General features: G+C 44.3%; 1 protein-coding gene across 5 annotated transcripts; it reads right to left on the bottom strand.

Moving 5' to 3' along the window:
• Window positions 1-45,732: 45,732 nt before the first annotated feature.
• Window positions 45,733-137,330, bottom strand: HAO2 (hydroxyacid oxidase 2). 5 transcript variants are annotated; one of them, XM_063446023.1, is made up of 8 exons: window positions 137,210-137,329; window positions 110,623-110,775; window positions 89,644-89,795; window positions 69,743-70,026; window positions 64,530-64,748; window positions 63,174-63,332; window positions 47,199-47,268; window positions 45,733-46,482 (listed from the first exon to the last, which is right to left on the bottom strand). In XM_063446023.1, exons 1-8 carry the CDS (start codon window positions 137,215-137,217, stop codon window positions 46,427-46,429), a joined length of 1,101 nt encoding a protein of 366 aa, XP_063302093.1. In that variant the 5' UTR covers window positions 137,218-137,329; the 3' UTR covers window positions 45,733-46,426. The 5 variants fall into 5 exon arrangements, with proteins under 5 accessions (XP_063302093.1, XP_063302108.1, XP_063302101.1 ...); XM_063446038.1 differs by lacking the exon at window positions 137,210-137,329 and adding an exon at window positions 137,062-137,130; XM_063446031.1 differs by lacking the exon at window positions 137,210-137,329 and adding an exon at window positions 116,599-116,774.
• Window positions 137,331-144,179: the final 6,849 nt, after the last annotated feature.

The following is a 144,179-nucleotide window of genomic DNA, read 5'->3' as shown; positions in this document are numbered from 1 at the left end:
AGTGAAAAAAAACAAATTCTTTTAAATCTAAAGCTTAATCTATTGTAAAAACAGATATGAGTGGTGGCACTGACTGTGCAAATGGGCAAGGCATCCAACCTCACACAGAAGCTGGCAGGCAGGCAACTGCTCTTCTATTACAGTGAAAACAAATTATTTCTTTTAAATCTAAAGCTTAACCTATTGTAAAAACAGATATGAGTGGTGGCACTGACTGTGCAAATGGGCAAGGCATCCAACCTGACACAGAAGCTGGCAGGCAGGCAACTGCTCTTCTAGTACAGTGAAAAAAAAATATTTCTTTCAAATCTAAAGCTTAACCTATTGTAAAAACAGATATGAGTGGTGGCACTGACTGTGCAAATGGGCAAGGCATCCAACCTGACACAGAAGCTGGCAGGCAGGCAACTGCTCTTCTATTACAGTGAAATTTTTTTATTTCTTTTAAATCTAAAGCTTAACCTATTGTAAAAACAGATATGAGTGGTGGCACTGACTGTGCAAATGGGCAAGGCATCCAACCTGACACAGAAGCTGGCAGGCAGGCAACTGCTCTTCTATTACAGTGAAAACAAAGTATTTCTTTTAAATCTAAAGCTTAACCTATTGTAAAAACAGAAATGAGTGGTGGCACTGACTGTGCAAATGGGCAAGGCATCCAACCTGACACAGAAGCTGGCAGGCAGGCAACTGCTCTTCTATTACAGTGAAAAAAAAAAATTTCTTTTAAATCTAAAGCTTAACCTATTGTAAAAACAGATATGAGTGGTGGCACTGACTGTGCAAATGGGCAAGGCATCCAACCTCACACAGAAGCTGGCAGGCAGGCAACTGCTCTTCTATTACAGTGAAAACAAATTATTTCTTTTAAATCTAAAGCTTAACCTATTGTGACCCCAGATATGAGTGGTGGCACTGGGCAAGTGGGCACAGTATCCAATATGAACCTCACACAGAAGCTAGCAGGCAGGCACCTGCAACTACATTACACAGAAAAAAAAACAAAAAAAAAACAGCCTGATGTTCTAGCCCTAAAAAGGGCTTTTTGGGGTGCTGTCCTTACAGCAGAGATCAGATGAGTCCTTCAGGATTGTAGTGGACACTGAATACCCTAGCCTAGCTATCAATTTCCCTATCTAATCAGCAGCAGCTAAACTTTCCCTCCTCTCACTAAGCATGCAGCTTCAGAATGAATCGAAAATGGATGCTGGGAGGGAGGTTGGAGGGTGTGGAAGGGAGTGCTGCTGATTGGCAGGAATGTGTCTGCTGACCGAGAGGCACAGGGTCAAAGTTTGCCCAATGATGACAAATAGGGGGCGGATCGAACTGCGCATGTGTCCGCCCGCCGCGGCGAACGCGAACACGCTAAGTTCGCCAGGAACTGTTCGCCGGCGGACAGTTCGGTACATCACTAATAATTAATATCTGGTAATTCTATTAAAGGACACGGAGGCTCATATTCTGTTAGTTCAAAGCTGTGAAACGACCATATCAGAAAAATGAGAAATTGGACGAAAATACAATTCTCTAAACGTTAATTCATGGGACCAATCAGCAGCCCAGAGGAGATCTTCTAATCTGCATCCCCTGGAGAACGCTTAAGATGCAATGGCTCCCCTGACAGTGAGCCCGATACGCTGAAGTGTCGATGCCAGCAGATGCCATAATCCATTCAACCCAACGACACCATGTAACTGCAGAAACTGGATGATGTGGGCGTCTGAGTGCCAAAAACATCTGGATATGTGGGTTCCGAATTGAGGAAGTCCTAGATTTGTATTCTTTGAGACAGGCCACTGGATATAGGTTAACGTTCTGAGGAAAAGACCGATGCAGGACTGAAGTGATCAATGTTTTCGTACGTCTTGAAATATCAAACGAAACACCCTCAGGAGTAAATGAACATGCAGAAAGGTCCAGAGTATGAACAACTGACACCCGTTCAAAGGATATCAGGTAAAACAGCATCACCAGCTTCATTGCGAGTTGTTTGAGTGAGAGGTCTTCATTCCTCTGCCAATTTTCGAAAAGTCAGAGAAAAAAGTACACATCCCATAATGAGTATTTAGGCTGAGGTGGGCATGCAAATCTGATGCTGTGAAGGAGACGACACACCAAGAGATGTTTACCTGCTGAGAAGCTGTCCAATTCATGGTGACCTGCATAAATAGCCGATCGGTATAGATTTATCGTACAATATGCTAAGCCATGGTCAAATAGCCAAGTAAGGAACCTCAAAACATGACTCACAGGTGCATATATGGGATCCACGTGTTGTTCCATGCACCAACTATTCCATGAATTCCAGGCATGAAGGTAGGATTTTCATGTTCCTGGAGCCCAAGCTCCCACCAGGAGGTCAAGAGCTGACCACTGCCTGAACCACTGCCTGTCTCTGAATTGTCTTTCTTTATATTGTGTGTGTTTTCCCAATTTGTTCGTTTATTGTGTCCACTCCCCGTTCCGGAGGTCTTTCACAAAGGGAATTCATTCACCTCCCGAACGGGGACCACCCCGATACCTCATTTAGAATGTTCACACCTCGCTACATAGGTGTCTGTGACGAACCGAACCTCATCATGGGTTCCTGGAGGAGCTTGCTAGCCAGCCTCTTACCCCAGAATTATGGGCCATGCAAAATACACTGTAAAAAAGGCTTGGTTTGTGCAATTTGGCTTATATTGTTCAGGAACCGAACAACTGCACGAACCAGAGACCACCCGCGTGCTTGTTAAGTCCAATTGATACTTTGTAGCAATTTCCACTGCAGTGTTCTAAGTGTTCATCTGGGTGGCCGCATTTCGTATGAACAACGATGAGGTGGCGGCCATCTTATTCCCGCGTACGCAAGCAGCGGTATAAAGTCCCTTCCCGTGCTAGGGTCCCAGGTAGGGGGAGGATCTTGGGATGTGACCTTGTCTGTTGGTGTGGGAAACCCCTTGAATGGGGATATGCATAAAAGCCGTGTGTGGCCAATAAAATGTTGTTGTACCTCCAGGACTGTGTGTCGTCCAGTTACTGTTGGGAAATGGGTCTCTTTGTACTTTAACCCCTTAATGACCAAACTTCTGGAATAAAAGGGAATCATGACGTGTCACACACGTCATGTGTCCTTAAGGGGTTAAATGGTTCCTGACCTGCTGAAGGAAGATAACCCGTTGGGTTACCCGTGGTCCGCTACAGGGATAAAGCAAAGTCCGCAGAGAGGAGCCATACCAGTAACCTTAGGAGCCCCTCGTAATAGAAGGGAGTGTGAGCCGCTGCTGCTTTCCAGCAAGAGGTCTGGTGAGGATTTTGTTCTTGAGGGCCTTGACCTTGGAGGGAGGCAGTAAGAGTGCCCGGCACACTGAATTGATTGGTGAAACTGTGGATTTCCATGGATTGAGAAGGCTCTAGAACTAAATTGTGCCAGTTGATGAGGAAGCCAAGGTAGCAGCGTAAAGTCATTGTTTGTGGACCAATGAGAGGCCTAAGGGAAGGCATTTGAAACACCATATGGTCAGTGGTGTATCCTGGTTTTGTGCTGCCCTATGACGTCATATTCCGGCTCCCAGCCTCATTCTGCGGCGCGCGAGGGAACTGAGCAGATAGCTCAGAGGAAGAGCTCCCTCGCTAGCCGCCCGCCAGCGCCGCCCGCCAGCGCCGCCCGCCAGCGCCGCCCGCCAGCGCTGCCCGCCAGCGCCGCCCAGCAGCCCGCACGCCCAGCCAGCTTGTCAGTTAGCCGCAAGGCTAACAAGGCATTTGCCCTGGGCATTTGGGGGCGGCGTTTTTTGCCGCCACCTGAAAAATGCCGCCCAAGGCAAATGCCTTGTTTGCCTCGCGGCTAAAACGTCCCTGCATATGGTCTCTTCCCATTAGAATTGTAGGAAATGTTGGCAGTCCTCAGGCATTGGAACATTGAGGTATGCGCCTTGTAAATTGAGTTTAACCATTCAATCCTCCAATAGGAGTAGGTCTCGGAGAGAGTGAATACTTCTCATCTTGAAATGGTGGTATGCAACAAATGCTTCTAGTGGGCGTACATTGATTACCAGTCTGACACCCAGTCTGAATTTTCCCGAATTGTAAGAGTCCTCGTCATCGGACTTGATCAGTGCCTCTTCTTGTTCCGACTCAGATTTTGATGATTTCATTATTGCGACAGAGTGTCACTGACGTAGCCACAGTAGCGTCCAGGAGGGAATGAAGCTCTTCCGAGTTCAATTGCTCCTTTGACGCCTCACCCGAACCAGTTTTGTTAGGCGGTCTGAGCCCAACTTGGGGTGAAAGGGGGTGGGGAAGGGGGGAACTGAAAGAGAACCAGGAGAGAGCCAAAGCTTACATTGGAAATTGGAGAGGGAATCCAATACACATGTACACAATATAACAAGCACAAGAAGGAATAAAACGTAAAACCAATTCTCAACAAAACACACCAAAAGAAAGATAAATGTCAGGGAGAAATTGAATTCTACTTAGCTGACGAGGCAGCAGCAAAGAAAGAGGAGTGGTGTAGGGTCACATGGGGGTTTATTGTCAAGGAGCATTATTATGGGATGTTATGTTATGTTGTTAACCTGCTGAGGAATAAAGTAATAGATGAGGCATAATATGAGCCTCCGTGTCCTTTAACAAAATCTGACACCATTCTCCCACTGGAATACTAAACGATAGTAACCTCCTAGGGAGAAAGTGTCAGGTTACTCCCCTGGAAGAGCCTTAATGGCGAAACGCACGGCGGGACTTTCTAAAAAGTATTGTGAGATATGGGACAATAGAAACAAAGATTTTCACTGACAGCTCCAGCCATACTTGAATTAACTTTAATTCTCTTTTATTTTTATGTTTATACACAATTTATTTCCCTCGTTTTCCTTATTCTTTCAGGTTGGTTTACACCATAGCCGTACAGCACAATATGATATCCGTCTTGTTAAACCGCTGTGTGGCGAAACCAACCTCGCCACTGGGCCCTGGAGAAGCCTGTTTGCTAGCCTCCTACCTGCTGACTATGGCCCCTGGGTTATTTGGGGCATATTGTACTTTATATTGCTGCTACTGGCCCTTTTAAAATCATCGATGGACATATTGGGACTTTTTGGGATTGTGGCGAAACCGACCTCGCCACGTGTCCTTGGAGGGGGCTGATTGCCAGCCTCTTGCCTTTGGACTATGGACCAGACTTTGTGGGAATGTGGTGCCCCAGATGGCTATACCATGGAGCCTATTCATATAATGAAAGACTATGGGAAAGACGTTAGCTCCATGGCAATTGTACTGTGTGAGTAGGATCTGCGCGCTATTCGGTGGGTTTGTGCGCGCAGATCCCAGCTGTCTGGGGATAGGTGAAATGTCTGTGTGTTATGTGTAAAGGGTGAGTTTATGTATTTTAAAGTGTTTTACTGTCTTTGTGTCCCCATGTGCTTAATGGAGTCTGTCTCTGTGCTGGGAGATAATTGGATTACTTCTCCAGCACAGAGAAGGCCCTGTAAACCTGGAAAGCTAGGGGTTTTAAAAGATACTAACTTTTGAACCCCTGGTCTGATCCATGCCATTTTTTAATATGTTGTTCCCCTGAATGGATTGATTGTGGATATGTAATTTTGTGTGAATGTGATGTGTGGTTTTGAAGTTATGAATATGGTGTAGAAAGTTATGTTTTGGACTGTATAGTAAGTGGATTGTCTCTCGGGCTAAGGGGAGGGGATGTGTGGGTTGTACCATATCTCGGATTGGTTATTTTATGCCTCCCCCTGGGTGTGGCCTGTATGTGTGGGATGGAAGTGAAGGCCAGGCTGGATGAGCCAGTCCAGAGTTCCTGTTTTACCCTCAAAGTGAAGTGTCGTCTCATTATTGGGGGAAGGATTTATTGCATGCTGTTCCAGTTGACTGCTAGGAGTGTAAGCCTATTCGTATGGTTCCTATTCAATGGTCTACAGCATTCATATGCTTCTCCAGTTTGGTGATCGTGGTGTCTGCCAGAGTGCTTGGAGTCCTCAGGAAACGCTAGGAGCATCCTTTAACGGAGGTGCCCAGTCGGGGTGCCAGGTGATCAGTTACACGCTGTACTTAGAAAACTAGGCAGCCTAACAGAAGGAGGAGGGGGGGATCAGAATTTTTTTAAGGGGTGCCCTCGAAGGCACAGTAGAGTAGGGAAATTAACTACGGTACCTGCAGGGCTTCCCACTCTATTCACCTACTGCAACATTATATCTCTCCACTCCTGGTTCACACGGAACGTTGTAGTAGCAACTTTTTAAAATCCTGTTACACTTTGTTTCACATTGCTACAATATGGTGAGATTACCAAACTACCAAAATCTTTTTTGTCAAACCATTATTTTTTCATTTAGATTACCTACTTTCATTTAAATCCTTTTCCTTTTGATTCTATTGATTTATTATACATATCTTTTCTTCTTTTCCTGATTTAGAGTAATTTGAATATTTTTTAATTTAATCCATGTTTTTGAATTATGACTTTTGTTCCTATTGTAGTAAAGCATTCTCCCTCTGTATTAATCTGTCGTCACTGAGTTATAAATGAGAAGTCCCCCGGAGCACGCCGTGGATGGGGATATCCTTGGGCCAAGCTCACCGACAGCCACAGATGAACAGGTCTGAGGTCAGCAGAGGCTCTGATACAACGATTTTAGATACATAAATGAGAAAAGAAAAGTAAAACAAGGATTAGTTAGATTAAAAACAAAAGAAGGAAGGTATGTAGATGAGGATAAAGGTCTAGCTGACTGCCTCAATGAATATTTTTGTTCGGTATTTACAGATGAAAATGAAGGAAAGGGACCTAAGTTAAGAAAAAGGATAAATTAGTCATTTATTACACGTGAGTTTACAGAGGAAGAGGTTCTATTTCAACTGTCAAAAGTAAAGACAAATAAGTCAATGGGACCTGATGGAATACACCCAAAGCTATTAAAAGAGCTTAGTGGTGTACTAGCAAAGCCATTAACAGATTTATTTAACCAATCATTGATAACAGGAGTAGTCCCAGAAGATTGGAAGTTAGCGAATGTTGTGCCCATTAACAAGAAAGGTAATAGGGAGGAGTCGGGCAACTATAGGCCAGTAAGCCTTACTTCAGTAGTGGGGAAAGTGATGGAAACCATGTTAAAGGATAGGATTGTTGAACATCTAAAAACACATGGATTTCAAGATCAGAGACAACATGGGTTTATTTCAGGGAGATCATGCCAAACTAATCTTATTGATTTTTTTGATTGGGTAACTAAAATTATAGATCAGGGTGGTGCAGTAGACATTGCTTACCTAGATTTCAGTAAGGCTTTTGACACTGTTGCACATAGAAGGCTTATCAATAAACTACAATCTTTGAGTTTGGATTCCAATATTGTTGAATGGGTAAGGCAGTGGCTGAGTGACAGGCAACAGAGGGTTGTAGTCAATGGAGTATATTCAAAGCTTGGGCTTGTCACCAGTGGGGTACCTGAGGGATCTGTACTTGGACCCATTCTCTTTAATATTTTTATTAGGGATATTGCAGAAGGTCTTGATGGTAAGGTGTGTCTTTTTGCGGATGATACCAAGATATGTAACAGGGTTGATGTTCAAGGAGGGATAAGCCAAATGGAAAATGATTTAGGTAAACTAGAAAAATGGTCAGAGTTGTGGCAACTGACATTTAATGTGGATAAGTGCATGACATGCGCACAGTCGTTATTCGGCAGGTGCGCTGTTTACCCCAACCCCCAATAACTTACAGACACCGTATTTCTGTTGGAATATAAAAGTCCACAGCTTTATTTATTATTATAAACAAGGTAACAAATTGGGGTCATTGCCACATAATATAAATTTACTCCCATCCCCCACCGTACATAAATTACCCCCGGCAATGACCCCGACCAATAACAATACATAACATTATAAATAACAAATAACACATAACACATGGCCTACCAAAGAGGCCCCATATCCATAACTTTTTTAACTGTAGGGGTGTACCGAGACCCCCCTACACCACCTGGTTCGGAGCCACCGATGAGCTCGAACCCACAAACCATTTAACACTCCGGTCTAATCCAACCTAACTTTAGCCTAACCACTTGATACTCCTCCTACCTTCCAATTACCCAAGCCCTATCCCGCCGCTGTGACCAAACGGGAACTCCAAACTACAGGGAGGGTGGGAGGGACAATTACCAGGTAAGTGTCAGTTTAGTTAAAATGTCCCTTACTCATAAAATGGCTGCTTAATATACTCCTATCTTCCAACCCCCATTTACAGATAACCACGCCCCTTTAACTGGTTACTCCCCTGCCTACTCCTGGCTCTGTCAAGGCCCACTCCCCTGACTGCGCTGTTCCATGGGCTTCAAGATAATGCATCTTGGACGTAAAAACCCAAGGGCAGAGTACAGAATATTTGATAGAGTCCTAACCTCAACATCTGAGGAAAGGGATTTAGGGGTGATTATTTCTGATGACTTAAAGGTAGGCAGACAATGTAATAGAGCAGCAGGAAATGCTAGCAGAATGCTTGGTTGTATAGGGAGAGGTATTATCAGTAGAAAGAGGGAAGTGCTCATGCCATTGTACAGAACACTGGTGAGACCTCACTTGGAGTACTGTACACAGTACTGGAGACCATATCTTCAGAAGGATATTGATACCTTAGAGAGAGTTCAGAGAAGGGCTACTAAACTGGTTCATGGATTGCAGGATAAAACTTACCAGGAAAGGTTAAAGGATCTTAACATGTATAGCTTGGAGGAAAGACGAGACAGGGGGGATATGATAGAAACATTTAAATACATAAAGGGAAACAACACAGTAAAGGAGGAGACTATATTTAAAAGAAGAAACACTACCACAACAAGAGGACATATTCTTAAATTAGAGGGACAAAGGTTTAAAAATAATACCAAGAAGTATTACTTTACTGAGAGGGTAGTGGATGCATGGAATAGCCTTCCAGCTGAAGTGGTAGAGGTTAACACAGTAAAGGAGTTTAAGCATGCGTGGGATAGGCATAAGGCTATCCTAACTATAAGATAAGGCCAGAGACTAATGAAAGTATTTAGAAAACTGGGCAGACTAGATGGGCCGAATGGTTCTTATCTGCCGTCACATTCTATGTTTCTATGTTTCTATGATTTCCTTGAGATTGAGTGACGTGGAAGGTCTTGCTGTCAGTAGATAAATATTGTTACAGTTAGAGCAGTTTAAAAAAAAAAAAAAAAATCCAAAGTAACTTGCATTGAGGATTGTATTCCATTGTGTTATTTGAGCAAAGCTGCAGGAAAAAGAGAGAAAAATCAGCCCTAAGAAAAATATGAAAACCGTAATTTTCTCTTGCGATTTACCAGACGGCATCCTGGGTTCTCCAGCACAAATTGGATACTTTTCAGTTTACATGAACTAGCAGTAAGTCTCCTGAGAGCTGTTATTGCCGGTCACCGAATTTCCTCTTCTTGGTGCCATGGTACAAAACAATGAAATAAAACATGGCGATTACCTGCTCAGGGAGCGGGGTTTGCTGTAACCCAGAACACTCTTCCTGCAGGCAGGGGAAGCCGGGAGATGGAAACTCTACAAAGGGAGCAGGAAGCGGCCTGTGCTCAGAGTGCACAGCTCTCCTACTACCCCCACCAGGAGCAAGGCAGCTACCTGCAGGCTGGGTCCCCTTCTCCTCCACTCACATCACAGGTGTGGCCTATCCGGAGGTAAGAGGAACTGATTATTTTGTACATGATTGGAAATTGGTGTGGGTTTGTGTGTGTGTCAATAAAGTGTGACTGTCTACAGGACATTTAGGGTCTAGACTCTAGAGACTAGGGACACGTTTACCAGATACCTCCAGTATTTATAGAGAGGTGGAGCCATTTGTATATATCCCTATCACCTATCTCCTTGTGTATATATACCCTTCACTTTATATATTATTTCCTGTGCTAATTTCTCACTATTCCTTTGTGTTTTGATTTTTGCCTCTGGATGATTACACTAGGCTCTGTTGTAGCCAGTGTTATATAGATTTCCATGAGGGCTTATAAACACAAAGGTGGAGATTGCTACTTTTTCTGTTAGTTCTCATATCGTTACATTTGTATTGTGGAGTTAATGTGGCATGCTTAATTACCAATCATTAGCTATTGAGGATTAGGCATGTGCATGGGAAAAATTTTTGTTTTGGTTCGGCATTCCGTAATTCGGGACTTCGGCAATTCGGCACTTCAAAACTTCGGCAACTTTGGAATTTCGGCACTTCGGAACTTCTGCAACTTCGGGACTCCGGAACGTCTCTTGCAGTCGCTTGGTAGATAACTCCCTAATTCCCACGGTATTAGGGAGTTATCTACCAAAAGGCTGAAAGACCTAAATTGGTCTTTCAGCCAAATTTACTAATACTAAGTAAAAATTACTTAGTATTAGTAAATTGTGCCCCTACTCGCTATACCGCCTGTGGCTGCTCACTGTTAAATTTTTTTTTTAAAAATGGGTGTGGGCTTTAAAAATAAAGGGGGGGGGGGGCGATTGGGGGCTTTAAAACTAAAGGGGGGCAATAGCTGAGGTCCCCGCCCTAATTAGTATTTTAGGGCCCCCACCCACCGCTCAGGGGTAGGGGCCAGGGGGAGGACATTAGGTCCCCCCCCAATTAGTATTCAGGGCCCCCACCCACCACTCAGGGGTGGGGGCCAGGGGGGAGGACATTAGGTCCCCCCTAATTAGTATTTAGGGCCCCCACCCACCGCTCAGGGGTGGGGGCCAAGAGGGAGGACATTAGGTCCCCCCTTTACTTTACTCTAGGGCCCCCACCCACCATTCAGGGGTGGGGGCCGGGGGGGGGCAATAGGTCCCCCCTTCAGGTTAGGAGGGGGAGGGGGGGACTTTTTTATTTTTATTTTTTACAGTGAGCAGTTATAGGCTGCTCACTGTTTAATAGACATGCCCCTACTCGCGGTATAGCGAGTAGGGGTATAATTTACTAATACTAAGTAATCTTTACTTAGTATTAGTAAATTTGGCTGAAAGACCAATTCAGGTCTTTCAGCCTTTTAGTAAATAGCTCCCTAATACCGTGGGAATTAGGGAGTTATCTACTTATTCATTCCTGTCATTACACTGACTGGCCAAGTAACTTACATTTTATATGTATATATGCAAATGCTTACAGCTGAATCCTGGCTATGTTTGTATACTTTTTTATTTAAAATTGTATACAGGGTAACATTCTTCTTCTTCCACTGGGTAAGCATATTAGTACTTAGGCAATACTGTGCTTCGGAACTTTGGCAACTTCGGAAATTCGGTAATTTTGGAACTTCGGGACCTCGGTAATTCGGCACTTCGGAAAATCGGCACTTCGGCTATTCGGACATTCGTAAGTACCCGAATGTCCAAATTGCCCGAAATTCGGCCAAATTCATATTTGGCCCGAAACGAATTGCACATGTCTATTGAGCATATCACTTGGTATTTAGACAGCTATTTGAGAATTTAAGGGATTTTTTTCCCCCTAAACTGAATTAAAGCATAGAATATATATGAAGGTGTTACATGATAATAATAATAATAACATGAGACTGACGGTCTAGATACCCTTACCACAGACCTCTGGTAACCCTAGAGAGGTGGATTTAATTGGTTATCTCGATTTGACTAATCTCTCTGTATATACCCTTCTTTTTATATATTTTTTACTGTTTGCTGTGTTCTCACCATTTAGCATCTCTCACTATTCCTTTTATGTTTTAGTTTTTGCTTCTGGAAGATCACACTAGGCTCTGTCGTTACCAGTGCTGTATATACTTCCATGAGGGCTTAAACACATAAAGGGGGAGATTGCTACCTCTCTAGTTCTCGTACTGCCAATCTATACCCGTTTGGAACTAGTGTGGTATGCTTATTATTGACTATCTATTATTGAGCATCTCACTCAGGGCTGTTCCCCCTACTATCAGGCTACAGTGTTTAATTTGTCCTAGTACTTTTTAGAGTTACTAATAAAGTTATTTTGTTGTTTATTATTTTCTCCTTTAGGATCTTAGTGGAGTGGTTTGGAAATGTAACCTTGTGGTCACTTTCTATTCAAGTGACACCTTTGGTTCTCTACTATTTATTGTATTCCCTAGGGTTATCCCTACTTTTCCAGTCTAGGTGACCTTTTTTTGTGGATTAGGTACGGGACGAGGGTGCTACACTAAACCCCTATCCTTGACCGCTCCCCTTCTTTTTTTTTTTTTTTAAATATCAAACCTTACTTTTCTCTGTTGGCTCTAAATGTTGTTCTCTGTAGTGAAAGTTTGGGGAGTCACCCTCTCCAGGACAAACTGGCCAACAGTAGGAAGTAGGTGATGGTGCATGGTGTGGTTGGCTAGAAAAAAAATGCCTAAATTTCTCTAATAGAACCAATCTCTCCCTGGTGCAGAAATATGACTGACACATTCCATATGGTGTCTCACTATTTGTATTATCAGGTATGCTGTTAATGCTCATCCGTACCATAGGAATAAGTAGATACCACTGTGTAGGGGGAAATAAACTAGCAACTTGGTTAATGGTCATTTTACCTCAGCATTTTTCTTTTCCACAACCCTACTTTGGGGGTGGCTGGGTGCACTGATTTCCTAAAGTAACCCAAATGTGATTGCCCAGTTTTGGGTTTCCTTTGCAGTAAATCCAGGACCACCATCCGTGTAAATGGTCCTGGGATTATCAATTGCATACTAAGGAAGTGAGATCTAAAATCATGGTATTAGAGGTTGCACTTTGCACAGGATATAACCAAGTAAACTTGGTGCATGCATCAACACACACAAAAACATATTTATAACCATGAGATGTTGGCAAATGTATATTATAGATGAAAATTTATCCATACTTACCGTAATTTTCCTTTCCTGGTCATAGGCCATGGCAGCACAACAATGGGTTAGCTCCTCCCTATCCCTAATTAGACAGGAACAGAATTAAAATCAGGGGTATAAATACCCCCTCCCACCAATGATCCCTTAGTCTTGTTAACATCAATATCCCAGGGCAGGATCTAAGTGCTGCCATGGCCTATGACCAGGAAAGGAAAATTACGGTAAGTATGGATACATTTTCATCTTTCCTGGCCATATCCATGGCAGCACAACAATGGGTAATACCCAAGCAATAACCAAGGGAGGGAATAAAGAAAAAACACAGACTCAAATTTTTTTTAAATGCTGGTGTATTAGAGATCACACGTGCAATAGAAATCAATCAAGAAGAGTTGACTGCGGATAAGACTGATTTGCCAAAAGAGTCTGATTGGCTGGCTTTAACGTCAATCTGGTAATGCTTTATAAACGTGTTTGGAGAAGACCAAGTGGCTGCTTTGCAAATCAGTTCAGGTGACAAATTAGCTGCTGCTGCCCAAGATGAGGAAAGGGACCTCGTGGAGTGAGCCTTGAGCCCATCAGGAATTTTCATCTTTGAAGCTTGGTAAGCCTGAATGATGGCGGCAACAATCCATCTACTGATGGCCATCTTAGAAGCCTGAAGCCCTCTTCTGGGACTGTTGGGGATGACGAATAGCCTTTGAGAGATCCGCCAGGCTGAAGATCTTTGTAGGTAGACGGACAGACATCGAACAAGATCTAACGGAGAAGGCAGAGGTTCAGCATCCTCAGTAGAAGACTCCGAAAGAAGACCCGGGAGTACTATTTCTTCGTTGATGTGAAAAGCTGACACCACTTTAGGACAAAATTCGGGAACAGTCCGTAAAATAACTCTGTCCTTATGAAAAACTGTAAAGGGCTCTTTAGTTGATAAGGCATGGAGTTCAGACACTCGTCTACCTGAGGCTAAGGCCACCAATAGAACTGTCTTAATGGTGAGTAACTGAGGAGAGATGGATTCAAGAGCCTCAAAAGGAGAAATGCTCAGAGCTTTTAACACCAAGGGAAGATCCCATGGTGTGGCGAAGGGCTTGATAGGAGGCTTGATTTTCAAAACTGATGCCATAAATCTGATCACGTCCGTGTTCAAGGCCCATCTTTGATCCGTAAGGGCCGAAAGAGCTGAAATATGTACCTTCAGGGTATTGTAGCTTAATTGGATTGTAGAAATTCAAGGATCTCCTTGGTGGAGATGAACTGAATATTCCTGTGGTTGGATGCAGCCCAGGAGGAAAAAACGTCCCAGATTCGGTAGTAAGTGGAAGATGTAGAGCGTTTCCTTGCTTGCAGTAGAGTTTCAATGACAGAATGAGAAAATCCCTTGCAGTTCAATCTTTCCCTTTCAATTTCCATGCCATCAGCTTGAGGGAGGCAGGGTCTGGGTGGAGGACAGGACCCTGATGTAGAAGGGAAGGAATATTTGGAAGCTGCCAGGGGTCTGCACTGCAAAGGCTCAACAACAGAGGAAACCATGGCCTGCGAGGCCAAAATGGGGCTATGAGGATGATGGATACCTTCTCCAGCCTCAATCGTCTCAGAAGAGGAAAGATGAGGGGTGTAGGAGGAAATGCGTAACCTAGGTGAAATTTCCAATCGATTGAAAGAGCATCCCTTCCTGATGCTTGGGGATCGATGTTTTTTGAAAAGAAGCGCTTCACCTTCCTGTTCTTGTGTGTTGCCATAAGGTCGACTTGTGGCATGCCCCATACTTGAGAGATGTCTTCGAACACCTTGTTTGACAGACTCCATTCCCCTGGATCTAATTCCAATCTGCTATGGAATTCTGGACTCCCGGAAGATGAATCGCTGATAGGCCCGCTAGATGCTTCTGGGAGAAGGACATTAGAGGCCTCATAATGGACATCATTTTTCGACTCCATGTTCCCCCTTGATGGTTTATGTAGGCAACTACAGTGGAATTGTCTGATTTGATCTTGATCCACTTGAAGCGTATGAGGGGAAGGAGAACTTCTAGAGCTTTTAGAACTGCCAAAAGCTCTAATTGGTTGGAGGGAGTCTCTGTTACTGGAAAGGACCATTTCCCTTGGATAAACTGATCTTGTAGGTGAGCACCCCATCCCCACTGGCTTGCGTCTGTGGTAATAACTGTCCATGTGACGTTCCCCAATGGAAACCCTCGGAACAGGGATTTCTTCTGTAACCACCAAATCAGAGATTGATGGACCTGAGGGGGAATCTTGATAGGCTGAAGTGGATTTCTCGTTCTGAATTGTAGGATGAAATTCTTCTGGAAAATCCTCATCCTCCATTGGGCCCATTTTGTCAGTCCGATGGTGGAGGACATTGTTCCTAACAGGCTCATGCATCTTTCTGCTGAGGTCACATTGGATGCCAACATGTCTTTGACCTTGTTCATCAACTTCGTACCTCTTTCTGGAGACAGTCGCACTGTGCCTGCTAGTGTGTTGAATATGGCCCCCAAATATTTCATCTCCTGAGCCGGCTGTAATTGGCTCTTGTTCTCGTTTATCTTCCAACCATGCTGGCGTAGGAAACGTAGACAAACCTGCCCATGGGTCTGAAGGGTACTTGAGTCTTCTGCCAAGATGAGGATGTCGTCTAAGTAATGGTAAATGGCTATGCCCATTTTCCTGAGCTCCGCAATTAAAACAACCAAGACCTTGGAGAATGTTCTTGGAGCCATGCTGAGACTGAACGGCAGGGCTCGGAATTGAAAATGCCCTTGTTCCACCGCAAACCGAAGGAATTTCTGATGTTCTGGAGCAATGGGGATGTGGAAATAAGCGTCTGCCAAGTCTATAGAAATCATCCATTGGTGTGGAAAACGACCTTTATGATGGATTGAATAGACTCCATCTTGAACTTCCGGATGAGGAGATGCTGATTTAGTCTGCTTAAGTCTAAGATAGGTCTCCAACCACCTGAAGCTTTTCTGGTGAGAAACAGGTGAGAGTAAAACCCTTGACCTTGCTGTTGCTGAGGAACTGGAATGATGACATTTCCTTTCTGGAGTGTCGAGATGAAATCTTTTAAGGCCTGTCTTTTTTTCTGCTTCTCCTGGCCATTTGGTCGTTTGAAAGGAGTAAGCTGGAGGGGGTCTGAAGAATTCTAAACGATATCCTCTTCTTATGATATCCAACACCCATTTGTCTGTGGTGGATAGTTCCCATACGTCTTGGAAGAGTAACAGACGTGCCCCCACACCTATTGACTGGGGGGGGGACCAGTCATAAAGATCTGGGGTTCTTGTGGAAAGAGGCGCCTCTAGATTTACCACCTCTGGTAGATGACTGTCCACCTCTCCAAGGCTGGGATCTTCCATGCTCTCTTCCTGGCTTGTAAGATATGGCATCTCGAAAGGAAAAATAGTCTGGATATCGTTTGGATCGAAAGGAACCTCTGGGTTTACGATCCTGCGGGAGAAAAGCTCTTTTGCCTTCGGCTGCTCTTTTAATACATTCATCCAGGTTTTTCCAAAACATGTCGCCGTGGAAAGGTAAGGCACATAAACTAGATTTAGAAGAGGTATCTGCCATCCAGGACCTTAACCATAAAGCCCTTCTGGCTGAAACGGAGAGGGCCATATTTCTGGCAAAGGCCTTAACCAGATCCACCGAAGCGTCAGAAGTAAAGTCTACTGCAAGCTTTATATCTTTTAGACTGTCCAGAAGACTGGAACTGCTCCTGCCTCTTTGGATGTCTGCTTCTAGATTTTCCATCCAGATCTTTAAAGCTCTGGAAACTGAAGTGAGAGCGACTGCTGGATGGAGGCCTGTGCCAGCAGCCACGTAAGCCTTGGCGAGATTCAGATCCATTTTTCTGTCCATGGGATCTCTAAATGAGCCTGCGTCGTCAACCGGTAGAGTAGTGTGTTTGGCCAGTCTTACTACGGCCGCATCTACCTTAGGAGCCGAATCCCAACAGCTGGAGTCTTTTCTCTCGAATGGATAAAGACGAGCAACTCTGCCTTGAGATGTCAGTTTTCTACGAGTATTAGACCATTCGTCTTGAATCAGCTCCTTGATTGTCTCATGAGCTGGAAATGTGTCTCTCTTTTTCTTCAGATCAGTGAAATATCTACTGGAAGTAGAAGGTTGCTCCGAGGATATTTCCTTGAGACTCAAGGATTTGCGAACTCTGGATATTAAATGATCAACTTGAGCAGGCTCCATGAATTCCGGGGCATAAGATTCTTCTTCTGAAGAGGACAGCCCGTCCCTGTAGGAATCCATGGACTCATCTGAGGATTCCTCCTGAGAAAACCCAAAGGGTTCAGCGAATCTGGGCCTCTTCCCAGCTTATCTGATGCCCTGGTAGACTGCTTCTACTGCTGCCCCTACTCCATCATATCTGGAGTAGGGGCAGCAGTAGAAGCGCCAGCGGCTGTAGACAGGCATTCTGCGCAGAGACGTTTGCCTTCTAGTGGTTTACTGCTGCAGGCTTCGCATCTCTTCTTCATAGGCGACTTGCCTTTGGAAGTTCTGGATGCTTTAATTCCCATAGAGCTGTCATAATAGGGAAATATAATTAAACCAGGCACTCTTTTGTTTGGTATGGATAGAGAGAAAAAATAATGATGGCTTACCTATAACCTTTGGATTGTGACCTTTGTTTATGAACGGATGCCTCAGAGTCTGATGAGAAAGATTTGTCCATCTTCCCTGCTATAACATAGGAAAGAATTGAAATATTTATACCCAAAAAAGTATAAAAATTCAATTTGTGAAAAAGGGGATGTGCCTTTAAGAAATAAAACCATGCCTGAGTACAGAAAACTGAAGGCTTGAAAATAAACGAACAAAACTGGAACAAAAGAGGCTGCAAGAGCTCCCCGGTGTCCAGGCAACCTGAAACAGGTAAAGAAATTCAAATTTGGCGCCTTTTTAAAGGCGGCGAATGACTTCACCGATGACATCACCGCGAACCCGGAAGAACGCCCCGCGTATGCGCGCAATTACTCCGCGCATGCGCAGAAGTCCGCATGACGCACCCCCTGATCCGCGCATGCGCGGAAACGTCTACAGATGCAGCCACCAGTCCGCGCATGCGCGGAAGAAGCCATGATGCGGCCGCCGGACCGCGCATGCGTGGGTACCGGGAATCGCAGGCGCAGAGCACCAAGAGGACGCCGCCAAGATGGAGGAAAGCCGGAAAAAAGCCCGGTACAATTAAAATCTTTAAAGGGAAAGGGGAAAGAGAAAAAAAAAAAATGCAAAATCCATATTTGGAAGGAGACTAAATGGCACATACACAAAGAGGTGGAAGGGGGAAACCTGACAGCCATTAGTAATTTAATACATAAAAATGCATTTAAACTTACTGTGCCTGCCAGGTAGAGGTAAGAAGAATTTTCTGAAGATGAGGTTCTTCTGCCACTTCCTGCTACCGCTTGGTTACTGCAGGGAATGTTCCTTATTGGCAATTTTTCCCTTGCTACCCCTAGGGTCACTGCAAGTGGCTCCCGGTCACTAAAGGAGCATCTGTAGGGGGTTATCCTTTGCGCAGGGCCACGTACTGGAGACTTCCCAAGGAAGAGAGGCTGAAACTCCCTTGAGGCCGAAGGTAAAGACCCTCAGGTAAGCCAAAGAAAAAAAGTAAGTTCACAGTCTATAATGACTGGAGTCCTATAGGGATAGGACAGGAAAAAAAAGACTAAGGGATCATTGGTGGGAGGGGGTATTTATATCCCTGATTTTAATTCTGTTCCTGTCTAATTAGGGATAGGGAGGAGCTAACCCATTGTTGTGCTGCCATGGATATGGCCAGGAAATAGTAATTCAAAAAGTACGTTAGGTATTGAAATTTCAATAAAGTGTACAACAGTAATGTCACGTAGTTACCACGTTGGGCACCAATTGTAACCGCAGCCGGTTCCCCTATTTACCACTATAACGTCTTAAAGCATAGAACTTAGCAGGGCTAACCATACAGATATCTTAGCTATAATATTATATAGTCAGTAAGAGATACTCTATTTAAAATATATAAATAATTGAGAATACAATATAAAATAAGGATTGTCTTGGAAGCAATAAAGTTTTGTCTTTAGTTATTTTCTGAAACAAAAAAATATAAATATAGGCATATAAAATCCATTACAATAACGTATAGCAGAGCTTATAAGATTAAAGTATATTTTTGCAATACATTTAAAATAGAATAACATACCCTCCTGAACATGTCAACCTCTCTGTCATGATAAAATCGAGCAGCGTCTCTGTCTCCAAATCTCTCCTAATATTTAATAAGTACACATATTTATACCTTAGATGCTTTTTCATTTTAGGGTTACCATAGTTCATATATGAAAAAGGAAAACATATTTTTCTTTTATTCATTTTAGGTCCTCCCTTAGCTTGGCAAAGATACAAGGCCATAACTAAAATGTAAGGGTGCACACGTCATGGGAAATTCCCTGACTTGGAGAATTCCACTAACCTAGGACAAGATGGCGTCCTAAAGTTGGAACACCATATTCACTGAATATGGGTAAGAGGTGACTTATTAAAGAAACATTGTATAAAAAACATGTTCCATTTCTAACAACTTGTCAGTTTGCAATATCTCTTATAGACACAGTACACAGTTTAAGAAATACAACATTTCATTCTAAAACTTGTAATTTGCCCATAACATCTGTCTGTCTGTATGTATGTATGTTATCTCTGTATGTCAGTATGTATGTGTACGTATGTCAGTTTGTGGATGTATGTGTGTGTAAGTCAGGATGTATGCAGTGGCGTCTCTAGGATTCCATTTTAGGGGGGGCACACGGTGGGCCAGGGACAAAAGTAGGGGGGCACATTTAACCCCGCCCTCACCACAGTTTGACCCCGCCCCTGCCGCATGTTAAGCCCCGCCCCCGACACAATGTGTTTTTTTGGGTTTTTTTTATAATCCCTGGTAGAGAATTCATTATTTTCCACCAAGGATTATTAAAAAAACAAACAAATTTCCCTTGATACAGTCCATACACATACACATACACACACACACACACACACACACAGACTGCTGAGTCCATACACACACAGACTGCCGAGTCCATACACACACAGACTGCCGAGTCCATACAGACACATAGACTGCTGAGTTCCTACACACACACACACACAGACTGCTGAGTTCATACACACACACACACACACAGACTGCTGAGTTCTTACACACACACACACACACAGACTGCTGAGTTCCTACACACACACATACAGACTGCTGAGTCCATACACACACACATACAGACTGCTGAGTCCATACACACACACTGCTGAGTCCACACACACAGACTGCTGAGTCCACACACACACACACACACTGCTGAGTCCATACACACACACACACACACACACACAGAGAGACTGCCGAGTCCATACAAACACAGACACATGGACTGCTGAGTCCATACATACACAGACTGCTGAGTTCCTACACACACACACATAGACTGCTGAGTCCATACACACACATAGACTGCTGAGTCCATACACACACACAGACTGCTGAGTCCACACACACTGCTGAGTCCATACACACACACACACACACACACACACTGCTAAGTCCATACACACACACACACACAGCTAAGTCCATACACACACACACACACAGCTAAGTCCATACACACACACACACACACACAGAGACTGCTGAGTCCATACAAACACAGACACATGGACTGCTGAGTCCATACACACACACACACACACACACAGACTGCTGAGTCCATACACCCACACACACAGACTGCTGAGTCCACACACACAGACTGCTGAGTCCAAACACACAGACTGCTGAGTCCAAACACACACACACAGACTGGTGAGTACATACATTCACACACACACACACACACACACACACACACACACACACACAGACTGCTGAGTCCATACACACACACACACACACACAGAGACTGCTGAGTCCATACACACACACACACACACACACACAGACTGCTGAGTCCATACACACACACACACAGACTGCTGAGTCCATACACACACACACAGACTGCTGAGTCCATACACACACAGAGACTGCTGAGTCCATACACACACACACACACACACACACAGACAGACTGCTGAGTCCATACACACACAGACTGCTGAGTCCATACACACACAGACAGACTGCTGAGTCCATACACACACACACACACACACACAGACTGCTGAGTTCATACACACACACACACACACACACACAGACTGCTGAGTTCCTACACACACACACAGACTGCTGAGTTCCTACACACACACATACAGACTGCTGAGTCCATACACACACACATACAGACTGCTGAGTCCATACACACACACTGCTGAGTCCACACACACAGACTGCTGAGTCCACACACACACACACACTGCTGAGTCCATACACACACACAGAGAGACTGCCGAGTCCATACAAACACAGACACATGGACTGCTGAGTCCATACATACACAGACTGCTGAGTTCCTACACACACACATACAGACTGCTGAGTCCATACACACACATAGACTGCTGAGTCCATACAGACACACAGACTGCTGAGTCCATACAGACACACAGACTGCTGAGTCCATACACACACACAGACTGCTGAGTCCACACACACAGACTGCTGAGTCCACACACACACACAGACTGCTGAGTCCACACACACTGCTGAGTCCATACACACACACAGACTGCTGAGTCCACACACACAGACTGCTGAGTCCACACACACACACAGACTGCTGAGTCCACACACACTGCTGAGTCCATACACACACACACACACTGCTAAGTCCATACACACACACACACACAGCTAAGTCCACACACACACACACACACACACACACAGACTGCTGAGTCCATACAAACACAGACACATGGACTGCTGAGTCCATACACACACACACAGACTGCTGAGTCCATACACCCACACACAGAGACTGCTGAGTCCAAACACACAGACTGCTGAGTCCAAACACACACACACAGACTGGTGAGTACATACATTCACACACACACACACACACACACACACACAGACTGCTGAGTCCATACACACACACACACACAGACTGCTGAGTCCATACACACACACACACACACACAGACTGCTGAGTCCATACACACACAGAGACTGCTGAGTCCATACACACACACACACACACACACACAGACAGACTGCTGAGTCCATACACACACACACAGACTTCTGAGTCCATACACACACACACAGACTGCTGAGTCCATACACACACAGACAGACTGCTGAGTCCATACACACACACACACACACAGACTGCTGAGTCCATATACAAACAAACACACACACACACAGACTGCTGAGTCCATACACACACACAGACTGCTGAGTCCATACACACACACAGACTGCTGAGTCCATACACACACACAGACTGCTGAGTCCATACACACACACAGACTGCTGAGTCCATACACACACGCACACACACACACAGCCTGCTGAGTCCATACACACATACAGACTGCTGAGTCCATACACACACACACAGACTGCTGAGTCCACACACACACACACAGACTGCTGAGTCCATACACACACACACAGACTGCTGAGTCCACACACACACACACAGACTGCTGAGTCCACACACACACACAGACTGCTGAGTCCATACACACACACAGACTGCTGAGTTCACACACACACACACACACACACACACACACACACACAGACTGCTGAGTCCATACACACAGACTGCTGAGTCCATACACACACACACAGACTGCTGAGTCCATACACCCACACACACACACAGGCAGACACACACACAGACTGCCGAGTCCATACACCCACACACACACACACACACAGGCAGACACACACACAGACTGCTGAGTCCATACACACAGACTGCTGAGTCCAAACTGAGTCCATATACAAACAAACACACACACACACACACAGACTGCTGAGTCCATACACACAGACTGCTGAGTCCATACACACAGACTGCTGAGTCCATACACACAGACTGCTGAGTCCATACACACACACACACACACACACACACAGACTGCTGAGTCAGTACACACACAGACACACACACAGACTTCTGAGTCCATACACACATACAGACTGCTGAGTCCATACACACATACAGACTGCTGAGTCCATACACACACACGCACACACGCAGACTGCTGAGTCCATACACACACACGCACACACGCAGACTGCTGAGTCCATACACACACACAGACTGCTGAGTCCATACACACACACAGACTGCTGAGTCCACACACACACACAGACTGCTGAGTCCATACACACATACAGACGGCTGAGTCCATACACACATACAGACGGCTGAGTCCATACACACACACACACAGACTGCTGAGCCCATACACACACACAGAGACAGACTGTTGAGCCCATACACACACACAGAGACAGACTGCTGAGTCCATAGGGGGGTGAGGCTGAGGGGGGTGAGGCTGAGGGGGGTGAGGCTGAGGGGGGTGAGGAGTGAGGCTGAGGATGGTGAGGGGGTGATGCTGCGGGTGGTTGGGGGGGGGGGGTGATGCTGAGGATGGTGAGGTGGTGATGCTGAGGGTGGTGGGGGTGGTGAGGCTGAGGGTGCTGAGGTTTAGGGTGGTGGGGGGTCCTGAGTAAGAGGGTGGTGGGGGGTGCTGAGGCTTGTGGGGTGGTGAGGCTGAGGGGGTGAGGCTGAGGGTGTTGGGGAGGGTGGTGAGGCTGAGGGTATTGGGGAGGGTGGGGTGGCTGAGGTTATTGGGGAGGGTGGGGAGGCTGAGGGTGGTGGGGAGGGTGGTGAGGCTGAGGGTGGTGGGGAGGGTGGTGAGGCTGAAGTTGGTAGGGAGGCTGAGGGTGGTGGGGAGGGTGGTGAGGCTGGCTGAGGGCGGTAGGGAGGCTGAGTCCATACATACAGACACACAAGCTTCCTCACTAGCAGACAGACACAGACACACAAGCACATTAAGCCTACCTGTCACTGGAGCCTGTTGCTGGGGGTCAGGCAGCCATCTTCCATGTTTTCCACAGCGGGGGCGGGGCTTGTGTGCGGGAGGGGGGCTTCGTTTGGGGGCGGGGCCTGTGCCTGGGAGCCTGTCAGTGCTCCCTCCGCCCCAGACAGCACCTGACCCAGCGCTCCAGCTGCTCTGCCCTGCATTCCCTCAGGCTGTTACACCCCCAGGGAATAGAATGTAAACCCATGGCCAGCAGGTTGCTGGCATTTGGGGGGACACAAGGGGGGGCACAGCATGTGTATTTATGTATGGGCTGTGTGTGTATTGTTGACTGTATGTAATAGGCAGTATATATGGATGGATGGATTTGTCATGAATTCATCTGCACATAAACATGTGATTAATGGCATTTACTGTCCTGACATGAAAAGTTGTGCTGAGCAGCAATCAATCCACAGGAAGGTTTGTGCCATTAATCACAACTGATATATTGAGCACCCAGATCAAAGCTATATGGGGATAGGTTGAATGTTCTGTTCAGTATGATAGGAATGATGTATTTTTGTGTGGTTTTACTGTTGTTGTAAATGGAGATATTTTCTGTATGCTGGAGATATATGACTTACCACACCCAAGCCATGCTTGCAGTTGGTCAAAAAGGGACTTCCAGCTAACTTTTGAACCACTGGACCAATTTGTATGATTTTGACACATGTTTGTATTTGGAGTATGTTGATTCTGAAAATTCTGAATATGCTGATTCATTATGTGAATGTGATGTATACTTTTAAAGTTATGAATATTGTGTAAAAGTGTGTATTTTCCTGCCTGTGATAATTACGTTAGCCCATTGTGTTCAGTAATTATATCACAGGCAGAGGGGAGAATTTTGTGTGTAATTGCTGGAAGTGTCTGAGTGTATTGTACGTATTGATTGGTTGTTCTGTAAAACCCTGTGGGCGGTACTATGTGTGTAAAATGTGCATAAAAGCAGAGTGTTGGATTAAAGCTTTAGTTCTACTTCAACCTCAATTTGGAGTGCCGTCTCTTATTGGGGGAATCTGCTACAAGGGATTGCTATGCTAGTCATACTCCCGTCCTATATCACTACTAAGCTCTTGTAAGAGCTTGTTCCTGTCTTGCTCTCTGAAGGAGTCTACAGTGGTTATGGTGTTGGCTGGAGTGCTTGGAGCCCTCAGGAAGCGCTAGGAGCATCCTTCAACGGAAGTACCCAGTCGGGGTGCCAGGTGATCCGTTACACATACGAATAGGTTTACACTCCTAGCTGTCGAACAGGAAAAGCATACGAATCAATCCCCCCCAAGTACGAGACAAGGCTCTGTATTGAGGGTCAAGCAGAGATCTGTTTAATCTGGGCTACCTGCCTGGTATTTATGCAGGTCTATACCAGGTGGACACTCCCCTAGGGGACCTGGTGGAAGACTGGGACAAAATAGTCAAATGACCAATCACAGACATACACAGTTAAACCATCCCACAGGTACATTATAATCCCTCCTCTCTATCCTGGAGATAATTGGGAAGTAACTCAATTATCTCCGAGGATAGAGGCAAAACTCCATTATACACATGGCAATAAAAGACATAAGAATGCACAATGTTATAACTACTGCATAAAACATATACATTCAACATATCCCCAGATAGCTTGGACCTGAGCGCACATTATTACCGAATGGCGCTCAGATAACATACATACAGTTCAATCTCCATGGAGCCAAAGTCTTTCACATAGTCTTTCGTTATACGAATGAGCTCCATGGGATAGCTATCTGGGGTAGCTCTGTTCGTCTGTTTAATGTCCCGAACGGTCCGGCGTTCGTATGAACAAATGAGATATGAGAAGGGAGGTCGGCGGCTTCAGCGGTGTTCGGGAAGAAAAGTGTCCGTTTTCAGTTCTAGAGTTTTGTAGCTGAATACCGCTGGCCGTTCAGAAGTTTAAAATGGCCGCTGCCACGTGTTTCGGCTATACGAACAATGGCTATACAGCGTTCGCCAATTAAGCTGCAGTTAACTGCAGCTTCTGGGAGGTAAATTGCTGGCACACTCCTTACTCAGGTGGTCCGGTCATTCGTCTGTTTGTTCGGTAAATTCAATTTACCGAACGCCCTGGCAGAAAGGAACGAACAAGCCTTTCTGCATGGAGAAATAAAGGTTTTGACATGGGGCCATAATCCTGGGGCAGCAGGCAGGCAACCAGGCTTCTCCAGAACATAGTGGCGAGGTTGGTTTCACCACAGTGTATATAGATGGATGTATTAGGCAGTGTGTGTATATGGATGGATGTTGTGGCGAAACCAACCTCGCCAGTGGGCCCTGGAGAAGCCTGTTTGCTAGCCTCCTACCTACTGACTATGGCCCCTGGGTTATTTGGGGCATATTGTACTGTATATTGCTGCTACTGGCCCTTTTAACAGCATCTATGGACATATTGGGACTTTTGGGACTACTGTCCCTTTAAGACTGTGCTACATATTCTAGTGTACTGCCTGTAATATTATATGTGTATTTGTGTGTTAAGTTTAACCTGGGATATGTATGCAGCATTCTTCTGATTGTTCGGTAGAATCACTCCATTCATTATATTGAGTGAAACTACCGAACAACCAGACCCCCCAGGACTAAGTGTGCCTCCAATTACAGTTTGCAACAATGTTGCAAACGGGTAATTGGCAATCAGTGTAATGTATTCTTTGTCCTCTGGGTGGCCGCCATTCGGGAAACAAACACGTGGCGGCGGCCATCTTAAACTACCGAACAGCGGTGTTTTGCCGTCGAGTGTCTGGAACTAAAATCGGACACTTGACTAGGCAAACACCGCTGAGACCTCCATACTTCCAGAAATTCGGATAGAAACTACCGAATGACCCGCCGTTCGGTAGAAAGAACCCCACAAACAAGGGAATTCATTCAAACCCTCTCCAGGCTCTATAACACAGGAAATTCGCCTGTTTTCATTCCCTTGTTTGTGACCGACCGCAGGGCCAAAATGCATGGAACTGTTTTCGGATACTTTACCCATGCGGTCGGTCAAATCTTTGGAACCCCATATCTCACGAACCGTTCATCCGAATGACTTGAATTTTGAATATGTTGTCCCTCTGAATAAGGGCTATCCAGCGATGCTGGATTTAAAGGTGTACCCCCTGTTTTTGGGGTACATCCAGAACTTGGCTGGAAAAGTGTACCGGATAATTGGGTTTAATGTTATCTGAGGGGAGGGGATGTGTGGGCTGAACCATGTATGTGATTGGTTATTTTATGCCTCCCCCTGGGTGTGGCCTGTATGTGTATTATTGGAATAAAAGCCAGGCTGGATGAGACAGTCCAGAGTTCCTGTTTTAACCTCAAAGTGAAGTGTCGTCTCATTATTGGGGGAGGATTTATTGTATGCTGTTCCAGTTTGACTGCTAGGGGTACAAGCCTATTCGTATGGTTCCTATTCAATGGTCTACAGCATTCATACGCTTGGGAGAATTTAAAGGTTTCTTGGATTCGGTGATTATGGTGTCTGCCAGAGTGCTTGGAGCCCTCAGGAAGCACTAGGAGCATCCATTAACGGAGGTACCAAGTCGGGGTGCCAGGTGATCCGTTACAGATGTATTAGGCAGTGTGTGTATATGGATGGATGTATCGGGCAGTGTGTGTGTATGGATGGATGTATTAGGCAGTGTGTGTATATGGATGGATGTATTAGGCAGTGTGTGTATATGGATGGATGTATTAGGCAGTGTGTGTATATGGATGGATGTATTGGGCAGTGTGTGTGTATATGGATGGATGTATTAGGCAGTGTGTGTGTATGGATGGATGTATTAGGCAGTGTTTGTATATGGATGGATGTATCGGGCAGTGTGTGTATATGGATGGATGTATTAGGCAGTGTGTGTGTATGGATGGATGTATTAGGCAGTGTGTGTGTATGGATGGATGTATTGGGCAGTGTGTGTGTATGGATGGATGTATTAGGCAGTGTGTGTATATGGATGGATGTATTAGGCAGTGTGTGTATATGGATGGATGTATTGGGCAGTGTGTGTATATGGATGGATGTATTGGGCAGTGTGTGTATATGGATGGATGTATTAGGCAGTGTGTGTATATGGATGGATGTATTAGGCAGTGTGTGTATATGGATGGATGTATTGGGCAGTGTGTGTATATGGATGGATGTATTGGGCAGTGTGTGTATATGGATGGATGTATTAGGCAGTGTGTGTATATGGATGGATGTATTAGGCAGTGTGTGTGTATATGGATGGATGTATTGTGCAGTGTGTGTGTATCGTTGGATGTATTGGGCAGTGTGTGTGTATGGATGGATGTATTGGGCAGTGTGTGTGTATGGATGGATGTATTGGGCAGTGTGTGTGTATATGGATGGATGTATCGGGCAGTGTGTGTATATGGATGGATGTATTGTGCAGTGTGTGTGTATGGATGGATGTATTGGCAGTGTGTGTATATGGATGGATGTATTAGGCAGTGTGTGTATATGGATGGATGTATTGGGCAGTGTGTGTGTATGGATGGATGTATTGGGCAGTGTGTGTGTATATGGATGGATGTATTGGGCAGTGTGTGTGTATGGATGGATGTATTGGGCAGTGTGTGTGTATGGATGGATGTATTGGGCAGTGTGTGTGTATGGATGGATGTATTGGGCAGTGTGTGTGTATGGATGGATGTATTGGGCAGTGTGTGTGTATGGATGGATGTATTAGGCAGTGTGTGTATATGGATGGATGTATTGGGCAGTGTGTGTATATGGATGGATGTATTGGGCAGTGTGTGTGTATGGATGGATGTATTGGGCAGTGTGTGTGTATGGATGGATGTATTGGGCAGTGTGTGTGTATGGATGGATGTATTGGGCAGTGTGTGTGTATGGATGGATGTATTGGCAGTGTGTGTATATGGATGGATGTATTAGGCAGTGTGTGTATATGGATGGATGTATTGGGCAGTGTGTGTATATGGATGGATGTATTGGGCAGTGTGTGTATGGATGGATGTATTGGGCAGTGTGTGTATATGGATGGATGTATTAGGCAGTGTGTGTATATGGATGGATGTATTGGGCAGTGTGTATATGGATGTATGTATTGGGCAGTGTGTGTATATGGATGGATGTATTAGGCAGTGTGTGTATATGGATGGATGTATTGGGCAGTGTGTATATGGATGGATGTATTGGGCAGTGTGTGTGTATGGATGGATGTACTGGGCAGTGTGTGTATATGGTTGGATGTATTGGGCAGTGTGTGTATGGATGGATGTATTGGGCAGTGTGTGTATGGATGGATGTATTGGGCAGTGTGTGTATATGGATGGATGTATTGGGCAGTGTGTGTGTATATGGATGGATGTATTGGGCAGTGTGTGTGTATGGATGGATGTATTGGGCAGTGTGTGTGTATATGGATGGATGTATTGGGCAGTGTGTGTGTATGGATGGATGGATTGGGCAGTGTGTGTGTATGGATGGATGTATTGGGCAGTGTGTGTATATGGATGGATGTATTGGACAGTGTGTGTATATGGATGGATATATTGGGCAGTGTGTGTGTATATGGATGGATGTATTGGGCAGTGTGTGTGTATATGGATGGATGTATTGGGCAGTGTGTGTATATGGATGGATGTATTAGGCAGTGTGTGTATATGGATGGATGTATTGGGCAGTGTGTGTGTATGGATGGATGTATTGGGCAGTGTGTGTGTATATGGATGGATGTATTGGGCAGTGTGTGTGTATGGATGGATGTATTGGGCAGTGTGTGTGTATGGATGGATGTATTGGGCAGTGTGTGTGTATGGATGGATGTATTGGGCAGTGTGTGTGTATGGATGGATGTATTGGGCAGTGTGTGTGTATGGATGGATGTATTAGGCAGTGTGTGTATATGGATGGATGTATTGGGCAGTGTGTGTATATGGATGGATGTATTGGGCAGTGTGTGTGTATGGATGGATGTATTGGGCAGTGTGTGTGTATGGATGGATGTATTGGGCAGTGTGTGTGTATGGATGGATGTATTGGGCAGTGTGTGTGTATGGATGGATGTATTGGCAGTGTGTGTATATGGATGGATGTATTAGGCAGTGTGTGTATATGGATGGATGTATTGGGCAGTGTGTGTATATGGATGGATGTATTGGGCAGTGTGTGTATGGATGGATGTATTGGGCAGTGTGTGTATATGGATGGATGTATTAGGCAGTGTGTGTATATGGATGGATGTATTGGGCAGTGTGTATATGGATGTATGTATTGGGCAGTGTGTGTATATGGATGGATGTATTAGGCAGTGTGTGTATATGGATGGATGTATTGGGCAGTGTGTATATGGATGGATGTATTGGGCAGTGTGTGTGTATGGATGGATGTACTGGGCAGTGTGTGTATATGGTTGGATGTATTGGGCAGTGTGTGTATGGATGGATGTATTGGGCAGTGTGTGTATGGATGGATGTATTGGGCAGTGTGTGTATATGGATGGATGTATTGGGCAGTGTGTGTGTATATGGATGGATGTATTGGGCAGTGTGTGTGTATGGATGGATGTATTGGGCAGTGTGTGTGTATATGGATGGATGTATTGGGCAGTGTGTGTGTATGGATGGATGGATTGGGCAGTGTGTGTGTATGGATGGATGTATTGGGCAGTGTGTGTATATGGATGGATGTATTGGACAGTGTGTGTATATGGATGGATATATTGGGCAGTGTGTGTGTATATGGATGGATGTATTGGGCAGTGTGTGTGTATATGGATGGATGTATTGGGCAGTGTGTGTATATGGATGGATGTATTGGACAGTGTGTGTATATGGATGGATGTATTGGGCAGTGTGTGTATATGGATGGATGTATTGGGCAGTGTGTATATGGATGGATGTATTGGGCAGTGTGTGTATATGGATGGATGTATCGGGCAGTGTGTGTATATGGATGGATGTATTAGGCAGTGTGTGTATATGGATGGATGTATTGGACAGTGTGTGTATATGGATGGATATATTGGGCAGTGTGTGTGTATATGGATGGATGTATCGGGCAGTGTGTGTATATGGATGGATGTATCGGGCAGTGTGTGTATATGGATGGATGTATTGGACAGTGTGTGTATATGGATGGATGTATTGGACAGTGTGTGTATATGGATGGATATATTGGGCAGTGTGTATATGGATGGATGTATTGGGCAGTGTGTGTATATGGATGGATGTATCGGGCAGTGTGTGTATATGGATGGATGTATTAGGCAGTGTGTGTGTATATGGATGGATGTATTGGGCAGTGTGTGTGTATATGGATGGATGTATTGGGCAGTGTGTGTGTATATGGATGGATGTATTGGGCAGTGTGTGTATATGGATGGATGTATTGGACAGTGTGTGTATATGGATGGATGTATTGGGCAGTGTGTGTATATGGATGGATGTATTGGGCAGTGTGTATATGGATGGATGTATTGGGCAGTGTGTGTATATGGATGGATGTATCGGGCAGTGTGTGCATATGGATGGATGTATTAGGCAGTGTGTGTATATGGATGGATGTATTGGGCAGTGTGTGTATATGGATGGATGTATCGGGCAGTGTGTGTATATGGATGGATGTATTGGGCAGTGTGTGTATATGGATGGATGTATTGGGCAGTGTGTGTGTATATGGATGGATGTATCGGGCAGTGTGTGTATATGGATGGATGTATCGGGCAGTGTGTGTATATGGATGGATGTATTGGGCAGTGTGTGTGTATATGGATGGATGTATTGGGCAGTGTGTGTGTATATGGATGGATGTATTGGGCAGTGTGTGTGTATATGGATGGATGTATTGGGCAGTGTGTGTGTATATGGATGGATGTATTAGGCAGTGTGTGTGTATATGGATGGATGTATTGGGCAGTGTGTGTGTATGGATGGATGTATTGGGCAGTCTGTGTATATGGATGGATGTATTGGGCAGTGTGTGTATATGGATGGATGTATCGGGCAGTGTGTGTGTATGGATGGATGTATCGGGCAGTGTGTGTATATGGATGGATGTATCGGGCAGTGTGTGTGTATGGATGGATGTATTGGGCAGTGTGCGTATATGGATGGATGTATTGGGCAGTGTGTGTGTATATGCATGGATGTATTGGGCAGTGTGTGTGTATATGAATGGATGTATTGGGCAGTGTGTGTGTATATGAATGGATGTATTGGGCAGTGTGTGTGTATATGGATGGATGTATTAGGCAGTGTGTGTGTATATGGATGGATGTATTGGGCAGTGTGTGTATATGGATGGATGTATTGGGCAGTGTGTGTATATGGATTAATGTATTGGGCAGTCTGTGTATATGGATGGATGTATCGGGCAGTGTGTGTGTATATGGATGGATGTATTGTGCAGTGTGTGTATATGGATGGATGTATTGGGCAGTGTGTGTGTATGGATGGATGTATTGGGCAGTGTGTGTATATGAATGGATGTTTTGGGCAGTGTGTGTATATGAATGGATGTTTTGGGCAGTGTGTGTATATGGATGGATGTATTGGCAGTGTGTGTATATGGATGGATGTATTGGGCAGTCTGTGTATATGGATGGATGTATCGGGCAGTGTGTGTATATGGATGGATGTATTGGCAGTCTGTGTATATGGATGGATGTATCGGGCAGTGTGTGTATATGGATGGATGTATTGAGCAGTGTGTGTATATGGATGGATGTATCGGGCAGTGTGTGTATATGGATGGATGTATTGGCAGTCTGTGTATATGGATGGATGTATCGGGCAGTGTGTGTATATGGATGGATGTATTGGGCAGTGTGTGTATATGGATGGATGTATCGGGCAGTGTGTGTATATGGATGGATGTATTGGCAGTCTGTGTATAAGGATGGATGTATTGGGCAGTGTGTGTATATGGATGGATGTATTGGGCAGTGTGTGTGTATGGATGAATGTATTGGGCAGTGTGTGTATATGGATGGATGTATTGGGCAGTGTGTGTATATGGATGGATGTATTAGGCAGTGTGTGTGTATGGATGGATGTATTGGGCAGTGTGTGTATATGGATGGATGTATTGGGCAGTGTGTGTATATGGATGGATGTATTGGGCAGTGTGTGTGTATGGATGGATGTATTGGGCAGTGTGTGTGTATGGATGGATGTATTAGGCAGTGTGTGTATATGGATGGATGTATTGGGCAGTGTGTGTATATGGATGGATGTATTGGGCAGTGTGTGTATATGGATGGATGTATTGGGCAGTGTGTGTGTATATGGACGGATGTATTGGGCAGTGTGTGTATATGGATGGATGTATTGGGCAGTGTGTGTGTATATGGATGGATGTATTGGGCAGTGTGTGTATATGGATGGATGTATTGGGCAGTGTGTGTGTATATGGATTAATGTATTGGGCAGTCTGTGTATATGGAGGGATGTATTGGGCAGTGTGTGTATATGGATGGATGTATTGGGCAGTGTGTGTGTATGGATGGATGTATTAGGCAGTGTGTGTATATGGATGGATGTATTGGCAGTGTGTGTATATGGATGGATGTATTGGCCAGTGTGTGTGTATATGGATGGATGTATTAGGCAGTGTGTGTATATGGATGGATGTATTGGGCAGTGTGTGTATATGGATGGATGTATTGGGCAGTGTGTGTGTATGGATGGATGTATTGGGCAGTGTGTATATGGATGGATGTATTGGGCAGTGTGTGTATATGGATGGATGTATTGTGCAGTGTGTGTATATGGATGGATGTATTGTGCAGTGTGTGTATATGGATGGATATATTGTGCAGTGTGGGTATATGGATGGATGTATTGGGCAGTGTGTGTATATGGATGGATGTATTGGGCAGTGTGTGTATATGGATGGATGTATTGGGCAGTGTGTGTATATGGATGGATGTATTGGGCAGTGTGTGTGTATATGGATGGATATATTGTGCAGTGTGGGTATATGGATGGATGTATTGTGCAGTGTGGGTATATGGATGGATGTATTGGGCAGTGTGTGTATATGGATGGATGTATTGGGCAGTGTGTGTATATGGATGGATGTATTGGGCAGTGTGTGTATATGGATGGATGTATTGGGCAGTGTGTGTATATGGATGGATGTATTGGGCAGTGTGTGTGTATATGGATGGATGTATTGGGCAGTGTGTGTGTATGGATGGATGGATTGGGCAGTGTGTGTGTATGGATGGATGTATTGGGCAGTGTGTGTATATGGATGGATGTATTGGACAGTGTGTGTATATGGATGGATATATTGGGCAGTGTGTGTGTATATGGATGGATGTATTGGGCAGTGTGTGTGTATATGGATGGATGTATTGGGCAGTGTGTGTATATGGATGGATGTATTAGGCAGTGTGTGTATATGGATGGATGTATTGGGCAGTGTGTGTGTATGGATGGATGTATTGGGCAGTGTGTGTATATGGATGGATGTATTGGGCAGTGTGTGTGTATGGATGGATGTATTGGGCAGTGTGTGTGTATGGATGGATGTATTGGGCAGTGTGTGTGTATGGATGGATGTATTGGGCAGTGTGTGTGTATGGATGGATGTATTGGGCAGTGTGTGTGTATGGATGGATGTATTAGGCAGTGTGTGTATATGGATGGATGTATTGGGCAGTGTGTGTATATGGATGGATGTATTGGGCAGTGTGTGTGTATGGATGGATGTATTGGGCAGTGTGTGTGTATGGATGGATGTATTGGGCAGTGTGTGTGTATGGATGGATGTATTGGGCAGTGTGTGTGTATGGATGGATGTATTGGCAGTGTGTGTATATGGATGGATGTATTAGGCAGTGTGTGTATATGGATGGATGTATTGGGCAGTGTGTGTATATGGATGGATGTATTGGGCAGTGTGTGTATGGATGGATGTATTGGGCAGTGTGTGTATATGGATGGATGTATTAGGCAGTGTGTGTATATGGATGGATGTATTGGGCAGTGTGTATATGGATGTATGTATTGGGCAGTGTGTGTATATGGATGGATGTATTAGGCAGTGTGTGTATATGGATGGATGTATTGGGCAGTGTGTATATGGATGGATGTATTGGGCAGTGTGTGTGTATGGATGGATGTACTGGGCAGTGTGTGTATATGGTTGGATGTATTGGGCAGTGTGTGTATGGATGGATGTATTGGGCAGTGTGTGTATGGATGGATGTATTGGGCAGTGTGTGTATATGGATGGATGTATTGGGCAGTGTGTGTGTATATGGATGGATGTATTGGGCAGTGTGTGTGTATGGATGGATGTATTGGGCAGTGTGTGTGTATATGGATGGATGTATTGGGCAGTGTGTGTGTATGGATGGATGGATTGGGCAGTGTGTGTGTATGGATGGATGTATTGGGCAGTGTGTGTATATGGATGGATGTATTGGACAGTGTGTGTATATGGATGGATATATTGGGCAGTGTGTGTGTATATGGATGGATGTATTGGGCAGTGTGTGTGTATATGGATGGATGTATTGGGCAGTGTGTGTATATGGATGGATGTATTGGACAGTGTGTGTATATGGATGGATGTATTGGGCAGTGTGTGTATATGGATGGATGTATTGGGCAGTGTGTATATGGATGGATGTATTGGGCAGTGTGTGTATATGGATGGATGTATCGGGCAGTGTGTGTATATGGATGGATGTATTAGGCAGTGTGTGTATATGGATGGATGTATTGGACAGTGTGTGTATATGGATGGATATATTGGGCAGTGTGTGTGTATATGGATGGATGTATCGGGCAGTGTGTGTATATGGATGGATGTATCGGGCAGTGTGTGTATATGGATGGATGTATTGGACAGTGTGTGTATATGGATGGATGTATTGGACAGTGTGTGTATATGGATGGATATATTGGGCAGTGTGTATATGGATGGATGTATTGGGCAGTGTGTGTATATGGATGGATGTATCGGGCAGTGTGTGTATATGGATGGATGTATTAGGCAGTGTGTGTGTATATGGATGGATGTATTGGGCAGTGTGTGTGTATATGGATGGATGTATTGGGCAGTGTGTGTGTATATGGATGGATGTATTGGGCAGTGTGTGTATATGGATGGATGTATTGGACAGTGTGTGTATATGGATGGATGTATTGGGCAGTGTGTGTATATGGATGGATGTATTGGGCAGTGTGTGTATATGGATGGATGTATTGGGCAGTGTGTGTGTATATGGATGGATGTATTGGGCAGTGTGTGTGTATGGATGGATGGATTGGGCAGTGTGTGTGTATGGATGGATGTATTGGGCAGTGTGTGTATATGGATGGATGTATTGGACAGTGTGTGTATATGGATGGATATATTGGGCAGTGTGTGTGTATATGGATGGATGTATTGGGCAGTGTGTGTGTATATGGATGGATGTATTGGGCAGTGTGTGTATATGGATGGATGTATTGGGCAGTGTGTGTGTATATGGATGGATGTATTGGGCAGTGTGTGTGTATGGATGGATGGATTGGGCACAGGGCCGGCGCTACCATAAGGCGGCACAGGCGGCCGCCTTAGGGCGCTCCGGCACAGGGGCGCAAATGTCCGGGTGACTGGAAGGAGAGAAGCACACACAGTGCTCCTCTCCTGCCGGTCACTTCTTGTAGCGTGACCGAGCGGCGGCAGCAGCATCCCCACAGACCAGCCTTCCTTCCTGCATCATGCCACGGACAGTGTGGAGGGGGCGGGGATATGAACACGTCATATCCCTGCTCCCCGCGTAGCCCACAGCGCGGCTGGCTCCTTGCAGGAGCTGGAAATACCGCCCCCTCCGGATCTGCATGGTTGGAGCTGCATGGAAGAGCAGAGAGGAGGGGCTGGGAGAGTAGAGCCAGCCCCTAACTCCCAACTACCTCAGCCAGATCTTCACACTGGATTCCAGGGAAGCCACCCTCCTGCACCCAAAAGGTAGGAAACAGGAGGGTGGCTATAAAAGTATATATGATTAGCATGTGTGTGTGTGTGTATCTGTATGTCTGTCAGTGTGTGACTGTGTGTGTGTGTATCTGTATGTCTGTCAGTGTGTGACTGTGTGTGTGTATCTGTATGTCTGTCAGTGTGTGACTGTGTGTGTGTGTGTTTCTGTATGTCTGTCAGTGTGTGACTGTGTGTGTGTGTGTTTCTGTATGTCTGTCAGTGTGTGACTGTGCGTGTATCTGTATCTGTATGTCTGTCAGTGTGTATGTCTGTCAGTGTGTATGTCTTTATCTGTATGTCTGTCAGTGCATGTGTCTGTATTTTTGTCTGTCACTGTGTGTATCATTATGTGTCTTTGTGTGCATCTGTATGTCTGTCTGTGTGTATGTGTTTGTATCAGTATTTCAGTGTGTATGTCTGTCACTGTGTCTGTGTATGTCAGTGTGTGTGTGTATCTGTATGTTGTCAATCTGTGTATCTGTATATGTACCAGTTTATATATATATATATATATATATATATATGTGTCTGTGTGTGTGTGTGTGTGTGTGTGTGTATGTGTATCACAGTGTTTGTGGCAATGTTTGTGTAAATGTGCATACATCTCAGCAGTAAAACGCCAACACTACATACAAAGACACCCATGCATTCAAACGTCAACACAACACACCCCTACATTCACATAAACATACTCCATACTGTATACAAAAACATGCTTACATTCAAATACATAAACACTGGCCTAAGATGTAAATATGTACTTGTGACTGCATGTGTGACTGCTTGTGTCTTTATGTCTCTCTATGACTGTATGTCTGTGTCTGTATGTCTCTGTATGACTGTGTCTGTATGTCTCTGTATGACAGTCTGTCTGCATTTATATGAGTTTACCTGTAAGTGTAGATTGTTTGACTGTCTGTATGCATGTGTTTGTTTGATTGTGTGTCTGTATATCTTTGTCACTGTGTGCCTAAATAACGGTCTGTATGCCTGTATGATTGTGTGTTTCTATTTTTGTGTCTTTGTGTATATATGTATTTTTGCCCATTTATCTATGTTTGAATGGGAGAAAGACAGAAAGGGGCTGGGGGAAGAAATAGACATAGAATGTGGCTGGTGGGGAAGTAAGAAATAAACAAGAGGGGTTGTAAGAGACACACTAAAGGGGGTGTAAGAAACAAAAGGGCAAGACATTAAAGAGACGGGATATGAAGCACTAAAGAGGGTAAGAAATCTAAAAGGGGGCTACGAGACTCAAAGGTGAAGATGCATTTTTTTGTTGGGGGGGGGGCAGCAAAATGCATCTTCGCCTGTGTAGCCAAAAATCCTTGCACCGGCCCTGATTGGGCAGTGTGTGTGTGTATATGGATGGATGTATTGGGCAGTGTTTGTATATGGATGGATGTATTGGCAGTGTGTGTATATGGATGGATGTATTAGGCAGTGTGTGTGTATATGGATGGATGTATTGGGCAGTGTTTGTATATGGATGGATGTATTGGGCAGTGTGTGTGTATATGGATGGATGTATTAGGCAGTGTGTGTGTATATGGATGGATGTATTGGGCAGTGTTTGTATATGGATGGATGTATTGGGCAGTGTGTGTATATGGATGGATGTATTGGGCAGTGTGTGTATATGGATGGATGTATTGGCAGTGTGTGTGTGTGGATGGATGTATTGGGCAGTGTGTGTATATGGATGGATGTATTGGGCAGTGTGTGTGTATATGGATGGATGTATTGTGCAGTGTGTGTATATGGATGGATATATTGTGCAGTGTGGGTATATGGATGGATGTATTGGGCAGTGTGTATATGGATGGATGTATTGGGCAGTGTGTGTATATGGATGGATGTATTGGGCAGTGTGTGTATATGGATGGATGTATTGGGCAGTGTGTGTATATGGATGGATGTATTGGGCAGTGTGTGTATATGGATGGATATAGTGGATGAGTGTGTTTATATTATGTCCCTTTCTTTCCCTAAAATGTGCTCACCGTATCTCTTTCCTAAAATGCTTTCCAGTGTCTGTTTATTAAATATCTCAGCAGTCAGTCTTTTCTCTAAATTTTCACCGGTGTTTCACCTGTCACTTAAAGGGATACTATAGTGCCAGGAAAACAAAGCTGTGTTACTGGCTCTGCCTCCCCATTCCCATGCCAGTGGGCTCTCATTCACATGCTATGTGAGTGCCGTCCATCATCAGTTACCGGACCAAGAGTCCATTTACATCCAGGAAGCGCATTTAATGGCTGTCCACACCACTGCCACACTCTATCCCGAGGAGCGGATCATTCCTCCCAGGTGCTTAAGTTAGCCCTATTTCTGGTTTTCTTATCTTAGACTATAATAGCCAAACTGAGTAAATAACTGAGTTGGAGAATTCCCGTGACCCCCGCCTAATTTGGTCTATAATGAGAAATCCCCGGAGCAGCTGCTGACAGCTTCCCTGATAATGTAAGGATTGCTCTCCGAGGTCTCAGCCTTGCGCTGGTCTCTATGGATCTCACGTGTAGAAGATTTGCTCCATGTTTTAGTTTATTTAAATTTATCTCACTTTGCATGTTCTACGGCAGTTCCTTTAAAAATGAATAGTAACTTAACATGATGTCAATGTGGAGGGCAGTAGATTAAAGGTTTATTTTTCTTACTGACCCTGCCTGGCCTTGGTGTAATGCTCTGCTGGACGTGCCACCTGTCAGTGCAATATAGCATACAATCTACATGGAAACCCTCGGCGCTGAGCAGAGCATTGTTTGTAATGTCCCTGAGAGCTTGAATTGGCCACCTCCTGTCCTTGAGTGTAGAGATAACGAGACATGGCGTGACGCTGGGAAACTTTCAGATCAAATGAAACACATTCCAGTGGCATGAACAATACAGAGATCAGAGAAACTGTGCTGGAATTACCAACCTGTTACAAACATTATATTACACTGCACAACCCGGATCAGAAATCATGTTCCCTATAAGCATTATATTGTAAGCAGGCTACCACCCACGTTACGTTACAGTTAGTTATACCGAGTGGGTTTATATTATTAAAGGGACACTCCAGGCTCCCACACACGTTAGATGCACTGTGTAGGTTAGGTTACAGTTAGTTATACTGGGTGGGTTTATATTATTAAAGGGACACTCCAGGCTCCCACACACGTTAGATGCACTGTGTAGGTTAGGTTACAGTTTGTTATACTGGGTGGGTTTATATTATTAAAGGGATACTCCAGGCTCCCACACACGTTAGATGCACTGTGTAGGTTAGGTTACAGTTAGTTATACTGGGTGGGTTTATATTATTAAAGGGACACTCCAGGCTCCCACACACGTTAGATGCACTGTGTAGGTTAGGTTACAGTTAGTTATACTGGGTGGGTTTATATTATTAAAGGGACACTCCAGGCTCCCACACACGTTAGATGCACTGTGTAGGTTAGGTTACAGTTTGTTATACTGGGTGGGTTTATATTATTAAAGGGATACTCCAGGCTCCCACACACGTTAGATGCACTGTGTAGGTCAGGTTACAGTTAGTTATACTGGGTGGGTTTATATTATTAAAGGGACACTCCAGGCTCCCACACACGTTAGATGCACTGTGTAGGTTAGGTTACAGTTGGTTATACTGGGTGGGTTTATATTATTAAAGAGACACTCCAGGCTCTCACACACGTTAGATGCACTGTGTAGGTTAGGTTACAGTTAGTTATACTGGGTGGGTTTATATTATTAAAGGGACACTCCAGGCTCCCACACACGTTAGGTGCACTGTGTAGGTTAGGTTACAGTTAGTTATACTGGGTGGGTTTATATTATAAAGGGACACTCCAGGCTCCCACACACGTTAGGTGTACTGTGTAGGTTAGGTTACAGTTAGTTATACCGAGTGGGTTTATATTATTAAAGGGACACTCCAGGCTCCCACATACATTAGATGCAATGTGTAGGTTAGGTTACTGTTAGTTATATTTGGTGGGTTTATATTGTTAAAGGGACACTCCAGGCTCCCACACACGTTAGATGCACTGTGTAGGTTAGGTTACAGTTAGTTATACCAAGTGGGTTTATATTATTAAAGGGACACTCCAGGCTCCCACACACGTTAGGTGCACTGTGTAGGTTAGGTTACAGTTAGTTGTACTGGGTGGGTTTATATTATTAAAGGGACACTCCAGGCTCCCACACACGTTAGATGTACTGTGTAGGTGAGGTTACAGTTAGTCATACTGGGTGGGTTTATATTATTAAAGGGACACTCCAGGCTCCCACACACGTTAGGTGCACTGTGTAGGTTAGGTTACAGTTAGTTATACTGGGTGGGTTTATATTATTAAAGGGACACTCCAGGCTCCCACACACGTTAGATGCACTGTGTAGGTTAGGTTACAGTTACTTATACTGGGTGGGTTTATATTATTAAAGGGACACTCCGGGCTCCCACACGTTAGATGCACTGTGTAGGTTAGGTTACAGTTAGTTATACTGGGTGGGTTTATATTATTAAAGGGACACTCCAGGCTCCCACACACGTTAGATGCTCTGTGTAGGTTAGGTTACAGTTAGTTATACTGGGTGGGTTTATATTATTAAAGGGACACTCCAGGCTCCCACACGTTAGATGCACTGTGTAGGTTAGGTTACAGTTAGTTATACCGAGTGGGTTTATATTATTAAAGGGACACTCCAGGCTCCCACACACGTTAGATGCACTGTGTAGGTTAGGTTACAGTTATACTGGGTGGGTTTATATTATTAAAGGGACACTCCAGGCTCCCACACACGTTAGGTGCACTGTGTAGGTTAGGTTACATTTAGTTATACTGGGTGGGTTTATATTATTAAAGGGACACTCCAGGCTCCCACACACGTTAGGTGCACTGTGTAGGTTAGGTTACAGTTATACTGGGTGGGTTTATATTATTAAAGGGACACTCCAGGCTCCCACACACGTTAGATGCACTGTGTAGGTTAGGTTACAGTTAGTTATACTGGGTGGGTTTATATTGCTAAAGGGACACTCAAGGCACCCACACACGTTAGGTGCACTGTGTAGGTTAGGTTACAGTTAGTAATACTGGGTGGGTTTATATTATTAAAGGGACACTCCAGGCTCCCACACACAATAGATGCACTGTGTAGGTTAGGTTACAGTTAGTTATACTGGGTGGGTTTATATTATTAAAGGGACACTCCAGGCTCCCACACATGTTAGGTGCACTGTGTAGGTTAGGTTACAGTTAGTTATACTGGGTGGGTTTATATTATTAAAGGGACACTCCAGGCTCCCACACAGGTTAGATGCACTGTGTATGTTAGGTTACAGTTAGTTATACTGGGTAGGTTTATATTATTAAAGGGACACTCCAGGCACCCACACACGTTAGGTGCACTGTGTAGGTTAGGTTACAGTTAGTTATACTGGGTGGGTTTATATTATTAAAGGGACACTCCAGGTTCCCATACACGTTAGGTGCACTGTGTAGGTTAGGTTACAGTTAGTTATACTGGGTGGGTTTAAATTATTAAAGGGACACTCCAGGCACCCACACACGTTAGGTGCACTGTGTAGGTTAGGTTACAGTTAGTTATACTGGGTGGGTTTATATTATTAAAGGGACACTCCAGGTTCCCATACACGTTAGGTGCACTGTGTAGGTTAGGTTACAGTTAGTTATACTGGGTGGGTTTAAATTATTAAAGGGACACTCCAGGCACCCACACACGTTAGGTGCACTGTGTAGGTTAGGTTACAGTTAGTTATACTGGGTGGGTTTATATTATTAAAGGGACACTCCAGGCTCCCACACAGGTTAGATGCACTGTGTATGTTAGGTTACAGTTAGTTATACTGGGTAGGTTTATATTATTAAAGGGACACTCCAGGCACCCACACACGTTAGGTACACTGTGTAGGTTAGGTTACAGTTAGTTATACTGGGTGGGTTTATATTATTAAAGGGACACTCCAGGCACCCACACACGTTAGGTGCACTGTGTAGGTTAGGTTACAGTTAGTTATACTGGGTGGGTTTATATTATTAAAGATACACTCCAGGCTCCCACACACATTAGATGCACTGTGTAGGTTAGGTTACAGTTAGTTATACTGAGTGCGTTTATATTATTAAAGGGACACTACAGGCTCCCACACACATTAGATGCACTGTGTAGGTTAGGTTACAGTTAGCTATACCGCGTGGGTTTATATTATTAAAGGGACACTCCAGGCTCCCAAACACGTTAGGTGCACTGTGTAGGTTAGGTTACGGTTATACTGAGTGGGTTTATATTATTAAACCCACACACATTAGATGCACTGTATAGGTTAGGTTACAGTTAGTTATACTGAGTGGGTTTATAATATTAAAGGGACAGTCCAGGCTCCCATACACGTTAGGTGCACTGTGTAAGTTAGGTTACAGTTAGTTATACTGGGTGGGTTTTTATTATTAAAGGGACACTCCAGGCTCCCACACACGTTAGATGCACTGTGTAGGTTAGGTTACAGTAAGTTATACTGGGTGGGTTTATATTATTAAAGGGACACTCCAGGCTCCCACACACATTAGGTGCACTGTGTAGGTTAGGTTACAGTTATACTGGGTGGGATTATATTATTAAAGAGACACTCCAGGCTCCCACACACGTTAGGTGCACTGTGTAGGTTAGGTTACAGTTAGTTATACTGGGTGGGTTTATATTATTAAAGGGACACTCCAGGCTCCCACACACGTTAGATGCACTGTGTAGGTTAGGTTACAGTTAGTTAGTTATACTGGGTGGGTTTATATTATTAAACGGACACTCCAGGCTCCCACACACGTTAGATGCACTGTGTAGGTTAGGATACAGTTAGTTATACTGGGTGGGTTTATATTATTAAAGGGACACTCCAGGCTCCCACACAGGTTAGATGCACTGTGTATGTTAGGTTACAGTTAGTTATACTGGGTAGGTTTATATTATTAAAGGGACACTCCAGGCACCCACACACGTTAGGTACACTGTGTAGGTTAGGTTACAGTTAGTTATACTGGGTGGGTTTATATTATTAAAGGGACACTCCAGGCACCCACACACGTTAGGTGCACTGTGTAGGTTAGGTTACAGTTAGTTATACTGGGTGGGTTTATATTATTAAAGATACACTCCAGGCTCCCACACACATTAGATGCACTGTGTAGGTTAGGTTACAGTTAGTTATACTGAGTGCGTTTATATTATTAAAGGGACACTACAGGCTCCCACACACATTAGATGCACTGTGTAGGTTAGGTTACAGTTAGCTATACCGCGTGGGTTTATATTATTAAAGGGACACTCCAGGCTCCCAAACACGTTAGGTGCACTGTGTAGGTTAGGTTACGGTTATACTGAGTGGGTTTATATTATTAAACCCACACACATTAGATGCACTGTATAGGTTAGGTTACAGTTAGTTATACTGAGTGGGTTTATAATATTAAAGGGACAGTCCAGGCTCCCATACACGTTAGGTGCACTGTGTAAGTTAGGTTACAGTTAGTTATACTGGGTGGGTTTTTATTATTAAAGGGACACTCCAGGCTCCCACACACGTTAGATGCACTGTGTAGGTTAGGTTACAGTTAGTTATACTGGGTGGGTTTATATTATTAAAGGGACACTCCAGGCTCCCACACACATTAGGTGCACTGTGTAGGTTAGGTTACAGTTATACTGGGTGGGATTATATTATTAAAGAGACACTCCAGGCTCCCACACACGTTAGGTGCACTGTGTAGGTTAGGTTACAGTTAGTTATACTGGGTGGGTTTATATTATTAAAGGGACACTCCAGGCTCCCACACACGTTAGATGCACTGTGTAGGTTAGGTTACAGTTAGTTAGTTATACTGGGTGGGTTTATATTATTAAACGGACACTCCAGGCTCCCACACACGTTAGATGCACTGTGTAGGTTAGGATACAGTTAGTTATACTGGGTGGGTTTATATTATTAAACGGACACTCCAGGCTCCCACACACGTTAGGTGCACTGTGTAGGTTAGGTTACAGTTAGTTATACTGGGTGGGTTTATATTATTAAAGGGACACTCCAGGCTCCCACACACGTTAGATGCACTGTGTAGGTTAGGTTACAGTTAGTTAGTTATACTGGGTGGGTTTATATTATTAAACGGACACTCCAGGCTCCCACACACGTTAGATGCACTGTGTAGGTTAGGTTACAGTTATACTGGGTGGGTTTATATTATTAAAGGGAAACTCCAGGCTCCCACACACGTTAGATGCACTGTGTAGGTTAGGTTACATTTAGTTATACCGGGTGGGTTTTTATTATTAAAGGGACACTCCAGGCTCCCACACACGTTAGATGCACTGTGTAGGTTAGGTTACAGTTAGTTATACTGGGTGGGTTTATATTATTTAAGGGACACTCCAGGCTCCCACACATGTTAGATGCACTGTGTAGGTTAGGTTACAGTTAGTTATACTGGGTGGGTTTATATTATTAAAGGGACACTCCAGGCTCCCACACATGTTAGATGCACTGTGTAGGTTAGGATACAGTTACTTATACTGGGTGGGTTTATATTATTAAAGGGACACTCCAGGCTCCCACACACGTTAGATGCACTGTGTAGGTTAGGTTACAGTTAGTTATACTGGGTGGGTTTATATTATTAAAGGGACACTCCAGGCTCCCACACACGTTAGGTGCACTGTGTAGGTTAGGTTACAGTTAGTTATACTGGGTGGGTTTATATTATTAAAGGACTAGTAGTTCTCAGTAGACAGACACTCCTTTATCTTAAGAAGAATTATCAGCAGTATTTATGGATTTCATGCAGTATGTTCATATCTACTCATATCCCACTCATGAAACTTTTGACACATTCAGTAAAGTTTTACTTTTTATTTAATAATTTCGCAGATTTTCAGATGGTTTTGCCTCAGAAACTGTGTAGTAAAGATTTTACAAGTCCCTGTGAGGATCGTAGCGCTGTTTATTGGACGTGTGGTTTTGTGAGGTAATAATGGCGTGAATGATCCCCAAGCGGCCACAATCGCGTGCATTCCATACATGGGGGGTTCATTTATCATACAGTAGATGTGCTGGGAGAAGCAGAAGGGTCCCTTCTTAAAATAAATTCACATTTGCATCACTTAGGAAATAAAATCAAATGATTGATTAATAAACTAGCAATTATTCTCCGTAATTATGAATAAAACAGAATTTATAAAAGCAGGATAAATAATTTCCCATAATCCTTTGCTGGTCACAGGGAAGATCATCTCATGTCCCGCACCGCGTGGGATGTGTGGGCTAGCTGAGAATTGTGGGTAATGCAGTCCCCAGGTTAGCAATCACTGGTCCAGTGTGATAATTAATAAGGCACTCTGTTTATAAACTAAATGATCTCTACGTGTCCGCTGATTATCACAAGACCTAATTCACCATTTGATTGCTTTATTTGCTCTTTTGCCAGCTGAATTAACTGATTTTGTGTTTTTTTTGTGCTTATGGTTTTATCGATTGTTGAAAGGAATTGCTTCATGTCCTCCTGCCTCTCAACACAGCAATCCTAGAAAGTCTACAGCTTGGAAAACTGGACGAGGTTTCGGTTGATTTCAGAGACATTTCGACAGCCTAAAATAAAATAAAATATGTAAATGTGACATTTGGGAAAATGTGACCATTTATGAGATGCAAAAGGAGTACACGCAGTAAAATAAGCCGTGGAGTGAGGAATCCTATAGATATGAACAGGATGCTGTATCTGTGTTTAGAGGAGCGTTTAGTAGATAACAGACAGAATCACAGCCTCCGGTCTCGTCCAATGACCAGCTGAGAATCCAATAGATATGGTCCAGCTCTCCTGAGATGTATCAGCTCCCTGTATTGTGCACAGATTTCAGGGATGATAAAAACACAGAGAAGCTATGGACGGACAGAAGCGTGGTCAGCAGAACCTAGATCAGGTTTTGGAATTTATATCTCTTACTGATTCATGCCTCAAATGTAATTACACAATTACAGGTATCTCCAGTCCATGAGTCTCACAGTGATTGAACCGTCCATGCACAATGTGGGGTGTCCGTACGACCATGAACAGTGGACTGCAAGGGGGCACAGCAAGGGGACTGCAAGGGGGCACAGCTTATATAATGGTTTACCCTCTTACCTGGTCCTGCCAGTGCCGCGTCCCGTTTCTAGGACAGTTTATGAACTGCAGAAGCCGGAGGCCAGTCCCACCACTCCTTAATTTGCTAAGAGTGTCAGCTGACCACCCCCAGCCAATGATTGAGTGTCTGTGCATCGAGATTAGTCCCATTTTTACTAAGGAGAGTGGGGAGGTGTCTTACCTGAGAGCGCCATGGAGAGGCGGAACTCCTCTGTGAGGATCTGCAGAACACCTTTCACCCCCTCTTCTCCCTAAAACAGCCAGGAAAGAAGTGGTTAATACTTTAGGATGGAATGTGGCTATACCTAGATACATTACAGGGGGACTATCACTACACAGGACGTTTAATATTAATTAATTACTATTACTATATTACTATATATTAATTTAATTACAAATATGTGTTTGTGATGATTGAAAAGTTAAATTAAATTTATATTTTCCCATCTTTATCCTCTAACGCTAAGATGGCTAAGCTCCCTCCTTTAACTTGGCAATCAGCATAGAGAGCCACCTCCATCTTAGCTCCCTGTCAGTCATTGTTATAAGCTCGCCCTTTACACCTGGCAGTCAGCATAGAGAGAGCCACCTCCATCTTAGCTCCCTGTCAATCATTGTTATAAGCTCTGCCCTTTACACCTGGCAGTCAGTATAGAGAGAGCCGCCTCCATCTTAGCTCCCTGTCAATCATTGTTATAAGCTCCGCCCTTTACACCTGGCAGTCAGCATAGAGAGAGCCACCTCCATCTTAGCTCCCTGTCAATCATTGTTATAAGCTCCGCCCTTTACACCTGGCAGTCAGTATAGAGAGAGCCGCCTCCATCTTAGCTCCCTGTCACTCATTGTTATAAGCTCCGCCCTTTACACCTGGCAGGCAGTATACAGAGAGCCACCTCCATCTTAGCTCCCTGTCAATCATTGTTATAAGCTCGCCCTTTACACCTGGCAGTCAGTATAGAGAGAGCCACCTCCATCTTAGCTCCCTGTCAGTCATTGTTATAAGCTCCGCCCTTTACACCTGGCAGTCAGTATAGAGAGAGCCACCTCCATCTTAGCTCCTTGTCAATCATTGTTATAAGCTCCGCCCTTTACACCTGGCAGTCAGTATAGAGAGAGCCACCTCCATCTTAGCTCCCTGTCAGTCATTGTTATAAGATCCGCCCTTTACACCAGGCAGTCAGTATAGAGAGAGCCGCCTCCATCTTAGCTCCCTGTCAATCATTGTTATAAGTCCCGCCCTTTACACCTGGCAGTCAGTATAGAGAGAGCCGCCTCCATCTTAGCTCCCTGTCAATCATTGTTATAAGCCCCACCCTTTACACCTGGCAGTCAGTATAAAGAGAGCCACCTCCATCTTAGCTCCCTGTCAATCATTGATATAAGCTCCGCCCTTTACACCTGGCAGTCAGTATAGAGAGAGCCACCTCCATCTTAGCTTCCTGTCAGTCATTGTTATAAGCTCCGCCCTTTACACCTGGCAGTCAGTATAGAGAGAGCCGCCTCCATCTTGGCTCCCTGTCAATCATTGTTATAAGCTCCGCCCTTTACACCTGGCAGTCAGTATAGAGAGAGACACATCCATCTTAGCTCCCTGTCAATCATTGTTATAAGCTCCGCCCTTTACACCTGGCAGTCAGTATAGAGAGAGCCACCTCCATCTTAGCTCCCTGTCAATCATTGTTATAAGCTCCGCCCTTTACACCTGGCAGTCAGTATAAAGAGAGCCACCTCCATCTTAGCTCCCTGTCAATCATTGTTATAAGCTCCGCCCTTTACACCTGGCAGTCAGTATAGAGAGAGCCACCTCCATCTTAGCTCCCTGTCAATCATTGTTATAAGCTCCGCCCTTTACACCTGGCAGTCAGTATAAAGAGAGCCACCTCCATCTTAGCTCCCTGTCAATCATTCTTATAAGCCCCACCCTTTACACCTGGCAGTCAGTATAAAGAGAGCCACCTCCATCTTAGCTCCCTGTCAATCATTGATATAAGCTCCGCCCTTTACACCTGGCAGCCAGTATAGAGAGAGCCACCTCCATCTTAGCTCCCTGTCAATCATTGTTATAAGCTCCGCCCTTTACACCTGTCAGTCAGTATAGAGAGAGCCACCTCCATCTTAGCTCCCTGTCAATCATTGTTATAAGCTCCGCCCTTTACACCTGGCAGTCAGTATAGAGAGAGCCACCTCCATCTTAGCTCCCTGTCAATCATTGTTATAAGCTCCGCCCTTTACACCTGGCAATCAGCATAGAGAGAGCCACCTCCATCTCAGCTCCCTGTCAATCATTGTTATAAGCTCCACCCTTTACACCTGGCAGTCAGTATAGAGAGAGCCACCTCCATCTTATCTCCCTGTCAATCATTGTTATAAGCTCTGCCCTTTACACCTGGCAGTCAGTATAGAGAGAGACATCTCCATCTTAGCTCCCTGTCAATCATTGTTATAAGCTCCGCTCATTACACCTGGCAGTCAGTATAGAGAGAGACACCTCCATCTTAGCTCCCTGTCAATCATTGTTATAAGCTCGCCCTTTACACCTGGCAGTCAGTATAGAGAGAGCCGCCTCCATCTTAGCTCCCTGTCAATCATTGTTATAAGCTCCGCCCTTTACACCTGGCAGTCAGTATAAAGAGAGCCACCTCCTTCTTAGCTCCCTGTCAATCACTGATATAAGCTCCGCCCTTTACACCTGGCAGCCAGTATAGAGAGAGCCACCTCCTTCTTAGCTCCCTGTCAATCATTGTTATAAGCTCCGCCCATTACACCTGGACGTCAGCATAGAGAGAGCAACCTCCATCTTAGCTCCCTGTCAATCATTGTTATAAGCTCCGCCCTTTAAACCTGGTAGTCAGCATAGAGAGCCACCTCCATCTTAGCTCCCTGTCAGTCATTATTATAAGCCCCGCCCCTTAAACCTGGCAGTCAGTATAGAGAGAGCCGCCTCCATCTTAGCTCCCTGTCAATCATTGTTATAAGCCCCACCCTTTACACCTGGCAGTCAGTATAAAGAGAGCCACCTCCATCTTAGCTCCCTGTCAATCATTGATATAAGCTCCGCCCTTTACACCTGGCAGTCAGTATAGAGAGAGCCACCTCCATCTTAGCTCCCTGTCAATCACTGTTATAAGCTCCGCCCATTACACCTGGCAGTCAGTATAGAGAGAGCCACCTCCATCTTAGCTCCCTGTCAATCATTGTTATAAGCTCCGCCCTTTACATCTGGCAGTCAGTATAGAGAGAGACACCTCCATCTTAGCTCCCTGTCAATCATTGTTATAAGCTCCGCCCTTTACACCTGGCAGTCAGTATAGAGAGAGACACATCCATCTTAGCTCCCTGTCAATCATTGTTATAAGCTCCGCCCTTTACACCTGGCAGTCAGTATAGAGAGAGCCACCTCCATCTTAGCTCCCTGTCAATGATTGTTATAAGCTCCGCCCTTTACACCTGGCAGTCAGTATAGAGAGAGCCACCTCCATCTTAGCTCCCTGTCAATCATTGTTATAAGCTCCGCCCTTTACACCTGGCAGTCAGTATACAGAGAGCCACCTCCATCTTAGCTCCCTGTCAATCATTGTTATAAGCCCCACCCTTTACACCTGGCAGTCAGTATAAAGAGAGCCACCTCCATCTTAGCTCCCTGTCAATCATTGATATAAGCTCCGCCCTTTACACCTGGCAGCCAGTATAGAGAGAGCCACCTCCATCTTAGCTCCCTGTCAATCATTGTTATAAGCTCCGCCCTTTACACCAGGCAGTCAGTATAGAGAGAGCCACCTCCATCTTAGCTCCCTGTCAATCATTGTTATAAGCTCCGCCCTTTACACCTGGCAGTCAGTATAGAGAGAGCCACCTCCATCTTAGCTCCCTGTCAATCATTGTTATAAGCTCCGCCCTTTACACCTGGCAGTCAGTATAGAGAGAGCCACCTCCATCTTAGCTCCCTGTCAATCATTGTTATAAGCTCCGCCCTTTACACCTGGCAGTCAGTATAGAGAGAGCCACCTCCATCTTAGCTCCCTGTCAATCATTGTTATAAGCTCTGCCCTTTACACCTGGCAGTCAGTATAGAGAGAGCCACCTCCATCTTAGCTCCCTGTCAATCATTGTTATAAGCTCCACCCTTTACACCTGGCAGTCAGTATAGAGAGAGCCACCTCCATCTTAGCTCCCTGTCAATCATTGTTATAAGCTCTGCCCTTTACACCTGGCAGTCAGTATAGAGAGAGCCACCTCCATCTTAGCTCCCTGTCAATCATTGTTATAAGCTCCGCCCATTACACCTGGACGTCAGCATAGAGAGAGCAACCTCCATCTTAGCTCCCTGTCAATCATTGTTATAAGCTCCGCCCTTTACACCAGGCAGTCAGTATAGAGAGAGCCACCTCCATCTTAGCTCCCTGTCAATCATTGTTATAAGCTCCGCCCTTTACACCTGGCAGTCAGTATAGAGAGAGCCACCTCCATCTTAGCTCCCTGTCAATCATTGTTATAAGCTCCGCCCTTTACACCTGGCAATCAGCATAGAGAGAGCCACCTCCATCTCAGCTCCCTGTCAATCATTGTTATAAGCTCCACCCTTTACACCTGGCAGTCAGTATAGAGAGAGCCACCTCCATCTTAGCTCCCTGTCAATCATTGTTATAAGCTCTGCCCTTTACACCTGGCAGTCAGTATAGAGAGAGCCACCTCCATCTTAGCTCCCTGTCAATCATTGTTATAAGCTCCGCCCATTACACCTGGCAGTCAGTATAGAGAGAGCCACCTCCATCTTAGCTCTCTGTCAATCATTGTTATAAGCTCCGCCCTTTACACCTGGCAGTCAGCATAGAGAGAGCCACCTCCATCTTAGCTCCCTGTCAATCATTGTTATAAGCTCCGCCCTTTACACCTGGCAGTCAGTATAGAGAGAGCCACCTCCATCTTAGCTCCCTGTCAATCATTGTTATAAGCTCTGCCCTTTACACCTGGCAGTCAGTATAGAGAGAGCCACCTCCATCTTAGCTCCCTGTCAATCATTGTTATAAGCTCCGCCCATTACACCTGGACGTCAGCATAGAGAGAGCAACCTCCATCTTAGCTCCCTGTCAATCATTGTTATAAGCTCCGCCCTTTACACCAGGCAGTCAGTATAGAGAGAGCCACCTCCATCTTAGCTCCCTGTCAATCATTGTTATAAGCTCCGCCCTTTACACCTGGCAGTCAGTATAGAGAGAGCCGCCTCCATCTTAGCTCCCTGTCAGTCATTGTTATAAGCTCCTCCCTTTACACCTGGCAGTCAGTATAGAGAGAGCCACCTCCATCTTAGCTCCCTGTCAATCATTGTTATAAGCTCCGCCCTTTACACCTGGCAGTCAGTATAGAGAGAGCCGCCTCCATCTTAGCTCCCTGTCAGTCATTGTTATAAGCTCCTCCCTTTACACCTGGCAGTCAGTATAGAGAGAGCCGCCTCCATCTTAGCTCCCTGTCAATCATTGTTATGAGCTCCGCCCTTTACACCTGGCAGTCAGTATAGAGAGAGCCACCTACATCTTAGCTCCCTGTCAATCATTGTTATAAGCTCCGCCCTTTACACCTGGCAGTCAGTACAGAGAGAGAGCTACCTCCGTCTTAGCTCCCTGTCAATCATTGTTATAAGCTCCTCCCTTTACACCTGGCAGTCAGTATATATAGGGTGAGGTAAAGGCAAAAAATGCCTACAAAATTCAAAATATAAACAAAGAAAAAATTAGACCTATGCTGCAGATACTAAAGTCCCAACAGTGTATATACAACCAAAAAACAAACACGAGTCCTGCACATCCAGTATCGGTGTGCACACCCAGGTACTATCACAATTTATTTGAGGACAAAGTTAATGCAGCAAACGTTTCGAGCAGCAGCCCTTTCTCAATGCTAATGTTCAGGACCCCTGTTCATTTACCAAACCAACCTTTTGTGGTCCCCATGTTCGCACCTTCTAACCACGGAAAAGGGAGATCTATCTTGCCCAGCACTAACTGAAAACAAGTGAGAAACTTTGCTTCACCACTTTGTCCAGGGGTTTGAACCCTGTAATTGTACTACCAAAATAAATTAGTGTGGTGTGAGCACTTTAAAATATAACTTATTGAGTGATGTTAAAATATCCCCAAAAAGGGGGAGTATTGAGCTATAGTCTGTAGATAAATACATAGAAAGAAATCGTGTATAGAGTAGAACAAGGGGCTAAAAAAAATAAATAATACAAAATGATGATAAAAATCTCTCTAAGTAAGCAGGATACAAAAGGAGTTAAAAGTTAATAGCACACATTTAGGCACAGATATTTCCTGGTAGGATAGTGGATAATAAAGTATCAAGTATACCACTTATACCCTGCACAGTTAACTGTTGCAACTGTGTATCACATAGCTCTATACAGAAGTTGATAGTAATGTGTCCAACAAGATTAGCGTATTTGCCTTAAAGTAATAGTAGTATAGGCAGAAATGGTTAAACTTGCATGACGTGCACAGTCGTTATTCGGCATGTGCCATAACCCTTCCCCAACATCTTTTAATAAACACAGACTCCAGTTTTTCTATTGGAAATATATAGTCCACAGCTTTATTAATTATCATAATAACTTTACAAAATGTTAGGGTCATTGCCAAACAATAAAGATATTTGACTCCAATCTCCCTCCGTAAATAAATACTGTGGCAAATTCAGCCACTCAGAAACTGTGAATTGTGATTTAAACGGACTAATGTAATGTTCTTACTATGTTCTGTATTTTACCATGTATGCGGCATTCGTGTGTTTCCCGCACTGTTCGTGAGTTAAGCAAAGTATCGAATGGGAGACCACCCATAGACGGTCGTGTGTCTCCAATTAGGTACTTTGCAACATTGTATCTAAGCTAATTGCGGTTTGTTGTGGGTGCTATTTATGTACCGACCATGAGGCGGCGGCCATCTTTGTTCGCAGAAAGCCAGCGGGGTTTTGTCGTCGAGTGCCTGGAACTAAAATCGGCTACTCAGCAACACAAGCCCCGCTGGACTTCCAAACCATTCAGGAGTTTACCGTTTTAGGTAGTTTTATTCCCTCAACTCAGGCAATCGTTTAAACGAATTGAGCCTGATAAGGGAAACTGAACGGCGTTCGCTTAATTGTGCTGGGATCTGGGCGCAAGTTCACTTAATTGTGCGTCCAGGTTCCAGCTATGTAATAAAGGGTTAAAAAGCTGAATATCAGGAAAATTATGTGAGTTATGGATTTTAATATAAAAAACTGTATTCCTCTGTACCAAGGGATACTCCCATTAGCAATGCATGCTGGGATAAGAATCTCCTTGGTACAGCAATGTATGCTGGGTAAAAGATGTGTAAAACCCAATCCCCCATGTAGTCCCTGTGACAAAATGCCTTTTGTCCCTGGATGGTTAGGGGACAAGCGGCCCTTTTTCCATGACTGTTGGAGGAGCCTGAGTGCCACCCTCCTGCCTCATGACTATGGCCCTGGATTGTATGGCCCTTTACAAACCTTATTTGGGCTAATGGATTTTTATTATGTTGCTGCTGGCCCTTTAAGAACTATGGGGAAGGATTGGTACTTTTTATATGGCACTTCGGATGCCGCCAAAGTGCCGAAGTTTGCCGAAGTCGTCGAAGTGACCGCCATTCGACAAAGGAACATGTGGCGGCGGCCATTTTAATTTAGTCGAACGCGGTCAGCGGTGTAAGCTAAATAATCTATGGAACTAAAATCGGCTGCGTAAATATACGAACACCGCTGACCCTTACCGTCACCTCCACTTCGACACTTCGGTAAAAGTCGAAGTACGTTCGACAATTCGAACAGCCGGTTGCAATGTGCTATTTGCACGAACGGACCGAAGGGGACTTAGACGTTTTTCTGTAGGAAATTGACTGACCGCACAGCCCAAATCTATGGAACTGTTTTGGGCAGGGAAATGTGCTTGCGGTCGGTCATAAAGGACTTCCACTTAACTTTTTATGTACTGGGGGGATTTGTCTGATTTTAGGTTATGTCTGTATTTAAAGTATGCTGATTCTGAATATGTAGGTTTTATGTGAATATGATGCATATTTTTTAAGTTATAGTATATGTATTAAAAGTGTATTTTTTCTGCCTGTGATAAATTACATTAACCCATTGTGTTCATAATTATATCACAGGCAGAGGGGAGGGATTGTATGTGTTTGTGCTGGGTGTGCCTTCTGTTTTACTGTACGTGATTGGCTACATGTTGTCCCTCCCTGTGGGATGTCCCCTTGCATGGGGACTTGCATAAAAGTCTGTGTGTGTTAAAGTCAGATCATCTTGGACCTTCATGAAGTTTTGGCTCATGTTTGGGGGATTGGAGAACTACACTCTGGCGATTGCTATAATCACTATACTCCCCAGGGTATAATCACTAAGCTCTGCTAAGAGCTGGTTCTTGTTCCTGTTCTCTGGAATTCGAGAGGTTGACCTACTGGAGCTGGATCCTGGTCTTGGGTCCAGAGTGGGTGGAGACGGCGAGACCCCAGCCAAGCTGCGGTGGTTCGTGGGGTCTGCAGTGGTTATAGTGTCTGGCGGAGTGCTTGGAGTCCTCGGGAAGCACTAGGAGCATCCATCAACGGAAGGTATCCGGTCGGGGTGCCAGGTGATCCGTTACATTGGTGGCAAGCAGTGGGATGGCGTCCTAGTGCGAGGAGAAGCAGCTCGGAAACACCGGTAGCATTTGGAATTACAATTGAGGGCAATGCTAATATCCGTACAGCGCCCCTGTTCACAGCAGCATGGAGTATGGGAGCCCATACGCAGCGACCCCATACGTGGAGGAGTTCCAGTGGAGATTGCAAGCCACACTGAAAAAATATGGTCGTGTGTCAGACTAGGTGGAACTGAGGTATAGAGAGACTATAATGCAAGAGCTCTGACAGGAGTCCCTGGAGGTCGCACAGCTTCAGCGGAGAAAGAAGCTTCCAAATAAAGCACAGCGCTTGCAGCAACAAGTGGCCCAGCGGATGGGAATCCTGGGAGAACAACCCTTGACGGAGTGGGTAAGATACCTTGAGTTCCTAGTTCAGAGAGAGGTGATACGGGATGACTCGTACCGGGCGCTGTGGTGGTACGCAGTCCAGCGAGACACTTGGGTGACAGAGGAGGTCCAGCCAGAGGGGGAGGGATACTATGGTCCCGGCCTGTTGCTCAGGGCCATGCAGGAAGATGATGACTTTGGGAGTCCAGAGGTGTCACGGTTCTGGGCTATTTATCGGTACCGGGAAAAGATGCTTCCCTTTCCTTCAGCTGTTGAGTTGGGACAAGACCTCGCTTACCAAGTTACTCGGGAGTGGGCATTGGAGCAGGACTACCAACGCTTCCTTAGCTCTATTCGGCCCCAACCTCCCCAGCGGCAGTGTGAGTCCCAGAGAGCTGAAGGTGCCGTCCTTCCACCCCAGCGGCAGTGTGAGTACCAGGAAACTGAAGGTGCCATCCTTCCTCCCTAGTGGCAGTGTGTATTACAGGGAGCTGAAGGTGTCATCCTTCCTCCCCAGAGGCAGTGTGTATTACAGGGAGCTGAAGGTGTCGTCCTTCCACCCCAGCGGCAGTGTGAGTACCAGGAAACTGAAGGTGTCGTCCTTCCTCCCTAGTGGCAGTGTGTATTACAGGGAGCTGAAGGTGTCATCCTTCCTCCCCAGAGGCAGTGTGTATTACAGGGAGCTGAAGGTGTCGTCCTTCCTCCCCAGCGGCAGTGGGAAGTGCAGGGAGTGGAGAGCATTGTCTCCCCTCCCCAGCGGCAGTGTACCTTGCAGGGAGAGGAGAGTAGCGTCCTCCCTCCCCAGCGGCAGGGTGAGCTACAGGGATGCTGGGTGGTCATCCCCGATCCCCAGCGGCAGTGTGAAGTGCAGGGAGTGCAGAGCATTGTCTCCCCTCCCCAGCGGCAGTGTACCTTGCAGGGAGAGGAGAGCAGCATCCTCCCTCCCCAGCGGCAGGGTGAGCTACAGGGATGCTGGGCGGTCGGCTCAGATCCCCAGCGGCAGTGTGAAATGCAGGGAGTAGAGGAGCCGGCTACCACCTCTCCCCAGCAGCTGAAAGTGTTCATGGGGGAGGAGTCGGTGACCACCTCTCCTCAGCGGCAGCTTATTTTACAAAGGGGAGACCCTATTCTCCCAGATGGGGCAGATGAGGCAGTGGTTTTCGGCCGCCAGCAGCAGGACAATATATTGAAAGGGGAGACAGTCAGTCCCCCCCTCCACCAGCAGAGAGAGAGTCAGGGAGGGGAGCTTGTCACCTCCTCTCCCCAGCGACAGAAAGTGTGTAAGGGAGAGGATCTTGTTACCACCTCTCCCCAGCGGCAGCCTAGCCCACCAAGGGGAGATGATAAACCCCACACCCATGCAGATGGGACCGTGGTCTCTGCACCCGACCTACAGGGATACTGGATGGCCTGTCCAGATCCCAAACTACCCTTACAGGATTACCAGGAGGAGGAGGTAAGAGATGTCTCCCCTCCCCAGCCAAGTTGCGTTCAGGTTACCCCAGCAGAAGCGCTGGCATCGGGGCAGAGCGCAGTTGGTCTCTGCCCCCCAAGTCCCCACAGCGTGTTGCCCCGTACCACCAGAGGAACCACCAGGTGCAGTAAATGTGTGTTGTGGGCGGGCTACTCATGTACTTGTTCACTGTGGGTGGGTTTATCGACTAACTCAGGCACTGACCGACAGGTCAGGTACCTGGTTAGTCTCCCCCCCAAAGGGGAGATATGTGACAAAACGCCTTTTGTCCCTGGATGGTTAGGTGACAAGTGGCCCTTTCCATGGCTGTTGGAGGAGCCTGAGTGCCAGCCTCCTGCCTCATGACTATGGCCCTGGATTGTATGGCCCTTTACAAACCTTATTTGGGCTAATGTATTTTTATTATGTTGCTGCTGGCCCTTTAAGAACTATGGGGAAGGATTGGTACTTTTTATATGGCACTTCGGATGCCGCCGAAGTGCCGAAGTTTGCCGAAGTCATCGAAGTGCCCGCCATTCGACAAAGGAACACGCGGCGTCGGCCATTTTAATTTAGTCGAACGCGGTCAGCGGTGTAAGCTAAAGAATCTATGGAACTAAAATCGGCTGCGTAAATATACGAACACCGCTGACCCTTACCGTCACCTCCACTTCGACACTTCGGTAAAAGTCGAAGTACGTTCGACAATTCGAACAGCCGATTGCAATGTGCTATTTGCACGAACGGACCGTTCGTGAATTCAAAGGGGACTTAGACGTTTTTCTGTAGGAAATTGACCGACCGCACAGCCCAAATCTATGGAACTGTTTTGGGCAGGGAAATGTGCTTGCGGTCGGTCATAAAGGACTTCCACTTAACTTTTTATGTACTGGGGGGATTTGTCTGATTTTAGGTTATGTCTGTATTTAAAGTATGCTGATTCCGAATATGTAGGTTTTATGTGAATATGATGCATATTTTTAAAGTTATAGTATATGTATAAAAAGTGTATTTTTTCTGCCTGTGATAAATTACATTAACCCATTGTGTTCAATAATTATATCACAGGCAGAGGGGAGGGATTGTATGTGTTTGTGCTGGGTGTGCCTTCTGTTTTGCTGTACGTGATTGGTTACATGTTGTCCCTCCCTGTGGGATGTCCCCTTGCATGGGGACTTGCATAAAAGTCTGTGTGTGTTAATTAAAGTCAGATCATCTTGGACCTTCATGAAGTTTCGGCTCATGTTTGGGGGATTGGAGAACTACACGCTGGGGATTGCTATAATCACTATACTCCCCAGGGTATAATCACTAAGCTCTGCTAAGAGCTAGTTCTTGTTCCTGCTCTCTGGAATGTGAGAGGTTGACCTACTGGAGCTGGACCCTGGTCTTGGGTGGAGACGGCGAGACCCCAACCAAGCTGCGGTGGTTCGTGGGGTCTGCAGTGGTTATAGTGTCTGGCGGAGTGCTTGGAGTCCTCGGGAAGCACTTGGAGCATCCATCAACGGAAGGTATCCGGTCGGGGTGCCAGGTGATCCGTTACAGTCCCCTACTGGACAAACCCTGCATTGGGACTTGGGAAACCCTTTATATCTGTAACCACATAAATACTGTGCCTGTAATTAAAAACCTCAGTTGACCTCCAAGCTATGTGTCGTCTAGTTCTTGGGAGGAAGGGATTGTAACTACGCTACCTGCTTTTTTCCTATTTTGGGATTGACCTATCCTGTCTACCAGCGGAGATACAGTGGATAATACTACTACTCCGCTACAAATACCCCTGGCAATGACCCCATACCAATATAACGGAATAAAACAGTATAAATAACATATAACATAAAACCTGGTCTACCAAAGAGGCCCATATCCAACTGCTTAAATTGTAGGGGTGTACCGAGACACCCCTACACCCCCAGATTCGGAGCCACCGATGAGCTCGAACATACCAACCAATTGAACCACCCCTGCCTAATCCAGCCTAAACCTTGCCACACCCGCCACTGTGACCAAACGGGGAACAACACTAACCACAGGGAGGGTGGGAGGGACAGGTAAGTTGTAAATTAAAATGGCCACTGTAGCCGAACCCCTTTTTGGCTGTCCCATCTATCGTTTTATTTGTTGGCACTTCTGAGGTTTTACATGCCTGGATTATACAGATTGACAGTGCACCAGCTATGGGCATACTTTGTTCGGTATATGAACAAAGTACTGAACAAACTGACCACCCTGATGTACATTAATCATGCAATTTACCTCCCTGATCGTTTCTCTCATTCCCTTGGTTTATACGAATTCACTGCTGTATCCCCTGAGTGGCCGCCATTTCGGCAGCCGAACACGTGGCGGTGGCCATCTTAACCCCACGAACAGCGGTGTTTGGTGGTCGAGTGTCTGGAACTGAAAACGGACACTCGACTAGCCGAACACCGCTAAGACCTCCAGGACGGCAGAAAGTACCGAAAATAACTCACGAACGGCCCGACATTCAGTAGGATGAATCCCACGAACTAGGTAATTCATCCGGTTACCGACTCCATTATGTGTGGCATAGCTTTTCAGGAGTTTTGGGGCACGAATAGAGACTGACCGCAGGGCCAGATTTCATGGAACTAATTTCGCATCTTTACCCATGCGGTCGGTCAAAACTTTACCTTCCCATAACTCCCAAACCCCTGGTCTGATCTGGGTGATTTTTGGATATGTTGCTCACCCAGATCAGGGCTACCATGGCGTACCATTTTTAAAGGTATATACATACATATTTGGGGTACATCTGGAAAGTGGGGAAAAGTATGTACAGTATAATCGTATTATCTGTTAAGCTAAGGGGAGGAGATGTGTGGGAGGTAACGTCTGTATGATTGGTGCAAAGTTTAATTAATGTAAATCCCTCCCTTGCATGGGAGAATCTCATAAAAGCAGGAATGTTACATTAAACTTCAGTTCTACTGCTGATACTGTGTGTCGTCCAGTGATTGGGAAAGGTGATGGGATACTATTGGATTTTACTGCTGATTGTGCTGTATATGCTCTTGGATTTAACACTTGTTCCTGCATCCTCTGGATATATTGGTGGAGTTAAGCTGTGAGAGATCAGCTCTCTGCTACAGCCACTCTCTAAGATGGCTGTGCTATATCCCCTTGGACCCCACCCCCATAACCACATGTCTAAACTCCTGCTCCCAAATATTAATAAAATACATGCCCACTTTCTGGCCCTGTCAAGGCCCTTTCCCCTAACTACGTTGCTCCATGGGCTACAGACTGACCAGCGAGTTTGAACTTGCAGATAAACCAACAAGTTTAGAATATTTGCAGCAGAGTAATAGTAATAGTAATATAGGCAGAAATTGTTACACTTGCAGAATAATATGTGTGCATATCAAAATGCGATTATATTACTATTACTTTAAAGGACCACTATAGTCACCCAGTCCACTTCAGCTCAATGAAGTGGTCTGGGTGCCAGGTCCCTCTAGTTTTAACCTTGCAGCTGAACACATAGCAGTTTCAGAGAAATTGGTGTGTTCAATAAAAACATGGCAACATTTCATTCTTTGTGTGTTATTAGTTTAAGCAGACTGTGATTGTCTATTGTTGTGACTTAGATGATGATCAGATCACATTTTATGACCAATTTGTGCAGAAATCCATATCATTCCAAAGGGTTCACATACTTTTTCTTGCAACTGTAGATTGAACTGTGTGAGTACCAGTGTTCCCCCCTCTGCATGTGCATCTCGTATTGTCAGTTGTTCTACCGAGGGTCTATGTCCTCTGTCCTGTTGACTTGACCCCCCGTCCCCCTGTAGGAATCCGAGCAAATTTACATTTTAAAGTACTCACACCACACTAATTTATTTTGGTAGCACCTACTAACCACTGACCACCCCTGGCTGTTAACCACAAATTCGTCATTAGTGCAAGTGTTTTCCCTGTGTGGCCGCCGTTCTTAATACTGAACACACGTGTTCCAATAATTCGTGACCATTTTGTCTCCCGAATGCAGGCAGCGATACATGGTCGTTGACAGCGTGGAACTATTTTCGGATACGCGACCACTCGAACTAGTACTGCTGCCCATCCAACTTCCCGAACAGCTATGAGAACTGCGTTGGAAGGCATAAACTACTGAACTTTCCTTAACAGCCAGGGGATGCATCCGTTGGTGTTCATGTGAGAACCCCCAAAAGATGACCGTTTTTTGCCTTGTTTTCTCTGGAACTGTTTTGGGGTATCACTTCGTGGCCGACCGATCAAAACTACTTTATTCGAACGAAGGTATCTCAGCAATATATTGACAAAGTGGGCGCTCAGATCCAAGCTATTCGGTGATGTGACTTCCGTGGGGTTCCCATGTTATTAAAATGTTTTTTGGGGTGTTTTAGAAATATTGTATGTTTTCCTGTATCTGAGAGAAAATGTAATTATAGTTTTCTCATGCAGTTATCTCTCAGAAACAGAGAATCCTGGGAAGAAAACCCTTGTATTTTTGATATGGCAGATCCCATGCTAGGGTTCCGTGCCTCCCAGAACTATGGTCTTGGATTACTTCAGTCCTTCTTTCAGCTTCTAGGAAGGAATATCTGAGATACCTATGACGGGTATTGGAGCTCCGCTACAGACAAGTTATAGGCGATTTTCCTGTTGTATTCATTTGTGTCAATTCCAGGCGAGTGACAGTTTCTTTTTAATTATTCTGGTTACTTTTAGGAGAATTTTAACACAATGACACCCATTGTCACACATTGCAACCCCACCCCTTTACAATGCCCCCATTTCACACCTTGTAAACCCGCCCCTTCACAATACCCCGATGTCACACCTTGTAACCCCACCCCTTCACAATACCCCCATGTCACACATTGCAACCCCACCCCTTCACAATGCCCCCATTTCACACCTTGTAAACCCGCCCCTTCACAATACCCCCATGTCACACCTTGTAACCCCACCCCTTCACAATGCCCCCATTTCACACCTTGTAAACCCGCCCCTTCACAATACCCCGATGTCACACCTTGTAACCACGCCCCTTCACAATGCCCCCATTTCACACCTTGTAAACCCGCCCCTTCACAATACCCCGATGTCACACCTTGTAACCACGCCCCTTCACAATGCCCCCATTTCACACCTTGTAAACCCGCCCCTTCACAATACCCCCATGTCACACCTTGTAACCCCACCCCTTCACAATTCCCCCATTGTCACACCTTGTAACCCCACCCCTTCACAATTCCCCCATGTCACACATTGCAACCCCACCCCTTCACAATACCCCCATGTCACACCTAGTAATCCCACCCCTTCACAATTCCCCCATTGTCACACCTTGTAACCCCACCCCTTCACAATTCCCCCATGTCACACATTGCAACCCCACCCCTTCACAATACCCCCATGTCACACCTTGTAACCCCACCCCTTCACAATACCCCATGACACACCTTGTAACTCCACTCCTTCACAATTCCCCCATTGTCACACCTTGTAACTCCACCCCTTCACAATACCCTTATAACCCTGCCCCTTCACAATGCCCCCATTGTCACACCTTCACAATACCCACATATCACACCTTGTAACCCCGCCCCTTTACAATACCCCCATGTCACATCTTGTAACCCATACCTCTTCACAATGCTCCCCCTGTAACCCTGCCCCCACACAATGCCCCCATGTCACACCTTGTAAGCTAGACCCCACACAATGGGCCGGCCAATGAACACACACTTTGCTCCCAGAGCCAGTGCCTTCAACACATCACTCCCTGTCCGGATTCCTCCATCTATGTACACCTCAATCCGACCTTGTACTGCGTCCACAATCTCCGAGAGGGCATCAATCTATAGCATGAACAGAGGAACAGATTAAGTTACTGCCCCAATTTATAACCACAGGCGACATATACATAGAGACACACAGACACAGCTCTATAATTACATATACATAGAGACACACAGACACAGCTCTAGAATTACATGTACATAGAGACACACAGACTCAGCTCTAGAATTACATGTACATAGAGACACACAGACTCAGCTCTAGAATTACATGTACATAGAGACACACAGACACAGCTCTAGAATTACATGTACATAGAGACACACAGACACAGCTCTAGAATTACATATACATAGAGACAGATACACAACTCTAAAATTACATATACACAGAGACATACAGACACAGCTCTAGAATTACATAAACATAGCACATACATTACACAAACACTAATTCACTACCTGAAGACTGATTTATGTGATAACTGCACCGATTCACTACATACAGACTGTGGATTATTGGATCGTAGCCCCGATTTACTACATACAGACTGCGGATTATGGGATCGCAACCCCAATTCACTACATACAGACTGTGGATTATGGGATCGCAGCCCCGATTCATTACACACAGACTGTGGATTATGGGATCGCAGCCCCAATTCACTACATACAGACTGTGGATTATGGGATCGCAGCCCCGATTCACTACATACAGACTGTGGATTATGGGATCGCAGCCCCGATTCACTACATACAGACTGTGGATTATGGGATTGCAGCCCCGATTCACTACATACAGACTGTGGATTATGGGATCGCAGCCCCAATTCATTACATACAGACTGTGGATTATGGGATCGCAGCCCCAATTCACTACATACAGACTGTGGATTATGGGATTGCAGCCCCGATTCACTACATACAGACTGTGGATTATGGGATCGCAGCCCCAATTCATTACATACAGACTGTGGTTATGGGATCGCAGCCCCAATTCATTACATACAGACTGTGGTTATGGGATTGCCGCCTCGATTCACTAAATAGCTTCTGTAGCCTAAATTTGAAATTCACTTTGAAATTTAATTCACTTTGAATTCCCAACAAATTTCACTGTGGTGAATAACCCTATTTGTGTTAATCTCTCTCTAATTATTTCCTCCATAATAATAATGATAATAATAATAATCTAAATATGTTAAAGCACTTGGCCTCGGTTGAATCCAGACTTTGAATATGAAAGGTGGTGAGTACCGTGGCGAGTTCCCCATCCAGCTGGCGTCCTCCATGGTTGGACACTATGATTCCCTGTACTCCATGTTCCACGGCCAGCTCTGCATCCTCCTTCGTCAGAATCCCCTTGATTATGATTGGCAGACGGGTTAGACTTCTCAGCCAATAGACATCCTTCCAGCTGATGGACGGGTCCAAGGTGTTGGCTGGGACACCGTAATTATCAGGGCCGTAGTGTTCCTATGGCAACAAATGGTAGAAGGGCAATATGGAGGCTGCATAACATGGAAGCTACTTAGCTATATAATAGACATTATATCGCTGAATAACACCCCACATGTACATATTTTTTTTAAAGTAGACAACCCAGGGTATTCAATATGGGGTATGTCCAGACTTTTTTAGTAGCCACTTAGTCGCAAACACTGGCCAAAGTTAGCGTTCATATTTGTTTGTGTGTGAAAAAAGTAAAAAACTAAATTGAACGCTAATTTTGGCCAGTGTTTGTGACTAAGTGGTTACTAAAAAAGACTGGACATACCCCATTTGCAATACCTTAGGTTGTCTTCTTTTGCAAATGGTATGCCATCATGGGGGTAATTCTCATTCCTGGGCTACCATACGCTCTCAAAGGCAACGTAACCAACCTGGCCATTTTCAATGTAAAAATATTTGACCCATATATTTGACCCTGTAACTTTCAAAAATGCTATAAAACCTGTACATGGGGGGTACTGTTATACTCAGGAGACTTTGCTGAACACAAATATTAGTGTTTCAAAACTGGAAAATGTATCACAACAATTATATCATCAGTAAAAGTGCTGTTTGTGTGTGAAAAATGCAAAAAAAAAGTCACTTTCACTGACAATATCATCGCTGTGATATGTTTTACTGTTTTGAATCACTAATATTTGTGTTCAGCGAAGTCTCCCGAGTAAACAGTACCCCCCATGTACAGGTTTTAGGGTGTCGTAGAACGTTACAGGGTAAAATACAGTGATAGCAAATTAAATTCTATGGACTTTCGGCCTGGGTTGGCAGGCAGGTCCCTTAAATTGCAATTAATAAAATAACTTAATTATGTAAAAATATTACATAAATACGCACGTAGAATTTAAATATGTACCGTATGTACTCGAGTATAAGCCGACCCGAATATAAGCCGAGGCCCCTAATTTTACCCAAAAAAACTGGGAAAACTTATTGACTCGAGTATAAGACTAGGGTGAGAAATGCAGCAGCTACTGGTAAATTTCTAAATAAAATTAGATCCTAAAAAAAATATTAATTGAATATTTATTTACAGTGTGTGTATAATGAATGCAGTGTGTGTGTATGAATGCAGTGTGAGTGTATGAATGCAGTGTGTGTGTATGAGTGCAGCGTGTGTATGAGTGCAGCGTGTGTATGAGTGCAGCGTGTGTATGCAGGGCCGGTGCTTGGATTTTTAGGTACATAGGCGAAGATGCATTTTTCCGCCCCCACCCCCCCCCCCAAAAAAATCTTCACCTATGTGCCTCTTAACCAGCCCCTCTCCCCTGCCCGACCATTAAGGGTCCCTTCCCTGTCCCTTAGTGTTCTTCTCCCCTCCCCCCTCTTTTCCCTGTCTCTTGGTGTTTCTCTCCCATTCCCTCCCTGTCCCTTGGTGCACCCCACACCCCTTTAGTGGTCACACTCCCCTTCCTGGTGTGTCAGTGTGTACAGAGTGTAGCGGAGCGGAGCGCGGTACAGGAGCTTCAGTTTTCTGTACCCGGCCGAACTGACAGGGAGTGCTCTCTCTGTGAGCACCTCCTGTCAGTCTGGCCAGGTACAGGAAACAGAAGCTCCTGTACCGCGCTCCGTTCCGCTACACTCTGTACACACTGAAAGTCACACACTCAATAACAAACACACAGACGTCACTGACAGACACAGACTCATTGACAGACACACTGATAGTCACACACAGACTCAATGACAAACATACTCTCACTGATTTGACAGACACACACTCATACACTGACAAACACACTCATCATACACTGACAGACACACTCATACACTCACATGCACTCACTCACACACACACGCTGTCACTCACAGACATACGCTGTCACTCACAGACACATACTGTCACTCACAGACACACACTGTCACTCACAGACACACACTGTCACTCACAGACGCACACTGTCACTCACAGACGCACACGCTGTCACTCACAGACGCACACACTCTGTCACTCACAGACGCACACTCTGTCACTCACAGACGCACACTCTGTCACTCACAGACGCACACGCTGTCACTCACAGACGCACACGCTGTCACTCACAGACGCACACTCTGTCACTCACAGACACATACACTCACACACAGACACATACACTCACACACAGACACATACACTCACACACACACACAGACACATACACTCACACACACAGACACATAAACTCACACACACAGACACATACACTCACACACACACACAGACACATGCACTCACACACACACACAGACACATACACTCACACACACACACAGACACATACACTCACACACACACACAGACACATACACTCACTAATTATTTTATAAATAAATATTTGCCACCCAGCCTCCCTACCTGGAGAGCTGGTGTGGATGATGAATCCTTCCCTGGGGTCCAGTGGGGCTGCTGGGCGGCGTGCGGCTGTGCTGAGATCAGACGCGGCGAGGGAGCTCTAACCTCGCTGCTCTGCTCCCTCGCGCGCTGCCTGTCTGCTGATACCGCGGGAGCCGGAATATGACGTCGGAATATGAGGTTAGAGCTCCCTCGCCGCGCCTGATTACAGCACAGCCGCACGCCGCACCGGGGGCCGAGATTGTGACCCGGCAGGAGGGAGAGCTTCCCTCCTGCTGGTCACTGAAATCTTGCGCCCCCAGAGCCGGTGCGCCCTAAGGCGGCCGCCTGTGCCGCCTTATGGACGCGCCGGCCCTGTGTGTATGAGTGCAGCGTGTGTGTATGAGTGCAGCGTGTGTGTATGAGTGCAGCGTGTGTGTATGAGTGCAGCGTGTGTGTATGGGTGCAGCGTGTGTGTATGAGTGCAGCGTGTGTGTATGAGTGCAGTGTGTGTGTATGAGTGCAGCATGTGTGTATGAGTGCAGCGTGAGTGTATGAGTGCAGTGTGAGTGTATGAGTGCAGCGTGTGTATGAGTGCAGCGTGTGAGTGTGTGAGAGTGTGAGAGTGTTTGAGTGTGTGAGTGTGTGAGTGTGTGTGTGTGAGTGTGTGAGAGTGTGAGTGTGTGAGAGTGTGTGAGTGTGTGAGTGTGTGAGAGTGTGTGTGAGTGTGTGAGAGTGTGTGAGTGTGAGAGTGTGTGAGTGTGAGAGTGTTTGAGTGTGTGAGTGTTTGAGTGTGTGAGTGTGTGAGAGTGTGAGTGTGTGAGAGTGTGAGTGTGTGAGAGTGTGTGAGAGTGTGTGAGTGTGTGAGAGTGTGAGTGTGTGAGTGTGAGAGTTGCAGAGCCTTGGTGGGGGGTGGGTGTTTTTTTTTTATTATTTAAATTTTTATTATTTACATTTTTTTATTATTATTATTATTTTTATTTATTTAATTATTATTATTATTGTATTATTTTTTATTATTTAATTATTATTTTTTTTATTATTATTCATTATTTTTTTTTCGTCCCCCCTCCCTGCTTGATATATGGCAGGGAGGGGGGCTCTCCTTCCCTGGTGGTCCAGTGTCATTGGCAGTTCAGTGGGGGGAGAGGGGGGCTGTCAGAGCTGTAACTTACCTGTCCTGCAGCTCCTGTCAGCTCTCTCCTCCTCTGCGCCGTCCGGTCAGCTCCCTCTGTCAGCTCACACTGTAAGTCTCGCGAGAGCCACTTACACTGGGAGCTGACCGAGGTGCTGAACGGACAGCGCGGAGGAGGAGAGAGCTGACAGGAGCTGCAGGACAGGTAAATTGTATAATTCAAACTGACTGTGATTGGTTGGAACTTACATATACAAATATCACTCCCCTGTGCTTATAGGAACAGTGTGTATATCATAACCCCGCCCCTGCACTGATACAATAACTGTGTATATCATAACCCCGCCCCTGCACTGATACGGTAACTGTGTATATCATAACCCCGCCCCTGCACTGATACAGTAACTGTATTTATCATAACCCCGCCCCTGCACTGATACAGTAACTGTATTTATCATAACCCCGCCCCTGCACTGATACAGTAACTGTGTATATCATAACCCCGCCCCTGGACTGATACAGTAACTGTGTATATCATAACCCCGCCCCTGCACTGATACAGTAACTGTGTATATCATAACCCCGCCCCTGGACTGATACAGTAACTGTGTATATCATAACCCCGCCCCTGGACTGATACAGTAACTGTGTATATCATAACCCCGCCCCTGCACTGATACAGTAACTGTGTATATCATAACCCCGCCCCTGCACTGATACAGTAACTGTGTATATCATAACCCCGCCCCTGCACTGGTACAGTAGCTGTATTTATCATAACCCCGCCCCTGCACTGATACAGTAACTGTGTATATCATAACCCCGCCCCTGCACTGATACAGTAACTGTATTTATCATACCCCGCCCCTGCACTGATACAGTAACTGTATTTATCATAACCCCGCCCCTGCACTGATACAGTAACTGTGTATATCATAACCCCGCCCCTGCACTGATACAGTAACTGTATTTATCATACCCCGCCCCTGCACTGATACAGTAACTGTGTATATCATAACCCCGCCCCTGGACTGATACAGTAACTCTGTATATCATAACCCCGCCCCTGCACTGATACAGTAACTGTGTATATCATAACCCCGCCCCTGCACTGATACAGTAACTGTGTATATCATAACCCCGCCCCTGCACTGATACAGTAACTGTGTATATCATAACCCCGCCCCTGCACTGATACAGTAACTGTATTTATCATACCCCGCCCCTGCACTGGTACAGTAGCTGTATTTATCATAACCCCGCCCCTGCACTGATACAGTAACTGTGTATTAAATCTCTCTGCACATTGCAGTAAAACCTCGGATACAAGCTCTAGCTGAAGGTTGTCGGTTTCAGCTATTAATGAAAATGTACCCACAATCCATCAGTAAAATCAATCCCACTAAAAGGGCAATCAGCAGACATCATGAAACAAAATGGCCGCATCCAGATATTGAAGAAAAGATAATAAATAGAAATAAAGGCAAGTGAAAGACGATGTGCTTCCCTTACCTCAAACACGCCCTCAAAGTTCTTCACCTTGAGATGTGGTGGCAGTCGGAAGTTGTTGCGGATGTCGCTCCTCCTCTTGCCGGTGTATGGAACATCCACAGTAAGAACAAGCGCCTTGAAGCCCAGAGCCTCTACCCGGTGCACCAGCTGCTCCGACAACTTGCGGTCCCGGTAAACGTAGAGCTGGAACCATCGGAATCCGTCCGGTGCTGCCGTCACAATCTCCTCCACCGAGCAGGTGGAATAAGTACTGGCCACATAGCAAAGGTTCAACGACTCAGCCGCTAGAAGACACAAACACATTCCCAAATATCTTCATGTCATTGCATCATTAATACAGTGAGCATAAAATGCTTTACTCATAACCGGTAGCTAATAAAATGACAATGAAGGGGGAAGTTATCATCATGTGTGACTTTAATCTTCCTGATGTGAATTGGAAAACAAAATTAGCTACTTGTGCCAGGAGCACACATATTCTAAACTCCCTACTGGGATTGTCTCTAAAACAAGTCGTTGAGGAACCAACTCGTAAGGAGGCCATACTAGATTTAGTGTTAACAAATGGAGATTTTGTATCAGATATTACTATAGGTGAAAGTTTAGGATCCAGTGATCATCAGTCAGTGTGGTTTAATATAAGAACAGTGACTGAGTCACACCACACAAAAACAAAAGTTTTAGACTTTAAAAAAAAACCAGACTTTTCTAAAATTAGAATATGTGTAAAGGAGTCATTATCAATTTGGAGCAATTTAAATGGAGTCCAAGAGAAATGGGATTATTTAAAAGTTGCACTGCTGAAGGCAACAGAAAATTGCATTAGGCTTGTTAGTCAAAGCAAAAAATTCAAGAAACCACTATGGTACTCCGCAGATGTGGCCAAAATAGTAAAAAACAAAAAGTTAGCATTTAGTAATTGTAAAAAAACCCAGAGTGAGGAAGACAGAATGATCTATAAGATTAGGCAGAAAGAGGCTAAGCAAGTTATAAGAGCTTCCAAATCACACACAGAAGAGAAAATAGCACAGTCAGTAAAAAAAGGGGACAAAACATTTTTTAGATACATAAATGAGAAAAGGAAAGTAACACAAGGATTAGTTAGATTAAAAACAAAAGAAGGAAGGTATGTAGAAGAGGATAAAGGTCTAGCTGACTGCCTCAATTAATATTTTTGTTCAGTATTTACAGATGAAAATGAAGGAAAGGGACCTCAGTTAAGAAAAAGGATAAATGAGTCATTTATTACATGTGAATTTACAGAGGAAGAGGTTCTATTTCAACTGTCAAAAGTAAAGACAAATAAGTAAATGAGACCGGATGGAATACACCCAAAGTTATTAAAAGAGCTTAGTGGTGTACTAGCAAAACCATTAACAGATTTGCTAGGAAATGCTAGCAGAATGCTTGGTTGCATAGGGAGAGGTATTAGCAGTAGAAAGAGGGAAGTGCTCATGTCATTGTACAGAACACTGGTGAGACCTCACTTGGAGTAGTGTACGCAGTACTGGAGACCGTATCTTCAGAAGGATATTGATACTTTAGAGAGAGTTCAGAGAAGGACTTCTAAACTGGTTCATGGATTGCAGGATAAAACTTATCAGGAAAGGTTAAAGGATCTTAACATGTATAGCTTGGAGGAAAGACGAGAGAGAGGGGATATGATAGAAACATTTAAATACATAAAGGGAATCAACACAGTAAAGGAGGAGACTATATTTAAAAGAAGAAAACCCACCACAACAAGAGGACATAGTCTTAAATTAGAGGGGCAAAGGTTTAAAAATAATATCAGGAAGTATTACTTTACTGAGAGGGTAGTGGATGCATGGAATAGCATTCCAGCTGAAGTGGTAGAGGTTAACACAGTAAAGGAGTTTAAGCATGCATGGGATAGGCATAAGGCTATCCTAACTAAAATATAAGGCCAGGGACTAATGAAAGTATTTAGAAAATTGGGCAGACTAGATGGCCGAATGGTTCTTATCTGCCGCTACATTCTATGTTTCTAAAAACATTGAAATTTCCTTTAACTTGTGTTAACTTTTTATCCATGGGACACTCCATTCTTTCCTTGAATGTATATTAACTATTTAGCAATGGACATTGTGGCGGGACCGCTGCCTGTCCGTGAATTGCCCTTTTTTATATTATGTGTATTGTGCCCGCTCTCCATTCGGGAGTGCCTTCACGAAGGGAATTCATTCACCTCCCGAACGGGGACCACCCTGATACCCCATTTAGAATGTTAGTTTCGAACCTTCACACCTCGCCACATAAGTATCAAACCACAAGGGAAAAAAATTAATGAGCGCTTCCCTGGGCGGCCGCCATTCGTACAGGCGAACGCCAGCCACGGGGAGCGTTTGTGGATTGTGTCCCTGAACGAGGACCTCCCCAGTGCCCAGTGTATGTGTTTCTGAGAGTGTGTGCCTGTCGGTGAGTGTGTGTGTCTGTCAGTGAAAGTGTGGGTTGTTTAACCCCTTAAGGACCAAACTTCTGGAATAAAAGGGAATAATGACATGTCACATATGTCATGTGTCCTTAAGGGGTTAAACAGTGTTTGTGTCAATGACTGTGTATCTGTCAGTGATTGTATGTCAGTGCATGTGTTAATGAGGGCATGCATCTGTCAGTCAAAAAAGTGGCCTTGACACGAAGTGGTAGTGCAAATTTAGATTAGGGGGTGCCTGAATTTAGTTGAACCTAGAGCTGCACAAATCCAAGATACACTATTGTGGCCACAAGAGTCCAAGACTCTCATGGAAGCAGCCCGCTGGCAGAGTGATGAGTATGCCAACATCGGCGACCACAATGCCCTGCTACTTCTCCCAGCTACCCACCCCCCCTCTGCGCCTGGCAGCCCTGACCTACCCTCCACCAAGAAACCCACCAGCCCCAGGGCCAGGGTACCACCCCAGGCAGTCTCCAGGTGCCACCACTGCCAACAACCCGCCATTTCAAAAGAGAGTGCCCCAAGCTCAGAGACCCCCCACGGTGGGTTCGCCCAGTGGTCGCCCCGGCCCCACGTACCCACCAACCACTGAAGATGCCTGGCCTATCATCCACGAGGTGGACCCCCTCCAAGCTGCCACAACTACCGACCCCACCACAGGCAGCCAGTCCGGCTGAACGGATGCACCGTCCAGGGGCTACGAGACTCTGGAGCCACCCTGACACTAGTACAAATCCCGGCACGTTGCAGAGGCGGAGAAGAACGGCGGGACGGTTGCTGTCCGTGTAGCAGAGGGAACCATCTACCACCTACTTATGGCCCATGTCCACCTCGACTGGGGCATCGGAGACAAGAAAGTGGAAGTCGGGCTCATGGATGAGCTACCTGCTCAAGTGCTACTTGGCAACGATCTGGGTAACCTCACCTCTACCTATGTGCACCCCCAGAGCCCTGCGTAGACCTACCCGTGATGACTCTGCAGCAAGCCCGCACCACCCGGCATGGCTCACACTGAAGCCCTGATGCAAGTGTTCTACCGGATGGGTTTTCCCTGGGAGATCCTCTCAGGGCTTGCAGTTTACTGCCGAGATGACTAAACAGCTGTGGAGGTTATATGGCATTAAACCGATCATAAGCTCCCCATACCACCCCCAGAATAATTGCCTGTGCGAGCGCTTCAATGGCACATTGAAGCAAATGCTCCATACCTTTGCAGCAACTCGCAAGGACTGGGAAAGATTCCTGCAGCATCTCCTGTTTGCATATCGGGAGATGCCCTAGGAATCTGCAGGATTCTCCCCAACTAATGTTCAGACGAAGGGTTAGGAGGCCCCTAGACCTTGTCCAGGAGCACTGGGATGGAGAGGGGGAGCAGAAAGGAACCCCCATCATTCCATACATGCTGGGGTTTTGGGACCGGCTGGAGGAACCTCCAGACAGCCCAGAAGTGCCAGCGCACGTGGTATGATCGGGGAGCCAGGAGCCATAGCTTTCAAGTTGGTCAGAAGGTTTTGGTCCTGAAAGTTTTTGGTCCGTCCAGCAGAGCAGGCTACAGGCTGCTTGGCAGGGCCCATGCCGGGTAGTGGAACAGAAATGTGACACTACCTATGTGATCGGTCCTTGCTCGGGTTCCGGGGTTAGGCGGTTGTTACATGTGAACATGCTGAAGCCCTACCAGAAGTGGACAGAGGATGTGGCCACCATCTGTGTGCCAGCCTTAGGACGATTTTGATAATCTTCCCCTGCCTGACCTCCTAGAGGAGGGAGCTACGGCAGGGTCCATAGTGAGGTCCACTTGGGGGACCAACTAACCGAGGAGGAGCGCAGACAGGTTCAGCAGATGATGTCTGCAAAGAGGGAGACATTCTCCAACCTGCCGGGTATACCTCACTGGCCACCCACAGGGTAGAGACCCCCAACCCGAAACCTCTGTGGCAGACACCCTACCGAGTACCAGAGGCAGTGCAGGAGAGTATGTACCAGGAGATCCAAGAGATGCTCCAGATAGGAGTCATCGAACCGTCCAAGAGTCCTTGGGCCTCCCCAGTAGTCCTGGTACCACAGCGAGACAGAGCCACGAAGTTCTGTGTAGTCTACAGGAGGCTCAACGACAAGACGGTATCGGATGCATACCCCATGCCCCCTAAAGACGAGCTGCTGGATAGGATGGCTCGTGGCCGGTACCTCAGCACGATAGATCTGTGCAAGGGGTACTGGCAGATTCCCTTAGCGGCAAATGCTGTTCCCAAGTTGGCCTTCGTCACTGTGGCGAAACCAGCTTCGCCACTGTGAACTGGAGAGGCCTGGCTGCTGGCCTCCTGCCCGCTGACTATGGCCCCTGGACGTGTTGCACTTTAGAAACTATATTTGGGCATGTAATAATTTATATTGCTGCTACTGGCCCTTTAAAATCAGCGATGGACATATTGGGACTTTTGGGACTAATGTCCCTTTAAGACTTTGTAACATATCACAGTAATACTGTCTTAAATATTATGTAGGTATTTATGTGTTCAGTTAAACTGGGGATATGTAGAAATGTGTGTTTTATGTGTTAAATGTATCAGTAGGTAATTTTATGTCTTTTACTGTCTTTTTGCAACCATGTGGTTAATGGAGTCTGACTCTAGTCCTAGATAATTGAATTACTTCTCCAATTATCTCCAGGGCAGAAGGGAGGAAGCCGGGATGCATTGTGGGGGATGTTTTACTTCTGTTTGAGCCAGATTGTGCCATGCTGCAAGCCCAGGCCCAAAAGATACTTTTAGTAACTTTTAAACCCCTGGTCGGATTCATGCCATTTTTTAATATGTTGTTCCCCTGAATGGATTGATTGTGGATATGTATTTTTATGTGAATGTGATGTATGGTTTTAAAGTTATGGAAGTTGTGTAAAAGTATATTTTAAACTGTATGCATAATGGGATTATGTGTCACACTAAGGGGAGGGGATGTGTGGGAGGTAACATCTATGTCATTGGTTATTTTATGCCTCCCCCTGGGTGTGGCCTGTATGTGTGAGTTGGAAATAAAAGCCAGACTGGGTGTCCCAGTCTAGAGTTCCTGCTTAACCCTCAAAATGAAGTGTCGTCTCGTTCTTGGGGGGGATTGGATTGTAAGCTGACTGCCAAGAGTGTAAGCCGATTGTATGCTTTTCTTGTTCAGCTGTTCCAGTTCGGAGTGTTATTTCGTATCCAGATCGGGAGTTTGGTGTTCTGCAGTAGCTGTGCCTGTATCCAGAAAAGGGGATTATCGCCTAAACGGATTTTTTCCCCTTTTAGGCTGAAACGGTCCGTTACAATTGGTGGCAAGCGGCGGGATCGTTCCTACAACCAGAGGGACAGCTACAGACAACACCATTTCTGGATTACAAATTGAGGGCAACGCTAGTATCCGTACAGCGACCCTATCTACAAAGGAACTCAGAAAATGGAGGAGAAGTTGCAGGATAGATTGTACGGTTCCGTACTCCGGAGGTCTAGAGCAATGTCAGAAGAGGACATGTTGATGTACAGAGAGACTGCCAGAGCCGAATTGTGGGACGAAGCCCTAGAGGAAGTACAGTATTCACGAGGGGATCAGCGCCGCAGCAGAAGGCAGCGAATTCTGGCTAGAATGGCAGAGCGGATGCCCCTCCTGAGAAAACAGACCACAGAAAAGTGGGTGACTAGACTCGAGATTCTAGTATACGCAGAACTGGTGCTCGACGACGCATACCAGGCGCTACAGTGGTACGCGGCTCAGTGTGTCCCCAGGATGGCAGAGTATGAGTTCCCAGAAGGCGGAGAATACACTGGCCCCGGTCTATTTTGGGATAATAGTGGTGACGAGGACTTTGGGGAAGATGCCGACTATCGTTTTTGGGACCTGTACGGCATCCGGGAGAACATGCTGGGTCTCTTTGGCGCTGTGGACCTCGAGGCAGACCTACGATATTTGGTCACCCAGGAATGGAACCTGGAGGGGGATTACCTGTGACTCATCAATGAGGCCTGGGAAGAGACAACCGGTCCTCCCGCCCAACAGCAACCAGCAGTACCCGAGGTAGCAGAGTTCCTAGACTGGTCCTGTGAGCAACCCCAGGGAGATGAAGGTGTCGTCCTTCCTCCCCAGCGGCAGGCTGAGTTACAGGGGGCAGAGGTTGTTGTTCCTGCCCCCCAGCAGCAAAGGGATGTACCGGGAGGGCAGTGTGAAGTGAAGGGAGAGGAGAGCAGCGTCCTCCCTCCCCAGCGGCAGTGTGTACCCCAGGGAGATGAAGGTGTCGTCCTTCCTCCCCAGTGGCAGCGTACACCCCAGGGAGATGAAGGTGTCGTCCTTCCTCCCCAGCGGCAGGCTGAGTTACAGGGGGCAGAGGTTGTTGTTCCTGCCCCCCAGCAGCAAAGTGATGTGCCGGGAGGGCAGTGTGAAGTGAAGGGAGAGGAGAGCAGCGTCCTCCCTCCCCAGCGGCAGTGTGTACCCCAGGGAGATGAAGGTGTCGTCCTTCCTCCCCAGTGGCAGCGTACACCCCAGGGAGATGAAGGTGTCGTCCTTCCTCCCCAGCGGCAGGCTGAGTTACAGGGGGCAGAGGTTGTTGTTCCTGCCCCCCAGCAGCAAAGTGATGTGCCAGGAAGGCAGTGTGAAGTAAAGGGAGAGGAGAGCCGTGTCCTCCCTCCCCAGCGGCAGGGGGTGTCTCAGGGAGCAGAAGGTGCAATCCTTCCTCCCCAGCGGCAGTGTGTACCCCAGGGAGCAGAAGGTGCCATCCTTTCTCCCCAGCGGCAGTTTGCCATCCAGAGAGAGGAACTTGTTACACCCTCTCTCCCACGGCAACCTAACCCACCAAGGGGAGATGTTAAGCCCCACAACTGTACAGATGGGACCGTAGTCTCTGCACTTACAGCACAAGGGATAGGGACGGTCGGTCCTGTTCCCCAGCCTCAGTGTGATGGATCCAAAGGGGAGACAGTCGGTCTCCCCCTCCAGCAGTCGAGCTGTGCACCTAAAGGGGAGACAGCCAGTCTCCAGCAACCAGACGCCCACCAGACTACTCCCGTGGTAGTGCTGGCAACAAGACAGAGTACCGCTGGTCTCTGCCCCCTCAGCAACCCACCAAGGCAGCCTACCCGTCTCCCACCCAGCAGGGGTGAAACACCAGAACTTGGACAAAATCCTTCCTCACCCAGATGTAGTAACCGGTTAGTGTGGGTGGGCTGCTCTGTTATTTCTGTTTTGTGGGTGGGTTGCTGGACTAACCAGGGCACTGACCGGCAGAAAGTCAGGTACCCTGTTAGTCTAATTGGCAAAGGGGAGAAATGTGGCGAAACCAGCTTCGCCACTGTGAACTGGAGAGGCCTGGCTGCTGGCCTCCTGCCCGCTGACTATGGCCCCTGGACGTGTTGCACTTTAGAAACTATATTTGGGCATGTAATAATTTATATTGCTGCTACTGGCCCTTTAAAATCAGCGATGGACATATTGGGACTTTTGGGACTAATGTCCCTTTAAGACTTTGTAACATATCACAGTAATACTGTCTTAAATATTATGTAGGTATTTATGTGTTCAGTTAAACTGGGGATATGTAGAAATGTGTGTTTTATGTGTTAAATGTATCAGTAGGTAATTTTATGTCTTTTACTGTCTTTTTGCAACCATGTGGTTAATGGAGTCTGACTCTAGTCCTAGATAATTGAATTACTTCTCCAATTATCTCCAGGGCAGAAGGGAGGAAGCCGGGATGCATTGTGGGGGATGTTTTACTTCTGTTTGAGCCAGATTGTGCCATGCTGCAAGCCCAGGCCCAAAAGATACTTTTAGTAACTTTTAAACCCCTGGTCGGATTCATGCCATTTTTTAATATGTTGTTCCCCTGAATGGATTGATTGTGGATATGTATTTTTATGTGAATGTGATGTATGGTTTTAAAGTTATGGAAGTTGTGTAAAAGTATATTTTAAACTGTATGCATAATGGGATTATGTGTCACACTAAGGGGAGGGGATGTGTGGGAGGTAACATCTATGTCATTGGTTATTTTATGCCTCCCCCTGGGTGTGGCCTGTATGTGTGAGTTGGAAATAAAAGCCAGACTGGGTGTCCCAGTCTAGAGTTCCTGCTTAACCCTCAAAATGAAGTGTCGTCTCGTTCTTGGGGGGGATTGGATTGTAAGCTGACTGCCAAGAGTGTAAGCCGATTGTATGCTTTTCTTGTTCAGCTGTTCCAGTTCGGAGTGTTATTTCGTATCCAGATCGGGAGTTTGGTGTTCTGCAGTAGCTGTGCCTGTATCCAGAAAAGGGGATTATCGCCTAAACGGATTTTTTCCCCTTTTAGGCTGAAACGGTCCGTTACAGTCACCCCATTTGGTCTGTACCGATTTAAGGTAATGCCATTTGGGATGAAGACTGCCCCGGCCAGTTTCCAGAGGTGGTGGACCGGCTGTTGGATGGCCTCCAGGATTACGCCTGTGCATACCTGGTGACATCGCAATATAAAGCAACAGCTGGGAGCAGCATCTGGTCCATATAGGAGCTGTGCTAAACAGGATTCAGGAGGCAGGATTAACCCTAAAGTCCAGGAAGTACAACATAGGGATCATAGGGTCAGTACCTAGGACACCAGGTGGGTGTGGCAAGCAGAAGCCCGAGCCAGCCAAGGTTGAGGCAAGAGCAAGTTGGCCCCATGCCCCGTCTGGGGTACGTATGATGTTGTGGTTCCAGCTGTCTATGTTAGTACGTATGATGTTGTGGTTCCAGCTGTCTATGTTAGTATGTATGATGTTGTGGTTCCAGCTGTCTATGTTAGTACGTATGATGTTGTGGTTCCAGCTGTCTATGTTAGTATGTATAATGTTGTGGTTCCAGCTGTCTATGTTAGTACGTATAATGTTGTGGTTCCAGCTGTCTATGTTAGTACGTATGATGTTGTGGTTCCAGCTGTCTATGTTAGTACGTATGATGTTGTGGTTCCAGCTGTCTATGTTAGTACGTATGATGTTGTGGTTCCAGCTGTCTATGTTAGTACGTATGATGTTGTGGTTCCAGCTGTCTATGTTAGTACGTATGATGTTGTGGTTCCAGCTGTCTATGTTAGTACGTATAATGTTGTGATTCCAGCTGTCTATGTTAGTACGTATAATGTTGTGTTTCCAGCTGTCTATGTTAGTATGTATGATGTTGTAGTTCCAGCTGTCTATGTTAGTACGTATAATGTTGTGTTTCCAGCTGTCTATGTTAGTATGTATGATGTTGTGGTTCCAGCTGTCTATGTTAGTACGTATGATGTTGTGGTTCCAGCTGTCTATGTAAGTACGTATAATGTTGTGTTTCCAGCTGTCTATGTTAGTACGTATGATGTTGTGGTTCCAGCTGTCTATGTTAGTACGTATGATGTTGTGGTTCCAGCTGTCTATGTTAGTACGTATGATGTTGTGGTTCCAGCTGTCTATGTTAGTACGTATAATGTTGTGTTTCCAGCTGTCTATGTTAGTACGTATGATGTTGTGGTTCCAGCTGTCTATGTTAGTACGTATGATGTTGTAGTTCCAGCTGTCTATGTTAGTACGTATGATGTTGTGGTTCCAGCTGTCTATGTTAGTACGTATAATGTTGTGGTTCCAGCTGTCTATGTTAGTACGTATGATGTTGTGGTTCCAGCTGTCTATGTTAGTACGTATGATGTTGTGGTTCCAGCTGTCTATGTTAGTACGTATGATGTTGTGGTTCCAGCTGTCTATGTTAGTACGTATGATGTTGTGTTTCCAGCTATCTATGTTAGTACGTATGATGTTGTGTTTCCAGCTGTCTATGTTAGTACGTATGATGTTGTGGTTCCAGCTGTCTATGTTAGTACGTATGATGTTGTGGTTCCAGCTGTCTATGTTAGTACGTATAATGTTGTGGTTCCAGCTGTCTATGTTAGTACGTATGATGTTGTAGTTCCAGCTGTCTATGTTAGTACGTATGATGTTGTGGTTCCAGCTGTCTATGTTAGTACGTATGATGTTGTAGTTCCAGCTGTCTATGTTAGTATGTATGATGTTGTGGTTCCAGCTGTCTATGTTAGTATGTATGATGTTGTGGTTCCAGCTGTCTATGTTAGTACGTATGATGTTGTAGTTCCAGCTGTCTATGTTAGTACGTATGATGTTGTAGTTCCAGCTGTCTATGTTAGTATGTATGATGTTGTGGTTCCAGCTGTCTATGTTAGTACGTATGATGTTGTGTTTCCAGCTATCTATGTTAGTACGTATGATGTTGTGTTTCCAGCTGTCTATGTTAGTATGTATGATGTTGTGGTTCCAGCTGTCTATGTTAGTACGTATGATGTTGTGTTTCCAGCTGTCTATGTTAGTACGTATGATGTTGTGGTTCCAGCTGTCTATGTTAGTATGTATAATGTTGTGGTTCCAGCTGTCTATGTTAGTACGTATGATGTTGTGGTTCCAGCTGTCTATGTTAGTACGTATGATGTTGTGGTTACAGCTGTCTATGTTAGTACGTATGATGTTGTGGTTCCAGCTGTCTATGTTAGTACGTATGATGTTGTAGTTCCAGCTGTCTATGTTAGTACGTATGATGTTGTAGTTCCAGCTGTCTATGTTAGTATGTATGATGTTGTGTTTCCAGCTGTCTATGTTAGTACGTATGATGTTGTGGTTCCAGCTGTCTATGTTAGTACGTATGATGTTGTAGTTCCAGCTGTCTATGTTAGTACGTATGATGTTGTGTTTCCAGCTGTCTATGTTAGTACGTATGATGTTGTGGTTCCAGCTGTCTATGTTAGTACGTATGATGTTGTGGTTCCAGCTGTCTATGTTAGTATGTATGATGTTGTGGTTCCAGCTGTCTATGTTAGTACGTATAATGTTGTAGTTCCAGCTGTCTATGTTAGTACGTATAATGTTGTGGTTCCAGCTGTCTATGTTAGTACGTATAATGTTGTGGTTCCAGCTGTCTATGTTAGTACGTATAATGTTGTAGTTCCAGCTGTCTATGTTAGTACGTATGATGTTGTAGTTCCAGCTGTCTATGTTAGTACGTATGATGTTGTAGTTCCAGCTGTCTATGTTAGTACGTATGATGTTGTAGTTCCAGCTGTCTATGTTAGTATGTATGATGTTGTAGTTCCAGCTGTCTATGTTAGTATGTATGATGTTGTAGTTCCAGCTGTCTATGTTAGTACGTATGATGTTGTAGTTCCAGCTGTCTATGTTAGTACGTATGATGTTGTGTTTCCAGCTGTCTATGTTAGTACGTATGATGTTGTGGTTCCAGCTGTCTATGTTAGTACGTATGATGTTGTGGTTCCAGCTGTCTATGTTAGTATGTATGATGTTGTAGTTCCAGCTGTCTATGTTAGTACGTATGATGTTGTAGTTCCAGCTGTCTATGTTAGTATGTATGATGTTGTGGTTCCAGCTGTCTATGTTAGTACGTATGATGTTGTGGTTCCAGCTGTCTATGTTAGTACGTATGATGTTGTAGTTCCAGCTGTCTATGTTAGTACGTATGATGTTGTGGTTCCAGCTGTCTATGTTAGTATGTATGATGTTGTGGTTCCAGCTGTCTATGTTAGTACGTATGATGTTGTGGTTCCAGCTGTCTATGTTAGTACGTATGATGTTGTAGTTCCAGCTGTCTATGTTAGTACGTATGATGTTGTAGTTCCAGCTGTCTATGTTAGTACGTATGATGTTGTGGTTCCAGCTGTCTATGTTAGTATGTATGATGTTGTAGTTCCAGCTGTCTATGTTAGTACGTATAATGTTGTGGTTCCAGCTGTCTATGTTAGTACGTATAATGTTGTGGTTCCAGCTGTCTATGTTAGTACGTATGATGTTGTGGTTCCAGCTGTCTATGTTAGTACGTATGATGTTGTGGTTCCAGCTGTCTATGTTAGTATGTATGATGTTGTAGTTCCAGCTGTCTATGTTAGTACGTATAATGTTGTGGTTCCAGCTGTCTATGTTAGTACGTATAATGTTGTGGTTCCAGCTGTCTATGTTAGTACGTATGATGTTGTGGTTCCAGCTGTCTATGTTAGTACGTATGATGTTGTGGTTCCAGCTGTCTATGTTAGTACGTATGATGTTGTGGTTCCAGCTGTCTATGTTAGTACGTATGATGTTGTAGTTCCAGCTGTCTATGTTAGTACGTATGATGTTGTAGTTCCAGCTGTCTATGTTAGTACGTATGATGTTGTAGTTCCAGCTGTCTATGTTAGTACGTATGATGTTGTAGTTCCAGCTGTCTATGTTAGTACGTATGATGTTGTAGTTCCAGCTGTCTATGTTAGTACGTATGATGTTGTGGTTCCAGCTGTCTATGTTAGTATGTATGATGTTGTAGTTCCAGCTGTCTATGTTAGTACGTATGATGTTGTAGTTCCAGCTGTCTATGTTAGTACGTATGATGTTGTGGTTCCAGCTGTCTATGTTAGTACGTATGATGTTGTAGTTCCAGCTGTCTATGTTAGTACGTATGATGTTGTAGTTCCAGCTGTCTATGTTAGTACGTATGATGTTGTGGTTCCAGCTGTCTATGTTAGTACGTATAATGTTGTAGTTCCAGCTGTCTATGTTAGTACGTATAATGTTGTGGTTCCAGCTGTCTATGTTAGTACGTATGATGTTGTAGTTCCAGCTGTCTATGTTAGTACGTATGATGTTGTGGTTCCAGCTGTCTATGTTAGTATGTATGATGTTGTAGTTCCAGCTGTCTATGTTAGTACGTATGATGTTGTAGTTCCAGCTGTCTATGTTAGTACGTATGATGTTGTAGTTCCAGCTGTCTATGTTAGTACGTATGATGTTGTAGTTCCAGCTGTCTATGTTAGTATGTATGATGTTGTGGTTCCAGCTGTCTATGTTAGTACGTATGATGTTGTAGTTCCAGCTGTCTATGTTAGTACGTATGATGTTGTAGTTCCAGCTGTCTATGTTAGTACGTATGATGTTGTAGTTCCAGCTGTCTATGTTAGTATGTATGATGTTGTGGTTCCAGCTGTCTATGTTAGTACGTATGATGTTGTGTTTCCAGCTGTCTATGTTAGTACGTATGATGTTGTGGTTCCAGCTGTCTATGTTAGTACGTATGATGTTGTGGTTCCAGCTGTCTATGTTAGTACGTATAATGTTGTGGTTCCAGCTGTCTATGTTAGTACGTATGATGTTGTAGTTCCAGCTGTCTATGTTAGTACGTATGATGTTGTGGTTCCAGCTGTCTATGTTAGTACGTATGATGTTGTAGTTCCAGCTGTCTATGTTAGTATGTATGATGTTGTGGTTCCAGCTGTCTATGTTAGTATGTATGATGTTGTGGTTCCAGCTGTCTATGTTAGTACGTATGATGTTGTAGTTCCAGCTGTCTATGTTAGTACGTATGATGTTGTAGTTCCAGCTGTCTATGTTAGTATGTATGATGTTGTGGTTCCAGCTGTCTATGTTAGTACGTATGATGTTGTGTTTCCAGCTATCTATGTTAGTACGTATGATGTTGTGTTTCCAGCTGTCTATGTTAGTATGTATGATGTTGTGGTTCCAGCTGTCTATGTTAGTACGTATGATGTTGTGTTTCCAGCTGTCTATGTTAGTACGTATGATGTTGTGGTTCCAGCTGTCTATGTTAGTATGTATAATGTTGTGGTTCCAGCTGTCTATGTTAGTACGTATGATGTTGTGGTTCCAGCTGTCTATGTTAGTACGTATGATGTTGTGGTTACAGCTGTCTATGTTAGTACGTATGATGTTGTGGTTCCAGCTGTCTATGTTAGTACGTATGATGTTGTAGTTCCAGCTGTCTATGTTAGTACGTATGATGTTGTAGTTCCAGCTGTCTATGTTAGTATGTATGATGTTGTGTTTCCAGCTGTCTATGTTAGTACGTATGATGTTGTGGTTCCAGCTGTCTATGTTAGTACGTATGATGTTGTAGTTCCAGCTGTCTATGTTAGTACGTATGATGTTGTGTTTCCAGCTGTCTATGTTAGTACGTATGATGTTGTGGTTCCAGCTGTCTATGTTAGTACGTATGATGTTGTGGTTCCAGCTGTCTATGTTAGTACGTATGATGTTGTAGTTCCAGCTGTCTATGTTAGTACGTATGATGTTGTGGTTCCAGCTGTCTATGTTAGTATGTATGATGTTGTGGTTCCAGCTGTCTATGTTAGTACGTATAATGTTGTAGTTCCAGCTGTCTATGTTAGTACGTATAATGTTGTGGTTCCAGCTGTCTATGTTAGTACGTATAATGTTGTGGTTCCAGCTGTCTATGTTAGTACGTATAATGTTGTAGTTCCAGCTGTCTATGTTAGTACGTATGATGTTGTAGTTCCAGCTGTCTATGTTAGTACGTATGATGTTGTAGTTCCAGCTGTCTATGTTAGTACGTATGATGTTGTAGTTCCAGCTGTCTATGTTAGTATGTATGATGTTGTAGTTCCAGCTGTCTATGTTAGTATGTATGATGTTGTAGTTCCAGCTGTCTATGTTAGTACGTATGATGTTGTAGTTCCAGCTGTCTATGTTAGTACGTATGATGTTGTGTTTCCAGCTGTCTATGTTAGTACGTATGATGTTGTGGTTCCAGCTGTCTATGTTAGTACGTATGATGTTGTGGTTCCAGCTGTCTATGTTAGTATGTATGATGTTGTAGTTCCAGCTGTCTATGTTAGTACGTATGATGTTGTGGTTCCAGCTGTCTATGTTAGTACGTATGATGTTGTAGTTCCAGCTGTCTATGTTAGTACGTATGATGTTGTAGTTCCAGCTGTCTATGTTAGTACGTATGATGTTGTGGTTCCAGCTGTCTATGTTAGTATGTATGATGTTGTAGTTCCAGCTGTCTATGTTAGTACGTATAATGTTGTGGTTCCAGCTGTCTATGTTAGTACGTATAATGTTGTGGTTCCAGCTGTCTATGTTAGTACGTATGATGTTGTGGTTCCAGCTGTCTATGTTAGTACGTATGATGTTGTGGTTCCAGCTGTCTATGTTAGTATGTATGATGTTGTAGTTCCAGCTGTCTATGTTAGTACGTATAATGTTGTGGTTCCAGCTGTCTATGTTAGTACGTATAATGTTGTGGTTCCAGCTGTCTATGTTAGTACGTATGATGTTGTGGTTCCAGCTGTCTATGTTAGTACGTATGATGTTGTGGTTCCAGCTGTCTATGTTAGTACGTATGATGTTGTGGTTCCAGCTGTCTATGTTAGTACGTATGATGTTGTAGTTCCAGCTGTCTATGTTAGTACGTATGATGTTGTAGTTCCAGCTGTCTATGTTAGTACGTATGATGTTGTAGTTCCAGCTGTCTATGTTAGTACGTATGATGTTGTAGTTCCAGCTGTCTATGTTAGTACGTATGATGTTGTAGTTCCAGCTGTCTATGTTAGTACGTATGATGTTGTGGTTCCAGCTGTCTATGTTAGTATGTATGATGTTGTAGTTCCAGCTGTCTATGTTAGTACGTATGATGTTGTAGTTCCAGCTGTCTATGTTAGTACGTATGATGTTGTGGTTCCAGCTGTCTATGTTAGTACGTATGATGTTGTAGTTCCAGCTGTCTATGTTAGTACGTATGATGTTGTAGTTCCAGCTGTCTATGTTAGTACGTATGATGTTGTGGTTCCAGCTGTCTATGTTAGTACGTATAATGTTGTAGTTCCAGCTGTCTATGTTAGTACGTATAATGTTGTGGTTCCAGCTGTCTATGTTAGTACGTATGATGTTGTAGTTCCAGCTGTCTATGTTAGTACGTATGATGTTGTGGTTCCAGCTGTCTATGTTAGTATGTATGATGTTGTAGTTCCAGCTGTCTATGTTAGTACGTATGATGTTGTAGTTCCAGCTGTCTATGTTAGTACGTATGATGTTGTAGTTCCAGCTGTCTATGTTAGTACGTATGATGTTGTAGTTCCAGCTGTCTATGTTAGTATGTATGATGTTGTGGTTCCAGCTGTCTATGTTAGTACGTATGATGTTGTAGTTCCAGCTGTCTATGTTAGTACGTATGATGTTGTAGTTCCAGCTGTCTATGTTAGTACGTATGATGTTGTAGTTCCAGCTGTCTATGTTAGTATGTATGATGTTGTGGTTCCAGCTGTCTATGTTAGTACGTATGATGTTGTAGTTCCAGCTGTCTATGTTAGTACGTATGATGTTGTAGTTCCAGCTGTCTATGTTAGTACGTATGATGTTGTAGTTCCAGCTGTCTATGTTAGTACGTATGATGTTGTAGTTCCAGCTGTCTATGTTAGTACGTATGATGTTGTGGTTCCAGCTGTCTATGTTAGTATGTATGATGTTGTAGTTCCAGCTGTCTATGTTAGTACGTATAATGTTGTGGTTCCAGCTGTCTATGTTAGTACGTATAATGTTGTGGTTCCAGCTGTCTATGTTAGTACGTATGATGTTGTGGTTCCAGCTGTCTATGTTAGTACGTATGATGTTGTGGTTCCAGCTGTCTATGTTAGTACGTATGATGTTGTAGTTCCAGCTGTCTATGTTAGTATGTATGATGTTGTAGTTCCAGCTGTCTATGTTAGTATGTATGATGTTGTAGTTCCAGCTGTCTATGTTAGTACGTATGATGTTGTAGTTCCAGCTGTCTATGTTAGTACGTATGATGTTGTGGTTCCAGCTGTCTATGTTAGTACGTATGATGTTGTAGTTCCAGCTGTCTATGTTAGTACGTATAATGTTGTGGTTCCAGCTGTCTATGTTAGTACGTATGATGTTGTGGTTCCAGCTGTCTATGTTAGTACGTATAATGTTGTGGTTCCAGCTGTCTATGTTAGTACGTATGATGTTGTGGTTCCAGCTGTCTATGTTAGTACGTATGATGTTGTGGTTCCAGCTGTCTATGTTAGTACGTATGATGTTGTAGTTCCAGCTGTCTATGTTAGTACGTATGATGTTGTGGTTCCAGCTGTCTATGTTAGTACGTATGATGTTGTGGTTCCAGCTGTCTATGTTAGTACGTATGATGTTGTGGTTCCAGCTGTCTATGTTAGTACGTATGATGTTGTAGTTCCAGCTGTCTATGTTAGTATGTATGATGTTGTAGTTCCAGCTGTCTATGTTAGTATGTATGATGTTGTAGTTCCAGCTGTCTATGTTAGTACGTATAATGTTGTGATTCCAGCTGTCTATGTTAGTACGTATAATGTTGTGGTTCCAGCTGTCTATGTTAGTACGTATGATGTTGTGGTTCCAGCTGTCTATGTTAGTACGTATGATGTTGTAGTTCCAGCTGTCTATGTTAGTACGCATGATGTTGTGGTTCCAGCTGTCTATGTTAGTACGTATGATGTTGTAGTTCCAGCTGTCTATGTTAGTACGTATGATGTTGTGGTTCCAGCTGTCTATGTTAGTATGTATGATGTTGTGGTTCCAGCTGTCTATGTTAGTACGTATGATGTTGTGGTTCCAGCTGTCTATGTTAGTACGTATAATGTTGTGGTTCCAGCTGTCTATGTTAGTACGTATGATGTTGTGGTTCCAGCTGTCTATGTTAGTATGTATGATGTTGTGGTTCCAGCTGTCTATGTTAGTACGTATAATGTTGTGGTTCCAGCTGTCTATGTTAGTACGTATGATGTTGTGGTTCCAGCTGTCTATGTTAGTATGTATGATGTTGTGGTTCCAGCTGTCTATGTTAGTACGTATGATGTTGTAGTTCCAGCTGTCTATGTTAGTACGTATGATGTTGTGGTTCCAGCTGTCTATGTTAGTATGTATGATGTTGTGGTTCAAGCTGTCTATGTTAGTACGTATGATGTTGTGGTTCCAGCTGTCTATGTTAGTATGTATGATGTTGTGGTTCCAGCTGTCTATGTTAGTACGTATGATGTTGTGTTTCCAGCTGTCTATGTTAGTACGTATGATGTTGTGGTTCCAGCTGTCTATGTTAGTACGTATGATGTTGTAGTTCCAGCTGTCTATGTTAGTACGTATGATGTTGTGGTTCCAGCTGTCTATGTTAGTATGTATGATGTTGTGGTTCCAGCTGTCTATGTTAGTACGTATGATGTTGTGGTTCCAGCTGTCTATGTTAGTATGTATTATGTTGTGGTTCCAGCTGTCTATGTTAGTACGTATGATGTTGTGGTTCCAGCTGTCTATGTTAGTACGTATGATGTTGTGGTTCCAGCTGTCTATGTTAGTACGTAATGTTGTAGTTCCAGCTGTCTATGTTAGTACGTATGATGTTGTGGTTCCAGCTGTCTATGTTAGTACGTATGATGTTGTGGTTCCAGCTGTCTATGTTAGTATGTATGATGTTGTAGTTCCAGCTGTCTATGTTAGTACGTATGATGTTGTGGTTCCAGCTGTCTATGTTAGTACGTATGATGTTGTGGTTCCAGCTGTCTATGTTAGTACGTATGATGTTGTGGTTCCAGCTGTCTATGTTAGTATGTATTATGTTGTGGTTCCAGCTGTCTATGTTAGTACGTATGATGTTGTGGTTCCAGCTGTCTATGTTAGTACGTATGATGTTGTAGTTCCAGCTGTCTATGTTAGTATGTATGATGTTGTAGTTCCAGCTGTCTATGTTAGTATGTATGATGTTGTAGTTCCAGCTGTCTATGTTAGTACGTATAATGTTGTGATTCCAGCTGTCTATGTTAGTACGTATAATGTTGTGGTTCCAGCTGTCTATGTTAGTACGTATGATGTTGTGGTTCCAGCTGTCTATGTTAGTACGTATGATGTTGTGGTTCCAGCTGTCTATGTTAGTACGTATGATGTTGTAGTTCCAGCTGTCTATGTTAGTACGTATGATGTTGTGGTTCCAGCTGTCTATGTTAGTATGTATGATGTTGTGGTTCCAGCTGTCTATGTTAGTACGTATGATGTTGTGGTTCCAGCTGTCTATGTTAGTATGTATGATGTTGTGGTTCCAGCTGTCTATGTTAGTACGTATAATGTTGTGGTTCCAGCTGTCTATGTTAGTACGTATGATGTTGTGGTTCCAGCTGTCTATGTTAGTATGTATGATGTTGTGGTTCCAGCTGTCTATGTTAGTACGTATAATGTTGTGGTTCCAGCTGTCTATGTTAGTACGTATGATGTTGTGGTTCCAGCTGTCTATGTTAGTATGTATGATGTTGTGGTTCAAGCTGTCTATGTTAGTACGTATGATGTTGTGGTTCCAGCTGTCTATGTTAGTATGTATGATGTTGTGGTTCCAGCTGTCTATGTTAGTACGTATGATGTTGTGTTTCCAGCTGTCTATGTTAGTACGTATGATGTTGTGGTTCCAGCTGTCTATGTTACTATGTATGATGTTGTGGTTCCAGCTGTCTATGTTAGTACGTATGATGTTGTGGTTCCAGCTGTCTATGTTAGTACGTATGATGTTGTGGTTCCAGCTGTCTATGTTAGTACGTATGATGTTGTGGTTCCAGCTGTCTATGGTGGACTTACTTTCCATGTTAGTAAGTATGATATCTTAACTGCTTGGCTACTTACCCCTGGCTGTACTCATCTCTCCATCAGGCCATGCCAAGCAGTGGAAGGCAGTAGGAGCTATGCCAATCGGGCAGCTGATCTCTGTCCCCAGAACCGTTGTCCGAGTGTCCATTACTGACACATCCCGGAGCATCCGAGGCCTCAGGCGAATCCTGGAAGAACAATGTCTGATGATGATTACAGCAGACAATGGGACATTATGGCTATTTCATGTGGATTTCTTTATTTTGTTAAATACCACCAGCACCCTCTCACCCGTAATTGTATTTGTAGACAGAATGCACTAAAACAATAAAAATATAGTAATTTATAGGAATATACTCCTCTCTGAAATACATCATTTAACAGAAATTCTATTTTCTTTCTAGTTTTTTTTCCCTCCCATTATGTAATCAAATTGCTGAGATGGCTCAATCGGTCATGAATTAGAAAACCTTTTAAATGTCTAATGCAGCCATGATCTTAATCTCTCTGACACCTGTTTCTATTTGTTAATGAAATTGTATTGATTTTCTGAGTTACTCTCATTTATTCTCAGCTATTATATTCTTATCCACTAAAGTATTTTATTCGTTATCACATATATTCACATTTCAAACCACTTAAAGGAACACTCCATGCACCATAACCACTACAGCGTGTTGTCTTCTTACGTGAGGTCCACTGGGCAACATTCCCAGCCCTTTCACATCAGCTTGTGAGAACGAGAAGTTGCTGCTATGAGTTTCTGTTAGTTCTCCTGAGCTAAGTTTTGCAAAGCAGAAACAACTCAACTCAAGTCAGTTGATTGCTCTCAGCCAATGAGCTAAGCCTGGCACTGCAGGGCTTAGCTCCGGCGAGTTAGAGGAAGTAACTGCTTCCTTGTGGTGGCAGGGAGTGGCGCTTGGAGGAACCCACGTATACGTATGTAGTCAATCTGTTCATAAATGTTATGTCTCATTACACTGATGGTGTCGCAATGGCAGTGTAAATGTAATTAACATTAATACTGATAACACAGGCACTAATAACACTATTACTAGCATTAATACTAAAAGTGCTCAGAACACTAATATTAATCAATGATCTTAAATTAATACTAAATATAATAAACATTCTAATAAGTAACGGATTCCTATACTCCGACTCCGAGTATATCCGTAAAGAATCTCCCGAAATCCAAGCATAGAAGAGGTTGTAGTGATTATAACTCCCAATACCCCAAACATGAGCCAATCCTTTATGAACGGGTAAAGCAATGTGTTTAATGGTAGCCACAACTGGCCTTTTGTGCAGGTCCCCATGCAAGGGGCACTCCCCCCAGGACCTGAGAATAGACTACAGTACCAGCAATCGCATAATGGCATTGGCTCTCAGGTCCAGGACACTCCCACATAAAATAGAATAATCCCTCCTCTGTACCTGGGAGATAATTAGGTTAAGTACTGTAATAAACTCAATTATCTCAAGGTACAGAAAACATTTACTTTTCCACAAAACTCCAAAAAAGACTTTAAAATACATAAAATCATATTTCACATAACCGAACACCCATAGTCCATACATCCCCAGATAGCTTGGATCTGAGCGCCCAATATATCCGAAAAGCGCTCAGATCCCACGAACATAATCAAATTGCCAACAGGGTGAAGCAATGACCGACCACTCTCGAGATGTTTGCCCAAAATAGTTCCATAGTTTCAGAGGTAGCGGTTGGTCTAGTTTGAGAGTTTTTACACAAATAAAAAGGTGAATGGGTAAAAAGGTGAACGGGTCCCCTGGCTCATGGGCAGTGTTTGTTTGGGAGATCCAGTCAAACAAGCCAGCCGAACAGTGCTCTCCTGGCTTGCTGAAAACAGAAGCAGGCGTTCGTATGGTTTCACCGGTGTTCGGGACGTCGAGTGGCCACCTCAGAGTTCCAGGCACTCAGCGACCAAGTCCCGCTGCTTGCTTTCGGTGCGACAAGATGGCCACCGTTTTCTTCACCACGTGGCATTCGTTTATACGAACCGCGGCCACACATAGAGAACACTGAATTCTTGTGGTTTGTTTGAACCTAACAAGCCAAGGGGGTGGTCGGAGTTCGGTACTCAGTCTCCTCAAATGGTAGCAGAATAGGGGAATAAATTATTAGGGAAATGTGAGAACTGAGTAGGAGAATAACTCTGGGGAAAGCCAAATAAGGGGTTTTGTCACACAACGAATAACTAAGATTAATTCTAATACTTATATTAATAACAGTTAGTCTACTAACACTAATTCTAATAACACTAATATATTAAATCACATTTAATTTCTCACATTTCTTAAAGGGACACTATTTTCACCAGAACAGCTACAGCTTAATGTACGTTATACAGGTTAACCCCTTAAGGACGGAGTCAATTGTACACGTTCTGATCAAAACAAAACGTAAACAAAACCTGGAATTTGCGCTACATGTTCAACCGTCAATTCCCTCTTTCATATTAAATGCACCCACACTTATTATATATAATTTTATTAAGGAGAAACAGGGCTTTCATTTCACATTAACTATTCATGTATATATATATATATATATATATATATATATATATATATAACAATTTATTATCAAAAAAATTCAAAAAAGTGTGAGAAATTAAGAGTTTTTTCCATTTGTTTAGTTCTACCTGGCATTTTAACTGTGAATGTCATAATACTGTTTGCTTTTACTGCAATAAAGTACAAATATTTGTATTCAGCGATGTCTCATGTGTAAAAGAGTACCCCCTATGTACAGGTTTTATGGTGTTTTGGAAAGTTACAGGGTCAAATATAGCACATTAAATTTTTCAGTTTATACATATTGAAATTCGCCAGATTAGTTATGTTGCCTTTGAGACCATATCATAGTCCAGGAATGAGAATTACCCCCATGATGGCATGCCGCTTGCAAAAGTAGAGAACCCAGGGGTATGTCAGTCTGTTTTAGTAGCCACTTAGTCACAAACACTGGCCAAAGTTAGCGTTCATATTTGTTTTTGTGTGAAAAAAAACAAATATGAATGCTAATTTTGGCCAGTGTTTGTGACTAAGTGGCTACTAATAAAGACTGGACATACCTCACTTGCAATACCTTGAGCTGTCTACTTTTGCAAATGGCATGCCATCATGGGGGTAATTCTCATTACTGGGCTACCATACGGTCTCAAAGGCAACATAACCAACCTGGTGAATTACTATGTGAAAAAAATGAAACACAAGAAGCCTTATATTTGACGCTGTAACTTTTGAAAACACCATAAAACCTGTACAAAACACCATAAAACATGATATACTCGGGAGACTTCACTGAACACAAACATAAGTGTTTCACAACAATAATATAGTCTGCAAAAAACGTCACTTTCACTGACAATCTCACAACTTCAATTTCACTGCTTGCTAATTAAATTCTCTGGACTTTCTGCCTGGGTCGTCAAACACATTCCTCAAATTTTACTTAGTGAAATCACATAATTATATTAAATTATTACATAAATATACACATATATATGTATTTAAATTCTATGTGAATACTTATGTAATTATATATATATATGCAATTATTTTTATTTATCTGTATATATATATATAGAATGCCATTCTAAGTGTATTTTGTTACCAATATATATATATATATATTACATTTTAAAATACAGTTAGACTGAAATTACATATGTATATATAATTTTTTTATTATTATTTTATGTAATTATTTCATTTATTATAGTATTTATGCATATATATTTATATAATATATATATAACTTCATTCTAAGTGTATTTTAATACTAATATATGTAATTTTATTAACTTTAAAATACATTTGAAGTATGAAGTTACATATATAAGATATATGTATATTTTATATATATAATACATATATATATATATATATATATATATATATAATTTTTTTTATTTTTTTATACATATATGTTTTATATAATTATTTTATTGGGTATTGTAGCGGAACGCAGTAAGCCTGTCCTGCAAAATGCCTGTGTGACTGTAATTGTTATATTTTTACCTATGTTGAAATTGCTATTCGCCTATGTAATATGTGAATTGTATGTTATTCGGTAGTTTCCATCCGTACTATATACTTCTGGAAACTACCGAACGGAGAGACCACCCCGGAGAGAAGTGTGCCAGCAATTAAGGTTCACATTCTCTCCAAACCGCAAGTTAACAGGCTCATTAACAGTGTGTCTGGGTGGCCGCCATTCGGCATGCGCACACGTGGCGGCGGCCATCTTACGCATGAAAATCTCAGCGGTGTTTTGTCGTCGAGTGTCTGGAACTCAAATCGGACACTCAAACAACCAAACACCGCTGAGACCTCCAGAGCTCCGTAACTGCCGAACGGAGAGAGTTAACGAATCCCCATTCGGTAGTTACAAAGTACCGAATGAGGGAATCACTATCTAGGGGAATTAAAGTATGGATGGCAGTTATAAATGTCTGTTTTAACTGCCGAACGGAGACCGACCGCAGGGCCCATTCTCATGGAACCCTTTTCGGATACCAACTCGTGTGCGGTCGGTCAAACTTCACCTTCCTGGAACTGCCGAACCACTGGTCCGATCTGGGTGAATTTTGGATATTATATTCACCCAGATCAGGGCTACCTAGCGGTACCCTAATATTAAAGATATGTGATGGTTTAGGGGTACATCCAAGTTGGGGGTAAAGTACTGTACAAGTTAAGGGGATTATGACGCTCTCTGAGGGGAGGAGATGTGTGGGAGGTAACAAGCACTGCATTGGTTACTGTCATAATTACTGTAGTTCCCTCCCTTGCATGGGAGCAGGCTTTATAAGAAACCTTGGAATAAACGATTGTCAGTTCTACTCCTGAAACTGTGTGTCGTCCAGTTATTGGGAGTGCTGTGGGGATATTTCTGTACCTTTTTACCTGCTGGAAACTCTGCTGTGGATTTACTAATGACTTGTTCCTGAGCCTTCCTTGGATCTAAAGTGGAGAATAGCTGCGAGAAATCAGCTCTCCGCTACATTGGTTGGCAGCGGTGGGATCCAGACTCACAGAGGAACAAGGATTAATGGAGATTGACCTTTCTACGCTAAAGAGAACCACATTGAAAGACCTTCTGGAAGCGAAAGGTGGTTCTGCCAGCAGCAAATCCAAAGCAACGCTTATCACCGAAGTAATGGCAGAGTACAGAGCAGAAGAGGTCCAGGCCACGGAACAAAGACCTGAAACAGAACAGGAGGAGTTCCAAAGGCACTTACAATTCAGACTGGCCTTTTATGGAGAAAACCCACCAACAGAGATCATCTCTAAAACGATGACAGAGGTACAGGAGTTTGTGATGAGAAACAGGAGACCACAAACACCAGAAAGAAGTGCAGCAGGAGCTGTGACACAAGAGGGTAAGCCCAAAATTCCCTATCAAGCTTTTAAAACGTATGTGGAAGCAGAGGAGGATATAGATGCCTTCCTCCAAGACTTTGAGAGACTGTGTACGCTGCATAACATACCAAGGGAAGAGTGGGTACCCATATTAGCCGGACGGCTGTCAGGAAGGGCAGCTGAAGCTTACCGCACTGTGCCTGATATTGAAATTAGGAACTATAATCGGGTAAAAGAAATTATCCTGGCCCGGTATGCAATAACAGCAGAGGCATACCGGAGGCGCTTCAGGGAATTGAAAAAGGCGGACAAAGATTCGCACGCAGAGTGGGCTTGCCGACTAGAAAGGGCAGCTCTTGGGTGGATGCAGTCCAGTAAAGCACGGTCCATGGAGGACTTGTTACAAATGCTGCTGTTGGAGCAGTTTTATGAGGGGATATCCTCAGAACTACAGGAATGGGTGAGGGATCGTAACCCCATCACCCTCACCGAGGCTGCCAAAAAGGCAGATGATTTTATGGACGCTCGCAGACAAACCAAGGCAGTGAGTACCAAACCTGCCATGCGGCCACCAGGGGGGAATTCCTTCTCTCCTAACCCTCAACCCCCACCAAGACAACTCCCTCCACCAGCACCAGCAGCAGCACAGCAGAGATACCGCACACCTGCTTCTGTGCAATGCCACCGATGCCAGAAGTGGGGACATTTTCAACGAGAGTGTCCACAGTCTAGAGACCGCAACACCTGGATCCGACCAGGGCCTCCACCACCACCACCGAGAGCAGCCGCCCATCACTACCAAGATGAGATACCACTTACCTACAGCTCTGCCGTTCCAGTCACGACTGTGGAACAGTGGGAAGTGCTGCATGAGGCCAATCCCTTACAAGCACAGGCGGATAATCGACAGCACCATAGGCAGACCGTATATCTCGAAGGGAAGCCTATGCAGGGGCTCAGAGACTCGGGAGCCACCATCACCCTGGTGCAAAGTCATTTGGTTTCGGACAAAGCCAAACTGAATAAGACTGTGGCTGTCAGGGTTGCAGGGGGAGCCGTGTATCGGCTAGACACAGCCCGGGTACACTTGCATTGGGGTGCGGGGTTTGGGAATGTGGAAGTGGGACTAATGCCGCAATTACCTGCTGAGGTGGTTCTAGGGAATGATCTGGGCAAACTCACCTCCGCCTTTGAACCACAAACTACTGAGGAAGCACACCCAGTAGTCACCAGGCAACAGGCCCGCACCCAGCACAACAACAACGCACTGCCGGAGGTCCAGGTAAGAGATTCCTCCCCTTCCCTAGACTGTATGCCGTGGGCCCCTCCTGACGAGTTTGTAGCCGAGGTGATCACTGACCCTACCTTACAAGTATATCGAGACAAGGTCACCTCTATCCAACCTGGGGCGGAGGGGGAAAGATTTGTATGGGACAGGCAGTTATTATATCGGGAAACAAGTAAAGAGGTAGCTGGGTCAGAACCCATAACCGCAAGACAGCTCGTGGTACCGCAGAGGTACCGAACCGAATTACTCCGGATAGCGCACGATATTCCGCTATCCGGACATTTGGGGGTCAGCCGTACCAGATATCGGCTGACCCAAAGTTTCTTCTGGCCAGGGATTAGCCAGGAGGTGCGCAGGTATTGTAACACCTGCGATACGTGCCAGAGGGTAGGAAAGAGGGGGGATAAGCGTAAGGCAAAGCTGCACCCCCTACCCATAATTGAGGAACCCTTTCATAGGGTTGCAGTAGACATTGTAGGCCCCTTCCGGAAGCCTAGCCCATCAGGCAAACGGTACATTTTGACCGTAGTGGACTACGCCACTCGCTACCCTGAGGCGGTAGCCTTAACTAATATCCATGCAGAGACGGTGGCTGAGGCGCTGATGCAGATTTTCTCCCGGATGGGGTTACCCAGGGAGATCATCTCGGATCAGGGCACTCAGTTCACGGCAGAGGTCACCCAACAGCTCTGGAAGTTCTGTAAGATTAAGCCCATCATTAGTGCCCCGTACCACCCCCAGACTAATGGGCTCTGCGAACGGTTCAATGGCACCTTAAAACAGATGCTCCGAACCTTCGCAGAGACCCACCGAGACTGGGAAAAATTCCTGCCGCACTTACTGTTTGCTTACAGGGAGGTGCCGCAGGAATCTACGGGATTTTCTCCCTTTGAACTGCTATTCGGGAGGAGAGTAAGGGGACCCCTAGACTTGATTAGAGAACACTGGGAGGGAGACCGTAGCGCTGACGGCACCCCTATTGTACCATATGTGTTGGCCCTCCGAGATCGCCTGGAAGCTCTCACAAAGACGGTAAAGGAAAACCTACAGGCAGCTCAGACGCGTCAGCGCACCTGGTACGATAGAGGCGCCAGGGACCGTAGCTTTCAGGTCGGACAGAAAGTTTTAATTTTAAAACCTGTCCGACACGATAAGCTACAGGCCGCCTGGCAAGGTCCTTATAAGGTGGTAGAGCAACGGTGTGACACCACTTATATAATTGGCCACTGCGCAGGGAATGGGGGGCGACGCATGATCCATGTGAACATGCTAAAGCCTTACCAAGAGCGATCAGAGGAGGTGACAGCTATCTGCGCCCCCACCTCTGAAGAAGGCGACAGCCTACCCCTCCCCGATCTGTTAGAGGACGGACAGATGGCTGGGGATTTAGGAGCAGTTGTACTGGGGGATCGGTTAAGCCCACAGGAGCGTATCGAGGTACAACAACTACTGCAAGAAAAGCAGGAGACCTTTTCTAATGTACCTGGATACACCCCTCTGGCTACCCACCGAGTAGAAACCCCTGGCCAACTTCCCATGCGCCAGACTCCGTACCGCATCCCTGAAGCGGTACGGGAGAATATGCGCAAGGAAATTGAAGAGATGATTCAGTTAGGAGTCATTGAGCCCTCCGATAGCCCCTGGGCCTCTCCAGTAGTCCTCGTACCAAAGCGGGACGGCACGACCCGCTTTTGCGTGGACTACAGGAGATTGAATGAGAAAACCGTATCCGACGCATACCCGATGCCTAGGATAGATGAGTTGCTGGACCGGATGGCCAGGGGTCAATACCTTACCACTATTGATTTGTGTAAAGGGTATTGGCAGATTCCCTTGGCCCCGGACGCCATCCCTAAGTCCGCCTTTGTCACCCCATTCGGCTTGTACCAATTTAAGGTCATGCCGTTTGGGATGAAAAACGCGCCGGCTACCTTCCAACGGATGGTGGACCGCCTCCTAGATGGGTTCCAAGACTATACCTGCGCGTATCTCGATGATATTGCCATATTTAGCGATACCTGGCAGGAACACTTGGCCCATATAGGAGCGGTTCTAGACAGGATCAGGGAGGCTGGCTTGACCTTAAAACCAGCGAAATGTAGCATTGGGATGGCCGAGGTACAGTACCTGGGCCACAGAGTGGGCTGTGGTAAACAAAAGCCGGAACCAGCCAAAGTAGAGGCAGTAGCACAGTGGCCTACCCCGAAAACTAAAACCCAGGTATTAGCCTTCCTAGGGACAGCAGGGTATTACCGGAAGTTTGTGCCCAATTATAGTGCCCTGGCCAAACCCCTCACTGACCTGACCCGTAAAAACCTTCCCCGCCAAGTAACCTGGACCCCGGAGTGTGAGCAGGCATTCCAACACTTGAAAGATGCACTTGTTAATGCCCCTGTCTTGGCCGCTCCCAATCCAACTAAACGTTTTCTTGTTCACACAGACGCTTCTATGTTTGGATTGGGGGCAGTACTGAGCCAAGTCGGGGCCGATGGCGGAGAACACCCCGTGGCTTACATCAGTCGCAAACTTTTACCTCGGGAAGTAAGCTACGCCGCCATCGAGAAGGAATGCCTGGTTGTGGTGTGGGCCTTGAAGAAATTACAACCCTATTTGTATGGACAGGCTTTTTCTTTGCTCACGGATCACAACCCGTTGGTCTGGCTGAACCGGGTGGCTGGGGACAATGCCAGGCTGCTGCGCTGGAGTTTGGCGCTGCAGCCCTTTGACTTTAACATTCAATACCGCCCGGGTAAGCAAAATGGGAACGCCGACGGGTTGTCACGACAAACTGATCTGGAGAAATAATCCGTGAGCACCCCGGTCATCCCCAAGCCGATCCGTGTGGGATCAGACTGTGTATGCCGGCTTGTGGGCAAGGGGGAGCAGTGTAGCGGAACGCAGTAAGCCTGTCCTGCAAAATGCCTGTGTGACTGTAATTGTTATATTTTTACCTATGTTGAAATTGCTATTCGCCTATGTAATATGTGAATTGTATGTTATTCGGTAGTTTCCATCCGTACTATATACTTCTGGAAACTACCGAACGGAGAGACCACCCCGGAGAGAAGTGTGCCAGCAATTAAGGTTCACATTCTCTCCAAACCGCAAGTTAACAGGCTCATTAACAGTGTGTCTGGGTGGCCGCCATTCGGCATGCGCACACGTGGCGGCGGCCATCTTACGCATGAAAATCTCAGCGGTGTTTTGTCGTCGAGTGTCTGGAACTCAAATCGGACACTCAAACAACCAAACACCGCTGAGACCTCCAGAGCTCCGTAACTGCCGAACGGAGAGAGTTAACGAATCCCCATTCGGTAGTTACAAAGTACCGAATGAGGGAATCACTATCTAGGGGAATTAAAGTATGGATGGCAGTTATAAATGTCTGTTTTAACTGCCGAACGGAGACCGACCGCAGGGCCCATTCTCATGGAACCCTTTTTGGATACCAACTCGTGTGCGGTCGGTCAAACTTCACCTTCCTGGAACTGCCGAACCACTGGTCCGATCTGGGTGAATTTTGGATATTATATTCACCCAGATCAGGGCTACCTAGCGGTACCCTAATATTAAAGATATGTGATGGTTTAGGGGTACATCCAAGTTGGGGGTAAAGTACTGTACAAGTTAAGGGGATTATGACGCTCTCTGAGGGGAGGAGATGTGTGGGAGGTAACAAGCACTGCATTGGTTACTGTCATAATTACTGTAGTTCCCTCCCTTGCATGGGAGCAGGCTTTATAAGAAACCTTGGAATAAACGATTGTCAGTTCTACTCCTGAAACTGTGTGTCGTCCAGTTATTGGGAGTGCTGTGGGGATATTTCTGTACCTTTTTACCTGCTGGAAACTCTGCTGTGGATTTACTAATGACTTGTTCCTGAGCCTTCCTTGGATCTAAAGTGGAGAATAGCTGCGAGAAATCAGCTCTCCGCTACAGGTATACTAGACTAGTCCCCCTGCTGGCAGCTCAATGGGCAGCTATGCCTGCCATGTGATCGCTCTTTGAGACCGGGGACCTGCTTTGCCGTAGGGAGGACTGCCTGAGCTATCAGGAAGGTAAGTATCCTGGGCGATCCAGGGCTCAAAGCCGTTACGGGTTAATGTACGGTATACAGTTTAATGTACAGTACACAGCTTAATGTATAATGTACAGCTTAATGTACGGTATACAGCTTAATGTACAATATACAGCTTAATGTATAGCATACAGATTAATGTATAGTATACAGCTTAATGTATAATAAACAGCTTAATGTATAGTATACAGCTTAATGTATAATATACAGCTTAATGTATAGTATACAGCTTAATGTATAATATACAGCTTAATGTATAGTATACAGCTTAATGTATAATATACAGCTTAATGTATAGTATACAGCTTAATGTATAGCATACAACTTAATGTATAATATACAGCTTAATGTATAGCATACACAGGGCCGGATTAACATAGGGGCTGATGGAGCTGCAGCTCCAGGCCCAGGCCCATGGAATAGGCCCATTAAAAAAAAAAAAAAAAAAAAACTTTTTTTTTTTTTTTTTTACACACACTACTCTTAGGTTTGCCATCTGACTGGTATTCTACTGGTTTGCCACCTGACTGGTATTTGAGGCTGCCTGGCCGTGCCAGTATTGCAGTAATACTGGCAATACAAATTACAGGTATAAATACAGGTATTTTTCTCAGAATAAATGGAGATTACTCTGCAATACCAGCACCGGCCAGTAGGGGTCACTGGAAAACATGGGGACACTGAGACACTAGGGGACACATGGGGATGCTGTGAGCCATAGGGACATTGGGAGACACTGAGACATTGGGACACGGAGACACTATGTCCCCATTTCTCCCAGTGTCCCCATTTCCCCCATCCAGTGTCCCATGTCTCTCAGTGTTCCTAGTGTCCCCATGTGTCCCAGTGTCCCTATATGTCCCAGTGTCCCCATGTCTATGTCCAGAACTGTCCCCATGTCTCCCAGTGTCTCCAAGTGTCTGTCTCCAAGCCAGTGTCCCCCTAGTCTCCCAGTGTCCCTATGTCTCCCAGTGTCCCTATGTCTGTGTCCCTAGTGTCTTAGTGTCCCTAAATGTTTCGGTGTCCCCATGTCTCCCAGTGTCTGTGTCCCTCGTGTCTCAGTGTGCCTAGTGTCCCCATGTCTCCCAGTGTCCCTATATGTCCCAGTGTCCCCATGTCTATGTCCACAACTGTCCCCATGTCTCCCATTGTCCCCAAGTGTCTGTCTCCCAGCCAGTGTCCCAGTGTCCCCTAGTCTCCCAGTGTCCCCTAGTCTCCCAGTGTCCCCTAGTCTCCCAGTGTCTGTTCCCATGTCTCTGTGTCCCTAGTGTCTTAGTGTCCCCAAATGTTTCAGTGTCCCCATGTCTCCCAGTGTCTGTGTCCCTATTGTCTCAGTGTCCCCATTTCTCCCAGTTTCCCTAAATGATTCAGTGTCCCCATGTCTCCCAGTGTCCCCATGTCTCTCAGTGTCCCCATGTCTCTATGTCCCCGGGTCTCTCAGTGTCCCCATGTCTCTATGTCCCCGGGTCTCTCAGTGTCCCCATGTCTCTCAGTGTCCCCATGTCTCTCAGTGTCCCCAGTATCCTAGTGACATGGGGACACACTGAGACATTGGGACACTGGGAGAAATGGGGACACAGAGACTAGGGGACTGGGCGACATGGGGACACTGACACTGTTATACATAGGGACACTGAGACACTGGGTGACTTGCGAGACTGAGACACTGGGAGCAATCCATCTATACAGCAGAATCAAACTGTGAGTAGTTTGTTGGTGATTTTACAGAATTTTCTCTGATGTCACTCCTTGTGATTAAACAAATGATTAAGACTGGTATTTTTTTTCCAAGAAAGGTGGCAACCCTAACTACTCTTCACATACTCTTGCTTAAAGGAGCACTATAGGGTCAGGAACGCAATCATGTATTTCTGACCCTATTATGTTAAAACCACCACCTTGGCCCCTTCTTGCCTCCCTAAGTATAGTAAAATATTACTTGTATTCAAGTCTGCAGCTGCTGGCTCTGCCTCTGAACTGACTGTCTGCTAACATCATCAGAAGTGGTGGTCTGAGCAAATTACAATACTTCCCCATAGGATTGGCTGAGACTGTCAACTAGGAAGATCAGGGGCAGAGCCAGCACAATTCCAATCAGCATCTCCTCATAAAGATAAATTGAATCAATGCATCTGTATGAGGAAAGTTCAGTGTCTGCATGTAGAGGGTGGAGACACTGAATGGCAGTGCTGCACACTAGGCAGTACTGCCCCAGGAAGCACCTCTAGCAGCCATCTAAAGAGTGGCCAGTGGAGTTATTTTCTCTGAAAAGACAGTGTTTACTGCAAAAGGCCCGAATGGAATGATTCTACTTACCAGAACAAATACAATAAGCTGTAGTTGTTATGGTGACTATAGTGTTCCTTTAAGTTTGAAAGCTTAAGAGGGATGTATGGGAACAAAACTTGTGTGGACTGGCTGACAATAAAATTAGTTTAGGTAATGCAGACGCTGGTCTCTCTAACACTGTGGCATGTCCCCTTTCTTCTACACTCACTACATACACCTTTTCTCTGTTTCAGACTATATACCAGGAACTTCTGCCTGCTAGTAAGAAGGTAAGGAGACAAGTGGACATGTGAGTGCTAGGGGACAGTCCTTAGAAAGCATGGAGTGAGCACATCATTAGACGCATTTATGTCAAGCTTAGGGTGCTGCCTGCATAGTATGCCCTTAGTTGGAAAGCCTGCAGGATTGGCGGGCAGCCTGACATGCATTCATGCCAGGCTGTCCTTCAAATTCTTTGGACAGGCATGCCCCCTTTTTGGGCATGTTCTCCCCTTTTGGCAGGTCTGGTCACGTGATTCGCACCAGTGGCCCACCTTTTACCCCGCCCATTGACTTCCTGCTTCACTGGACACTGCTGTTAGGGGTTATGGATTTACTTGAAAGATGAAAGCAAAAATTAGAGAGAGATTAGAATAGAGTATGTGTTTTCTTATAGCCGCATCCTATGAGTTTCCCTCCAGCACCATCTCTATCAGATACATGACGCTTGGGAGGTATGACTGTTTTAGTGTTTTTGGTCAATAAGATTCCGTAATTAGGCCCATCATAATTGTCAGCACCAGGCCCAGTGTGCTCTTAATCCGGCCCTGAGCATACAGCTTAATGTATAATATACAGCTTAATGTATAGTATACAGCTTAATGTATAGTATATACAGCTTAATGTATAGTATAGAGCTTAATGTATAGTATAGAGCTTAATGTATAGCATACAGCTTAATGTATAGTATACAGCTTAATGTATAATATACAGCTTAATGTATAGCATACAGCTTAATGTATAGTATACAGCTTAATGTATAGCATACAGCTTAATGTACAATATACAGCTTAATGTATAGCATACAGCTTAATGTATAGTATACAGCTTAATGTATAGCATACAGCTTAATGTACAGTATACAGCTTAATGTATAATATACAGCTTAATGTATAGCATACAGCCTAATGTATAGTATACAGCTTAATGTATAGCATACAGCTTAATGTATAGTATATAGCTTAATGTATAGCATATAGCTTAATGTATAGTATACAGCTTAATGTATAGTATGTAGCTTAATGTATAGTATACAGCTTAATGTATAGCATACAGCTTAATGTATAGTATACAGCTTAATGTATAATATACAGCTTAATGTATAGCATACAGCTTAATGTATAGTATATAGCTTAATGTATAGTATGTAGCTTAATGTATAGTATACAGCTTAATGTATAGCATATAGCTTAATGTATAGCATATAGCTTAATGTATAGTATACAGCTTAATGTATAGCATATAGCCAGGGCCGGATTAACATAGGGGCTGATGGAGCTGCAGCTCCAGGCCCAGGCCCATGGAATAGGCCCATTAAAAAAAAAAAAAAAAAAAAAACTTTTTTTTTTTTTTTTTTACACACACTACTCTTAGGTTTGCCATCTGACTGGTATTCTACTGGTTTGCCACCTGACTGGTATTTGAGGCTGCCTGGCCGTGCCAGTATTGCAGTAATACTGGCAATACAAATTACAGGTATAAATACAGGTATTTTTCTCAGAATAAATGGAGATTACTCTGCAATACCAGCACCGGCCAGTAGGGGTCACTGGAAAACATGGGGACACTGAGACACTAGGGGACACATGGGGATGCTGTGAGCCATAGGGACATTGGGAGACACTGAGACATTGGGACACGGAGACACTATGTCCCCATTTCTCCCAGTGTCCCCATTTCCCCCATCCAGTGTCCCATGTCTCTCAGTGTTCCTAGTGTCCCCATGTGTCCCAGTGTCCCTATATGTCCCAGTGTCCCCATGTCTATGTCCAGAACTGTCCCCATGTCTCCCAGTGTCTCCAAGTGTCTGTCTCCAAGCCAGTGTCCCCCTAGTCTCCCAGTGTCCCTATGTCTCCCAGTGTCCCTATGTCTGTGTCCCTAGTGTCTTAGTGTCCCTAAATGTTTCGGTGTCCCCATGTCTCCCAGTGTCTGTGTCCCTCGTGTCTCAGTGTGCCTAGTGTCCCCATGTCTCCCAGTGTCCCTATATGTCCCAGTGTCCCCATGTCTATGTCCACAACTGTCCCCATGTCTCCCATTGTCCCCAAGTGTCTGTCTCCCAGCCAGTGTCCCAGTGTCCCCTAGTCTCCCAGTGTCCCCTAGTCTCCCAGTGTCCCCTAGTCTCCCAGTGTCTGTTCCCATGTCTCTGTGTCCCTAGTGTCTTAGTGTCCCCAAATGTTTCAGTGTCCCCATGTCTCCCAGTGTCTGTGTCCCTATTGTCTCAGTGTCCCCATTTCTCCCAGTTTCCCTAAATGATTCAGTGTCCCCATGTCTCCCAGTGTCCCCATGTCTCTCAGTGTCCCCATGTCTCTATGTCCCCGGGTCTCTCAGTGTCCCCATGTCTCTATGTCCCCGGGTCTCTCAGTGTCCCCATGTCTCTCAGTGTCCCCATGTCTCTCAGTGTCCCCAGTATCCTAGTGACATGGGGACACACTGAGACATTGGGACACTGGGAGAAATGGGGACACAGAGACTAGGGGACTGGGCGACATGGGGACACTGACACTGTTATACATAGGGACACTGAGACACTGGGTGACTTGCGAGACTGAGACACTGGGAGCAATCCATCTATACAGCAGAATCAAACTGTGAGTAGTTTGTTGGTGATTTTACAGAATTTTCTCTGATGTCACTCCTTGTGATTAAACAAATGATTAAGACTGGTATTTTTTTTCCAAGAAAGGTGGCAACCCTAACTACTCTTCACATACTCTTGCTTAAAGGAGCACTATAGGGTCAGGAACGCAATCATGTATTTCTGACCCTATTATGTTAAAACCACCACCTTGGCCCCTTCTTGCCTCCCTAAGTATAGTAAAATATTACTTGTATTCAAGTCTGCAGCTGCTGGCTCTGCCTCTGAACTGACTGTCTGCTAACATCATCAGAAGTGGTGGTCTGAGCAAATTACAATACTTCCCCATAGGATTGGCTGAGACTGTCAACTAGGAAGATCAGGGGCAGAGCCAGCACAATTCCAATCAGCATCTCCTCATAAAGATAAATTGAATCAATGCATCTGTATGAGGAAAGTTCAGTGTCTGCATGTAGAGGGTGGAGACACTGAATGGCAGTGCTGCACACTAGGCAGTACTGCCCCAGGAAGCACCTCTAGCAGCCATCTAAAGAGTGGCCAGTGGAGTTATTTTCTCTGAAAAGACAGTGTTTACTGCAAAAGGCCCGAATGGAATGATTCTACTTACCAGAACAAATACAATAAGCTGTAGTTGTTATGGTGACTATAGTGTTCCTTTAAGTTTGAAAGCTTAAGAGGGATGTATGGGAACAAAACTTGTGTGGACTGGCTGACAATAAAATTAGTTTAGGTAATGCAGACGCTGGTCTCTCTAACACTGTGGCATGTCCCCTTTCTTCTACACTCACTACATACACCTTTTCTCTGTTTCAGACTATATACCAGGAACTTCTGCCTGCTAGTAAGAAGGTAAGGAGACAAGTGGACATGTGAGTGCTAGGGGACAGTCCTTAGAAAGCATGGAGTGAGCACATCATTAGACGCATTTATGTCAAGCTTAGGGTGCTGCCTGCATAGTATGCCCTTAGTTGGAAAGCCTGCAGGATTGGCGGGCAGCCTGACATGCATTCATGCCAGGCTGTCCTTCAAATTCTTTGGACAGGCATGCCCCCTTTTTGGGCATGTTCTCCCCTTTTGGCAGGTCTGGTCACGTGATTCGCACCAGTGGCCCACCTTTTACCCCGCCCATTGACTTCCTGCTTCACTGGACACTGCTGTTAGGGGTTATGGATTTACTTGAAAGATGAAAGCAAAAATTAGAGAGAGATTAGAATAGAGTATGTGTTTTCTTATAGCCGCATCCTATGAGTTTCCCTCCAGCACCATCTCTATCAGATACATGACGCTTGGGAGGTATGACTGTTTTAGTGTTTTTGGTCAATAAGATTCCGTAATTAGGCCCATCATAATTGTCAGCACCAGGCCCAGTGTGCTCTTAATCCGGCCCTGCATATAGCTTAATGTATAATATACAGCTTAATGTATAGCATACAGCTTAATGTATAGTATGTAGCTTAATGTATAGTATACAGCTTAATGTATAGCATATAGCTTAATGTATAATATACAGCTTAATGTATTTGTTCTTTCTTGTTTTTTTACATTTATAATTTTTTTTTATTGAATCCTTTGTTAAAATAAGCATAGCGGTTACAGAAAAGCAATGTACATGTTAGTTCGTATCACATGTGCTAGACATCGTATACATTTAGTACCAGCAGGTACAATATATTACATGGAAAAGGTACAACACTGATTGCAGGTTATAGCAGGGTACAATCTGTGGTACACATTGCGTATTTAGCCTTTGTGTTATTATTTTACAGTGTGTGTTCATTGTGCGTGTAGTAGGTATATCTCGTAAAGCTGCGTTTTAGGTGTAGCTCCGTTTAATTCTACAATTTTAGGATTTGTGCAATAAGAGGCCTGCACACCCCTGCTTTCGTCCTTCTCCTAAGGAGGCCTAATTTGTACCTCAACTCTGGTTAACCGCTAAGATAGAAACGTTACATAGAAACAAAAGGGGTTGGAGGGGGGGGGGGGAGGGGGGAGGGGGGGGGTTCACTCCAGTGACTCACTTGAAACTGTGAACTTATTTTGCATCTTGCATATCTTTAACTAACCTAATTGAGAGGACTAAAATGGCTGCCTTGGGCCAGATTTCCCTGTGCTCCCTCCTTCCAACCCCATCCCTGGGTGGGTAAATTAAACATAACGGTTATAAAAAGGCAAAGGGCCTATTAGTAAGCATCTCATGTGCCAGGCATCGAACACCCTGGTGCCAGCATGCTCACATTTAACATGGTACAGGTATATCAAGGGTGCATGATATGACGTAGTGCAACTTGTAGTTATGAATCACTTGCATAGAAATACGTTATATTATACATGTAAAAGGTACATCAGGTAGCGCTACGTTATGGGTTTAGCATCAATTAATACGTCAGCTGCAAAGGTTGTACCGTGAGAAGCTTTGTCGTCATCAGTACCATTGGTTGTTTGACCGCTAAGACGGAAAGGGATTGGTAGAAAAAAGAAAAAGAGAGAAAAAGGAGGGGGAAAGTTAGAGGGAGGGTTAGTTTCACTCCATAGACACACTTGAAATCCTGAGCTAATTTTACCTCTTGCATACCTTTAGCTAACATGACTAAGGGGACTGCCCCAATTAATGTATTCGTTCGGTCTACTGCCTGTCCCTGCAGACTATTTAATGTAAACACTGCCTTTTCAGAAAAAGACACTCAGATGGCTACTAGAGGGGCTTCCTTGGTCAGTGCTGCACCTACGTTCAGCGTCTCCACCCACTGTATGGACTTTCCCATAGAGGTTAATTGATTCAATGTATCTCTATGAGGAGATGCTGATTGGTGCAGCTTGGCATTTTGACGTGCATGTGCAATTGCCTCCAAATGCTTTCCAATGGGAAAGAATTGGATTGGCTGATATCATCAAATCTGATAATCTCAGCCAAGGAGGCGTAGTTGGGCAGGGTCAGCCGTGAGGAGCACTAAAAAAAAAAGGATAAGTAAAACACCTTTTAAATGGGGGTGTGATGGACCGCCTGGCAACCCGACACCATAAACACTGTAGCCCCTTAGCCGCCGCAGTTTGGCTTGGGTCTCGCCGTCCTCCACCCACCCTGGACCCAAGACCAGGATCCAACTTCCAGAGAGTGTAGCAGGAACAGCTCTTATGAGAGCAAGTGATTAGAACCCAGGGGAGTATAATGAGTATAGCAGTCCCCAGAGTTAATATAGCTGTCCCCTCCACACAATGCTCTATGTTGCAGGGTTAAGAGGAACTGCTTTTAATGGTGCCACGCTTGGCCTTATATGACAATTCCCATGCAAGGGGTACACCCACATTGACCTTATTCTTAACGTAGAGAATTTTGCCTCTTTATAAATCGCTGGCAAGACCACACTTTAAATATGCTGTGCAATTTTGGGCACCTGTTCTAAAGAAAGATATCATGGCACTAGAAAAAGTGCAGAGACGAGCTACAAAATTTATAAAAGGAATGGAGCATTTTAGAAAAAATTCAAAAAATTGAAATCTCTTTAGTTTGGAAAAACGGCGCCTCAGAAGGGATATGATAACATTATACAAATATATTTGGGGCCAGTACAAACCATTATCTGGAAATCAATTCATAAACAGGGCTATACATAGGACACGAGGTCACACATTTAGGCTGGAAGAAAGGAGATTTCATCTAAGGCAAAGAAAAGGGTTTTTTTTACAGTAAAAGCAATAAGGATATGGAATTCTCTGCCTGAAGAGGTGGTTTTGTCAGAGTCTATACAGATGTTTAAACTGCAGTTGGATAAATACTTGGAAAAAACAACATACAGGGATATAATTTCTAATTAGTGGGGTAATAGCTGCTTGATCCAAGGAGACATCTGACTGCTATTTTGGGGTCAAGAAGGGATTTTTTCCTAGTTTGTTGCAAAATTGGAAGCACTTCAGACTGGGTTTTTTGCCTTCTTTTGGATCAACAGCAAAAACAAATGTGAGGAAGGCTGAACTTGATGGACGCAAGTCTCTTTTCAGCTATGTAACTATGAGACTGATTTACAATGTCACAGACCAATAACAATAAGGTTACAAGGCACGACACTCCCACACATAGCATACAATCTCTCCCCTCTGCCTGGGAGATAATTGAGTCAGATACTGTATTAACTCAATTATCTCCAGGCAGAAAAACACATATTTTACAAAACCCCAAAAGTACCCCAAAAACACATAACATCCCCACAAATATTACATACTCTGATAGTCCTGATCTGGGTGATTAACATATCCAAACATCACCAAGATCAGTTCAGGAATTCTATGGAAGTCATTTATTTGACCGACCGCAAGCATGGCACCATGCCGAAAACAGTTCCAGAGAATCAGGGCTTGCGGCCAGTCTAGTTCGGTAGTTTGACAACGAGTCAATAGTCTTACCCTGGATGGAGCTTGTTCCCTTCATTCAGATGAATAATCTCACCGAACAGTGCCTTTCTAAGTTGTATAGAACCGAACGCAGGCGATGATGGAAGTCCAGCGGTGTTCGGGAGTTTCTGTGTCTGATTTTAGATCCATGAGATTCATACCCAAACACCGCTGCATGGGTTCATGCGAACAAGATGTCCGCCACCTCGTGGTTGTCCATAGGAATTGCGGACACCCAGACAAACAATTAGAACACTGCAGTGAGAAACGTTCCAAGTTGTTAATAGGTGTTAACAAGCTCTACGGTGGTCTCTGGTTCGTGCGGTTGTTCGGGAATTCGAAGTGCCGCTTCGGGAGTTCGAAGGGTAGCCATACATAGTAAAATAAAGGCACAAACAGTATTTTCAACAAGGGGTTAACCCAGGAGCCATAGTCACAGGGTAGGAGGCTGGCAAACAGGCCCCTCCAAAAAACAGTGGCGAGGTTATTTTCGCCACAGGGGGACTCGGGGACAGAGGACCTAAATGGGCGCTATTAGGTCTATAGTGTTAGGAATACACGTTTGTATTCCCGACACTATACTGTTCCTTTAATTTAGTGGGAAAAAACAAAAAAACACTTTAGTTATTTTTATAACAGAAAAAAACTATTGTTCCGCAAGCCCCAGGTTTTGGCTAATCACACTGAAAGAAATGGCGGATATCTGAAAATAAAAGGACATTTTACCGTTTGTATGCGAGCAGATTGTCGTCCCGCGTACAGCATTCATCTGCTCCAGCCGCATAATATTCCCAGGTGGCTTTTGGCAAATGATCTTTAGCGTAGGCTTCAAAGTCTGACAGGCAAATAAGGGACATTTCGGCATCCCCCTGCCCCGACCTAAAAGGAACAACACAGTTATATGGCGAAAGACACACTTTACTGATAGAGTCCACTATAGTGAGAGAGGCATGCACTATACTGGGGGTGCATGCACTATAGTGAGAGAGTCATGCACTATACTGAGAGAGTCATGCACTAAACTGGGTGGGCATGCACTATACTGGGGGGCATGCACTATAGTGAGAGAGGCATGCACTATACTGAGAGAGTCATGAGAGTCACTCTAGTGAGAGAGGCATGCATTACACATACATTATATAGAGGTAGTAAATACATTATACAGAGGAACACGGCAGTCACTGTATAGACTCTGAATGGATCGACATGAAAAGAGAGGGTACTGCAAAGTTATCTAGGTGTCTTGGGAGAATTTGCTATGTTATAAAAATGTAATTTATGCTGGATGTACCACGGTTATGTCTGTTAGTTCTGCTTCTGCATTTACCTTCAAACTCTGTAATACTGTGCAGCAATGGAGGCCACCATATAGCATCAGCTGCAAAAAGCACAGCAAGGCATTTCATGCAAATGAATAAAATTTCCCATAATTCCCAGTGTGTACGCCATTTGGAAGCTAACCCACAGGCAAGGAATTGTGAGAATATGATCGCTCAGTACCCATTGTTACTGCACGCTTACAGTTTTTAATTCCCTGGAAGGTTTAACCAATGAAAACACAGCAATAACGCTTACTGGCAAAAAAAAACACACAGACAAATACACTGCCTTCCTTCCACAAGTATTCACCCCCTTGGACGTTTCCACATTTTTGCAGTTTTACAACCTGGAATTAGAATGAATTTTATTATGATTTTTACGGTTTGATTTACAGCCTACCTGACACATTTTGGTACATTCTGTTGATTATTTGAGTGTTTAATGTGTATCAGTGCAGAATATCGCATGTTCTATGTTTTCTGGATTGACATTAGTAACAGATTGTATCAATAAGTCACAAGGTTTTCTTGTATGAGAGGTCTGGAATGTGGATTGGGGGTCCTGTCCTTACATGGCTAGAGTTAGACATATATTAATGTAGCGAGCCTTTGACCCAAGACTATATATACAAAAGACCTATATATATCAATCAACTGGAAAAAGACACAGAAGGAAGAAGAAAGAACGAATTTAATACAATCAGCGATCTTGAAGTGTGTTTGTGTTAATGATACAATACATTCACCCATCCATTATTGCAGAATCTTTGTTTAATCGCATGCAGGATGTACATAAATCCCTATGTAACATCCGGCTTTGATTCTAGAAAGAGCAGACTCAGGTCACACAATGAGTTATATAACCACAACAAAAAGTACCTGTGTGTCACAATGACCCCCACTCACACTCAGTACAGCCCAGCCCCTGGCCACACCCCCACTCACACTTACTACAGCCCTGCCCCTGGCCACACCCACACTCACACTTGGTACAGACCTACCTCATGGCCACACCCTCACTCACATTTAGTACTGCCCCGCCCCTGGCCACACCCCCGCTCACACTTAGTACAGCCCTGCCCCTGGCCACCCCCAACTCACACTTAGTACTGCCCCGCCCCTGACCACACCCCGCCCACACTTAGTACAGCCCCGCCCCTGGCCACACCCCCGCTCACACTTAGTACAGCCCCGCCCCTGGCCACACCCCCACTCACACTTGGTACAGACATACCCAATGGCCACACTCTACTCACACTCACTAAGCCCCACCCATGGTCACCCCCACTCACACTTAGTACTGCCCCGCCCCTGACCACACCCCCACCCACACTTAGTACAGCCCTGCCCCTGGCCACACCCCCGCTCACACTTAGTACTGCCCCGCCCCTGGCCACCCCCCCACTCACACTTAGTACTGCCCCGCCCCTGATCACACCCCCACCCACACTTAGTACAGCCCCGCCCCTGGCCACACCCCCGCTTACACTTAGTACAGCCCCGCCCCTGGCCACACCCCCGCTCACACTTGGTACAGACATACCCAATGGCCACACTCTACTCACACTCACTAAGCCCCACACATGGTCACCCCTACTCACACCTAGAACAGCCCCACCCCATGTCAGATGCTCACACTCAGAACAGCCCCGCCCCTGGACCCCTATCCCTCTCCCATCCCGAATAACAAAGTGTCCCTCTTTATCCATTTGAGATTTCAGGAGGTGTGCCCTGAACACATGATGTGCTAATTACTGCCCTGTGTGAGATATGAAACCAAGTACCAAAAACAAACATTACTGCTGTGACTTCACAAATTGTACTCTAATCTAATGTACAGATGAAATATATAAATCTGACATATATCATTACTTCCACATACCCAGCTCCCGTAATAAACCTCAATAACGTTATTTACACACCCAGCTCCCGTAATAAACCTCAATAACATTATTTACACTCCCAGCTCCCGTAATAAACCTCAATAACATTATTTACACTCCCAGCTCCCGTATAACTCCTCAATAACGTTATTTACACACCCAGCTCCCGTATAACTCCTCAATAACGTTATTTACACACCCAGCTCCCGTATAACACCTCAATAACGTTATTTACACAACCAGCTCCCGTTTAACTCCTCAATAACGTTATTTACACACCAAGCTCCCATATAACACCTCAATAACGTTATTTACACACCCAACTCCTGTAATAAACCTCAATAAAATTATTTACACACCCAACTCCCGTATAACACCTCAATAACGTTATTTACACACCCAGCTCCCGTATAACACCTCTATAACGTTATTTACACACCCAGCTCCCGTATAACACCTCAATAACGTTATTTACACACCCAGCTCCCGTATAACACCTCCATAACGTTATTTACACACCCAGCTCCCGTATAACACCTCAATAACGTTATTTACACACCCAGCTCCCGTATAACACCTCAATAACGTTATTTACACACCCAGCTCCCGTATAACACCTCCATAACGTTATTTACACACCCAGCTCCCGTATAACACCTCAATAAGGTTATTAACACACCCAGCTCCCGTATAACAATAAGGTTATTAACACACCCAGCTCCCGTATAACACCATAATAACATTATTTACACACCCAACCCCTGTATAGCACCTCAATAATGTTATTTACACACCCAACTCCCGTAATAAACCTCAATAACGTTATTTACACACCCAGCTACCGTATAACACCTCAATAACGTTATTTACATACCCAGATCCTTTATAACACCTCAGTAACATTATTTACACATTAAGGTATAACACCTCAATAACATTATTTACACACCCAGCTCCCGTATAACACCTCAATAACGTTATTTACACACCCAGCTCCCGTATAACACCTCAATAACGTGATTTACACACCCAACTCCTGTAATAAACCTCAATAACATTATTTACACACCCAGCTCCCGTATAACACCATAATAACATTATTTACACACCCAACCCCTGTATAGCACCTCAATAACGTTATTTACACACCCAGCTCCCGTATAACACCTCAATAACGTTATTTACACACCCAGCTCCCGTATAACACCTCAATAAGGTTATTAACACACCCAGCTCCCGTATAACACCTCAATAACGTTATTTACACACCCAGCTCCCGTATAACACCTCAATAAGGTTATTAACACACCCAGCTCCCGTATAACACCTCAATAACGTTATTTACACACCCAGCTCCCGTATAACACCTCAATAATGTTATTTGCACACCCAGCTCCTGTATAACACCTCAATAACATTATTTGCACACCCAGCTCCCGTATAACACCTCAATGATGTTATTTTTACACCCAGCTCTCATAATAAACCCCAATATTTATTTATTAAATATTTTAACAGGAAAGATACATTGAGATTTCTCTCGTTTTCAAGTATCTCCTGGGTTCACAAAACATTGCATTGTTACAATCGGGTACAATAAAATACAAAAACAATATTAATACACAACACATATAGAAAAGTTTATATAGAAAAGGTAAGAGATATATAATTAACCATGACAGGTGCATTCTGTTTTGAGATATGTAGACAGGGATCGCTTAAAGGATTTTAGGCTTGGGGAAGATTTATTAAATAATATTATTTAAATAATTTACAGATCCCTGCATAATAGACTCTGGGTGGATATAGATTTATCAGGTATAGATTCCAGGAGAGATATTGTGTAGACCCTGGATAAAGCCTTACGGACCCCAGGTTAGGTTTTGGATGTTCTATAGGTTAGGACCTGGATAGGCTCTGGGTGGGCATTGGTTAGAACCAGCCATTAATACATTTTGTGTAGTCTCCAGTATAGACCTTACGTAGGCCCTCAGTGAAGGTCCACTTTAGCCCATCAAACTTTCTGTAACAATGCTGGGCAGACAGCAGAAAGTTTGGTAATCAGGAAGTAGGCATAGAAATTGGTGATCACTCACGCAATAATCAGACACACCATATGGAGTTTGGTGATCGAAAAGTTTAGTGATCAGTTAGACACATAGTTTGATGATCTGGCAGTGATTATAGTGTACGGTGATTAGACAGTAAGAAAAGAGATTGGTGATCGGACAGAAAGTTTGGTGATTAGGCAGTCAGAATAGAGTTTGGGGATCGGTCAGACAGTTTGATGACTAGGCAGTGACTATGGTGTTTGGTGATTAGGCAGTCAGAATAGAGTTTGGGGATCGGACAGACAGTTCGATGACTAGGCAGTGACTATGGTGTTTGGTGATTAGGCAGTCAGAATAGAGTTTGGGGATCGGACAGACAGTTCGATGACTAGGCAGTGACTATGATGTTTGGTGATTAGGTAGACAGAATAGAGTTTGGGGATCGGTCAGACAGTTCGATGACTAGGCAGTGACTATGATGTTTGGTGATTAGGCAGTCAGAATAGAGTTTGGGGATCGGACAGACAGTTCGATGACTAGGCAGTGACTATGATGTTTGGTGATTAGGTAGTCAGAATAGAGTTTGGGGATCGGACAGACAGTTCGATGACTAGGCAGTGACTATGATGTTTGGTGATTAGGTAGTCAGAATAGAGTTTGGGGATCGGTCAGTTCGATGACTAGGCAGTGACTATGGTGTTTGGTGATTAGGCAGTCAGAATAGAGTTTGGGGATCGGTCAGACAGTTTGATGACTAGGCAGTGACTATGGTGTTTGGTGATTAGGTAGTCAGAATAGAGTTTGGGGATCGGACAGACAGTTCGATGACTAGGCAGTGACTATGGTGTTTGGTGATTAGGCAGTCAGAATAGAGTTTGGGGATCGGACAGACAGTTTGATGACTAGGCAGTGACTATGATGTTTGGTGATTAGGTAGTCAGAATAGAGTTTGGGGATCGGACAGACAGTTCGATGACTAGGCAGTGACTATGGTGTTTGGTGATTAGGTAGTCAGAATAGAGTTTGGGGATCGGACAGACAGTTTGGTGATTAGGCAGTGACTATGGTGTTTGGTGATTAGGCAGTCAGAATAGAGTTTGGGGATCGGACAGTTTGCTGTTAGAATAATTGTATCTCTGGCTGCAGTACAGACAGAACGTTTGAGATAATTGTTCGCTAACTGATTCTCAGGCAAGGTGCTTGGCGTACTCTGCACAGGAACAAGTTAATTTGACGTTTTAAAGCTGGAATAAGCCCTGTTCTAGCTCTGTTGTATAACCAGCAGTCTCTCTCTCTCTCACTCGCTCTCTGAGGTTTTGCAGCGAGTGCAGTTATGTGACTCACACAGAGGCCTCGGTGCCCCTCGCCGCTGCCTCCGGGGATGCAGACATGACACCAGCTAGCCTAGACAAACTCTCTTGCCAATTCCAACCATTCACCGACACTCACCTGCCTATTGGCTCAGGATCCAGCAAGACTGAGGGAGAGAGAGGGGCACCTTTACCCCCCTGGGTCCAAAGTACACTGTATGGCACCTTCACCCGGCCAATAGTGTTCCTTCAACAACACTGCGCTCGGACTCACCCATGAACAAACAGCCGTAGAGGATTAACCCCGCTCTGACCCCTGGCATTGTGTAGGGCTGGGGCTTTGAAACATGGTACTATGATGTGGGCATGGAGAGTGATGCCGGGATTTAACCCCTGCAATGCTGAATGGAACAGGAAATGCCGACTTTAGGAGATTTATAAAAATATTCATAAAAGACACAAGAAATATATAAATAACAGTGAAATGCTTCTGTTTACTAACACAGTGATTGACACCTTTTTTTTTTAAAAGGCTTTACAGTGGAATACCATCTTTTATTAGACTTTTACATGGATTGGAGGAAATGAATTGAAAAACATTAAAACACGGCTTTATTGGTGAAAAATGGATGTAGGAATAAAAGTCACAGCTTCTGCCAATATTTGCATGTGAACTCCTAAGTAGATTTATTTAATGACTTTGATGGATAATAATATGATATGAGATTCTATCGGGTGACGGAGACTCTGGTTAACCTTCCGTTCCACTATTTGTCCTACGATTCTTCCCGATACACGCAGTTTAATGACTCCGTCTCAGTTGTATAAGAGGTAAAAATATCTGAATAAGTGACAATAGTGACAAATAGAAAAATCCGGTCCCTGAATTCAGAGCCGTCCCATTGGGTCCTAAATAGTAACTCGGACTAATTCTTCCCAAATAACCGAGATTATTTCCAATTACCGCTACCATGTGAGGGTCCAAAACCACCACGTGTAATTATCGGCAACCAAGAGGTTAACATTACAAGGTCCGCTAGAAATGGAATATTTATATAGTCACCGTCACTTTGGGGTGTTTTGTATATTACCGTCATACAGAGCTGCGTTAACCCCTTAAGGACACATGACGTGTGTGACATGTCATGATTCCCTTTTATTCCAGAAGTTTGGTCCTTAAGGGGTTAAAGAGTGCAGCGCTTAATGTAATAGATCTGAAAAACAATTAGCAAGAGAGGTGAGAACGGACAGCAGCTTAAATAGCCTGCCCTTCGGTGGGTCCCCGCTCAGATCTCAAGCTGGTTTTAGCTCATCTTGTGCCATTACAGAGAGAACATATCTGAAGCCTATCAGACTGGTCCCATCCATACGGGCAGTCCAGATACGAAATGCCAGCAAGTTCCCTCTGCACGAGAGACACAGCAACCCCAGACGATCGTTTCAACCTTGTAAGGCATCATCAGTGAGGTATAGCCAATATCTCTCTAGGCACCGTGAGCAATGGATTAAATGGATCTGAGCTTAGGGTTTAGGAATATATGGCTAGAGCGTGTTTAGAGTGAGTGGCATTTCACAGTTTCAGCCTTTACTGCTTCTGATTGAAGGATGTTCCAGGTATCTACTACCCTTTCTATATCACTGTTACTTCTCCCACTGGAAGGCTATTCCAGGTGTCTACTACCCTTTCTATATCACTGTTACTGCTCCCACTGGAAGGCTATTCCAGGTATCTACTACCCTTCCTATATCTCTGTTACTGCTCCCACTGGAAGGCTGTTCCAGGTATCCACTACCCTTTCTATATCACTGTTACTTCTCCCACTGGAAGGCTATTCCAGGTATCTACTACCCTTTCTATATTGCTGTTACTGCTCCCACTGGAAGGCTATTCCAGGTATCTACTACCCTTTCTATATCACTGTTACTGCTCCCACTGGAAGGCTATTCCAGGTATCTACTACCCTTCCTATATCTCTGTTACTGCTCCCACTGGAAGGCTGTTCCAGGTATCCACTACCCTTTCTATATCACTGTTACTTCTCCCACTGGAAGGCTATTCCAGGTATCTACTACCCTTTCTATATTGCTGTTACTGCTCCCACTGGAAGGCTATTCCAGGTATCTACTACCCTTTCTATATCACTGTTACTGCTCCCACTGGAAGGCTATTCCAGGTATCTACTACCCTTTCTATATCACTGTTACCGCTCCCACTGGAAGGCTATTCCAGGTATCTACTACCCTTTCTATATCACTGTTACTGCTCCCACTGGAAGGCTATTCTAGATATCTACTACCCTTTCTATATCACTGTTACTGCTCCCACTGGGAGGCTATTCCAGGTATCTACTACCCTTTCTATATCACTGTTACCGCTCCCACTGGAAGGCTATTCCAGGTATCTACTACCCTTTCTATATCACTGTTACTGCTCCCACTGGAAGGCTATTCTAGATATCTACTACCCTTTCTATATCACTGTTACTGCTCCCACTGGAAGGTTATTCCAGGTATTTACTACCCTTTCTATATTGCTGTTACTGCTCCCACTGGAAGGCTATTCCAGGTATCTACTACCCTTTCTATATCACTGTTACTGCTCCCACTGAAAGGCTATTCCAGGTATCTACTACCCTTGTGATACCACTGTTAGCCATTACTGCTTCTATTGGATTGCATTAGCCAAGTCCCCATTGAAGTTAAACATGTACAATATAAATCTTGCGTATAATATTAAAAACTGCACAATGTCCCCATTAGACGATTCTTCTCCCAGATCAGACTATGAGATCTATACAACTCATATAACCTGTCAGTGGTTAAATCCAGCCTCCCCTCCCCCAAACTCTCATATAACTACCGACTCCCACTTTGTGGCCAACAAGCAGTTTATGTTTGCCACTACCTGCCCTGGTCACTGAACCACAAGCAATATCAACTTCATTGAAAAAAGCGTCCGGAAATAGAGGAGTTAAAATCCTTGACATTTACCTGCAAATTAAATTCTTGTTTTTAAAGCGATGCGTCATAATAATGTGTGTAAAAAAATAAAGAGCTTTTCCCATGTACGGTTCCTGCTGCTGTTCTAAGCGGAGGAGGCTCCACCAATCAGGAGCCTTGTTTTCTAGCGTATGGGGTCTTGTCAAATAACCGCCTCTCCAGCAGAAAATGTATGGGTTCGCCTGCGGAAACAATGAACCCCTTCACTGCCAGGCACTTCTGGCTTGGAAAATATATTATATCATTTATTTAAACTGGCAACAATAGCTAGCACATAAAATAAACAAAACAGCGACTTTGTGTAACAGATTCCTTTTCAGATAAATGAAATACAGAATTTCTATTTTTCATTTATTGGTTGATCTTATTTAGAATTTTCGGTGGGATTAACAGCTTTAGACAGTATACAGTGTCCTATATCTAGCAATCAGGGCCGGTCTAAGGCCTTTAGGCGCCCTGTGTGAAAAATGTTCACCGCGCCCCTCCCTGATCACACCCGCTCATACATGTATAGTGGGTGTAGTGTTTGTATAGGGGCTTTATTAAATTAATAATTATTATTGTTACCTTGCAGTGAGGGGTCATGCTGATCTTTGCTGGGAATCTGGTCTGCGCCTCCGTCTCTGTGTGTGATATTTGTTAACGGTGTATTGACTGTGTGTGATATGTGTGCAGTGTCACATGCACATAGTCCCACAGGCAGACACGTGGTCTGATACAAACATTTATACAGTCAACTACAGCCACACGCACAGTCCTAAACAGTAGACATGTGCAATTTGTTTTGGTCCGAATATGAATTCGGACGGATTTCGGGCAATTCGGACATTCGGGTACTTCCGAATGTCCAAATTGCTGAATTGCCGAGGTCCCAAAGTTCCGAAATTACCGAATTTCCAAAGTGTCGAAGTGCCGAAGTTCCGAAGTGCTGAAGTGCCGAAGTTCCGAAGCACAGTATTGCCTAAGTACTTATATACTTACCCAGTGAAAGAAGAAGAATGTTACATTGTAAACAATTTTAAATAAAAAGTATACAAACATAGCCAGGATTCAGCTATAAGCATTTGCAACACTTACAACAATCATGTAACACACATTCATATAAAATGTAAGTTACTTGGCCAGTCAATGTAATGACAGGAATGAATAAGTAAATAACTCCCTAATTCCCACGGTATTAGGGAGCTAGCTACTAAAAGGCTGAAAGACCTGAATTGGGCTTTCAGCCAAATTTACTAATACTAAGTAAAGATTACTTAGTATTAGTAAATTATGCCCCTACTCGCTATACCGCGAGTAGGGGCATGTCTATTAAACAGTGAGCAGCCTGTGGCCTGTGGCTGCTCACTGTTAAAAAAAAATAAAAAAGGTCTCCCCCTCCCGAGACGTGCGAGTGGGGGCTTTTAAACTAAAGGGGGCCCTAATCAGCGGGTGGGTGCCCTAATGTAAAATAATGGGGGGGGACCTATTGTTCTCCCCCGGGCCCCCACCCCTGAGCGGTGGATGGGGGCCCTAAATACTAATAAGGGGGGGACCTAATGTCCTCCCCCCTGGCCCTCACCCCTGAGCCGCGGGTGGGGCCCTAAATACTAATAGGGAGGGGGGAACCTATTGTCCTACCCCTGGCCCCCACCCACAGGCTGCTCACTGTTTACTAGACATGCCCCTACTCGCGGTATAGTGAGTAGGGGCATAATTTACTAATACTAAGTAATTTTTACTTAGTATTAGTAAATTTGGCTGAAAGACCAATTTAGGTCTTTCAGTCTTTTAGTAGATAACTCCCTAAATCCCACGGTATTAGGGAGTTATCTACTAAGCGGCTGCAAAAGAGTCCCGAATTGCGAAAATCCTGAATTTCGGAATGCCGAACCGAACCGAAAATTTTCCCCATGCACATGCCTAATACACAGAGTTACAGACAGACAGTCACACACAGAGTTACAGGCAGCCACATGCCGAACGAGAGTCATACACACAATCATAGCCAGACAGGCAGACAGTCACACACAGTCACACACACACATTTACAGAAAGACCGTTACAGACATGGTAGAACTGAATCCCCATATTTATTTGCTGAGTTAGGGGATTTCAAAAATGTAAATCTGTACTATAATGTATATTTCCTTTTTGTTTTTACTATGTAAGTTCGGAATTCTGATCAGATACCTTTTGGGTTGAGCACCCCGCCCAGCTCCCCCAGCTTCAGATGTCCCTTTGGAGGTGACCACAGGTATATATTTGAGGAGGTTTTGGACAGTCACAGTAATAATTTACATTGAGCAGATAGGTGATTTTAAGTAGCCTTATAGAATTTAGACATGTATTTTTATGTGTGCGCCGTTCCGGTAATCTGCATTACAGGCAGACATTCACACACATAGTTACAGGCAGACATTCACACACATAGTTACAGGCAGACATTCACACACATAGTTACAGGCAGACATTCACACACATAGTTACAGGCAGACATTATGTGATATTTCTTACAGGTACTGAGATGTTAGTATTAAAGCAAAATACAACTATTTTCACATACTGTAGATGTGACAAAATAGATTTTTTTTAAAAAAAATGTTCAAAAACCTTATTATGCTTATAGGCATTTGTAAACAAAGGTTACTAAATATGGTAACATACTATAAAAATGTCGGCTTAATGTCCATGTAGCGGACCACGGGTAACCCGACTGATTACCTCCGCTAATTCCTTCTCTCAGCCAGACTGGAACCATTAACACAAGCAGACATCCATTCCCCCAGTAACCAAACAAAACAGAATTCTGAGAGTCAACTCATGTATTTCTGACCACACACAACTTTTATGCAAAGACCCATACATGGGGTCTCCAATAAAACAATACAGGGGTTTCATTCCCAGGAGATAATTGCATGAGAAAAAACCCCATAATCGAATTATCTCTCAGGTACAGAAAATCTACACAAAATATACAGTACCCCAAAAGTGCCCCCACCATAAATTGGCACCCCACAAAAGTTATATCCCCAGATAGCCCTGATCTGAGTGTATAACATATCCAAATATCACTCTGATCGATTTGGTGAAATGGGAATGCCATCGAGGTAAAGTTTGACCAGCCAGACACAAGGCTCTAGCCCAAAAACAGTTCCAGGGAAATAGGTGTCCCGGCTGGTCACTGTTCGGGGGTTCCTGTGCGAACACCAAGCAAGGGATTCTCTTAATTTCAAGGTACGAATGCTCCCCCTATTCGGTAGTTCATATATCCCAAAAGTCGTTTGCATAGTTGGTCAGGAAGTAGAATGGGGAGCAGTCTAATCTTTACCAGGGTTTGTGCAAGTGCCTAGCCGAAAAGAGTTCCAGGCACTTGACGACCAAATGCTGCTGCCCACGTTCGGAAGACAAAATGGCCATCATTCTTTTGTCGACCACGTGCATTCGGTTATATGAAATGGCAGCCACCGAATGGAAGCATCCATTAAATACTTCCCTTGTGGTTTCGCATAAGTGGTTGGTGCCAACGTTCTAATGGGTTACAGGCGTGGTCCTCGTTCAGGAGACGAATGGAGGAGGTTTGTATACAATAACGGAAAAAGGAAAAAACATGCGAAATGGGGTAAAACAGACAAAATTGTCGGTAGGTTCTGCCCCTGTCCACATATTGTAAATCTTATATCTAAAATAAAGGTATTTCAAACTGCTTTATCATTATTTAGCAATCTCTAGAATGCTAATGTAGTGCTGACAATGAAATGGCACAGTCTATGCAATCCTCCCCCTCCTTGACTGTAGGAATGGTATGACCCACTGAAACGTCCTGTACTTTTTTAAAGCAATGGATGAGCTGAAATGTTTTGCAAATTTACATTCATTATATCAGTGACCAGTGGCTTCTGGAAGAGAAATTAGTTTCTCTACAGTCTGGTAATCATAATAATGAGGGTGAGTGAGGTTTTATGGACTAAATTTATTTATTTATTTCGGCAAAATACATGAAAGTAAAAATATTTATACCCGATTCTGGAAGTGAAGGGGTTAAAGGGAATCTGTCACTTCTTTAAAAATTACCCCATGTAATAAAACATTGAAAATCAGCTGAAACTGTTACCTGTGCTCCGTTTCCTTAGTAATGTAAAATATTGAGGAACTGATGATCTAGTAGTTCATGGTAAACATTGCATTGGAGCAGATAAAACAGATACATTGGTTCTGTCGCTCTCAATCACTCAGTGCTGAGTGCCAGGTGCAAAGGGCAGAGTTCAGAACAATTATTGACATACAGTAGCTCAGTTCCAGGGTAGAGGTAAAAACAGTAGTGTTTCTAAGTTAAATTTTATTTTTCATACTTCACAAAGTATATTTGTTAAATTTAGAGGATAAGTAAAAATAATACCAAAAATCCTAGGATGTTATGTCCCGCTATTAAATTCAGCACAGGGCTCTCCTGAACGGATTGTCAATCGTTTTTAAACAATCACAAGTTACAACAATTAAAACACAATACCTGCACTTCACACATGACTTGGCAGATCCTACAGATCTTTAAATCCCATCTCCTATTGGGGGTCACTGGCCGTGAAATTCCTCCGTGAGTAATAACATCATCTGTTTTACTATTCAACAATTATTTTATCTTCATTACTTTATTACCCTCACTTCCTATAACATACACTACTAACTATACTCTCTGCAGCTCCCCACACCTCCTATAACTCACACTAACTGAGCAAGATCCACTTTAATTCTCTGGGCTTTAGCACCCCAATCCAGGTGGACATGGGCAGTGGGTAAATAGTGGATGTTCCCTCTGGCCACTCGAACAGCCACGGTACCCCTGTCTTTTCTTCCTCCGGGACAAGCAGTGGGTGCACTAGAGTTAGCGGGGCTCCGGTGTCTTGAAGTCCCTGGACCTTGTGCCCGTTAGGCCGCACTGCCTGTCTGTGGTGGTCTCAGTTATCATGTTCAGCCTGGACGGGGCTTGCCTCATGTAAGATGGTCCAGGCCTCTTCGTCTGGGTTCTGGAACTCTGTGTGGTCATCGTGGTAGCAGAGAGCTGCTGCTCGTGGGTTGGCAGGGACTACGAGAATGACCCATTGTGGTTTGCCCCAGTTTTAAGGACAGTTTATTTTGATGTGGCCAGGCTGGTTGCATTGGAAGCAGCGCCGTTCTGCCCTGAGGTAGATTTGCTGTGAGGGTGCTCGGACTGGGAGGGGGGCTGGAGCAACAGGGTTGGGCTGGAACAGAGGTCGGATGGGTGGTCGGTGGGAAACAGGGGCAGCCGAATGTCGATATATTCATCAGCCCACTGAGCTGCCTCGATGAGGGTCTTGGGCTGTCTGTCTCTCACCCACCCATTCTCATACTTCGTTGGGGAGACCATTATAAAAATGTTCCAGCATGAAGAGCTGGGTGATCTCTTCAGAGGACTTGGCTTGCTGGAAGTTTAGCCAGTTCTGGGTGGCCCTTGTGATGCGGCATGCCCACTCCGCGTGGGAGTCCTTCTCCCCTTTCCTGGTCTCTCTGAACTTTCGGCGGTATTGCTTGGAGGTGACAGCATACCTGGCCAGGAGAATCTGTTTGATAAAGGGATAGTCCCGGATCTGGTCCTCTGGTACAGCCCAATAGGCTTCTGCCGCCTTCCCCACTAATTTGTTGGCCAGGATGGGGACCCAGTTGGTGGGGTCAACTGCTTGTAGGAAGCACTGGAACTCAAAATCTTGTAGGAAGTCACCAATGCCTTCTTCTGCTTCCTTGAATTCTTTGAAGGCATTGTACGGTAGTTTGCGGGTCTAGACATGTGCAATTTGTTTCGTTCCGAATGTCAATTCGGCGAAATTCGGGCAATTCGCATACTTCTAAATGTCCGAATAGCTGATTTTCCAAAGTGTCACTGCTTAACCCCCCCCCCCAAGTGTCCCCACTCTCGAGACCCCACCCGTGCTGCACGAGTGGGGGCTTTTAAACTGAAGGGGGGGACCTATTGTCCCCCTGGCCCCCATTCCAGAGGGGCCCTTGATGACAATGAGGGGATCCTATCGTGTCTCCCCCAGCATCCACCCCTGAGCGGTGGCTGGGGGCCCTAAAGTAGAATAAGGGGGGGGCCTATTGTCAGGTGACTAGGGGTCCCCAAACCCCTAGCCACCCCCCCCCCCCAAAATTAATAAAACCCTACCTATCCCCCTCTCCCTAAAAATAGTGAGGTGGAAACAATTACTAAGTACCTGTAAAAAAAGAAAAAAAACTTACAATTTGATGTCTTCTTTTCTCTAAAATCTTATTTTTTTCAGCCCCAAAAAAGGGCAAATAAAAAAACCATAATACCCGTCGCACTTTGAAAAAAATAAAATAAAAACCCGAGCGCAAAAAAAAAAAAAATGGAAAAAAGACCCCAGATGCTGAAAAAATAATCCATCTTCACCCATGGAGGGCACCGCGCCGACTGAGCTCCGCAGGGCGGGGGAAAACTTATAAAGCCTTGCCTCACCCTGCAATTAGGCTCAGAGCACTCTGATTGGTGGGTTTAAGCCAACCAATCAGAGTGCCCTGACAGGTAAATGAAGAGACTGACAGGTAAGTCTCTACATTTACCTGTCACACCACTCTGATTGGTTGGCTTGAAATCCACCCAATCAGAGTGCTCGGTGTCATTTTACACAGCATGGGAAAGTTCTTTGGAATTTTCCCACGCTGTGTAATTTGACTCATAACTCTCTGATTGATTGAAAGCATTATTGGTATTTAAGGCCCCCACCTACTACTCAGGGGTGGGGGCCAGGGGGGAGGACAATAGGCCCCCCTATTGGTATTTAGGGCCCCCACCTGCCGCTCAAAGGTGTGGGCTCAAAGGTGTGGGCCACGGGGGAGGACAATAGGTCCCCCCTTATTCTAATTTAGGGCCCCCACCGCAACTCAGGGGTTGGGGGGGGCAATAGGTCCCCTCTCCTTATTCTAATTTAGGGCCCCGATCTGCCGCTCAGGGCACAGGTAGGGGCTCGGGAGGGGGGGACACTTTGTTGTTTTTTTTTACAGTGAGCAGCCACAGGCTGCTCACTGTTTACTAGATATGCCCCTACTCGCGGTATAGCGAGTAGGGGCAGAATTTACTAATACTAAGTAATCTTTACTTAGTTTTAGTAAATTTGACTGAAAGACCAATGTAGGTCTTTCAGCCTTTTGGTAGATAGCTGGGAATTAGGGAGTTATCTACTAAGCAGCTGCAAGAGAACAAATCCGAAGTCCTGAAGTGTCGAAATGCCGAAGTTCCGAATTTCGGAAGTGCCGAACTGAAGTGTCAAAGTCCCAAATTTCGAAATGCTGAACCGAATCGAATATTTTGCCCATGAGTTTGTAGGGGTCGCCCCCTTTCTCTTGGCAAGGACATAGGCTTGTACCTCAGAACAAAATCCTACTGACTGTCTCCTCTGAGGGTAGCTCTCTAAAATGTCAGGTGCCGGTCCACCTCCTTGCGCACTTCATTCTCTTCTCCGGCCCTTGGCTGGGGAGTAGTTGCCTAACTGCGTGCGTAGTCATCTTCCATGAGCGCAGCAATCAATTCGGCTTTATTACGACCGCCAGGCGTTATCCCTCTGGCTTCACACAAGTAACGTTTGGTTTGCTGGTAGGGACATGGCATCCCACTGCTTGCCACCAGTTGTAGCGGGGCCTAGGTAGCCAGGCTAGTTACTCCCGCTATTAATGTATTAACAGACCCATTTCCCCCCCCCAGTAACTGGACGACACACGGTTCCAGGGGTACAACTTTTGACAATCTTTATTTGGGCACACAGCTTTTTATGCACAGACCTACTCACGGGATCTCCATCTCATACAACACAATCCCAGGTGGGAGGGGGTGGGTTGAAGATAACCATCTCCCGCTCTGGGAGATACCACTAGCACACAGGGACACACATGCCAACACATTCCATACAGGTGGGTAAACTTCAGGGCTCGGCGTCCTGGGGAGGGAAGGGGTCACACAGGTAAAACATATATTGTTAGACAGCCCTAGGTCCCATTTGGGATGACTGCAAATTGCAGGCTATCGGGTGTACAGAGTCCGAGACAGCAGCGTCTCAAGTTTGGGGCTCGCGGCTCTGTAAATTCCTGAAATTAGTTCCACTGCGTTGCTTGGTTTGATCCGGTGAATTCAAACTTGGCGCCCAAACCAGGCAATAGCCAATCCACTGAAATGCGCAAAACCAATTCGCGCCAATCAGCACTCATGGAGGGGAGGTGTTTCGTCGCCCAATCGAGAGAAAGGGCACAAAACCCTGTTTGAATGGGTGCTCCTGATCCGATTCATCGCCAGCTCCTTGCAGCGACCAATCAGTGCTCCCACGGGCCAACCAACCAAGAGAATGGCGCAAACCCAGTTTGAATGGGTGCTCCTTCTCCCATTGGTCGATGGTGTGCATTCCTCTCTCGGGTGGATACCCCTATCCTGAGAGAGCGCTTTCCTGGGCAGCCACAAGCCTAGCCTTGTAGCCCCCACGTAGGGGTATAAATAGTGATTATAGCTCTGTTGGGAGTGGGTAGGACAATCCGCTCGAAGACAGGGTGCGCAGGCCGGTTCGGGATGCAAATGCTCCCCCTATTGGGCGTCCGGTGTTACGAACTGGTGACCTCCCAGGGGAAGCACGCGCCGCTTGTTTCCCTTGCCGTCTGCGGTTTTCACACCACGTTAGCGAGGTGTAAATGTTCTAACCACACGTTCTAATTGGAGTATCAGGGTGGTCCGGTGCATGGGGCTGCGTGCACTGGAGTGCCACTATGTGGTTAAAAAGCAATTTGCAGGATTCATTGTGAAAATTACAGAAAGGGGGAAAATTAACAAGGGAAAACATACATTCCAGGAGAGCACATCCACACATAGGAAAGGGCAATTCACAGCCAGGCAGCGGTCCTGCCACAATGGTCAATGCTTTGGGGTGAATTCCCATTGGTGCCTTCAGCCTAGGTAGGCATGCAATAGTGGCAACTGACTTGGAGGGAGGCTTTGCCCAAGAGAGGCCCACTCCAGTCTGAGTGAGTGCCATGTCTTGTAAGAGAGGTACGTACACCCTCTTGCGCTGTTGCAGACATGGGCAGGGGTCAGCAGGAGCTGGCACAGGTGTGTCGGGCCTGTGGGAAACGGGATAACCCCCACCGGTCCAAAGGGGTGGACCCTTCCGAAGCAAGGAGCTTGTGAAGCAGCTGTGTTCCACATCTCAGGAGAGCGGCCGTCTCTCATGCCCCCCAGATTTCACTAGTCTTCGCTGGAGCCTCCGGGTGAATGAGAGAAATGTCTGGGTAAGACTGTCAATCGGGCAGCGAAATGCTCCAAAATTCTTCTCTAGGGTATGTAGAGTGTCCCCAGTACAGCTATGCCGGTTTTTCCTGAGTGTAAAGTCTGGTATTTTTCTATATTTGGAGCTTTTGCCTGGAGCTCATTCCATGTGCTGCTGGTCGTTCGTGATACGGTTCGGTGTGGCAGTCAGGCCCCGGCCCCAACATCTTGTTTTCATCATTTATTTTCTACTTAGAAGGTGAACATGATAGAATAGTTTCATAATGTTTCTTAATGTTGGGAAAGCGGACAACTCCCTGGCTTTGCCCTATTACCTAAACACTCCAAACAGGCACAGGGTTTCTAGAACTTCTTTGGGTTAGTTCTACCCAGCTTTCTGACATTTTTAAAGGTAACGTTTTGAGATAAAGATAGATGTTGTATAATCCTTCTCTCACCACCAATACTTCCAATTGGTATCCTTTTGAGAGAAATCCACTCTGCGTTGTGTATTAATAGTGCATGTAATATCCCTGTATCACCTCTTCCAAAAACTAACATATATCTTTATCTCCTTGTCCAGATAAATATATGACTAGCACTATTAAGGTATTCTACCCGATATTACAAATAAACAGCCAACACCATAGTTCTTACCAGAGAGAAATCTTTACTTAGAATCTGCCCAATTAAATATTACAGAAGAAGAATGTTACAGAGTTATAGTATTACAGAGTTACAATACATTCATAACACTCCATCTATCTAATAATATCTGCTACATTGTATCTAATAATATCTTCTCCATTGTGTATAATAATATCTGCTACATTGTATCTAATAATATCTTCTCCATTGTGTATAATAATATCGGCTACATTGTGTATGTGCTGTGAGATGTTGTGTGCAGCATGTGTGTCTTACCAAACCTAATCTAATGTGATGTCAGTATGTTCTATTTTTAAAGGAATTGGTTCCCATGTTGTAAATAGCAAACTCCTCAGCTCACTTGATATGTAAATGTGATTTACTTTCCCAAGGCCCAAAGTGTTGTCTATCCTGTTATTTTATTTAAGTGTTAACTCTCCCAGCCATCCCTTTGCCTCTAACCTAAGGTGTGATTTCCTAGATAGAGACCAGTTTATATGTAAAATGTGATCGGTGCCTTTCAGGTGCTGTATCTTTCCAACTATCTAAACAGAAACTCCCTTTGAAGATAATTCCTGACCTCCCATACACACAGACTTAATCAAGCACATATTAAACATATATATATAATATTTTCCCCAACAATAGATTCATATATTGAGGGCAGAGGTATTTAGAATATTGATTCGACCTAACCAACTTAACATTAAATTACCACATTTTTACCCCACAAGTAAAATTTCTTGATCCAATAGTCCTTAACCCCTTAGTGACCAGACCGTTTTTCAATTTTCTTACCGTTAAGGACCAGGGCTGTTTTTACATTTCTGCGGTGTTTGAGTTTAGCTGTAATTTTCCTCTCACTCATTTACTGTATTATATTATATTATTGTATTATATATTACATATTATATACGTATTTTTTCTCGCCATTAAATGGTCTTTCTAAAGATACCATTATTTTCATCATATATAATTTACTATAAAATAAAAATATAAAATATGATGAAAAAAAAGAACACACTTTTTCTAACTTTGACCCCAAAATCTGTTACGCATCTACAACCGCCAAAAAACATCCATGCTAAATAGTTTCTAAATTTTGTCCTGAGTTTAGAAATACCCAATGTTAACATGTTCTGAGATTATTTTTTTGTGTGCAAATTATAGGGCTATAAATACAAGTAGTACATTGCTTGTGACTAAGTACATTGTTGTTTCAAAACATATATTTTTTAAATGTATCAATAGTGACATTGCAACACGTTATCTGTCATAAATCTCTGATCACACCTCTCATGTACATATTTTTTCAAAGTAGACAACCCAGGGTATTCAATATGGGGTATGTCCAGTCCTTTTAGAAGCCACTTAGTCACAAACACTGGCCAAAGTTAGCATTTATATTTAGAAAGGCAAGAAATAGCGTACCTAGGAAAATAATACACTCTGAGTACAAAAATGAATGTCTAAGTCTACAAGGAGAATATCAATCAGACAAAGTACTCTACTGATACAATAAATACATTTTATTATGAATACATATAATGACAAAGAAAACCAAAAGTGCTAATGTACACACAAAAAAGAAATAAGTGAGCCTAAAAACTACATGTCTGTTCGTCCACTCACTGTAAAGTGCTGCAGAATTTGACGGCGCTCTATAAATATCATAATAATAATAATAATAATAATAAAAATGGGTGCTAAAAACAGTTACTCTTGATAAGAGTAACCTAAATACTATAGAAACAAATATTCCAATGGTACAGACTAAATAGTCCGTTTGACACTGCGTATGAAATCTGCTGGTAAGGATATGCAAAAGGTATCTTAATATCAATTCCCAAATGCTATCTCTGCTGATAATGACCTCCCTTACAATTACTTCATATAGAGAGATCCTTATTGGTGCTAGAGACACTAAATAGGGGATATAACTGTGTGCAAGAACGCTATAGTAAGTATACTGAGGAGATGCAGGTGAAACAGATTTTTTTCTCAGTCACAGCCTTCCGTCACTGAGCTGATGTAGCCTTCTGTGCCCGATAAGTGCCTATCTAGGCAGTAAAACTGTCAGTATTGATGCACTGTGGGAAAGAATATCGATCTCCACAAGATCGGCAAAACAGATTACAGGTAATTCGATATGTTCAAATATATGTAGACTAGTATGTTCAAATATCCATAATCTGGAAAGCCTAATGCAAATTATAATTGCTAGATAAAGAAAAGTTACTGATGAGTCTTAAAGGCACTAAGCAGAAGGTATCGATATGATCTCTACAAATAGGCTATTACAAGGCCTGCCATAAATTATTCCTGTTAAGTTGTTACAATTAGACACTCGATACAAACTGTATCTGGGAGGGAAAGTTAGATGAAAGCGATCTAGCATTTTACAAGTACTAGGGCTGAAACGATCCTATGCTTATTGTACTCCCTGTGCCTCCAACGGCATCTGTATCTAGTCACCAACTCCTGCAAGGTACTGAATCCTAATAAGCAGAAATAATACGGGGTGAAAAAATAATAAAGTCAAAATTCAAACTAAGTAGTAGGGTTGCAAGTCTATATGCTGAACTCTAAAAACCATAAGAGTGGCACACTGCGGACTCCAACGCTGTATCTACGAAATAAAGAAAGATAAAGATTAGCAAGTATTAGGGCTGTGAATATCCTATACTTTAATTCACACTGTGCCTTCGAGGGCATCTTTCTCTAATCCCACTTATAGCTAGACACTAAATCCTAATAGACAAAAAATATATAGAACGAAAAAAATAATAAAGTAAATATTTAACTGGGTAGTGTGGTCACAAGTCCATGTGCTAATTTCTAAATCCATAAGAGTAGCACACTGCAGACCCCTGACGTGCGCGTTTCGCCCAACCTGGCTCGTCAGAGGGGAACCGGTCGGTACATAGCATCTGGTTTAAATATGCAGAGGCGTCTTTCTATTGGTCAGACGTGGCAATTCCTAATTGGTTACGTGAGTAATGACGTAACGGAGATTCCCTCAGGAGGAAGGGAAATCTCTTTGGTAGATTAGTTAACCCCTTCCTAGATGCATAGTGTCAATTATACTTCTAGCTGTGACATCAACATAAAAGTTTGATAACTAGGTTATCACAACGGGGGAACTGTTGGAATGAAGTGAACCCACACAAAGTAATAGTTATTTAGGACCCTCTTTGTAACATACTAAAGGTAAGGTCACTGTATAATGTATGTAAATTAGAAACCTCCTAACAAAATTAAATTCAATTTTAACTCTTAACCCTTCATAGAACGAGTGTCACAAGTGGTCAGATTCTGACTCACTTACCAATTAACCCATTAAGAAACATAGAAACATAGAAACATAGAATGTGACGGCAGATAAGAACCATTCGGCCCATCTAGTCTGCCCAGTTTTCTAAATACTTTCATTAGTCCCTGGCCTTATCTTATAGTTAGGATAGCCTTATGCCTATCCCACGCATGCTTAAACTCCTTTACTGTGTTAACCTCTACCACTTCAGCTGGAAGGCTATTCCATGCATCCACTACCCTCTCAGTAAAGTAATACTTCCTGATATTATTTTTAAACCTTTGTCCCTCTAATTTAAGACTATGTCCTCTTGTTGTGGTAGTTTTTCTTCGTTTAAATATAGTCTCCTCCTTTACTGTGTTGATTCCCTTTATGTATTTAAATGTTTCTATCATATCCCCCCTGTCTCGTCTTTCCTCCATGCTATACATGTTAAGATCCTTTAACCTTTCCTGGTAAGTTTTATCCTGCAATCCATGAACCAGTTTAGTAGCCCTTCTTTGAACTCTCTCTAAAGTATCAATATCCTTCTGAAGATATGGTCTCCAGTACTGTGTACAATACTCCAAGTGAGGTCTCACCAGTGTTCTGTACAATGGCATGAGCACTTCCCTCTTTCTACTGCTAATACCTCTCCCTATACAACCAAGCATTCTTAAGGGCCAAATCAGAATATAAAATGGTCGGATTCCAGTCAGTCCGATGTACAGAAGTATGTATTGCTCATACTGCAATACCACAGTAATAGATAATGATAATTTGGATTATATCATCATTGGTGTATGGAGGGAGTAAAATTGAATTCTTCATTAAGGCCGTCTGGTGACAGTGTTTTCAGATAGTAAACACATCTTGACTCTTTCATAAGTAATGTTTTATTAAAATTCCCCTTTCTAGTGTTCAGGGTAAGTTTTTCCAAAGCCTGAAACATTAAGTTTGTAGGATCAGCCTGATGGTAGTTGCGGACATGGTTTGATACTGGGGTCGAAATATTCGGATTCGTGATCGAGCAAACATGCTGTAGTATCCTACGTTTGAGTTGCTGGTAGGTTTTACCTACATATTGGATGCCACAGCTACAAGTAATTAGATAAATCACCCATGTGGAACTGCAATTGATAAACTCCTTGATTATATATTCCTTTTTTGTTTTGGAGCTCTTCACTGTTTTTAATGAATTCGCATGCCTTGCAGTGCCCACAGCGGTAGATTCCAGTTGTTTGTGTTAACCAGGTGGATTGTGGTCATTTAATCGGTTTAGTATGGCTATGGACCAAAATATCTTTAAGATTTTTTTGCCCTGCGTGCTGTAATTTGGGGAAATTTTCCAATACTGTCATTTAGATCTATGTCATGTTGTAAAATTGGCCAAGTATGGGATATTATTTTTTGTACTTTATCCCAATAGAGATCATAGGTGCCTATACAGCGAGTCATCTTTGTTTCGGTCTTAGGTTTGATGTTTCTTAAGCTTTCGCTCCTATTAGTTGTCAATGCTCGTTGGTAGGCTCGTTTGAGAATTCTATTGGGGTATCCCTTCTGTTTGAACATAATCCTTAGTTTCTTAGTTTACAGTTTGAAGGTCGCTTCATTCGAACAGTTGCGCCTTGCGTGTAAATACTGGCCAAATGGTATTCCTGATTTTAACCTCACTGGATGGTAGCTTGTCCAATTTAGCAAACTATTGGTTGCTGTGTCTTTTCTGAAAAGTTCAGTCTCAACCTTGCCATCCTCCAGAATTTGAATATTTAGATCTAGGAAGACCAAGTGTTCCAAGTCTATAACATGTGTGAGTTGAAGGCCGATATTGTTCAAATTGAGCTCCCTTACCAAATCTTAGAATTGTTCAACCGACCCAAGCCAAAAGACCAGTATGTCATCAATGTATCTATGCCAACTATGACCTGTGATCTGTTTTGCCGATCTTGTGGAGATCGATATTCTTTCCCACAGTGCATCAATACTGACAGTTTTACTGCCTAGATAGGCACTTATCGGGCACAGAAGGCTACATCAGCTCAGTGACGGAAGGCTGTGACTGAGAATAAAATCTGTTTCACCTGCATCTCCTCAGTATACTTACTATCATATCCCCTATTTAGTTATATCCCCTATTTAGTGTCTCTAGCACCAATAAGGATCTCTATATATAAAGTAATTGTAAGGGAGGTCATTATCAGCAGAGATAGCATTTGGGAATTGATATTAAGATACCTTTTTGCATATCCTTACCAGCAGATTTCATACACAGTGTCAAACGGACTATTTAGTCTGTACCATTGGAATATTTGTTTCTATAGTATTTAGGTTACTCTTATCAAGAGTAACGTTTTTTAGCACCCATTTTTAGGCTCACTTATTTCTTTTTTGTGTGTACATTAGCACTTTTGGTTTTCTTTGTCATTATTTGTATTCATAATAAAATGTATTTATTTTATCAGTAGAGTACTTTGTCTGATCGATATTCTCCTTGTAGACTTAGACATTAATTTTCGTACTCACAGTGTATTATTTTCCTAGGTACGCTATTTCTTGCCTTTCTACGTTATATTTGGGGTTATCCCCCATTCTCAGTGTATCTGATTTGGCTCTACTTGTTTCTCCTTTCACTTTAGCATTTATATTTGTTTGTGTGTTAATAATGCAAAAAACATTTATGAACGCTAACTTTGGCCAGTGTTTGTGACTAAGTGGCTACTAAAGAAGACTGAACATACCCCATTTGCAATAACTTGGGTTGTCTTCTTTTGCAAATGGTATGCCATCATGGGGTAATTCTCATTCCTGGGCTACCATACGCTCTCAAAGGCAACATAACCAATCTGTCAAATTTCAACGTGAAAAAACAGAAAATCAAGCCTTATATTTGACCCTGTAACTTTCAAAAACACTATAAAACCTGTACATGGGGGGTACTGTTATACTCAGAAGACGTCGCTGAACACAAATATTAGTGTTTCAAAACAGTAAAATGCATCAAAACAATGATATCATCAGTGAAAGTGCTGTTTGTGTGTGACAAATGCAAAAAAATTCACTTTCACTGACAATATCATCGCTGTGATACATTTTACTGTTTTGAAACACTAATTTTTGTGTTCAGCAAAGTCTCCCGAGTAACCCTCATGTACAGGTTTTAGGGTGTCATAGAAAGTTACAGGGTTAAACAAAGTGCTAGCAAATTTAATAGTCGGGACTTTCGGCCTGGGTTGTCAGGCAGGTCCCGCAAATTGCAATCAATAAAAATACTTAATTATGTAAAAATATTACATAAACATGCACATAGAATTTAAATATATATACAGATTTATATATCTGAAGTCTAAATGTATATTTATGAAATTATGTAATTATTTATATGGATATATATATATATATATTATATTATTTTTATTTATATATACATATATATATATGTATAATTTCATACTAAGTGTATTTTGATATAAATATATATATATATATATATATATATAAAATACAAAATAAAGGGAGCACTCTGGGTCTTCTCTTCAGTGAAAAAAGTATTTACTGTATCAAATAGAATACATTACATGTGCAGAACAAATCGACGTTTCGACCCTGCTGGGGTCTTTATCAAGATCATGATCTTGATAAAGACCCCAGTATCTTGATAAAGTAGACCCCTTGTATCTTGATAAAGACCCCAGCAGGGTCGAAACGTCGATTTGTTCTGCACATGTAATGTATTCTATTTGATACAGTAAATACTTTTTTCACTGAAGAGAAGACCCAGAGTGCTCCCTTTATTTTGTATTTTATATTTGGACGCGGGACTGCACCTCGGCATTTTTTTGACTTATAGATAAATAGAGGAGGAGTGCCGTGCTTTCTTATTGTTATATATATATATATATATATATTTATATCCAAATACAGTTAGAATAAAATTACACATATATATTTTTATTCATTTTTTCTATTTTATTATTTTTAAATTTATTATTATTTACTTTTTATAATAATATATAAACAATATACATAGTTATTATATATACACACGTGTGCATTTTTATATTAATATATGTATATGTTAATAAAAAAAAATACACTTAGTATGACATTATATATATGAAACCAAGAGGGCTGCACTCACCTGAACATGCTTACATTATAGCGTGCTGCTGGGGCCAAAATACACAAAATACACAATCCACTCGCTTATTCACTAAACAATTATTTCAAATTTTACAGATTGTAGTAGTTTTATTTAAAAACACCTCACCTAGACAAAAAAATAATGGGGGGTTTAGTTACATTATATGATCATATATTGCATAAGCCTGCCACAACGTCAATGTACCCCATTGTTGGCAGGTCCTACTCTCACAGCCTAATGTCTGCTCTTATGAGATGAATCCACTTACCTGGGAAATGCTTCCTTACTGGGACTCTCTGCAAGTCGAGGCTAAATAGGGTCCTGGAATGAGGAACCTGTGACAGGGAGGGGTGCAAAACCAAGGAGTTGGCCTGGACTCCCAAATATATATAGGAAAGCAAGTGGGCTGTACTCACCTGAACATGCATTTTTTTTAGTACGCCTGCCAACACCCTATTTTACCACTCCGCACACTGATTGCATTTTTCGTTAATGTATAATTCAGGTTTTATGCTGGAAAAGGTGCATTTCTAAGTAAGACCTCAACATGGTTAAAGTCCTGCATAAGTAATAGGTGAGTTAGTAAACCTAATTTGAAAAGTTATCGCCCGACTACACCTCCTGCTGGAAAACAACTGCAACTCCTATCAATCTCTGCCAGCCAGTAATTCAGCAAGTGGATGGCTGAAGCTGATGGGAGTCAAAGAACTCTCTTTAATAGCGTCTCAGATTCTGGTATATTCTCTTTACTGACACCATATAGCGGGAAAGAGAAAAACATTAACAAACCTTAAAACATGCACAAAGTTAATAACACCGAACGCTGTCCCGTCCAATCAGATAACAGCACAGGATATATAGATTCTATCAAATGAAAAAACAACATAAAGTCCAGGCACACCGCAGCCCCGATATCAAACAGCTTTACCTAATCATTTCATTCAGTAGATAAAAATATCATTATATGTTTCACCCTCCACACACAGGACTCGCTCATAGACAGCCGTAATCTAAACACACCTGTCTCTGATAAATGCCTGCAGAATCCTCAAACTTAATGCATACCTTCTAACTATATACACCCTGCTTTCAGGAAGCCAGCTGTCAGGTGGGGGATTACCCACAGGGGCACTAGGCCCGAGGGAGAGAGCGCAGCTTTGGGTGACCACATTTCCTAACTGCCATTCAGGGACACTTACTATTACGAGTGCATTTCATCAAACGTACACTTGAGACTGGAGAAAACATACCTGCTCGTGCATTTTTCAGAAATTCTGCAAACATTAACTGGCTACTTAGACATCTCTTAAGAAATAGAATAATTAATTAAATAAAATAAAATAATTAATATTAAAAATAGACCAATTTTTTTGGATACCTTGTTGGGAAAGCTTTGAAGATACTACCTCGTCTGCAAGCAATATAAATTGAATCCGAATTCCTAGCATTTTATGAAAATACTGTCCATTATTTAGAACAGTGGTTTGGTTTTTCAGACTAAAACTATTTGCCCAAAATTCTGTGCTTAAATTTAAAGGAGAGCCTTACGTTTGATAACCTGGTGGCAGCAGTTGGAAGTCTGAATTTAGAAGACTCTTTTTCAATGGATGACCTTCATGAAGAATAGACTTGTGCTTGTCCACACCTTCAAACAAATTCCACCGGTACTGAAGCGGATGATGGACCTCATCACTGATGGTCAACAATATTCATTAAGGCTGGTCCTGAGAAACTGCGAAACCTCTTGAAAGTGGTGGCTTTTGTCATCAGCATTCCATGTTTAAATGTAGCAGTTGAAAGAGTCTTCAGCGTGATGGGATTGACGCAAGGAATAGATGTAGCATTGAGCTAATAAAATCTGAACTTTAGGTGAAAATCCATTTTGACATGGACGGTCGTTCTTTTTACAGCTTTGTAAAACAAAATAAAAACCTCTTCCAATGTGCAAGAAGTGACAAGATATACTAATTTAGGGATTAGTGTTCAAACGAAGGATACTGAGCTGGGGCCATGTAGTCTGATAAGGAAGGCTTTAATGAGCTGAACTAGAATCCGTATTAATATTCTCAGAGATCATTTTCTAATTTACTGTATTGTTAGTATTATGTTTATTTTCATATTGCAGATTAACATATTGTTCATTTATACATTAGGAAATATGTGGAATTGTTTTGCAGTCTGTTATTTATGGTTAGTAAATTATTCATGTTTTTTTCAAAGTTCCTGCTCATTAAGAAAAAAATAAATTTAAAAAAAAAATGTTTTTAATGCAACTTGTTCCCCTCTCCCCTTACATTCCCCACCCCCACCCCTTCCTGTTGTTCCCTCCTCCCTTCTGTTTATCCTGCTTTAGCTCCTGTCACGCCATTCTCTTTCCTGCCTTTCTCCTGACCCCCTCCCCCATTCTGGGGTGTCCCCCCGGGCCCCTCCTCTCCCTTCTACTTACCTTCCTCTGCAGCCTCCTGGTGTGGGGTGCAGGCTCACTCACTCTTCACTGCTTTCTCAGGCCTTGGATGTAGTTGCCTGATCTGTCCAGCAGGTGGCATCTGGATCACCTGTGAACTCTTTGGATTCTGCTCTACAGGTTCCTTCTTCACGACCGTTGCCGCTGTTGCACAGGGCGCAATTGGGTGAGTCCACTTTTTCCTTGTCTTCATTGTTGGGGGGGTTCTGCGCTTTGGAGTTTTCTTTCTGGCTTTCGGGATTTTTTGGCTCAGTGGGAACAGGGTGTGCTAGCTCAGGGTCGTCCTGGGTTGGATAGCCATCTACACTAGGTCTGGTCCCCCTCGGTTCCGATTTTGAGGGTGCAGGCGCGTGGGTTTTCAGGCTCCCTGGCAGGTGAGGTTGTCAGTGGAGTTTTGATGGCTCTCCCAGCGGTTGTGGTTCCCCCTGCGCCGAGCACAATTCCCCAACCCCCGCGGATTTGGATGGCCCCGGGGGGCGTCACAGACATAGCAAGAGGGGCCGCTTATATGTGCTGGTCCGGCCCCCCTGGCCTGCATTTGAAACAAGGGGACAAGGAAGGTAAGGATTTGGTAAAGGAGAAGGAGATTTCTGATTCCGAAAACTTTTGGGAAATGATTCCGGGCGTTCTCCATCCTGCCTGGCGAGCGTTATTGGGAAAAAGGCTCCACAAAAGTGCTCTGCATAGTTCTCAGGACACCATCTGGAATGCTTGCCGTACTTGTGGTGGCCTGGGGTGGTGGAGGAATGATGAGCAGTTTCATCAACGGTTCGCGGTCTGCCCCTCCATTTCACCAGATGAATATTGGCCTCTGGCTCTCAATCATGTGGCCCATCAGGGTGGGATCTTGTCCTTTCCCGGGGGAGGGGGGGTAAGGAGAGATGCGATGGAGGTGCTGTCTGAACCTCAACGGCCTCTCTTCAGCGATGGAGCTGTTGTTGGAAGTTTAAAGACAGTCACTGTAATTGGGGAGCCTTGTGCCATTTTAAGCACAAGTGCTCCGAATGGGAGAGTTCCCACCCAGTCACGTGTTAGTTTAAGCGGGGTAAGACGGGTAGAATGGTGACCTGGGAGCTAAGGGCGATGGTGCCAGTTGTCATAGGCGAGATGCGCCCCTAGCTCGGCCGTTATAGGAATGGTCGGGTGGCGGACCTCATGCTGGAGGGTTTTGACCGGGGCTTCTGCATCCCTTCTTGGTTCGTCCTCCTTCATTTGTGGTCCAGAACTTATGGGTGATGCAGGAGTTCCTTCAGGTGGTCCTGGACAAGCTTCGTAAGGAGGTTTCCCTGGGTCATATGGCCGGGCCTTTTCACGATCCTCCCTTGGTCAACTTGTGCGTGTCACCCTTGGGTGTAGTGCTCAAGAAGTAGGCTGTGAAATTCCGTCTGATTTATCACTTGTCGTACCCTCAAGGGGGTTTGGTTAATGATGATATTTTAGCGGAGCTCTGTCGGGTTTCTTACGCATCGTCCGATGCAGCGGTACGTATGGTTAGGGCAGCGGGCCCTGGGGCCTTGCTAGCGAAGGCGGATGTTCAATCGACTTTCCGTTTGTTTCCAGTACACCCAGACTGCCATCACCTCCTTGGTTGTGTTTTTGATGGCCGGTATTACGTGGATATGTGCCCACCCATGGGTTATTCCATATCCTGCCTGAATAAGTTGATTCAGCGGGTTTCAAAATTTGTCCTGTGAGTTCGGGGGAACCCGGTTCGTCATCAGGTATTTGAGAAGGAGGCAGACGGAAGTCGGGCTACACCTGTTTAGTCTTGCTAGTCAGGAGGCGTTGGGACAGGCCTTGGGTTGTTTGGGTGGGGCGTATCCTTGCCAATCAGGTTGGGAGATGATTTTACAGATAGACTAATAAGGTGGATAATGGTCGGGTCTCAACCTCCCCTGTCGTTTATGGTAAACCGCAAGGGTACCAAGTTGGACGTCTCCCCAACGAGCTAAAAGCCGGCTGGTGGTAAGCATTAAAGGTAAAAGGTAAATTTTGTTATGACGAGGGGGAAGATGAGAGCCTGTGGGGATGTGAGTTAGCTTGGCAAGGACGTTTGATTAAAATTAAATATGCTGTATGACATTATGTGGATATTATTTATATGTTAATTTATTCATCAGTTGATTATATTTACAGATTTATATTTAAAGATTGATGTGTTATACAGTATTTTGTATGTTTTAAATAAATGCTGTGGCCTGGTTCATCCAACATTGGTGTCTGTCATTATTGGGGATTTAATGGTTGGTTATAGGGATGCTTATCTTATCCAGTGCCCACTACGTACATACATGTGGCAGTGACCCACCAGTTATTATGTGGGAAAAAATGTATTTGCATTCATTTATAAAAACTAAGATTATTTTTCTTATGTTATTCAACACCCAATGAAAATCAGGTTTATTGTCAACATTTACAAAGACTTTCAGCTTTTTGCTATGAACAAATCGAACAAAAGGAATTGAAATAGTTCAACACAACATTTTTAATTCTAAGGTAATAGAGAAAGCGTCAATGGAGGACAGGCGAGAGTAAAACGTCCGAAAGGTGGGTTCTCGTCACCAGTCTGCTGAGAGCAATATATCTGATAAGGAGGCCCCTGCTGTGAAGGCGGAAGAGGCCGCCGCACCCCGAACAGAGTGCACGCCGAAGGAAGGGTCAATCCTGGCATGAGAAAAAAGCCATCGTACCCAGCGAGTCAAGGTGGTAACCGAGATATGCCCATGTGGCTTAACGTAGGACACCAATAATTGTCGGGAAGAGGTAATTATAGCGTGGCTGTAGCCGTACGTAGGCATGCATTGTCTGGACGACGTGAAGTTGGGTTCCGATGAAAAAATTGGTTAAAAATAAACGATGTCGAGTCCATCTTGTATGTCGAGACACCCGAAGAGAAAACGAGAAGGCGTTCACGTAGAAGGCTCAAATGTCCGAAATCCGACCAATTGACCCATGAATTCCAAGCTGAGAGGTAACACTTCCTCGTTCCAGGGGCCCAGAAGTCCCTTTGACCATAAGTCATCGGTGCATCAAACACCCCTGAAAGACTCCAGACCATTAAAGAGAGATGTCCTTCTTGTAGCATGGGATGAGGATTCCCCATGGAACCCGTGAGTATCATCTGATCGTCTGTTAATAGTGGAGGGTCCTGGTATGATAGTGCAAGGAGATCTAGGGACCAAGGTTGTACTCTGCCACCAGGGTGTCACCAGGGGGCTTGCCACTTCCAGCGATCTAATGTGGTGATCCACTCTCGTGATCATTGCAATAGGTGGAAAAGCCCCTTTGGTCAGCCATGCCTGCAGGAATGCATCTACCACTGCACCCTCTCTGTCTGGTAAACAGCTGTAGAAAATCGGTAGTTGGCGGTTGGTGCTAGACGCGAAAAGTCGATTGTGAGAGGACCTCTCAGGTTGTTTAGTGTTGCCAATATGTGTGGAGCTAGGTGCCAGTCGTTGTTGTCCATCCAGTGTCGAGAGGTTTCCCCTGGAAGATGTTCCGCCATCAATGTGGTATTGCGTGGTAGGCAATAGTCCAAGATTTCCTTTGTGAGGTGTGTCGGTGTCTGAGAACAAACACGTGGTTGATCTGACGAACTGCGGACAAATTGTCCATATGTACAGGATACAGCAAGTGGATTTCCATTTCGTTAGATTTCGGTTAGCAAAGGTGCCGGCTTACAATTCCAGTCATGTATACTGTCGAGCCACCATCAAAGTTCTTGTCGGATTTCTTGCATCATGGGTACCAGTGAAAGAAGGTGGTTGTGATTCTGGTCGGAGAGTAGAATGTCATCCAGGTAAACAAGGTATCGTATGCCATGACCCCGTAAGTCAGCCATCACTGATTTTAGAAGCTTTCATAAAGTACCGTGGTGCTGAACTGAGCCTGAAGGGGAGGCAGGTGAATTGCCATGGTGTCCCCTTCCAGATGAACCGTAAGGAGTGACGACTGACTTTGTCTACTGGTACAAGCAGGTAGTCGTCTTTAAGTCCAAGTGGGTAAACCAGTCTCCTCCTTGCCGGAGGTGCCGCAATAGCTGAATAACTTCCATCTTGAAATATAGGTATGTAAAAATGTTTAACCAGGAAACAGACATTCAGATATTTTCTGGTTTCCAAGTGCATCCTATTGATGTAACTTTTACCCAATTTAATGGTATTCATTTGATCTACCTCAAAGGGCTGAAGGGCTGATTCAACGCTGCTGAACCTGTGACCCCCAAGGGTTAAGCATATTCTTCTGACTAAGCATTAGCCTTTCATGAAAGGCTTACCGAATAATTTCCTCGTGCCTGTGGGCCAAATTCTTTAGCCTCGAGGTTTACCAATTTGCCATCAATTCGGAATACGGCTGCTCGGGGTCTCTCCGAAAAAAGGGCCACTTGTGTTGCCCAGAAAGCAAAACATCTCTGGGTCCAGCTATTCCTCCACCTCACCCACATGGTGGGGCTCACCAGAAAAGTCTCCTTCACAAAGGAGTTGGGACCCAAAGCCATGTGAACAGAATGGGGATCTTCTGCTTGCCACTCATAGAGAAACAATAGTGATGGCTGAATTGCCAAATTTCTAAAGTGCCGAATTTCCGAAGTGCTGAACCGAACCGAATTGCCGAAGTACCGAATTTCCAAAGTGTTTTGGACTTCTCAAAAGTGGCAAAATGGGTAGGGTTATGATTGGGGTTGAGGTAAGGTTAGGGATAGGGGTTGAGGTAGGGTTAGGGTTAGGAGTGGTGTTAGGGTTAGGTTAGGTTTAGGAGTAGGGTTGGGTTAGGAGTAGGGTTAGGGTTGGGTTAGGAGTAGGGTTACTCCTACTCCTAACCCTACCCCCAACCCTAACCCTACAGTTACCCTAAGTCCCGAAGCTCCGAATTCCCAAACTCACGAATTTTGGAAGTACCGTACCAAAGTGCCGAATTACACA

This window comes from Pelobates fuscus, chromosome 1 (genome assembly GCF_036172605.1).
Source record: "Pelobates fuscus isolate aPelFus1 chromosome 1, aPelFus1.pri, whole genome shotgun sequence".
Lineage (NCBI taxonomy): Eukaryota > Metazoa > Chordata > Amphibia > Anura > Pelobatidae > Pelobates > Pelobates fuscus.
Note: the sequence above shows the minus strand (reverse complement) of the source record. Positions and strands in the feature narration are given on the sequence as shown.

Excerpts from the sequence above, each read along its gene's own strand:
- HAO2 (XM_063446023.1), bottom strand. Across the intron at positions 70,027-89,643 it reads AGAGATGAGTACAGCCAGGG|CGGCTGAGTCGTTGAACCTT; the intron begins GTAAGTAGCCAA and ends TGTGTCTTCTAG. Across the intron at positions 64,749-69,742 it reads ACTTTGAGGGCGTGTTTGAG|GAACACTACGGCCCTGATAA; the intron begins GTAAGGGAAGCA and ends TTGTTGCCATAG.